At 40.2% G+C, this 131,041-nt stretch overlaps 5 protein-coding genes across 7 annotated transcripts; 2 read left to right on the top strand and 3 right to left on the bottom strand.

Moving 5' to 3' along the window:
* Positions 1–12,232: 12,232 nt before the first annotated feature.
* LOC137297073 (uncharacterized) lies at positions 12,233–38,743 on the bottom strand. 2 transcript variants are annotated; one of them, XM_067829048.1, is made up of 4 exons: positions 38,431–38,743; positions 36,338–36,486; positions 16,786–17,911; positions 12,233–16,632 (listed from the first exon to the last, which is right to left on the bottom strand). In XM_067829048.1, the coding sequence occupies exons 1-4, from the start codon at positions 38,483–38,485 to the stop codon at positions 16,493–16,495; spliced, it is 1,470 nt and encodes a 489-aa protein (XP_067685149.1). In that variant the 5' UTR covers positions 38,486–38,743; the 3' UTR covers positions 12,233–16,492. The 2 variants fall into 2 exon arrangements, with proteins under 2 accessions (XP_067685149.1, XP_067685158.1); XM_067829057.1 differs by having other exon boundaries at positions 16,543–16,632; positions 16,904–17,911.
* A 1,152-nt stretch (positions 38,744–39,895) lies between these two features.
* On the bottom strand, positions 39,896–53,990 carry LOC137282447 (sulfotransferase 1B1-like). Its single transcript, XM_067814199.1, has 6 exons — positions 53,857–53,990; positions 48,250–48,424; positions 45,643–45,963; positions 44,265–44,368; positions 42,066–42,204; positions 39,896–41,741 (listed from the first exon to the last, which is right to left on the bottom strand). The coding sequence occupies exons 2-6, from the start codon at positions 48,407–48,409 to the stop codon at positions 41,629–41,631; spliced, it is 837 nt and encodes a 278-aa protein (XP_067670300.1). The 5' UTR covers positions 48,410–48,424; positions 53,857–53,990; the 3' UTR covers positions 39,896–41,628.
* Positions 53,991–58,753: 4,763 nt separating this feature from the next.
* On the bottom strand, positions 58,754–63,034 carry LOC137282454 (sulfotransferase 1A3-like). The gene is made up of 5 exons (XM_067814212.1): positions 62,875–63,034; positions 61,402–61,725; positions 60,442–60,545; positions 60,163–60,325; positions 58,754–58,872 (listed from the first exon to the last, which is right to left on the bottom strand). The coding sequence occupies exons 1-5, from the start codon at positions 63,032–63,034 to the stop codon at positions 58,754–58,756; spliced, it is 870 nt and encodes a 289-aa protein (XP_067670313.1).
* Positions 63,035–78,053: 15,019 nt separating this feature from the next.
* On the top strand, positions 78,054–97,624 carry LOC137282464 (sulfotransferase 1A1-like). The gene is made up of 6 exons (XM_067814223.1): positions 78,054–78,275; positions 91,525–91,688; positions 92,582–92,902; positions 93,369–93,472; positions 95,166–95,325; positions 95,869–97,624. The coding sequence occupies exons 2-6, from the start codon at positions 91,526–91,528 to the stop codon at positions 96,018–96,020; spliced, it is 900 nt and encodes a 299-aa protein (XP_067670324.1). The 5' UTR covers positions 78,054–78,275; position 91,525; the 3' UTR covers positions 96,021–97,624.
* A 3,337-nt stretch (positions 97,625–100,961) lies between these two features.
* On the top strand, positions 100,962–118,229 carry LOC137282474 (sulfotransferase 1C2-like). 2 transcript variants are annotated; one of them, XR_010956819.1, is made up of 7 exons: positions 100,977–101,034; positions 102,152–102,315; positions 114,275–114,595; positions 114,723–114,826; positions 114,959–115,092; positions 115,633–115,792; positions 116,082–118,229. XR_010956819.1 is itself a non-coding variant. In XM_067814233.1 (6 exons), exons 2-6 carry the CDS (start codon positions 102,153–102,155, stop codon positions 116,231–116,233), a joined length of 900 nt encoding a protein of 299 aa, XP_067670334.1. In that variant the 5' UTR covers positions 100,962–101,034; position 102,152; the 3' UTR covers positions 116,234–118,229. The 2 variants fall into 2 exon arrangements, 1 of the variants encoding a protein (XP_067670334.1); XM_067814233.1 differs by lacking the exon at positions 114,959–115,092 and having other exon boundaries at positions 100,962–101,034.
* The last annotated feature ends 12,812 nt before the right edge of the window (positions 118,230–131,041 follow it).

The following is a 131,041-nucleotide window of genomic DNA, read 5'->3' on the forward strand; positions in this document are numbered from 1 at the left end:
TGCTCGACGTGACGAGCGAACACTTTAACTATTACTCTAGCCCATCGCTCCCCTTCATCATCTCGTAACCTTTGTTTGAGTGGCATTCGTAACAGCCGAGACAAGGTCGCCGTGTAATATGCTCTGCTCCCCTATTCAATGAAGTGAACTCGACCTGTCGCTTGTGCCAATTGACCTTCCGGGTCATGCATATGTAGAGTAAATGAGGTCAAGCTTAACAAGTTGTAGCTTTATCCTGTGGATATCCGGTCTAGAATTGTTCTTCAGCAATCCATTCTTATCATAAGAGGCTAATAACGAAATCGGGTGGTCAGACTCGCCACTTGGCTGCCACACATCACCATATACTAGTTGCGTAGATTGATGCTCATTCTGTTGAACACTGGATTGTCTGGTCTAGTTTCGAGGTACTGACTTCTGCCATATAGCTTGGATACTGTTGATTGTGGCGTTAAAACAGCAAACCAAGCAACCAGTCCAAGGGGTGTGGGGGAAGGTTAGTGGTTTTCTTGTGGTTTAAGTCTGCTCAACTGTGATGCCCCACCTAGATGTTTTGGCGTATCTTGCTCTTCAATTGATAGATTAGCTTTGCATTACCCTCTCTGCAAACTCGGGTTTCAGGAACGTAATGCTGACCACATGATGGCGGAAGTGAGCACGTCATTGTAAAATATTAGCCGAAAGAAACACATTTTAGGGGCGCATCGTTTCCCGCGACCAAAGGGAGACAACGTTTAAAGATGTTACGTTTACATTCGACATGCTTCTTGATCAAAATATCATACTGACTGAGTGAGTTTAGTTTTACGCCGCTTTTAGCGATGCAATATTCCAGCAAAACCATGACGGAGAAAAACAGAAACAGGATTTACACATCCCCCATGTGGGGAATCGAATCCAAGTCTTCGGCGTGACGAGTGAATGCATTAATCCCTGGGCTGTCCCACTGCACCTTCTTAATTTAAGGACACTTTTGACAAAATGGGAATGAATAATTTGGGATATCCTGATAACAACTGAAGGAATATAGCTCATCTAAAGTTCAGTTCAGTCAGTTTCGCCGTGATACTGAAGGAATATGGCTAAACTAAAGTTCAGTTCAATTAGTTTAGCAGGTTTATTGCAGGAACATTGCTAAATGCGGAGTAAAACTGCATTCTTTCACTCAAATAGTTAGCTTAAAGCATAGAAGGGAGACGAATTTGAAACAAACTGACATGTAAACTGCATTATTACGAGACGTTGCGATGCTTAAGTGGTACACACGTTGTAACCCACATGGTTAGGGCTGTGTATTTGGCAAATAGATTGCATTGCAATGAACTGTGATTCAGGTACCCGTATTGCGATAGGTATTGCGATATGTTGGGAACTGTTTTACAATGAATGACATTTATTGTGCATATCAATCCTGTTTTCCACATAAGACCCTAAAAATATGTCATGGTTCTGAAAACAGCAATCTTACAATTAGGCTGCAGTCATAAATTTCATTTTCATCTCGTATAAGATATAGTATTACAGCATGCCATATGTCACTGAAATAAACATTTGTTGTTAATGAAACTATGTGTAGATTTTAATTTAAACCAGAAAGATCACAAAACTCCATGCATGTTCTTTACCCAATATACCGGTTCTGAGAAAATACATTGCAATATGTATCGTTTGAAAACCGTGTTGCGATATACCCGAAATACCCGAAATACCACGCAGTGCTAATCATCATGGTTGTACCTTATCACACCGAGGCCACAACGCCTTTATATCCGACCGTCAAAATTTTAAGCCTCCTCATATTATCATCATAGAAATGAATCTCAGTAACTTCACCCGTGTAGCAGGAGAGATACCAGAGTCCGCCATACCGACCCAAAGATCCCAAAGACCTCACAGAAGATCCACATCCAGAAAGTCGCTCAGTCTTTTTGTCCTTTAAAGCAGTTGCTGAAAACGTTCCCGATCTATCGGTCCAGTAAATATGCTGTTTGAATGGAAAAATATAGATTTCAGTTTTCTTTGGTTTTAGCTTCAGATACTGTTTAGTTTCTTTGTGTATTAAATCTACAATGTAAATTTTTGTGTAGGATTTGTGGTGGTTGCTGCAAAAAATCAGTCGGTCTTTGTCCACTCGGAAGCAAGAAATTGTGAACCTACTCGATAATTTATAGATTCCTTTCGCTTTCTGAAAACTGGGGCTCAGATACGTTTCAAATTCAATACACTGCTTAAACAGAATCCATCCCTTCTTTGTCTTTTGAATAAAGTACAAAGTGTTGTGTTTTGTATCCATGTCAATTAACGAGGAGTATATGTCTCTAACCCTCATTGTTGTCGAGCCTCGAAGTGATGTAGACTTAAGGATAGAGCTTCTAGATCTTTTGAGGTATTGCAACCAGTATATCTTCTCGTTTTTGAAGTCCACAACAGCTTGCAAAATTTTCCCAGAAATGGTAACAGTTCGTTTTATAAATGTCCATGTTTCCGGGTTTAAAACATAATAGGCGTGCTTCTTTCCCTTTCTTCTATTTCTGGCAGTGAACTGTTGTAACACCGCCAGTCTTGGTGATTTCCTGACATGAGTTCTGGGTGACGACTGAACCGCATTCTGTGCTTTTGTGTGTGTGATTCGTACTGGCGTGGAATGATTTGCCATGGATGTTTTTTCATCCTTCACCGAGGCTGCCCCGGAATGCAGAGTTGGTCTAACTGAGATTGATGTGTGTGGTATTGTCACATGTTCTCCTCCAAGAGAAGGTTGGGCTGTTACTGGTGTTTCAGAGCGGTCGTGGTCTTTGCTGGAAGTTTCTCTCGAGGACAGTGTTCGCTTACCTGTGGCAGGTGTGATAATCGATTGTTTTCCGTCCTTGTTTGAGGTTCTGCTGGGAGACAATGTCGGTCCACTTGGGATCCCGGTATTCGTCTCTGGTGGATCTTTTAGTCCTGATTGCATGCCATTTGGTAGATGTGTCTCATGTTGGATACGACTAGATGATGATGATGATGATGATGATGATGGTGATGTCGTCTCCATGTGTCCAAGGCCCCTTTTGTTGATGACTGCCGTTTGTGAAAGTGTACTAGTGAACGACTCATCTTTCGTGCTAACATCTTGGAAAAGTGATCCATCTCTGTGTCTTTGCTCTGCCCTCGTTGAGGACGGTATTTCATCTGTAGTTGATCCAACAACATCCCACGCCCGTGCTACATACGTCACGAACGGACTCGGCATTGCATCCTGAACCCGTGGAAATCTGTCATCAAGAAGCGAACATGGCCTCTTTGTGCCTCTGACACCAGATTTTATAACGATGGCGTTGCAGTCATTCCCATCCATACAGGTTGCTACACATTGTGGCAAACTTGTCCAGTACTGGAACTTTCCAGTTGATGCCAGATAGTACTTTGATGACCTGGTCCAGTAGGAAGAATTCCTGCAAACTTTACTATGTCCAAAAGAGATTAACATCAATAGAGCAACTAACTCCATAGTTTCAGTCCACTGTCTCTCAAAGGTCTTGCAGTAGCAGCAACCTGAATGCACAAGACCATGGCTCGGTCTGTGGTATTTCACATTGTGCCATTTCAACTAACGATTACGCTTTCGTTCCAAACTAAATAATAGCCAGTTTAGAGATAACATTATTGTCAGTGGTCTTTTCACTTATGCCTTCTTGAAATGGTGAACAGGACTATTTCTGTCATTCAGTGTGAAAAGGCAGCTTCTCACCGATATGTTATCAGTCGCAATATGACATGTGGGAGAACTGGTAGTTAAATATGAAACGTGCGCTTCAAGATTACCCATATTAAAGATTATGCATATGCAAGATTACTCATATTCTCTTACAATGGTATCAGAATTCGGCTGCCCAGTAAATTACTTATTTCAGTTCATTCTTGGTAAATAGGTGTGTTTGGACACAGTTTTGCCTAAATAATGAATCATTTACAATTGACTTTTCAGATATCATGCTTAGAATAACGACAGGTCAATATTCTAGGAGAATGTTTATGAGCAATACATGGATATATACATTCAAATGAATATCAGTTCACGTCAAGTCCATATCTGCTGAATGATGTACGGTCGTTTTGATCCATAAATCACAGATCCGAGTCCATGATATCTACAAACTACAAGCAGAAGCTAAAGTTTAACATTACAAACTGTAAACATCATTGTATAAATAGACAGTAATACACGAGCGATTTTATCATACTGTTTTTACGAAACGAGTGTCGGAAAAATCCATATTTCCCGAGCGAGCGAGAGCTCGGAAAATATGGATTTTTCCGACACTCGTTTCGTAAAAACAATATGACATACTCGCGAGTGTGTTAATTTCTTTATTGTCCATTTGTATCTAACTTTTTTATTTCTAAACAACTCCATGTAAAACGAAATCAGCTGTTGTCGCTTGACGAAAAGGTCAAGGTCTCGTAGGAATACAGTGATACGGCACTATGGACGTAAATTCCCTGTGTGATGCTACTATGTAAAGAGCGCTGTATATTGACTAGCTACTCTTGCACAAAGACAAATATGCAAACGCATTTTGAATTGAAATTTAATCTTTATCATCTTAAGTAACTGTAAGAATTGTATAACTGGAAACATTGTTAATGGGAAACGTATTCGTCGTCAGAAGCATCACTGAGACGAGAGCGAGCAACACGGCGACGTTTTGTAACGGGCTCGGTCTCACTGCCATAGAAGACTTGCCAGTATTGATGTGGTATGTTCCCATGTATATTGGACCTCCGAAGATAGTGTGAACAGCATCAGTAGACAAGGCTTTGCTTGTGTTTGTGTAAGACATGCACTGGGATGTAGATTTAGTTTGGGCAACTTCAGATGACGGAACGATTGAAGACGCGCGAAGCTGAGCAAGGAAACATACCAGGCTGATTTCGGGTCGAAGACAGATTTCCCACTTCCCTGTGTTGTGCATCAGAAATACGTGAATGATTGTTAACACTCTTTTTATGTCCAGGCACTTGCACGATTTTGTGTTGGAGCTACGTGATTGTCCTCCAACTTCTGAATCAAATGTTTGCAGGCACAGTGATTCGTCACCAGTTTCTCGCAAGTGATGTGTGCTCCACTTGTCATTATCGAGCCGAGTTTATTTTCACCTTTTCTTGAAATCTCATATCAATAAACACGGTGTGTGAAATATTGTTTGTTTGTAACGTTTTGTATTTGATAGGTATTTCATTAGTTTGTTCTCGTAGTTGCGAGACTGAACATTCACGATAGTAAATTTGTAGTGAAAAGTTATGAATGAAAAAAAGTAGTTCCACATTCCAATGGGGTCATGAAGGTCATGGTCGGATAACTGACCAATGAAATTCGTTCTAAGGTTTATTACACGTGTGCAACATATGATTTTATGTACTCGGTTATGTTTCACTGTATAGATAATAAACAACCTTACTTCTGTGCGGACATGAAGGCATTATTCCTAAAAGTTTCAAACATTATCAACATCATGCTGGTGAACATTGTAGTGAGTGAGTGAGTTGGGCTTTTCTTTGCTTTTAGCAATATATCATGGAAAGTGAAACCAGAAAATGGGTTTCACACATTGTACCCACGTGGAATCGAACCGGGTATCTGACGTTTATCTGCTGACGTGTACCTTAACATAAGAACGTCAGGGCACCCCAAGTCTAAACGAGAAAAGTCTGTTTAGAGAAAATGAAATTTACAGCGCAAAACGGCGAAAAAAGGTTTGGACCGACAGAATTAAAACATGGGGAACGAAAAAAAATGTATGAAACTGAATTTATTAAACTCTTTCGAAATGATGAAAAGTACTAAGTACTTTTGCAGGCAACTCAAATAAAAAGGGGTGATGGTGAACCATCATGAACGGTCCCCCATTGATGCCAGTGAAAGGTTCTGGAAAAGTTTGGGAGGCGATTGTTACCTTGAAGCACCACGTGCCATCACACAATGCATGAGAAAGTAACTAGGTCGTTTGTTACATTTCACCTGATTGCCTGAAAACTGTTATCAACAGATTACAATCAAGCTCCAGGGCATGATGGCATTCGAAGCCAGTATTGGAATTACTTCACTGTTTCAACTCTTGGACACAGGTGATGTTCCTCCATGGTTCTGCGAAGGTCACCTCGTACTCCTTCCAAACGTTGCAGACATGACTGATTCAATTGGATCGGATTTGACTTGGTTACGTTCAGGTGAAAGTATATTTTAAAATATATATTTGTGGTAGCCAAGTTTCTTTTGGGCGTTAGTTTAGTTCAAACAGTTGGTCTGTTTTATTACAGAGTTGTGCTGTTCAAATCTGTTTTGAATGACCTAGCTTAAAAATACCTTACTCCACTGCTTCTAGTGGACACACAGACACACATGGCGCACAAACCAAATTGGCCGCTGACCATACGTATAATATCATTTAAGTGGTTAGGTGCGATTGACCAAATACATTAATTCTTGTTTGCTAACTGGAAAGCTTGATATACCCACAACTGATAGATAGCAGAACTTTTCATTTCCATGTTCCCCTTGAACCCCAGTAAGTAGTAAATTTACCATGCAGTTGTTGCTGTAACTGGAACATTTACAGCAAACTTTTAAGGGAGACAGCCAAGCATACTATAACCCGTTTACTTTTAAAATATCTTTTACATTACGATACTAATCAGAACTTTCCTCTAAAACAGAATAGTTTCCCTTATGAAGCATTTTTCTAGTTTACAATTTTGTACCAAAATGTAACCATTTGTAAATCTCCCTGTATAACCCTCAGATTACTACTACAGAATACCCTGGTTTTGATGCCACCGTTTGCCCAGGACTGTCCAGGACTGCTATAGGCGTTATGCAGTTAACAAGCGGATTGAACTGATGTCGCCTATAATGAACCTTGATTGACTGGATAATTACAGTGCTCACGTCTAGTTGTTGTAGGTGGAAGGAACTGTATTTGTCACATGTGTTATCACAACATGGTTTACAAGACTTCTTAATGAATTTGGTCAGTTAATTTGGTCAGCCATGTAAACTAAGCAACTAAGGCATGTATACTATATGTAATCAGTGTAATTGCCAGTATAACCAGAGGAAAATGACTCTGAAAATGACTTTTGTTCCCAAAACCTTTGGCACAATATCCAGTTTGGCATTATAACCAGGTATAACGTAGGCAGGAAATTCGTTCTGTGAAAAATGGCATTGCATCCAGGAAGGCACTACAACAAGGGTGGGCTGTATTCTTAACACCTAAAATATTTTTACAAAATCTAAGATGGAATCATTGAGGCACTCACACTGTTTCCAACCATACTTCACAACCATAATGCAGGTACCACACAGGCGTAAAAAATCTACTGCTGCTTTTTAATTCACTTTTAGTTGTATTTTTTAACTTCCTTTAGTGAAGCATTTCAGCCTCTTCACAAATTTGATTTAAATGTTGAACCCAAATAACTAAACAGTCAGAATTTCAGGTGGTGCAGTACCATAATAGAATACCTGCTTTGGTACTTCTGGGAAGTCTTGCCAAAGAAGCCCTAGACATTATATACTGTAATAAACTATTCAGCTGGGATTGTATTCCGGTGGAAGATTTACTCCATCATTAGAGACGATAAGGAAAAATAGAATAAGATGGTATTCATCCCCACCAGAGATAATATTTTCCTGTAATTGTAATTCGAGGTCTTCAATGAAAAACGAAGTCAATAATGCGGAGAGAATGTCGCCCTGGCGTAGCCCAGAATTATAAGTGAAAACATCACTAATCTGATGATTATATCTGATACACGATTTACATCTTTATGCTTGGCCCTACATATGTCAAGAAACATGCCCGAACTTCGCCACGGCCCATTAGTACTAAATCCCTTTTGATAATCTATATAAAATCACAAAATAATTTCTCTTTTCCCTTAAGGCCATGGTTTATCAATATGTTGAATATAAATATGTTTAGGTGCCACAAACTGCCTTACACTCAAACTGGGCCTCAGAAATCACTTGAAACGTATGTGGTAAGCGGTGTATTGAAAGTTTTACTGGTTTGCCAAAACCTACTGAAGAGTGTGTTACCTATAGAACTACTAATGTCATTATGTAAGTGAGTGAATTTAGTTTTACGTCGCGCTAAGCAATATTCCAATATTCTGTAAATAATCGAGCCTTGAGCAGACGATCCAGTGATCAAAAGCATGAGCATCGATCTGCGCAACCGATGCCATGTATCAACCAAGTCAGCGAGTCTGACCACCTAATCCCGTTAGTTGCCTCTTATGACAAGCAAAGTCACCTTTAATGGCAAGCATGAATTGCTGATGACCTGTTCCATTTTGGACCTTCACGGGTGTGTCCTTATGTAAAGGTACTTTAAGTCCGATTGACCAGATGGTAAGAAAACATTTAGTATGTTGTTGAAACACTTCACTGCATCTTCAATATTATATAACTACAGCTTTCTTCCATAACAACTACACCCTTATTCAGTCACACTGCCTATAACTGGACAAGGCATTGGCACACAGGTGATGCCACATATTTGCGTTAACTTTACCTAAATTCTAACGTTTATGTCAAATATGTTAATGTATTATGAACATTAGTTTTGTTATATCAAAAATGCAAATACGGCACGTCTACATGTATGTATGTGTGTGAACATGACTGATAGTTTTGAATGTGATGCTGGATAGGAAATTAGCTTTTGTAATGTAATTGGCACTGTAATTGTCACTGTCACTCATAAGATATTGAATTTAATATAATACGAATCCTGTAATCCCGAATTTATTGAACAGGTATCTAAACACTCATGGAATCTACACTTACGTAGATCGTTGCTCGTGATGTCGATCACGGAATTGTCTGGTCCAGGCTTGATTTTGTTTTCAAACCGCAGCCGAAAACTGCTTAATGCGGTGGAGAAACACCATATCAGTCACCTAGACACAGACAGGTGTCTCATGTCGCCTCTATCCTTCTATTGCGACCGGCGTTTGCGCACGGCCAGGAAGCAAATGCAGTAAGATTAATTGCATGTACTTCACTCTCTTGGTCAGTCACGCTGAAGACCGCGGATCCGATTCCCACCGATTTGTGAAGCCCATTTCTAGTTCCCCGCCAATATGATCTGAATGATCTTGAACATAATCTACAAAATGACAACTGTAAAGGAAGCGGATTACATCCGGATGATTTCAACAACCGATTAGAAATTATGATAAAAAGAATGTTTGTTTTATTACATGCCGACGGCTCTAGCATCAGACCAAAATGATTAACAGCACGTGTTATATTGTTTTGATAACAAAGTTTAAGACATGGAGACTTAATATATATGTATCCAAAGCAAATATGTTAAAACTTTATATTTTGTGGTTCAAATAACCCTATAGAGGATGTTTCAAAACTGGAAATCTCAGTGTAGAGAACGCGCCTTCTTATAACTACCGAGGAATTACTTATCAATGCATAATAGATTTACTTTAGTAAAATGAATCTAGCTGAGAAGTATGGAATACTGTAACGGACATTCTCACGATCTCGCATTCTCGCGATCTCGACCTTTTGAAACAAGTCAAAAATGCCAAATGTGAGAGAAATGCGACATCGCGAGAATGCACCTTACAGACGTCCATAGAGAAGGCCACCGAATCCATGTATTTTGTTTTAAGCAAAGGTAGAGTACAGAATGGATGCTGTTCTTGTCAGTTACGCATATTCGATTGCTTGGTTGCCAATGTTCTTCAAGGATGAGAATTATGTGTTTCGGTCATAATTTTTTGTAGAAAATATTCATTTATAATTTCTGTAGGAACTCCCCTCATTTGGAAAACGAAAACACCCCTTCATTTATGCTTTGTGGGGAACTGGATCGCTATCAAATGGAAATTAAAATTATATCTTACACCTATGGGAAAACTCATTTCTATAATGACACAAACTGTAAGGCATGTGGCTATAAATGGATTGTCTGAAATAACGGCACATCTGACAAAATGGTCATGTGTTATTTAGGCAATGCTGATATAATCTGTCTTAAATCACGTACTGAAATTAATCTTGGAAACTCTTCAAGAGGAGCTGTTTAGGATATTGTTTTAAACTTCTGACTTGAAACATATCTGAATATATTGCTTAACAACAATGGCCGGGCTTTACAAATAGAACCTCAAACCACTCCCTTTCGTTTGAAACTAAACGACGGATTAAAACAGCTCTAAATGAAAGATTAAGTTCTCTTAGATTTCTCTTGGATACTGGAAACGCACTTTTTGTATGTTTGCCTTACCTGGGCAATTGAAAGGTGTGAGTGAGTAAAAGAAGTTTCATGCCGCTCTAAGCAATATTCCAGCAATATGACGTCAGTCTGTAAATAGTTGGGTATGGACCAGACAACCCAATGATCAACAGTATGAGCATCAGTCTACGCAACTGGGATACAATGGCATGTGTCAACTATGACCGCAATAACCCGATACGCACACACTGAACCAGATTTCCACCCTAAAACCAAGAACGACTAGGTAATTATCAATAATTCCATTCTGAGTCTAAAAAGATGAAACATTTCGCATGTGTGTTACATTATTTTCATTTAACTGGTTAAATACGTGTACAGACATAGTTCATACTTGTGACCAGGCGATGTGTATACATGACCATTTTGTGCAGCAGTGAGTGAGTGAGTGAGAGTGAGTGAGTGAGTTTAGTTGCACGCCACACTTAGCAATATTCCAGTTATATGTCGGTGGTCTGTAAATACTCGAGGCTGGACCAGACAATCCTGTGATGAACAACATGAGCATTGATATACGCTACTGAGAACCGATGACATGTGTTAACCAGGCCAGCGAGCCTGTCCATCCGATCCCGTTAATCGCTTTTTACTACAAGCATGGGCTACTTAAGGCCAATATTCTAACCCGGACCTTCACGGGTGTGGTGTATCATGCATGCATTTACCATAAACTGACGGCTTAAAAACGTAACCACTTTGAAATGAAAATTCCCCCAAATTCCAAAATCAGCTGCCAACAACATTCCATGAAAACACATCGCCGAAACGCAACAATGAGTTTTCTTTATGGAAATAAGGGCATGCAATGCATACGTTTTCGCCATTTTGTCCAAATATGGTATGCACGTTTTTCACATAACGTAAGAAAATTAAATGGAAAACGGGTATAAGACCAATGGAAACAATCATTCTCCTGAAGAAAAGGACGGTGGGGTAGCCTAGTAGTTTGAGTACAATTTGTAAAGCCCATTTCTGGTTTCCCAGTCGTGAATATATAGAATATATGGAACGCCTGTAGATAGATGAATACAAATAACCAAACAGCCTATCTAAACTGTGTCCGTATTTCGTAAGGCAGAGAGTCTTGTCTCTGATGGAGGAGATGGGTGCGATGGGGTAGTCTAGTGGTTAAAGTGTTCCCTCGTCACGCTGAGTTCGAATTCTCACATAGCTCAATTCTGGTGTCCGACATGATAACTTAATATGACATAAAAACGTTATGAAACGTTTTGCTAAATTCTAAAGTGCTACATGCGACTCACCATTAGGGCTGTGTATTTCCTTTCTTTGGATTCAGATTTATGGGGAAACTAAGGGCTTAACAGTGAGCGCCTCTAGTCCCTAAATATATATGTCATGGTTCTGACGACAGAAATTTCAAACTTAGCTTGCAGAGGCATGGATTATATTTTCATTTTTATACACGATGCCATGTGTCTTTGGATGTGGAAGGAAAACACCTGATTTTAATTAAAGCCATAAAATGATCACAAACACTTCACATATTTTCTTTGCCCAATATACCGGATCTCAGCAAATATATTGCAACGCGTATCGCTTGAAAGGGGTTTTGCGATCTACCGGTATACCCGTTATGCAGATGTAGCCCTATTCATCCCGCTGAGGCCACAACGCCTTCGCATGGGACCGTAAATCTTTTAACCCTTTTCATATTATCATCGTAGAAATGAATCTCAGTAACTTCACCCGTGTAGCAGGAGAGATACCAGAGTCCGCCATACCGACCCAAAGATCCCAAAGACCTCACAGAAGATCCACATCCAGAAAGTCGCTCAGTCTTTTTGTCCTTTAAAGCAGTTGCTGAAAACGTTCCCGATCTATCGGTCCAGTAAATATGTTGTTTGAATGGAAAAATATAGATTTCAGTTTTCTTCGGTCTTAACTTCAGATACTGTTCAGTTTCTTTGTGTTTTAAATTTACAAGGTAAATTTTTGTGTAGGATTTGTGGTGGTTGCTGCAAAAAATCAGTCGGTCTTTGTCCACTCGGAAGCAAGACATTATGAACCTACTCGATAATGTATAGATTCCTTTCGCTTTCTGAAGGCTGGCACTCAAATGCCTTTCAAATTCAATACACTGCTTAAACAGAATCCATCTCTTCTTTGTCTTTTGAGCAAAGTACAAAGTGTTGTGTTTTGTATCGATGTCGGTTATCGGAGTATATATGGATCTAATCCTCGTTGTTTTCGAACCTTGAAGTGATGTAGACTTAAGGATAGAGCATCTAGATCTTTTGAGGTATTCAAACCAGTATATCGTCTCTTTGTCGAAATCTACAACAGCTTTTAAAATTTGTCCATCAATGGTAACAGTTTGTTTAATAAATGTCGATGTTTCCGGGTTTAAAACATAACAGACGTGCTTCATTCCCTTCCTTCTTTTTCTGGTAATGAACTGTTGTAACACCGCCAGTCTTGGTGATTTCCTGACATGAGTTCTGGGTGACGACTTAACCGCATCCTGAGTCATTTTCTGTCTGATTCGAACTGACGTGGATGGTGTTACAATCGACTGCTCTAGGCCCTCCATCGAGACTATCCCGGGATGCAGAGTTGATCTAACTGAGACTGACGTGTGTGGTATTGCCACAGGTTGTCCTCCATCAGTTTTCATAAGAAACGAAGCCTGTTTGACTGTGACTGGTGTTACATATTGCGCATGGAAATTGCTGGAGGCTTTCCTGGGAGACAGGGTTCGCTTACCTGTGGCAGGTGCGAGTCGTATGGTCATTGCTTGTTCCTTGTTCGAGGTTCTGCGAGGAGACGATGTCGGGGTGGGAGTTGACTGTATATTCGGTCTATCGTGACCCCTAACCTTGTTCGGGGTTGAAGTAGGAAACAACATTGAATGTATGTCTTGTGCCGATGGCACAGATCGTTCACCATTTTCTCGGAAGTTGCTCGTGGATTCCGACAATTGAGTTTTATCAAACTGGTATTTCTTCTTGTTTTCCGATGACAATTTTTCAACCTCATCTCTTATCTCCTGTGATTCCTTCAGCCCTGATTTTAAGTTAGGCCGTAGTTGTGTCTCTTGTCCAACACGATGAGATGAAGATGATAATGGTTTCTCCGTTTGCTCTAAATCTCTTTTTCCGATGACTGACGTTTGAGAAATTGTGCTGGTGAATGCCTCATCTGTTTTGACCCAATCTGTTGATCCACCAGCATCCCAGATCCGTGCCGCATTCACTGGGAACTGACTGGGTATTGCATCCTGAGTCTGTGCAAGTAGTGAACATGGCGTCCCTCTTCCTCTGGACTTGATATGCGTGACATTGCAGTCATTTCTTTCCAGACAAGCTTTTACGCATTGTGGCAGACGTGTCCAGTACTGTAACTTTCCAGTTGTTGCCAGATAGTGCTTACATGTGGATGATCTTGTCCCGTTGGATGAATTCAAACACACTGGCCCATGTCCAAGGTAGATTAGTATCAACAGGCGAATCAACTCCATAGTCAGTGCTCTGGCTCTGGCGCCGTCTCTGGCAGTCACTTCAATGTGTTTGTGAAGGCTCGGCTCTGTGGTATTTCACCTTGTGCCATTACAATTAATGATTACGCTTTCTTTCGTCATGTAAGTGAATAATAGTCACTTGAGATATAACACTATTGTCATTGGCCTTGTGTAAATTATTTATTTATGCCTTTTTGAAATGGTGAACAGGACTATTTCTGTCAGCTTGTTACAGATATATTACATATGAAACAGATTCTGTTACCCACAATGGTATCTGACCTCCACTGCTCATAAAATGCTCTATAAGTGATCTTTGGATACAGTTGTGCCTCCATAATGAACAATGTGCAAGTGAATTTTAACGTATCAGGCTCACAATAAAAACAGGTCAGTATTCAAAGAGAACGTTTATGGGCAATGAATGGAAATATACATTTAAGTGAATATCAGTTCATGTCACGTCCATATCTAGTGAGAGGTTTACGGTAGTTTTGATCCACAAATCACAGGTCCGCATCCATAATATCTACGGACTGCAGTGGAACAGTTGAAGCTAAATGGAAACTGTAAACGTTATTGTCGAGACAACCTCATGCTGGAGTGAGTTAGTGAGGTTTTACGCCGCGTTTACTATTCCAGCAACATCATGGTCGGGGACACCGGAATATGGGTATCACTTATTGTACCCATGTGGGGAATCGAAACGGGTGTTCGGCGTGACGAACGAACACTTAAACCACTGGGTTGCATGACTACATGACATAGTATGGATTAGATAACTGTTACCAGACATTTCACCATATATGTTATATACTTGTAACAATGTTCTAGAGTGAGTGGGGTAACTGTCTTTTTTGAATTTTTGATAAAAAAGTGACGCGGGAGGAACACATTTATATCTGAGGTGGGTCGGATCTAACATCACAAGTGTTTTCACCTGTACGATTTTTATCTGTTGCTCAATGTACTCGAGGTATTCGCAGTTTTCTGCATCCTGTTTCACCGTAATCTCCTAAAAAACTGTCAATATTCGAAAGCATCCCCCGCAAGGATTTTTGCTCATATTCATCCCGATTGGTCTTCCTAACCTTGGTGAAAATTGTACAAAGAACAGTGTTCAGCTCTCCTAGAGTGATATTGTAAACCTGTCTGGAGTCCAGTCCATACTCGATTATCTACAGATCGCCGTCATGCAACTCAAATACCGCTCTCACTATCGTACATAGACTCGTAAGAAAAATTGTAACGATGATAAAATGGATTTGCTGTAATTATCTATTTTATCTAAATGTGAAATTGTGTTTCCTTAATATATAGTAAATCCAAAAATAAAACCATAAACAAAACAAAATTGAACTATTAAACTCTGCATTGAATATACAAGAAGTATACAAGAAATTGAATACACAAGAAGCATACAAAAAACTGAGCCTGATTTGTATATATGATATGTTTTTGTACATGGTAAGTGAATGCTACCTGAATTGGGAAACACGTGAAGCAACGCAAATAAAAATGATCATACTGCAGGCATGTAGATAAAACACAGATAACTTAACCACCAAAACTCGCGAAGTTCTATTCCTAGACTTATGTCATAACACAGAACAGTACACTATCAAATTCAAATTACAACACTCATGGTATTGGATGTAATTAAGGAGTTGAAGGTACTTCAGTACAGTTTAATTTTTACCTGACGCCATTTACTGTTTTTGCATTACATTTTTGCAAACATCTGAACAAACGAGTTAATTAATAGCAGTAGTTAATCCAATTACAGGGAAGTGAGTACAGCTAACAGAACAGCCAGTTTGTAATAACAGGGGTCTAGCGACATAGGGCTAGAGGGATGGCGTCAACCCAGCAGGGGTCCATTCCAAAAAGGATTAGTTTTGGGACAGTGTGCGATGTTTTGAGGAACAGAGCCTTTCAAAATATTTGTTTTCGTTGCCGAAAATCAGGATGAAGTTAAAACTCAAGAAAAAAGTCGGCACAGGTCGGTTACATTTATTTATATTCCCTAGGACTTCATTAGGCGGGTTGTTGACCATAACCTTCACAGCACTACCGCCATAATCGCCTACTGGTCTCGCAACACGCAACCTACACAATAGCAGCGATCTAAAAACCAAAACCACACTGTCCTGACACATTTTCAATGCAATGCAGTTCCTCCAGAAATACCTTTCTTCTTGAATGATCATGCTTGACATGTACATTTATATGCAAAGATGAGTAATAACCGAATTCCCATGAAAACTACTGTTATGATCACAGATAATATCTGTATTGGCGATCGATTTTTAACAAAGCATGAATACTATAAGTTATCACATCGTGTGGAGGGAAATACGGGGTTTTATCAGTCCCTCGTAAGGTTGTATTCTCCGTGCCGGGACTGATAAAACCCCGTATTTCCCTCCACACGATATGATAACGCATTTATCTAGCTGACCGTTTTCACTAGATCAAAACAAAACAACACGCAACACAACACGTTTCATTGCTGCCATGTTGACACCAGCTGATCATTTAGCAGGGTGATATGACTTTCGTAGCGGGAGAACACGACTATTATACTCCCTCTCGTGGATCGTGATGGGTGTACATGGTATTTTATCACGTGGACCAATCAAAACTCGACATTCTTACATGAGGCTACAGAAAGGTGTTTGTTGTTACATAAACGGCGTACATTTACTTATTGTTTTTTGTTGTTTCTGCATTTATAGATACCCACAGCTACAGCTACACACATTAATAAAACAGCTGTCACTACTGGCCCTATGATGATGGCTAAATTACCGAAGTCTTGGTCATCCGGTTTTGCAGGTCCAGATTCTGAAAGACGAAAGAAAGTAAACAACATGAGAACCCAAAATTCAAACAAAGAAGATGGAAGAAGGCATAAGACATTCTTTAGATTCATAAGCAGCAATGTTAAGGCAACCTGGCAACCGTAATAAACAACTAAATAACATGAACTGAACTCACCTGTACATGACATGTCATGTTCTTGAACAATCATCCAGGGATTAGGTTTATGTGAACTCAGAAAGAGCACCAAAATAAGCCTTCGATCTATTTTATAATGAATACTTGTTTTCCTCACATGTACATTCAAGAACTTGCCAGTTACTACTTCCTTCAAGTCATAGTGAGTGTTGACCTCTGCAGAGGATGGGAGCAAGAGAAATCTGGCGGCATCTGACGAGTTGAGAGGTAAACAAATTAGAAATTCTTCTCTGTCGATTCTGTCAGATTGTGTCCAAAACAAAGGGAGAGTCTTCTCAAAGTTCAAAAATGCACGATCAAACCCTAAGTAACACCCGTTCTTCTGTCTTAGATAATATCCACTTCTACCGTGAATGGCAGCATTCTGGAGGGACCAGATTTCACTGTCGTTTCCTCCTGGGCACTTCAGTCCAGCGTCCTGTGGCGCATCAACCTTGTCCCAGTCCATCGCACCGTCCACAATAATTGATGAACGCTGGGTACTGAAGAGAACTTGTTTAGATTCAGGATGGCTGATGTAAATGTTGTTGAGATTTGGGTTTCGGCCGAGATGTGCAAGTTGAAGAGGAATGCATTCTTCGAATCGTTTATTTTGAGCTATTAGACGATTATCTAGTTGTTTCAGCTGTACACTGCATATACTTTCCCTGTCAAAACAAGTGCCATTGTAGAGCTGGAAAGCATATACCTGCATTCTCATGAGACTTTCTCTGTAGTTGTTTATTTGATTCAGAGTGTTTCTAAGGTTATAGATTGTTGATGACATTGTTTTTAATTTTGTGAGAGTAAACTGGATAAAGCTACATCCCAAACCAACAGAACGTTTCCCAGAAACTATGCTGTTCCCTACAATCAGCGAATGAAGTTCAACAAGCATTTCGGGAACCTTCTTCAGGTTATTCTTCATGTTAGCTATTTCAGTCTGAAGGTGGACATGTTGACCACTAGAGTTGGAAGCCACGCTTCCTAGATTATTTATTGCCGTAGTCACTATAAGAGCTTGGTGAAACAAAACCAGGAACTGTCGTTCAAGTTCTTCAGCCTCTTGAAGTGTGGATATATCCTTTAACTCCTCAATCGATGTTTTGACATCTTGAATATTTTTCTGAAACAAACATAAATGAATGTTTTAAGGAATGTTAACATTAATTATGATAATTAACTCCAGCAAAGCAGTTATCTCTTATCATCAAGGACAATGAACTAATAAGTGAACTAACACAATTTAGGTTAATAGTTTGGGTGATAAAGCAATGAAAAAACGATATTAAACATATATTCATCCACATGCAATAAGGAGGTTTTATTTCATAACTTTTAAACATACAGTCTTGATAGCCACGTGTAGGCCAGCCCTCCCAAATCCATTTGTGCGTGCAAAGATCAAGAATAGGATATTCTTTCACGAAGCAACCTGTACTAGGGTTAACCTTAATTTCCACTCTTGAACACTGTACTGAGGTTACCACAGTGATTTAGTGCTTTGTGAAAGGAGGCCCCGGTCGGAGGTAAACTAAACTAGAAGAAAGTGAACACCCTTATTAATGATCGCTAAAATCAAAGCAAAACATACATTGCAACAGAATATTCTGGGCATTCAAGAAGTTCTGAACAAAGCGCACTGTTTGGGGCCTGGCGTTGGCATGGAATTGGTATTGCCACGGGTTGAAGAATGTCATCTCTGTATCTCTGAGCATTCACGTTTTCGCGTATTACGACCAGTCGTGTGTGTTGATTCCTACAAATTCCTTCCCAAGCCTTCACACTGCCTTCTCCAAAAGGATGCACTTCTCCCCAGCAATCTTATATACTCACACCTGGCCATGATTATGGAACATGGTGTATCGACTTGTGTCAGTAAAATGCACTCGTTGCTAACTTTGTACCAGCCAGCGACATACACTCCTTGCCCACCGACGATGTCCATGAAGAGGATGTCGAGCTCTGACATGTACGCAGATGTACATAGACGTAACTCCAAGAGCCGTTGCCGCCGTATCCGTTGCCGCGATGACCCGGTTGCGCAGATGACGAGTACGCACATGGTGGTCTTCCTGTGGGCTCGTCACACGTGGCCTGATTGTGTCCTGTCTTAGGTGCTACCAGTCTGCTTGTAACGTTGGAACAGCCTGTTGGTGCCACGTGTACAGTTCAGGGCCCTTGCAATATGGCTGTTGTTGGTGCCCATCTGCCTCATACCGATGACCCTCTCTCTCTCATGTGCTGTTAGCCGTGGCAAAACATCGGTGGTTTCCTGTCAGCTGAATGACATTCTATGGCCACTGATTCGCTGCCTTTTTATACTAGTTCTCGACAAGCACTTTGCAAAATCTCCGAAACGCATGTTTTGCCATTTTTCGTAAATTCACGTGCTTCTGCGCACCCAACATGCTGCATTGCGCATGAACAGTTAGTGTGTGGCCTGAAAGGATTTTACTAACTTGAACAGCAGTGGTCCAAAGATTGTGTTCTTTTGATATGAAGCGCATTTGTTGAGATTATTTCTCACGGGTGTTTGATAAAGGTGGTAGAAGTCCTTGACTTTGGTATTCTGTCATAAAAGACGTCTTTATAAAATGAATTTTATTGTCAACGAAACATGACGTGGTAGAAGTAGATGTACAATTAAGGTTTAAGTGTTTCTTCTTGCTCGTTACTGGCTATCACAACAAATATGGTAATACAAGTTCAATGTAAATATTGTATTATTTTCAGTGCTTATGACTGCGACCTATCTGTTTAAGCCTTAGTCCAATGTTATGGTGTGGTTCCTATATTTGTAAGGGTAAGAAAATAGCACATACCATTTATGTCAAGAGTTTTTCAACATCATAAAATTTATCTTGTTAATGATCGTTTGTGTGCTGCCCCTTGGTGACCTCTGATGGCACAGTTTCTTTGCTTTCCACTGAAGCCTGCGAAAAACGCAGTCAAACTGTAAACTTTTAATGGAACGTAAAGACATTGTTTCCAAGCGTTTGCAATACTTGCGTGCAAAAAAGAAATACAGAGAAGAAAATCGAACACTCATCTTTATCGATGAAACATGGTTGCATGTACCCACATTGTCCCAAAGTGTTGGCAACTTGAGGGTGAAGGCGTAATAAATGGGGTTCAACCTCCGTCTGGCATCGGACCTCGGCTTATCAAATGCGTTGGTTGTTTTTGATTCCAAACTCAAATCAGCAGACTATCATGACGAGATGAACTTTGAAATATTTTTTCGAATGGCTCCAGGAAAAGTTGATCCCAAACCTGCCACTGCACTCTGTCATCGTTATGGATAATGCACCATATCATAGTAAGCAAGTGGACAAATGTCCGACAACCGCCAACAGAAAAGATGACATAAAAGCGTGGTTACAAAGGCACTATATCTCATTTGATGAGAAAATGCTTAAAGCCGAACTATTGTTTCTTGCAAAATCCAACAAATCGGGCACTGTCTACAGAGTAGACACGATGTTGAAGCAACATGGTCATGATGTACTACGTCTCCCTCCATACCACGCAGAACTAAACCCGATTGAGTTAATTTGGGCAAATGTGAAATCTTATGTCGCTTCACAAAACTTGCAGTTCACAAACAGTTCCTTAAGAATTGCCATAAATGAAAGGATGTCTGCAATCGGTGCAAAAGAATGGTGGAATGTTGTAAAAATGTTAAAACAATTTAAGATGGTTACTGGTAACGCGAAATCGCAGTGGAAAGGGAAATTGACAGACTAGTGATTGACTTAGGACTTGCAAGTGATTCAGACACCGAGACCTGATTCAGATCTAGAGAGTGATAATTGAAGCATAAATCAGTAAGTCCGCCTAATTTTCCAGCATTGTTGTGTCTTGTGTAATTATTGACACATACTATATCAGGTTTTTACTGTTCCCATACTTTGTCATAAAAAAGAGTAATCTTTGGTGAGTTGTCTGTAACACGTCACAATTTAATTCTGGACTCACAAAAGTCCAGAAACTCAAAGCACTGTGGCCACTCTCTCACAAGGGATTTGGCAAAATTAAACATGCAGCTGTTGTGTATATGTGCTAAGGATGAAAAAATGAAAAAAAGTTTTTTCGAAAACTCAAAATTTAAACTCGCTCGCCCATGGGCATTCCCATGGGCCAACAGTGGCCAATGGGCAGGCCCATGGGCGAGAGGGTTTAATTTCGTCCAGAATAAATGTTTTGGAGGTTGTAAATGAATGAAAAAAATGTTAATAAGTATCATGACACAAATTACAGCTTGTTGTGACTTGACTCAGCTTACTGACAGCGATTTTAAAAAATCTCGCCCATGGGTGAAAAACATATTGGCCCATGGACGAGGATAATTACATTCATTGAAAATACATGTTTTTTCCATGCTTTGCAGTTGTTAAATAAATGAACGTGTATTTATTAGTGTCGTGACACGAAATAAGCTTATTTTGACTTAATTCGGCTAATTTAGAGTGATTTTGTAAAAGGTCTCGCCCATGGGCGAAAAACATTTGGCCCATGGGTGAGAATATTTACTCTTACTCAAAATACATCTTTTTCCACGTTTTGGAGGTTGTGAATGGATGAAAGCATGTTCATAAGTACCATGGCACAAATTTCAGCTCATTTTGAATTAATGCCGTTAATGTAAAGCGATTTATCAAAATTTTACCCATGGGCGAGAATATTTCCTTTTATCCTAAATACATCTTTTCCAATGTTTTGGAGGATGTAAATGAATGAAAGTACATCTATGAGAATCATGACAGAAATTTCAACTCATTTTGACTTAATTCCTCTAAATGAGAGCCATTTTAAAAACTCTCGCCCATGGGAGAAAGACATTTTGGCCCATGGGCGAGAATATTTGCCTTCACTCAAAATACATCTTTTCCTGTGTTTTGGAGGTTGTAAATGAATGAGGATATATTTATGAGTATCTTGGCACAAAATCCAACCCATTTTGACTGTATTCTGCTAATTGAGACCGACGTTCAAAAACATCTCGCCCATGGGCGAAAAACATTTGGCCCATGAGCGAAAATATTTCCTTTTCACTCCAAATACATCTTTTCTAATGTTTTGGAGGATGTAAATGAATGAAAGTGCCATTATGAGTATCATGACACAAAATTCAACTGATTTTGACATAATTTTGCGAATTCAGGGCGATTTTTAAAAAATATGCCAGAATAATTACTTTTACTCAAAAATACATCTTTTCCTGTGTTTTGGAGGTTGTAAATGAATGAGGATACATTTATAAGTATCATGGCACAAAATTCAACTCATTTTGACTTAATACCGCTAATTTGTAACAAGTACAAGAATCTGGACCACACATACACACACATGCACGTCGTCAAATGAGCTACATAATCTTAGGTACGACGGTAATCCATGTTTAACCTAACCTCTCATACTTGACAAACCGTATCGATCGTATTTAGAAAAGTAACTACTGTCAAATTAGCATGTATTTCATGGTAAAAAGCTGTCTTTGAAACACAGAATGTATTCCGAGCTGATCTGCTTTTCAGTCACATCCTGTCCCACGCCCAGGGATGACATTGACATTGTGTGATGGAACAAAGGAAAAAAAATCTTTTTCACTCTTCGAAATGTACCGTTTCTACAACATAATACATGCTAACTGTAACATAATAGCGGAATAGAGAACCATTGACTATTTGAATTCAGTTTGTCAACTGCTGACTGTTATTGCTGTCGAACACTCACTGTTTACATGTTGTAACGATAACCAATTCAAAAACTGTCGTCCTATGTCGTCCGTGTCTGAGCATGTTGATCTTTTCTTTGTGGTTATATATGCACATGACGGGATCTCATGAATGCCTTTTATCTTATTGCGCATGGATTATTTTATATGTTGAGTCACTCGCCCACAGTGCCGGGAGTGCAAAACTTCCCTGTCACCTTGATGGTGCAGTGCATAACGAAGATATGTAGAAACAGGTGATAGTGAGAAGTCAATTCTTAACGCCATTCGTAACGGATATTACTTCACATCTCACTCATGCACACTTACACATATAGCAAACCCTTGATGGCATTAATTCCACATGACACTAAATTATCAGTTCAGCCTTAATACGTTCTGTGAATATAAAGAAATACAGAAGATGTTTACAGAAACTATTTACGACAGCTTTTGTTCGTTACCCTTGTGTTGTGTCTTTCTGGTCAAGAAAATTAGTGAGTGAGTGAGTTTAGTTTTACGCCCCACTCAGCAATATTCCAGCTATATGGCGGCGGTCTGTAAATAATCGAGTCTGGACCAGACAATCCAGTGATCAATAGCATGAGCATCGATCTGCGCAACTGGTAACTGATGACATATGGCAACCAAGTCAGCGAGCCTGACCACCCGATCCCGTTAGTCGCCTCTTACGACAAGCATAGTCGCCCTTTATGGTAAGGATGGGTTCTTGAAGGCCTAGTCTACCCCGGACCTTCACGGGTCAGAAAATTAGTGGATAATCACTAGTGACTTTGAAGTTGTATTGCCACTGTAATACCTGTGAAGTGATTTGTAATATTTTTAAGGTAGTTAACTGTGATTCACATCACATTGTTTTGTTGCTTTTTGACATCACATCAGGTCCTTTTACGGCCTGATTCCCAGTCAGCTGCTGCATTAGTCTCAACACTGAGTAGGCTTTAGGTCGCATCGGCATTATTCCAGGCGTGTAATGGCAGTTTATACAGAAAGTGTCATAGTATCAGATTCAAAAGCAGGCAATTCGTTATTTACTTTACATAGTCACAATATATGATACAGGTCAACTTTCCTCAGGTAGCTAACAATGAGGAAACAGGTCTTTCATATTTGTCGCTTTATAATGCGAGACTTGCGGTTAAATACTCTTCATCGCAACGGACACATTTAGGAAGTCTATCCCCATTCAGCAGACAGTCATGAGTAAACCAACTGTGACCAATACGACATCGTCGAAAAATGAATGAATGAATGAATGAATGAATGAATGAATGAATGAATCCCTTTTCGCCTCAACCCACTTTATAATTAATCCCATGACATGACTTTGTTGGGATCACGCCAAGTGTCTTAATGGACTGATTCCCGGTCAGCTGCTACATTAGTTCCAACACTGAGATTCCAACCTCTAAATGCTGTCGTATGTTCAGCAGTTAGCTAACAAGCTGGCTATAAGTCATGCGTACAACAAAAGGGCATATTTCACGAGAAAAGATCTTTCATTCACACCATTCAAACTTATTCTTGGCAACCTTTACTTTTTGTTAGCTCATTTTGAATTAATGCCGTTAATTTAGAGCGATTCAACAAAATTTTACCCATGGGCGAAAAACTATTTGGCCCATGGGCGAGAACATTTCCTTTTATCCTAAATACATCTTTTCCAATGTTTTGGAGGATGTAAATGAATGAAAGTACATCTATGAGAATCATGACAGAAATTTCAACTCATTTTGACTTAATTCCTCTAAATGAGAGCCATTTTAAAAACTCTCGCCCATGGGAGAAAGACATTTTGGCCCATGGGCGAGAATATTTGCCTTCACTCAAAATACATCTTTTCCTGTGTTTTGGAGGTTGTAAATGAATGAGGATATATTTATGAGTATCTTGGCACAAAATCCAACCCATTTTGACTGTATTCTGCTAATTGAGACCGACGTTCAAAAACATCTCGCCCATGGGCGAAAAACATTTGGCCCATGAGCGAGAATATTTCCTTTTCACTCCAAATACATCTTTTCTAATGTTTTGGAGGGTGTAAATGAATGAAAGTGCCATTATGAGTATCATGACACAAAATTCAACTGATTTTGACATAATTTTGCGAATTCAGGGCGATTTTTAAAAAATATGCCAGAATAATTACTTTTACTCAAAAATACATCTTTTCCTGTGTTTTGGAGGTTGCAAATGAATGAGGATACATTTATAAGTATCATGGCACAAAATTCAACTCATTTTGACTTAATACCGCTAATTTGTAACAAGTACAAGAATCTGGACCACACATACACACACATGCACGTCGTCAAATGAGCTACATAATCTTAGGTACGACGGTAATCCATGTTTAACCTAACCTCTCATACTTGACAAACCGTATCGATCGTATTTAGAAAAGTAACTACTGTCAAATTAGCATGTATTTCATGGTAAAAAGCTGTCTTTGAAACACAGAATGTATTCCGAGCTGATCTGCTTTTCAGTCACATCCTGTCCCACGCCCAGGGATGACATTGACATTGTGTGATGGAACAAAGGAAAAAAAATCTTTTTCACTCTTCGAAATGTACCGTTTCTACAAAATACTACATGCTAACTGTAACATAATAGCGGAATAGAGAACCATTGACTATTTGAATTCAGTTTGTCAACTGCTGACTGTTATTGCTGTCGAACACTCACTGTTTACATGTTGTAACGATAACCAATTCAAAAACTGTCGTCCTATGTCGTCCGTGTCTGAGCATGTTGATCTTTTCTTTGTGGTTATATATGCACATGACGGGATCTCATGAATGCCTTTTATCTTATTGCGCATGGATTATTTTATATGTTGAGTCACTCGCCCACAGTGCCGGGAGTGCAAAACTTCCCTGTCACCTTGATGGTGCAGTGCATAACGAAGATATGTAGAAACAGGTGATAGTGAGAAGTCAATTCTTAACGCCATTCGTAACGGATATTACTTCATATCTCACTCATGCACACTTACACATATAGCAAACCCTTGATGGCATTAATTCCACATGACACTAAATTATCAGTTCAGCCTTAATACGTTCTGTGAATATAAAGAAATACAGAAGATGTTTACAGAAACTATTTACGACAGCTTTTGTTCGTTACCCTTGTGTTGTGTCTTTCTGGTCAAGAAAATTAGTGAGTGAGTGAGTTTAGTTTTACGCCCCACTCAGCAATATTCCAGCTATATGGCGGCGGTCTGTAAATAATCGAGTCTGGACCAGACAATCCAGTGATCAATAGCATGAGCATCGATCTGCGCAACTGGTAACTGATGACATATGGCAACCAAGTCAGCGAGCCTGACCACCCGATCCCGTTAGTCGCCTCTTACGACAAGCATAGTCGCCCTTTATGGTAAGGATGGGTTCTTGAAGGCCTAGTCTACCCCGGACCTTCACGGGTCAGAAAATTAGTGGATAATCACTAGTGACTTTGAAGTTGTATTGCCACTGTAATACCTGTGAAGTGATTTGTAATATTTTAAGGTAGTTAACTGTGATTCACATCACATTGTTTTGTTGCTTTTTGACATCACATCAGGTCCTTTTACGGCCTGATTCCCAGTCAGCTGCTGCATTAGTCTCAACACTGAGTAGGCTTTAGGTCGCATCGGCATTATTCCAGGCGTGTAATGGCAGTTTATACAGAAAGTGTCATAGTATCAGATTCAAAAGCAGGCAATTCGTTATTTACTTTACATAGTCACAATATATGATACAGGTCAACTTTCCTCAGGTAGCTAACAATGAGGAAACAGGTCTTTCATATTTGTCGCTTTATAATGCGAGACTTGCGGTTAAATACTCTTCATCGCAACGGACACATTTAGGAAGTCTATCCCCATTCAGCAGACAGTCATGAGTAAACCAACTGTGACCAATACGACATCGTCGAAAAATCACTTCTTTACGTCTTAACAATAAAAGTATGTATAATCAATTTGTTGGCTTCAATGCATGAAGTGTATTTCTTTCTACTTGGGTGTCATTGTACCGCATCAGCAGTGGATGTAATTACTTGATAATCGCTGCCTTACATGCAGCATTGGCAACGGCCAGTAAAAAGATCGTTGTAAAGTTCTAAAATGACCAGGATGATAGGATTCAATGAATGAATGAATGAATCCCTTTTCACCTCAACCCACTTTATAATTAATCCCATGACATGACTTTGTTGGGATCACGCCAAGTGTCTTAATGGACTGATTCCCGGTCAGCTGCTACATTAGTTCCAACACTGAGATTCCAACCTCTAAATGCTGTCGTATGTTCAGCAGTTAGCTAACAAGCTGGCTATAAGTCATGCGTACAACAAAAGGGCATATTTCACGAGAAAAGATCTTTCATTCACACCATTCAAACTTATTCTTGGCAACCTTCAAACATATCTTACCGACTGCATTTGAACCACGTTACCTCGTCCCAACACACCCGAGAAAAGCTTCTTTATTATGAATGTAACAGATAATGTCAACACGATTAATAAAATTCACAACATTGAACAGAACAGCTGTATAGCTATGACCTACCGTCAGCCATATTCACAGCCAGATATAACTTTTGTATGGTCAAAATGACTCTCAGGTCTGCTACAGAAAGAGCCTCAATATACCAGGTACCATCAAAAAACAGCTATTGAAATCGTACTTATAATTAGGAATTTATGTTTGACTCCCTGTCTACAACTTCATATACCTGTCGATTGAGACCTCGTTTCCTGACGGAACACGTTTTACTTTTTGTTAGAAAACCAGTGTCTAATCCCTTGAAACAACACCTTTGTCACTACACCAAATGATTTTGACCTTGACCCAAAGCAAAGGTCTAACTTACAGAGCACTTACAGGACTACCCGGTAGACATCACTTGCTTAAAGGTCACATTCAACGTAAAACACAACTTTGCAGATTCTGATACCTTTCGGTATGCACTCAGCGAAACAAATCATCAAAAGTGTCAATTCAACCTATAAAGTTGGAAAAAAACGCGATGAAAAAAGCCCGAGTTCAAACGATTCACTTAAATTTCCCCCGTGCTTGGGGGAAAATAGTGGTTTCAACAGCACTGCGCTGCGCCCATAACGCATGCACAGTGAATGGGCTAGCGGAGCTTGAAACAGTATCCATGCTCGGAGTACGAGGTCGTGAGCAGTAGTCTAATATTGGTTGTGCACACAAACCCGTAAACAACCTACTCGTTACATATATATATACATGACAGGGATGTGAGTTTATGCAGAGTGTGTTGACATGAAGCTTGGTTGGGAAAAGAGATGACGAAGCCAGTTGGCTAGGGTGGGTTTATTCTTGATTGGGTTTGATTAGTTGCTCGTAAGCCGGAGGGATATAATAACCTTGATTTCGGTTGTCGGGCTGAGTCGTTTGATGTTGATTGCCTGTAAGAGTTTCCTTGTCTTGTAATCTGACCGGTTGGTTTCTAGGATGCTGATGATGTTCCAAAGTATGGCATGGTCTGGGTGGGCTTGATTTGGAGACTTTTTTTTTCTTGACAGAACTCTGATGTTCCTTGATTCGCAGGTTGAGGGGACCGGACGTTTCTCCTATGTGCGAGTCACCACATTCGCATTGAATTTGGTGGACAAAGCTTGAAGGTTCTTCTTTCTTAGTTGCGGCTGGTTTACCGTTGGATATGCTGAATTGATCTGCCTCTCTGGAACACAACATCTATGTTGGCTTCCTTCTTAAGTAGTCTGCGGATATGCTGGCTGATGGTATTGACATATGGTATATTGATGATGAACGGGGCTGATTGTTGACTTGGTAGTTTTAGTTCTTTTAGTTCAGGGTGCTCTTGATCTTTGTGTTGACAAGGTTAGCAGAGTACTGATTAATATTTATGAACTGATGACGAAGGTGTTTCTAACTCGACTTTAAGGGCTTGGGTTGTGGAGCTAATGCTCTTTGCTCTTCTGGCTAGTGTGGCGATTATACCTCTTCACTTGTAGTGGGTGATTAGATAAGAGCTGTACATATTGATCCGTGTGGGTTGGTTTTCTATAGACACTTGCATGGAATGGTAGCTTGTCAAAATCTAGTTCCATTGTGAATTTCATACGTTGATGCTGGGCATTGAGGCGATTGAGAAGGCAGCTAGGATCATCGGTGGGGTGGATTTTGTCAAAGGTGTCGTCAACTTTCTGGAACCAGCATATTTGTGTGACTGGTGAGGCGAGGAGAGCCTTTTCTTCGAGTTCTGTTATGTTGATCTCGGTGATGTGTTAGAGAGGTGAGCCGTGGTTAGACCATGGGTTTGTTGGTCGATTTTATCAGACCAGGTGAAGTATGTTGAGCTTACACAGGAGTGGATGAGACGGGTGGTGCTTTCCACTGTGAGATGGGTGTCTAGGTCAGTGTGGATGTCTTTTACCTTTCTTCTAAAGATGACCAGGGCTTCGTCTGTTGGCACATTTGTAAAGATCAACCACATCATAACAGATAAGTTTGCCTGGCTGGGTGATAGTGCTGATCTTTTTGCAAAATTCTGTGGAGTCTGAGGTAAAATGTTACGGTTAAAAATTTACTGTGACAAGCAATGTAAGAAATCCCCTCTGAACCAGCAAAACAGAACAAAGACAAGTTTAAAATATTCAAATCTTGTATTAAGACAATGAAAACAAGTTATACAAAGTCATTTTCACAATACAGATTTCAAATACAATACAAATGCGGCAATGTAAGGCAACGGGTCACAGAATATGTAGTATAGCAAACTCACCAAAGACTTAGTGCGAGAGAGAAACAGTTATGTAGAATGAAAACACGGCGAGCGGCCTGACAGCAGTTTCAGGCGTTGACGGATAAAGTGTTGGCAGCGATTGATGATGATATACAGTGAATGAATGTGAATCTGTCTCCGTCCCAACACGGCAACTAGCCTTTATGTATACTTTCAGTCATTTTGAGCAAATACGACCATCCCCAACACCGTAGAATGGCCTGGAAACAATCAACAGTTGTTTATTGAAAGGGAGGTAACTCTCAAGTACTGCCTTAGAGGCGAACCGCTTAAATACTTTTCCGTAGGAAATGTGACACATAATAACGAACACTATAACCTTTAATATTGTAACCCAAAATTAGAATTACAGCAATGATAATAATTATTACTTAATTAGTAACAAAATATACAGAAAATACACACTCGTAACAAAAGGATTTCGCTGATATGCCTAGTGGAGCGATAAGACTGTTGAGATGCTTGGTGATATTGTAGTGGATTGTGTTTCTGGAACAGCTTACGAGGCGGGCTTGAGATACGTATATATGGGGCAAATTAACCACAGAAACAGAAAGTACCTCTTATTCAGCGAGAGACGCATATGCGTATTTCACTTTTTATAATCACCTTGTACCTATTATTTCAACCAATTTAGTTGTACACCATTATTGTAGGCCTATACAGCGTTTGACAAATGTCCGCGAAAAAGGGGATTATGATGGTCTTACAGAGGTAAGCGTCTGGTACTGTTCACTGGGAATAGATACTAAATACTTTTATGCACATTGATTAATTAGATGTAATCGTTCTGAGGTTACTGCAGATTATATTTTCTTCACCTTCCTAATAAATAGGAAACGATATACGAAGTTTCAAGGACACACAAAGAATACATACAAGTACATACAATAGAATAGTCTGAATTTACTTTTTAGGCATTATTACAATGTCACGTTTCATATAATGAAACATAATGTATAACTACAAGTAGTTATACATCCAATTAACTTACTAATTTAAAGCTTACTGTAACTATTTATTTTCCATAATCTAAAGTTGATAATGTTACCTAATCCCATATAACGTGATAAGTCGCGCCTTTGCACCGAGTACATAAATATACATGTCACTGTTATTACAGCAATGAAATCTTGTAAGTGTATTTTATAATGTTTTAGTCACTGATAAATCTACTGAGTCTGGTACTGAGTAGTAACCGACAAATTTGTGTACAAAGATATTTCTCACTGACGTATCAATGTCAAAAGGTATTTTCAGTTTTCTGTACACAATTTTGGTGACCATGATAAAATTATGACAGAAATTTGGAAATATTGTTGGAATACTAACCATTTCTCTGGAACTGGTTATATACATTTCCAAGACATGTATTCCCGGTCGATCACCAGCGGAATTATGGACGAAAATCAGAACATACAGAAATAGGAACAAAATTATGGGATAAAAATATTTCCCCCTTGCTACTCTGATTTAGCCACCAACATTCAGTAACAGATAACTTTTAACATATTAAAAAGTTAAATGAAACACACTTAACTATATGTAGTTATTATCTATTTAATATTTAGCAGACGAAAAGTCAACTTTACCCATTAAAACAACACCGCATATTCCTTCGAATGATAAGACTGCAATTTCAGGCATAAGATACTGACAGTCCACGCTAACCTTTAGTTAAGACGAAGACAAACAGATGATTGGGGCATTGACAAGCATTTTAGATATTCAACAATTTTGTTAAAGAAAACCCAGGAAAATGTCATTAGCTTCGTGAAATGGATCGGTGGTCCTAAACATATTTTCTGAGTATATTGTGTTGATTCAATTCGTTGGGATTGTACCTGTTCCCAAATCGAGTGTGCTCAATTTTTAACAATTCATGCGTGAAACGCACCCAAGGGGCGTTCCCAAGTATGCAAATTGGGGTCATTTGTCAGGTCGTGGATCATCTTATATGTGTTTACCAGTAACTTTTTCCTTCACCAATAGCGCTTCCATGACACATCTAAATGTTTAGAGGAAAGAAAATCACTTTTGCTGCAACACCGAGTTTGCAATAATCGGCTGCAAAAAGATAACTATTGTCAGATTTCTTGACCATGTCTACTGTCGAAAATCAGAGTGACTTGGTTCCTTAACTTCATTGGCACATCCTTCCTAATCAAGTATGATAGGTTGTAGAAGTGTTGTCTAATTTATCTGTGTCCATTTTATGGTTATGCAGATATAGTTCGCCTAGCTCTTTGGCAAAAACTGATCACTTTGCTGCTTTCAGATCTCAGTGATATGACAGAGTGGACTGAAGTGTTGACTGATGAATGACCCATGATTTGTACAGATTCCAGTGTATCGACTTATGGTGAGTCAAGAAAGGAGTATGTGGCTACATGAAGTAAAACAAATTTATCAGTTACATTGAGAAACCTCACTGGGAAAACCACTTTGTATGGGAATTCTGGCTCCTTGAATTTGAGGTGCCTCTTGAGGAGGAAACGGTTCTAGTAGCAATACTCTGTTGTATTTTAACAGGAATAGCAGTCTGGGAACATGGAGAAATGTGAACTGATTTGCAAGGTCTCAAAAACCTACAGGTAATCCATCTTGCAGGTGAACTGAGCGTCTTGAGAGATTACTTTTGACATAATTTGACATGAGAAAAGTCAAACCAAGAATGACGGCATTCAAGTAAAGATGTCACGATGATGGACTTTTAGATATAACTTTGTTGCAAGTTTACCCTGCGTCCACTTCCACGCACTTATTCCATCTTCGTTGTACACCCAGTAAAGGACAGAAGGGGTTCAGTCCATTCACAAAAATAGCAACTAAGATGTCCTTTGGCACAGCCGTCCTAGATGAAGTCGGCTCTAATGCTGATTTGTGGTCAGTACTGATAGATAAAATTGTCCTAATGGTTGAAATCTAGAAAAAGAAACGTGTTTGAGTCTATACCGGTCAGACTTGATGTTGATTGCACCCTGTTTACCTAGTATTTGGGAAGCTGAGTATGTGACAAAACCATCCTTGCAAATGGGGTAGAACATGACACAGTTTAACCTTCCTGCTGTTGATGGTGTTGGCAACACTGACGTTGGTGTTTATATTGATGTTGTTACTGTTGTTATTACTGACAGTGATGATGTAGATGGTGGAAGTGTTGTGGCTGAGTCTGCTTGAAGTGTTTCGAAGGACTCATTATTTAAAGACTGCAGCCTCGATCTGTAATTTTCAAGTGTTATGCCTTTCATCAGCCCTAGGAATTTTCATCTCCAGTTTGCAGATGGTGGTTGTCTTGGGAACAGAGTTTCAGGGTGTCTTATTGGGTGTGGTCTCCTTACTACGTCCCAATGATGACTAGATAAAGTGGGGAAGTTAACTTGGCAGTCCTTTTGAAACACTGTAAAATATATGTTAGCTAATATTTTCACGGAAATCTAAACGTGTCAAACATCTGATGTATAACCTGCAATTATTCCTGAGTCAAGGAGAGCACCGACCAATTAAAATGATATAAATTACTATGTATGTGATAATATCTATTCGTAACGGTGATGCATCCGGGATTACAGCGTATATTACAGCCTGGGAAATAAACATGCAGTGACAGCTTGACTGCACTGCATAATACAGAGTTACTGATGTGTGAATAGCAAGTCTATAAGTTTTTATCTTCAGAAAAATATGAATGTTTCACTGATTGTTACCTAAAGTATTGGTGGTAATTATTATTATTATTATTATTATTATTATTATTATGTTTTACAGATTAAAAATTGAAATGCAGCAGAGAGGGTTCGGGTGATCCTGGCACAGTCAGGCTGGTCAAGCTCATCATCAGCTCAGGGCCCTAGCCCCCTCTACACGCAGCCCATACAGCGAATGGGACTTCTCCCAGGAAACACTGCCTAGTCGAACCCACCAAGAACTTTTCGGAGAATATGAAGGCTCCCCAACACTGCAGCCTTCTGCATTACCCAGATTGTCAGAAGGGCTGTGCTCCCAGTGGATAACCCGGGCACTCTCCTCATCTGCGCTAAGAGATCAGGAGGTACCAAACCAAGGGCACCGAGAACAATGGGGAGCCTGACGACAGTGTACTTGGGATGCAAGCGAGACATTTCAAAGGCGAGGTCCGCATATTTATCATGCTTTTCCTGAATCTTGCCAATCACATTGCTGTCAAAAGGGACAGAAACTTCTATGATATAAATACTTTCATTGGCTTTATCAAAAAGGACAAGATCAGGTTTGTTGGCTGGAATTCGTCTCAGGCTGTATATTGGCCTATTCCAGAGAAGTTTGTAGCTGTCATTTTCCAGGACGCCCTGGACATGCTCAGGGTCGTACCATGGATGGACCTCGGAGTCAAAGCCACAGGCATGGCGGAGACGATAATAAAAGCAGCGAGCTATGCCATCATGTCTTTTAAGATATGCTGTTTGTGCCAAGGAAGGGCATCCACTAACAAGGTGTTGGACAGTCTCTGTAAATTCATTGCAAAGACGACATTTCATATTGATATTTTCTTTAAGAATAACATTCTGACGATTGCGAGTGGGAAGTGACTGGTCCTGAGCAGCAAAAAGGAAGCCCTCAGTTTCACATTTAAGACCAGCCGACTTCATCCAGGCGAAGGTGTCGCTTGGATTGCTGTTCTGTTTCACACACTGCATATACACACGATGCAATGGCTTCTCAGACAGCTTCTTCACAAAGGACCGACTCTGGGCAGACTTGGTGAAGGACTTCACCTGGTTTACTCCCATCACTGTACTGTCCAGCAGTACATCACCATCAACAAAATCAACTTCAAATTTCAGATTGTGTCCAACAACCTTGGCACGCTTAAAATAGCTGTGAAATTCCTTGCTTTCATCATGAGTCTTGACGTGCATCACCAGAGGATCATCCGATAAATAAATATGTGCAAAAGTGCACAATAGAACTCTATCATGAAGAGCTTCCACATTAATCAAACCCCGTCCTCCCGAATTGATTGGCATGTATAAACGATTAAGAGAGGAATGAGGGTGATGTGCTCTGTTATCAGACATGATCCTACTGGTCAGGCGGTCAAGACTCTGGATGTCTTGTTTTGTCCAATCAACTACTCCAAAGGAATAGGAGAGGACTCGCACAGCAAAAGTATTGGTGGCTTTGACATTGTTTCGAGCATTTAGCTCTGAACTCCAGATTTTCTTTAAACGAGATTTATACTCGGCCCGAAGTTTATTTTGAATCTGGGCATTCTGGAGCTTGTCTCGAACTTGCATTCCAAGATAGGTGTATGCCTGATCTTCCACAAGATGCTCAATAACTCCTCCCCCTTGTAACCTGACCGATCCATCATTAGTTACCTTGCCACGTTTCAAATGAAGAGTATTACATTTGTCGAGTCCAAATGTCATGCCTATATCATTAGAGAAGGACTCGACAAGGAGAACCTGTTCTTTCAAATTGGTCTCTCCCTTGGCAAGGAGCTCGATGTCATCCATGTAGAGGAGATGAGTAAGAGGTGTTGGGGATCTGTGCTGAGGAGGTCCGGGATGATAACCCTCCTCCCTATTGAGCAGAAACCTCAAAGGATTCAGAGACAGACAAAAAAGCAAAGGACTAAAGGAGTCCACCTGGAAAATTCCCCTGTAGGACAATGAAAAATGCAATAAAGATGTTCCAAACCAATATATATTGAGATCCGTCAAGGACAACTTTTATGTGGAAGTGAGATGACTGTACAGTAGGACAGCTGACCCACTGAGATTGACACACAATTGATGTAGCAAAAAAGTGTCAATTCCAGCTCTTGAATACACGATTGTCGGTCGTTTTTACGCAAATATGCAGTAAGAGACGGACGTTAGCTCATCTATGGGTATGTTTCTACTTAATGCAGGCTGTTGTGGTGTAAACAGCCAACGCAACTGTCATAGTGGCATCATCTGAACTTGTAGCGGTCAGACCGGATACGTGTCGTTGGGAAACCACCAGACATTGGGTTATCCTCATTTGGTTGTCTTTCTTGGTAACTGTAGGGTTGGCTTGTTTTACAATCTATCTCATTTTGTGCGAACCGTACCAGATCCTCGAGTGTCTGGGCAAAAGTGAAATTCAAAGCTTGGTTTGAGCAGATGCACGAGTTGTCATCCTTAAAGAGTCCAACATATCTTGGGGTGCTGTTAACAGGAGTAATGTTCATGGTGTGAGTGAGTCGATTCAGTTTCTGTAATACCACAGCTGTATGGCAGCCGTCTGTAAATAAACGAGTCCGGACCAGACAATCCAGTGATCAAAAGCACGAGCACCGATCTGCGCAGATTGGAACCGATGACATGTATCAACCACGGGTTGCATGGGTTGCTGAAGACATATTCTACCCCGTATCTTCGAGTGTCAATTTCCTTGGAAACTATGGTAAATAAGTGTAGTTCCAACGATGGGAGTGCCAGAGCTCGTTGTGAGCGAGTGAGTGAGTTAAGTTTTAGAAACAAAATCAAGGCGAGGGAAAACAGAAATGGGCCTCACACACTGTGTCCATGTGGGGAGTCAAACCCGTGTCTTCGGCGTAATGAGCGAGAGCCTTAACCACTAGACTACCCTATCGTCCCTAGGGACCCTAGGGATAGACTACCCTATCGTCCCTAGGGACTGAAGACATTGTAGTAAATGTTGAAACAGGGAAGGTATACATAGTTTACGCTTCAGTTGACATGAGCGTTGTTGGAGGCCTGATAAATAAACCTGGGATCATTCCGTGGAAAAGTGTGTATACTGTTGATACTAAATGTAAGAGATCACAAGTATCACTAGTAGCCAACTGTAAAAATCGTGTTCTTTGAAGATGAACAAAGGGAATGACTTAAGTGGACCGACATGGCTTGTCCAAGGTCATCTGGATGAGGTATTGAACTTTCAATTTAGAACCTTCGAAAAATGTCTGTGATTGAAACTAACAGTCTGTGGTAAGGACAATGTAGACCAGTCAAAGAAAAACAGTTACTAATACAGCATACAATGCCATTCTTACCTCAATTCTTGATAGTGAGCTGACAATTCTTCCTAGATCATCATTGGCAGAGGAATCACCTGGTGTTAACTCGTTTAGAAGCTGGTCAAAGGCAAAGGACAGCAGTTCCTCAGCCAGAAACTTGAGAACGAGGGTAAGCGATGAATTACCTAGAATACAAACATCAACTTTAACAATCATATAACTGATCATAACACTAATATATTTTTGGAAACAGTAGTGGGTTGCCGAAGACCACTTCTGACTCTTGATGGGGATGTATAACCTAAAGAGTATTTCCTTCAAGTAGATGTATGTGTTTTCTCACTGAGTATGTCACGTTTGTCGTATATTTGTATAGTATTTGCGGATAAGACCATTTGCCACTCGACTTGGCTCTAAGTAGCATGCGCATATGACGTATAACGGATCGTAGATTTTATCTGTTGAAAAACAGATGCATGTGGACGTTGAATATTTGTTTCGCAAGTGAACATGCTTAGTCGTTGGGGGATTATAAAGCCAAAGTTTTACTTAATCATACAATTAACAATAAGGTAGTCACGATCAAATTTAAAACTTTGAAAATAGCCCTTGGCACCTCCTCCCTGCCGCACGCACCTACACACACACAAACATATGCTTCAACAATCCAAGTCACACACCCCGAAACAATAACAACCAGTTTTGTCTGTGCAAATCATACACATATATCACAGAACATCGATACTGACAGTCCAGCATAAAAGCTTAGTACTGATAATGTACTAGTCAAGAATGTTTAGAATCTCTCAAACAGTTAGATGTAAAGCACCAGGTTTTCTCTTTTCTGCGCAGCTTGTCTTCTACGACGTCCGCCCGTTAAATTTACTGTATCCTGACTACAGAACAACATGTTCACCTCCCCTCTCACTCTCAACACAGCCGATATACTGTCACCGCGTGTATCATTTCCAACCAAACCTTTAATGCTATTTAAGTTTTCTTTTTCACTTCTTCTTTGCTTATTGTATTTATCAGCTTAACTGGTACATTCCATAAAAACCCACGTCGATAATTATATTTATATATCCCGATCAAATTCGTTCATGTGCGGAGGCGATTTTGCAAGTAAACATTTAATTACATGTTCATTTTCATGTATTGGTATTATCACGTTGTTAAGGTCTGTCCCTGTACGAAATGTTAAATCTGTTGTTACTGGCTCTGTATCGTAATCATGAGACTAGAAATATTTTCAAAAATCGGTTGTATTTTGTCTTGAATTGTCTTGAATAGACGAAAACTAGACGAATAATTTCTTATTAGTTTTACGTATGTAGTTCTGACAACACTTCCTGAGATTAATCGTTAATCTGTTTTCATATGCAAGAATGTTCCTCGTCTTGTTACCTTTTCTAACCTTCTTGTTTAATGCATCTCTTCCCCTGAGTTCTGACCCGTGAAGGTCCGGGATAGAATAGGCCTTTCGAAACCCATTCTTGCATAAAAAGGCGACTATGCTTGTCAGTTTAAACTGTTTATTTCTAGCATGCTTTTAAGTCACGGCCTTAATAGACTCATTTGCGTTTGTCTTTCAACATTTTTCTGTTTGAAATTGCTTTGCTCCTTTGATTGTAATTGACGCAGTTGAAGACCTGTTTGCTCAAAACTCCGTTTTCCTTACAGACCCGATGGCATCTTGTCTCATCATGTAAGTCTTTGAGGATCAATCACTAACGCCTTTGTGTCCTCGTGCTTGGACTCTGGTAGTCGACACATTCGAGTTTCTTCTCCCGAACAGCTAACTCCCCTGTGAATGGTGAGAAATTTGGTTCCCGGCTATGTATTCAGCTGTACTGGCTCCAAATGTAAACACCTACTACCATCTGTATAGTATACGGTACTAGTTGCCTAGGTCTTTTCTTTGCGAGATCGATTTGGGAGATCGATCTTACATGTATTCAGCGTGGGTCGCCATCTTTATTACATAATTTTATCCATGTTGCTGGACTATCCGCTGTTCAGCAACTGGGGACACATATTGACATTATATCTTTTCGTTTGATAGTGTGTACACATTGCAATGTATCAATAATCGTTAAATATAAACATGGTGAAAGGTACAACATTACCTGACATAGGCAATCCTGTCAAAAGCATCAGAGAAATCCACTTCCCAAGCTTCATGTCGATGCAGGTTCAGTTTACAATGGCTGCGAAGTTACGAGCAACCAGTTGCCTTGATAGATGTGAAAAGAAAGCTGTTCTCAAAGATCTCTGTACTCTGCATTACATACTTGGACGAACATATCTTGATGTAAGCCATGCCGCTCTACTAGTGCAGCTGCTTGCGCAATTTGTCACGAAATCATCAGCCGTAACGCGAACGTTGAATGACGGCGGTCGGTGTCATACCGTAAACATCGTGTGAACCTGTCAGGATTTCATTTCTGCGACTAACTGGCCAACCATGCATTCATAAACACATAGACGATCCTTGTAAATAATATGCAGTATACCAATTATATTGCATACTTGCGACATATTTTTTTTGCGTGTATGTGCTTTTTATCAATGTGGGTTCTTTGTTAGCAATATTCCAGCTATATCACGCCACAGTAATTGTCACCCCACAGTGTCACGTGTAAACAACTTTTGGCTATGTATAAGAGAACATCATATGTTTTCAACCTTAATCATTACACAGTCCGTTTTATATTGAACTGTTGTTTATCGTGATATATTTTTATGATAGCATACTGGTTTTAGATCACGAGCTGTAATAATCTAGTATGTTTACTGTCTTTCAACGGCAGGTTTTTAAGTTCTAAATTTATTGATTTGAATATTGGTCACGATATGGCTGCAATATTGCAGATGTGACACTATATATTAAAGTCACTCATTCACTTGCTGTTTCTTTGATTCCACGTGCATACACTCAGACAACAATAGTACCACCTGTCACGTGATCGTCATACGTCTTTTCCAGGAAAGCAGAATTCCAAGAGAGAAGTCGATTCTCAGTTGCCTGACGAGTATGTATATGAGGATAAATATTTTTAGCTCCACGCATAATAATCATGCCCTGATGCACACAGACACACAGTCAGTAACAGAGAGAGAGTGCGAGAGGGGACAGAAAGACACAGTGTGAGAAAGAGCAAGAGTGCGAGAGCGACAAGGGGAGAGAGAGCGGTGTGTGTGGTGGTGGGGTGGTGGTGTGGTGGTGTAGGAGGGAGATATTTAATGTGTTGAACTAGATAAAGAACGATGTACATGTATGGCACAAATGAGCACCGAGGAGGCACTGATGGGGAGACCTATATAGCCAACGCTTTACCTGTTCGCAAACACCAGGTATCGTCATGGACACCGGGTATCGTCATGGATTTTCAGCAATTCGCTCTTATAATGATTAATGTAATTTGCGTCCAAGGAAATCTTGTTAGTTGGACGTTTTGTATAGCAGAAACACGCTTCCGTGGTTTTACATTGTCTGCCAAAACCGAGAAGTGTTGTCTCTAACGTATATACTGTCAATGATGGGTAATTACAATGAAGATGATCATTTAATGAAGTTACATAACAACAACTAAAGAGCTCGTAAAATCAATTTAATGCCAGTAACTACATATGTAAGTAGATCATTTCACCCCGCCAGTTTCGTTGGCCCGGTGGTCGTCCGGTAGAGCGTCTGCCTACTAATCTGAAAATTCAATCTCGCTTGCATAAACATTTGTACTTTGAACTTAGTCATGAACGATACTTTTTACTTGATTTCAAACACTCATGTATCATTTGAATCTTGATGTTCATATCAAATTAGAAAAAGTAAAACCTGGGAAGAGATCCTTCTAGCGAAAAGTGAACCTTTTCTCTCAAAAACAAAATCGTCCGATGGTTATTCTTGGAAAACAAGAGATGACGTAATACACAGTGAAGGTTTATATAGACTGATAACATATATCTTTCACATAAGATTCAAATCATTCGGGCACCTTAGCCTTGAATATAACAGTTCATTTCGCAGTTGTTTGTATGGTGTGGATGTCAATACACGGATAGTGGTTAAACGCACACAGCTGTGCACATAGAGTAGTGGGTGAGTGAGTTTAGGTTTACGCCGCACTCAGCGATATTACAGCTATATGGTGGAGGTCTGTAAATAAGTGAGCCTGGACCAGACAATCCAGTTATGAAAAGGTGAACATCTATCTATGCCATGGGGATAACATGTGTCTACCAAGTCAGCGAGCCTGACCACCCGATCCCTTTAGTCGCCTCTTGGTTTACTTAAGATCAGGTCTAACCCGGATCTTCACGGGTGGCACATTCAAGGCGGCATCGGTATAGAGCACCACGTGACCGCTACTTGAGACGTAGGTCATTTTTCACTCTGGCAACTTTTTAGGGTCTCAAACAGCAGCAGATAATGCGACGTTATGGTTATAGTAAAACCTCCAGTGGCCAAAATAGCATTGCCATCAACAATCGGTCCTAGTCTATCTCTCAAGGTATGATTAATAATCAAGCGTGCACGAATTGTACTTCAGAAACCCTTCAGCGGTCAGAAGAGACGACTGACGGGATCGGGTGGTCAGGATACGCTGTCATCGTATCCCAGTTGCGTAGATCTACGCTCATGACGTCAATCACTAGATTGTCTGGTCCAGACTCGATGCATGCTGCGTGTTCCTATTGCCTAGATCGATGCTCATGATGTCATTCACTAGTTTTGTCCACACGCGATTATTCACAAACGTATTGCCAGTATTATACCGAGTTCAGCGTTAAAGCACACAGTAAATGTGAAGGGAAAAATGTGAGTTTATTAAGACGTGTAGTCGTTATTGTACAGGAGTTCGGTTTCTTCCGGACGAAAAGGGTTGTACGAAGTTATCACATATACTGCATTCCGGTATATAGTGATTATTTTCAACTTCTTCTAAACAACTGCAGCAGAGTAATATTAAGATATGTAAAACATAATATCCACTAACGTTACGTAACTGTAATTTTGTAACTGTACAAAAGGTATGTTTGTTCTGTATGTTTTATAGCATTATTTGCATTTAACAGAAGTCAAGGACTTCTGTTTGTATTTCTCCATTTGAAAAAAAGTCACCAACAAGTTAACACATGATATTCAGAAGATGAAAGTGGCAACATTGTTCACCAAACCATACTCGTCACAGACTGATTCGACTGGTGCATGACGTCGTATTTCACGTGCGTAGACTGATGTTCATGATGTTGATCCCTGGATGCTTATGATCTTTGTAAGGTACACATGACCGTCGTACTACAAAGGCTGTCTCTCAATGAAGCTACAGTGTATATCTGAACTGGAGCTGAGAGTTGATCATCTTCTCCTGGTAGAGCTGATCAAACCACTCGTTCTGGGACACCGTGAAGCAGTTCTTCCAGTCACCCACCTCTCCTGGAACAATAATTTTTAAAGGACTGGTGGATATATGGTACTATTTCTTCTTGTTTTGTTGTTAATTCCACTTGATGTGTATATTGGTTGAAATGTCCATAACGAACTACCGTGTTAACGAACTGTTGTTAGTGGTCCCTTACAGTTGTCATATCTCTCTCTCTCTCTCTCTCGCCTTCTCTCAGCCATTTGGCTGGAATATTGCTGAGTACGGCGTAAAACTAAACTCACAAAACTAAAACTCAACTCTCTCTCTCTCTTTCTCTCTCTCTTTCTCTCTCTCTCTCGTAAACTGGTTGACAGTTTCATTAAAGACTAGAGAACCTTTTCTGAACACCGCACTGTGAGACTTGACATCTTTCATCTTGTTAAAGCTGCAGATGTTGACGACCTCACTCAGGAACTCATCACTCCTCTTGACATCAAGGAACCTGCACAACCTCCTCAGCTGTTCCATGGGATCCTTAACAAAGTCAATGGTAAGAACATGTGTCCAACAATGAAACTTTGCACGCCTTAAGCACGAGCTTGGTATTATCAGCACGCTATAACGCTCTCCCCAACCGATCGTCACTTAAGTGTATGCTCGTTATACACACATATCGTTCATTTTGACTAACCGATCTTCATTTTAGCATATATATTCTCAACATATTCGCACACAGTTGTTACGAGTGTTGTTCGGGAGTGTTCACAAAAACGCATCTCGTTCAGTTAGTGTTTATGGAATAAACTAACATTCGTAGGAACACATCGATTTCGTTCATTCCATAGAATGACTGCACGAGATTTACAGGCTAGTGAACTGCACAGGATCCAAGATTCAATGTTAAACATTTTTTAGTTGTTTTTTTTTTTCAACATCGCAGATGACAGACGTTTTGAGTTAGGTTACGTTTATATTTTAGACAATCAGTTGGGTTTTCTTAGTAAAGAAAGTTAGAAGTTAGACATTTCGAGGTTAGATTAGTGTGGTATTAGTCGGGTTTTGCACATTAGCAGAGTTAAAATTTAGATACTAGGATTTAGTAAATTTAGCTAAATTCCTAGAAATTCATCAACAATAAGTTTGAACATTGAATCAGTACTCAGTACTTCACACATTCCTTTTTACGCATAGATGTTATCATATTTAGTTCTTCAGCTGCTCATTAGAAATAATTGTTATCACTTTTAGTTCCTCACAGACAATAAGTGTTATCACGTTTAGTTGATTAGATATATTCACACAAGAACCTTCAGAACAAGTGTGTTTTCTGTAATTTGTATTATCATTGATTAAGTGATACTAGTAGTTATCACTGAGTCACAGTGTTTGGGGTTTTGAGTGTGGAATGTGAGTCGCTCTTCAAACCATGTAAACTACTCAAAGCAAGAAACGCATAGGTAGTATTTTCCATGTAACTTTTCGAATTTGAATAGCTGGTGCCTATGCAATCAGTATATCTACGGTGAACGCTGTCTGCAAACATATCCGACTTTGAATCCATTGTCAATTCGCCAAATCGTACCAAAATCTGTTTTCCTCAATAAATGTAATAAATTGTGAACGGGAAGAAATTCATGCGTTTCCCTTAGCACGCACATTCCATGCATAATTTCCAATAAAAATCGGAGGGGTGGGTGGGGGGGTTTCAATGCTCTTGGGAGGCGTGGGGGTGTCAGTCTGCGATTCGGAACTGAATGTGTCACCGAGTAAGACTTTGGCATCGCTACCAGCAATACACGATCGCCCCAAGTCAGGTCGATCCCGTGTGACCACGTCCGCTCAGGACAGGTTTATTCGGCTTCGACATTTGCGGAACAGGTTCACCACAGCATCCTCCACAACATCGGTGACCAACCGATCCTCCTAAACCTTTTGGTATATGCTGGGGTGTTTGTGTAGCCTAATCGTTAAAGTGCGATGTGACATTGTGGCTTTAAGATCCCATTATAAGATCACTATACACATTTTTTCCATTACTGGATGTAAACAAAAAAAACATGGTTACACTCTCAGGACGTGCTATGCAAATCTAATCTCATCACATGTATGTCATGTCAGAAGATAATCACTGTAAAGCAAAAAAATAAATTATATTTACAGAACACAAATACGCATTTCTAAGGCGCCAAAGTTTGCCGAAGACGGGTTTTGAGTAAACTGTTATATTCCACGAAGCCCACCCTTCCCACAGACTAAGTCCAGAACGATTCCATGGAAACCAGGAAAAATCAAAATGCAAAAAATCTGTAAATAGCAAAAGGCACAACCTTAGGTTTAGTTTGTTATGTTTACCAATTTTGGCCTAAAATATTGAACGGTTTTTGACTTATGCTCCGGAAACGAAATTATTACGGACGGACAGACGGACGAGGCGACGAATAAATATAATGCGGGGGGATTAAAAGCAAGCTCGTAAGGTATCATCAAATCCTTAATCAGGATAACGTTAGTGTTGCAGTGGAAAGACATTCATCTGAATCTGGGAATGCGTAAGTCTTTCTCATCCACCGCTAGATAAAAGTAGAAGCACATACCTCTTTTATATCTTCATAAAACACTGTCAACATAGGCCACTCTGGATAGGTTTTCTTCACCTTCTCCCATGATAACACATGGTCAAACCAGGAACCATGGTAATCTGCAACATACATTGAAATAATATATATATATATATATATATATATATATATATATATATATATATATATATATATATATATATATATATATATATATATATATACTAAAATGTTCCCCGAGCACTTTTCCAGGTTTCTCCTCACAGAATGTATTGCTGAAACTCTGGACATAAAGAAAGGAACACCTGCACTTTCATATGTTCCCTTATTTGTTTCCATGAGTATCATATTGATGCACATGCGTAGTTAGCAAACGGATGGGAAGATGTTAATCTTTTGCGTCACAAGTGTGTCTGCCTTTATTGGATTGGATAACCATAGCCTCGAGTCCACCGGAAGTAGTTTCTTTATCAATAACCAATCATGAGGCGTCATTCATTTTGCTGCTGGGAGAATGTCATGGACCTTAAAGAATCTCATGAAAGCAAGAGACGTTTACAAACACTTTGACCAAACAAGATATTTCCGCACATCGGGGTTTCTGAATTAGGGTTGTGTATAACGCGTTCACCCATCTAACCAAACACCTGCGTTCGATTCCCCCAAAATGTTTAATTTGCAGGGCCTATTTCCACCGCTGGAATATACCTAACAGCTGGGTAAGGTTACTCCTTCAGTATTTATACGTCAAACGTCCTTTGCAGTCTTTGGTAGAAATATGTAGACTGACCAAAGACTTTATTTGACAAGAATGGACCTGTACAGATATATGGCGGTTTCAATGAGCATGCGTCCGACCACATTCCCTGTTTTCAAATAAATACCTTTCAGAAAGTTACACATACGAACAAGTTTCGATGCAGGGTTCCGATCCACAGATCATAGTATTGTGTTCATAGTGTAGCCACATTCATAAAGCATATGGTAAACTGGAGAGATGGGACAGGTCGTAACATTACGGATGAATTTTATCAAGTTCCATTACAGGGCCCAGGGCCCGTTTCACTAGGCTATCGTAGAGCTACGACTGTCGTTAGTCTATACTATAACATAGACATACAGCAGTCGTAGCACTACGATAGCTTCTCGAAACGGGGTCCCGGTCCACGTTCGTAACGCTGTGACATTCGTAAAGGATATGGTAGACTACGGTTACCACAGGTCGTAACGTTACGAAAGCTTTGTGGGTCCAGGACCCTGATTTTCGCAACGTTCGTAGCCCTAGGAATTCATACGTTTGATCGTAGTCAATGTGTTAAGAATGGGTTTAAGACGTTCGTAGCGCTACGAACGTTTTGTGAATAAATAGCCAGGATAATAAGGTTACACGTACATTTTCCTAGCGCACAAGGCCTTAGGAAGTTCTCCCACTTCCCTGTGTAGCAGCTTAAAGGTAGCTTCGTTATGAAAGGGAAATACGAGGCCATCACATCTTTCGGGTTCCGGTATATGATGATCATTTTCGGCTTCTTTTCAATAATCTCAGGAGACAGTTTGGACAAAGGAGCATTGGAAGCAAGGATCCTCGGGGACGGTACGTCCGCATATGTCTCTTGCGGCACACATTCCATCATCATTTCATTCATCACGGCAGCATCTTCAACCACACGTCCGCGTAACACCTGGCGGGTCAGCTCCCACAACCAATGATTCCCTGAAGGAAATACTTGTAATTAATATACCAAAACATGCGCATACAGAACAGGAACGTGACGAGCATCGAATCATAATCTTACGAACGCAGCATTGAATTAGTTCTGGAACTAGGACTGGTAATTCGTGTTTTCAGCAAAGTGCCTATTTTCAGTGTTCATCCTAAGTAGTGAACTCCCCATACCTGATCTATAATCAATGGGTTTTAACCAAACTTACTAAATTGAAATACTGTTAATAGCTTCATTACATGAAAGTCGTTCACAATTACACGATGACAATGGCTCACTGACTTCGCTGAGACATCATCGTATCCCAATGCGTAGATTGAAATATGATGTATGTTGACCAGCAGTTGAAGACCTAAAATAACTCAACAATTTTCAAAGTTCATGTAGTTTTACTTACAGAAATATACTCATGGAAAAATAAAAGGGAACGAATGAAATAGATGTGACTTTTAATCGTAATTCTACGCCATTCTTCCAGGGGAGCCATGAAAAATTCATCCAAAATGTTGGGTTGAACAGGTCTGTCCCGAACATTGCGGCCAAGAACATCCCAAAGATGTTCGATGGGGCTAAGGTCAAGACTTTTAGCCGGCCATTGCAACACCCGGACACCTGCAGCCCTCAGTCTGTCCTGACAAACATGAGCGATGTGAGGGCGGGCATTGTCATGCTGGAACTCGAACATTCGACTTGCTGTACTCGCAAAGGGGATCACAATCGGGTTCAAGATCTCGTCATGATATCGTACACCTGTTAGCCTGCCATCAACACACACAAGATCTGTTTTGTGGTCAAAAGTAAACCCGTCCCACACCATAACAGAGCCCCCTCCATGCTGTCTGATGGTGCAGGCACTGTGACGTTCCCCAACGCGTCTCCAAACTCAAATTCGACCGTCATTATGGTCTAGTGTGTACCTGCTCTCATCACTAAACATGGTGTTTCTCCATTGATGTACTGTTCTTCCCCCATGGTTCCGTGCTCACTGCAGTCTCAAGCGCTTGTGTTGCTCAGTCATGTTGATTCCAACCAATGGACGACGGCTTTTTAGACTAGCCGATTTAAGACGATTACGCACTGAACATGAACAAATTTTGACGTTTGTTCTACGCCTGAATTCCGTATTGATTTTGGAGGAGGATTTGAACCTGTCTCGCAGAGCAATAAGGCGCAGGGTCCGGTCATCCCGTGGGGTTGTTTTCTTTTTCCGTCTCTGACCACGCCTCATTTTGACGTCACCAGTCACTCTTTAGAGATTCCAAAGTCTGGATATCACGCTAGCAGACTTGTGAAAGGTTGTTGCAACCTGTCCTAATGTGCTTCCACCAATAACCATGCCAACTGCCTCCCATTTCTGTGACATTTAAGTACTGTCTCGCCATGTTAACAATGTTTTTAACCGTTATGTTTGACAATGCACATACGCGTGTGTGTGTGTGTAAATCTAAGTGCATGTAACTTTAGGAGCATGTAGTGCACGTGCATGGAAACCATTATGGTGAGTTTGAGTGAACTGCTCTTCACGAAAACGATAATACACGGCGCTGAAGTTAGTAAACAGAAATTTTGAATTGTCCTAAGAAACATGCGTTCCCTTTAATTTTTCCATGAGTATATAAACCAAAGAAATATTTCAATGTCACTATATACCTCAATCTGTCCTAATCTGACCCGTAGTGTGCTGTTATATGCGTAGTGATTGAGTTTTTTTAAGCCGCTTTTAGCATTTTTCTATTGCAGTAGGGGACATCAGAAATGAGCTTCACTCATGTGGGGAATCGAACCCGTGTCTTCGGCTTGACGAACAAACGCTGAAACCACTATTCTACTTCATCGCTCCATATATGCCCTGTACATATTTTAGCACTGCAGTATTTATTATAGGTGATTAATATTGGCTATAAGAACATGAGCTGCAATTGGAAAATGCACCTCAACGATAATACAATATTTCCTCTAATAATTATAAGCACCCGAAGTCTGGAAGTCCATTGAGGAAAGTGCATGTGTGCTCATTAGGGTAAATACGGTACCGACGGGTTTTTTTTATAACCTCGCTCTGCCTGTGTAGAACACATTTTAAGGACCCGTACCTTCGTTGTATCAAGTCCCCACCAAACCATCGAGGCACATGAACCCATATCTCCCTCGTGAACAGTGAACAAATTATAATGTGTTTTAAAGGTATGTGTTGTGCTCGCCTTAACCCACCTTTTACTCATAACTGTACTCATTAAATCGCCTGATAAAACAGATTACTTCAAATGTGTACTTGCCTGATTTCGGGTACCCAAGAATGAGCACGTCATCTATTCGTATTTTCACTGATGTCAGTCCGGTGATTGCCCTTATGTTGAACATAGGGAAGGTATGGTCATTGTGTTGTATGCATCTCATAGTGTCCCCGCCATCATCAACAACCGTGGTTTCAGTCATACTTTACAGCTGCACCTGGAAACAAACAGCATCAGTTGAGGGATTTTAGCATTATCACGAGGAAGGATATTGGAAATAGACCTCACGTATTATCCAAGTGGGGAATCGAACCTTGGTCTCCGACGTGACGTGATGGCATTAACTAGTAGGGTTTCTGCTTGAGTTTCTTCATTTATCTCTCTGCTGCAATATACAGATGAAACTAGTCATGTATATACAGCCCATCAATAGTTTAGACTCACTAGTGCAAATGTAGCCACTTATCTCAGGACCCGTGAAGGTCCCGGGGTAGAACAGGCCTTCAGCAACCCATGCTTGCCAAAAAAGGCGACTATGCTTGTCGTAAGAGGCGACTAACGGGATCGAGTGGTCAGACTCGCTGACTTGGTTGACACATGTCATCGGTTCCCAATTGCGCAGATCGATGCTCATTTTATTCATCACTGGATTGTCTGGTCCAGACTCGATTATTTACAGACCGCCGCCAAATAGCTGGAATATTGCTGAGTGCGGCGTAAAAATAACCTCACTCACTCACTTATCTCAGTCAACTGTTCAAAATTAGATTTTGTAAGATATCCCACTACGTTTAAAAGGTTGCAATGTGAAAGAAATCGGTAACGTGAAACAGATTATTGTCATGAGTTAAATACATGATGAAACAATGAAAGTCTCAAGATGGGTAGTATACATACCTTCTTTGAGTGGCATTTAGAAGCCATTATGATGACGAGGAACACTTTTTATTACAACAGAGGCGACGCTGACACCATTATCAAGCATGTATTGAAAATAAGCAAGATCGTTCCTCTTTATATTTGTACAGCTTAACACATGGCGAGGGTGTTTCGTGAACCACATGAGGAGAGCAAGGAGCTTCCAGAATTTTTTTGGCTGTAGTAGTTTGCTAAAATGACCAAAATTTATTCCATTGCCCCATAGTGGATGAGTGGATGTTATGCCGCTTTCAGCGGAAATGGGCTTCACACATTATGTACCCATGTGTGGAATGGAACTCCTGTGTTCGGCGTGACGAGCGAACGCTTTGGCCGCCAGGCCCAGTTAGAAATATATAAGGCGGCGGTGTGTATTAATAGACCGGAGCATCCAGGGATCAACATCATGAGCATTCCTCTACCAAAAATAATTAGACCAGAAGAATGACTACAAAGCCGACTGGGTGATATCCGATCCACATCCAGCTGCCTGAGCTGGAGTTCGTTGTAATATGTTGAACTGGGCTACAGCCATACTGGCTAATATGTCACAATATCAGCTTCCATTGATGCTTTCTAAGTGACGCTAGAGATTCAAACGGCATTCAACAAGTTAAATTCTGAGATACTTCGGTGAAAGATCAAAGGCGCCGACAAAATTGTATCAGACGCTAATGTACACTTTTTGCATTACGTCACAATGTGTTGACGTCACTGCGCCATTCCAGTCTGAACCCTCGTAATCGAACTTATTTGCATTACGTCACAATGTGCCTGACGTCACGGTGCATGTTAGCTTGGGTCTGCTGGTAGTCAGAAATAGACTCTTCGGACTCACAGTCAGTACACTGAAGTGCTCATCAGCACCATCAGCTTGCAACAAAGCATCAAGGTATTGTTCTCAGAGAGATTGTAAGTGAGTTACAGGTGTTGGTCACAGTAGTAGTATTTCAGCCATATCGTGACTAAAATAACTACAAATTCATGCTAAATGCGCACATTTAAAGACACATGTCTACGAAGGGCAGTAAAACCAACTAGAACATCACAATATCAAGAATTATAAAACTAGAATATATATCTATACAGTATAAACTGACGGGCAAAAGAAACTTTCCGTGTACTGTTTATACAATTACGGAAAAAATAACATAAAACATGTGAGGAAAAATAGCTATACTGCTTCAATAATCAATTAGGCACATTTCACACAATAAAATACGGTTTTTAAGCATTCCATTTCATCAGAGGAGACACAGTTTGCCACATGGGGTGAAAAGTGAACTGTGTTATTCGTACCCCTCTCTCCATTACATGACACGTGCTCTTCATGTGTGATGACTTTTTTTATAGACACTGTTGGAGCATTGTCCCAAGCAGTGACTTTATTATAGCTTAAAAATATTGCATATTGTACTTTTATTTTATCGATCATTAATAAGGGTGTTCTCTTTCTTATGCCCATTTGTTTAGATCCCCATACTTGGGGCCATGGAGACTTACTGTACATTTGCTCCTTGAATGGACCCTAGACGGATATACTCCGTCCGTTCAGCCGCCGGCTGCTGAACATACTATGACTAGAATTGTGGTCGGTTACAACCGAACATACTTACGTATGAGTCAGTGGAGCAATAGATTTGGATATCATTACATCACTACCGCATACGACAACAGTACTCACGTGGTGTGTTTCCGACAGGAGAGACGACATAAGAGCTGAGTACTATAAATACAGATATATAAATAGAATGCCACCTGTTGTTTTTATCAGCACCATCAGCTGACACTGCGTGGAAAATATTATCTCGATCTGTAAATTCTGACAGTTAAGTTATATGGATTTTGATGTGCTTGCGCGTATCATTTATTGACAATTATCACATTATTTTACTCCTGTTAGTTTACTAACTTATTTAACGATATTTTGCGGTAATAGGTTTCGGTGTACCTGCTCCTTAATGGCTGAGGGTGTCCGTCCTGTTGTCGCGAAATAGAATGCAATTGACATGTAATTTCCCATGTGTACTCAGGCACAGTGTCAAGCAGAAGTACTTACAGCCAAATAAACCTTTCAGCGTGAGTGTTGCAGTGAAGTGAAGTCAAATACGGATGGTGTCTAATGACACATGTCTTTACTGGAGATGAAAACTTCACTCTCAATTAACCATGACACTGGAAAGTCACAACATCAGGTATCACACACAGTATCACATGTGACCTCCGTGGGCATCGGGACAAGCCTGTACTCGTCCACCTACTCATGGAAATCGTAAGTCGTTTGTTGACGTCTTGTGGAATTATTGCCCATTCGTCTTGGAGAGCCTGTTCGAGCTGTCGCATGTTGACTGGCTGCTGCTGTCGGAGTTGTCTTCCGAGATGGTCCCACAATAAATAAACGTTCTGTCCGGCTAAGGTCGAGTGAACGAAACGGTCACAGCAAAACGTCAAAATTATGGCGTTGGAGAAAGTCTGTGGTGAGTCCTGCAGTGTGGGGTCTGGCGTTAGCATGATGGGGAAGAATTTCTGGGTACGTCAAGTCGGAACACCTCATCACAATATCTTTGGGCATTCATTTCGGGCATGTAAGTTGAATTGTTACTACACGTGTCTTCTGACCAGCGTAAATTGCTCCCCAAACCATAACACCTTCACAACCAAGGGTGTGAACATCTTGTAAGGAGTTTGGTGCCAACCTGAAGTCGATGCACCCTCAGGCTACCGTCAGCATTAAACAGATAGAATCTCCTCTCGTCACTGAAGAGGACATGTGACCAGTAGTTCGTCTCCTTCCTATGACGCTGTTGATGCAGTGACTCAGTGCTGTCGCTAATGATGACGTCAGAGTCAACATCCGATTGCGAAAATGGATAACCCAGGGACAACGGTCTTTTCCGGTGTAGTGGACGTCCACTGCGTTGGTAAGCTGTCTGGCCTCATTGCTGAAAGTCTAGTTTAAACAGTCGAATTATGGTTTGGCTGGGGCAAATAACGTAAAGCCAAATCTGGAGTCAATATAAACTAAATGCATTAATATGGATCGGGAAGACCATGATTCACCATACCAGACCAAGATCGCTACATCCGGGTATCCCACCTGCTTGACTACCATCGATTTGGAGCCCGGAAAGTATCCGATCAGACATTCAGGATCAGACTCCGAGAGGCGGGTCTGCGTGCCTGACATTCAGAATCAGCCCCTCTCTGACGATGATTACATCAACGTCCTCGAGTCAGACGGTGTAGCTCGGTGCAGCCATGGAACCTTGGGAACTGGAGGCACATTTGGTTCAGTGATAAATCGCGTGTCTACAGACCACGTAATGACCGTTTTACATCCATATGCATCCAGCAAATTATCAGATTTGGTGAAGATGGTGTCAACGTGTGAGGAGCCATCGCATACGTAGGCAGATCGGAATTGGTGCTCATCAATTCAATCTAAGGGCCGCGCGATCTATCGACCAGATTCCACCCCGTCATGTACCTCGCCTTGTTGACCACCAGAGGAGGCTGTTTCAACAGGGCAACACCAGATCTTACAGAGCACGTGCTGCAGCGGACTACCTGGCCAATAGCAACGCTAATGTCCTCCTGGTCTAGATCCCCGGATCTGAACCCAACTGAATATCCGCGGGATCGGATCGATACACGTGTACGCTGACGTCGTAATCCGCCATTGAAGCCTTTAACAGTTGTTCAACATGCTACAGGGAGAATGGAGAAGGATTCCACAACGAAATATCAAATATCAATAACTGATTCGCGGGGTTCTAGTGAAATTGTAAACAGGGACCACTATCTTTGCTATGTCATGTTTACCTAAATCACAATAGGTAAGCCTTGACCCTGACCCTGATAGTGACATTTGATCAGAAAGCTCGTGCTCCAAGGGTATTCCGGCTCATTCACATTCTCTGCAACCTTGAAGGGATTTTCTTATACAAATGACGGCAGGTAATTCAATTCAAGGCCCCGCCTCTCCACAGAAATGATGACATTTTCAAAGACGGGTTTTATAGGCACTTATATAACAGCTGTTGACATTTACCTTTATTTTGCATGTCAACAAAATAGTACTCGATTTTGCAATGCCAACAGGACTTTATGGCGTGATTTTGAAACGCACAAACAAATGCAAAACTGTATGAGAAAATTAAGAACATCTAAGACTTTCCATCTGGTTGTAGTTGAAGTGAATAATTGTGCTATTTCGATTTTTATTTACTGCAATCAGATCGCTTTCAGACTGGATTATATTATGCATGGGCGGATCCAGGAAATTTGAAAAGGGCGCAGAGACCTCGAACCCACTGAACCGTCCATTTACTCCGCCAAAGCAAAACAAAATCCTTCAACCGTCTCACTTCACCATTATGGCCAACTTTCTCTATGACTGGGGGCTGGGGTCATGATGATTTTTACACAGGGGCATGTGCAATGTGAATTACACCTCCCCTTAACTGCCTCTCCCCCCCCCCCCCCCCCACCCCCTCCAATGCACGTGTACAAAACTGATAACCCCGCGACCTCCTGAAGACAAAATGGCTAACCAGGTGCCCCTTGAATTCATCATCATCAACCAAATTATTAACGCTGCCTAGTGACAAAATGCGTTTAGCAAATATAACTCTGTAGTAACAAATACAAAAGTCTTAATTTGAGATTTGTCATTATCTGGTAATAACTATGTGTATGAATGATATGTGGACATTTTATGCAAAGTCTCACCTTCTAACAGACGCTGGGTGCCTACTTTAAATGAAGCCCAGGATCGCACTACTTGAAATGCCTCAAATGTATGGGTTTTGTTAGTGGAGCACGTTAAATCTTATCAGTAGGTAATGGATACTGTCACTGAAAATGGGATAATTCGTATTCACGTCACTTTAGGGGTATCGTTTGACCTCTGACATACGTCTGGCAAATCAGCAAAGCGTGGTCGGCCTTCTAATTGGTTCAAATTGCCTCGGTTTGGGGTCGCATTTGAGTCATATATTTGTAATGGTATAGAATTGTGTTATGAGGCCGCATGACGATTCAGACGTGTGCAACTATATACAAGGACAGGATAACGTGTGGTTTGAAAATAAACTGCTTTCTCATCGAGGCGGTGGGGGGTCAAGGATAGTTTATAGCTGTTTATATGAGGATCTTTCATGCAATCATTCTCCCACCAACCAACAGTGTTGCATATATATGTAGGGGTGGTGGGATAGCATAGTGGGTTGGGCGTTCGCTCTTCACGCTGAAGACCCGCGTTTGATTCCTCACATGAGCACATTGTGTGAAGCCCATTACTGGTGTCACCCGCCATTCTTGCGTGACCCGCCGCTGGAATACATATATCTAAAAGTGGTGTAAAACCATACTCACTCACTCACGTGTATATGAACATGGAAAATGTATTAAAAACTGCTGGCAGCTTTCGCCACTCAAACATTTTTATTTCAAGGTTTAATGCAAGCGGGTCAGAAGCACAACGTTATAGTCGAGATATCCATTAACAACAGGTGTCTCACATGTTGACAGTTGACTAAATTTCAGCTGTATATCGTTTCATGACGTAAATAGGGCTTAGGTTGTGAAACTTGATCGGGTGTAGTCGCTAGCAAGCGTGTCTTTCTCTGAATCTTCTTTGTTTCTTTTTTAAGACAGCAGCAATAATATCGCTATAACCCTGTCAAAATGGGGCTAAAGACATTCCATTTCATGAACGCCTATAATTGACATTTTCCTTTCCTCTGTAAACAGGAGCCGTGAAGATCTCGGGGTAGAATAGGCCTTCAGCAACCAATGCTTGCCACAACAGATGACTGTGCTCACTCGCTCACTCACTCACTCACTCACTCACTCACTCACTCACTCACTCACTCACTCACTCACTCACTCACTCACTCACTCACTCACTCACTCACTCTGTAAACAGCTTTAAGGCGCCATGAGTATGCTTGAGTGGTTTGACACTAGCGCTTCAAAAATATCCACTAATTTTATATGGCGGCGGTTTGCAAACAGGCGAGCCTGGACGAGGCAATCAACATCATGAACATCTTTCTGTATAGCTGGGGTTGAGTGAGTGAGTGAGTTTAGTTTTACCCCGCACACAGCAATATTCCAGCTATATGGAGTCGGTCTGTAAATAATCGAGTTTGGACCGGACTATCCACTGATCAACAGCATGAGCATCGATTTACACAACTGGGATACGATGGCATGTGTCAACCAATTCAGCGAGCCTGAACACCCGATCCCGTTAGTCGCATCTTACAAGTATGGGTTTTTGAACACCGATTGCGCATGACAAATGAAGAGGCACTAACATGCACATTAGGTCAGGTGATTCAGGTATTGACGATAGGACACCACTCATGTAGAGCCATAACGTCAGTGAGAAACTGAGGTGAAACAAAAAAATATATCTGCATCACAAATTAATATAAACATTGGTAATGCACTTGTGTGTGGTAATTCACTTGTCTGTGTATGAGGTCCGTCCAGGTCACCAAACTAGGTAACGTGCAATTTGAAAATGTCTTTGCCAGCGGTGCTGTGTGAGATTGCTTTATGTGAAATATTCTCTGTTGATATTTCCCATATCAAAAACGCTGAAGAATTCACTATATCATCATATGATCAGTGATAATCTCTGAATAGTGATAAATACCCAGCAAAACGGTTGCTGACGAGATCCATTAATAGATCCAGTATAGCGAACGCAAGTTATTTGTCATTCGTATGTGTTGTGTAACGCCGTACTTAACCATGTCTCAGCCACAATCCGGACCAAACAATCCAGTGATTGATAGCACCATCATTCGTCAACGTTATTCGTAATAGTCCATTAATATTGCGCTTTTATCCACGCGCATTGCATGCTCAAAGTGCTGGCATATTATCCCTGGTCAGAACAGTACAGGACACTCTCTGTGAGGAATACAATCGGTCGCTGTCAAGCGCTCAAGATTTAAATTCGGACTACCATCGTAACAAACCAGGTACCCAGTGGTACTGCTCGGTGGAGACAATTTTGTACTAAGTCACTTGTGTAAGGTGAGACCACATGTATCACACGTGCTTGGTTGTGAGGCAGGACTGAAGTCCCAAAAACTGTCAAAAGTCAATTGCAAACTGCCAAACACGGTCACCCTTCCGAGGACTTTCCGGGCTGAAATTTTCTGAACTTCAACTGAGTGTGGTCAGAGCTCTGCGCACAGGACCACACACCGTAGGTTGGGGACCGTGTTGGCACGTTTGGTCGTGGTCAAGCACGCTAGGTCACTATTATAAGACAGTAGGATGATTTATTTTGGTATCACATTAAAACAGAGATGAGGCTGTTGAGTCCCTTTAAGCATTAATCGTGACAGAGTAAAGGATCTATGTCTGGATTTTCTTTGAGTAGTATATATACAATGTCCCAGTTGTAAGTTCTTGTGCCAGATGTGTGGTGTATCATTTGCATGTATATGTCTACATGTTACGGAATGCACAGTGGAACTTACTACATTTAAATTAAATATTGCACATTTAATTTTGTGCCTGATAAACACTGTTTCGAAGTATGTATTTAAAGCGCACTACCTTGTATATTTTTTTATTCACATCTGCAACTGTCCGTATGATCTTTTATACACATGCTCGGCCCTTTCACTAGAATCATCAACCATTGTTTGTGAAAATCTGTCAAAACCACATTACAAAACGTTTACGTTTCAAATAATCTGCTTTGTCGTACGTTTGACATGACTCCATAGTGGTTAAAGCGTTCGTCCGTCAAGCCGAAGAACCGGGTTTAGATACCTCACCATGGTGCAATATGCCAAGCTCATTTCTGGTGTCCCACGCCGTGTTATTGCTAGAACGTTGCTAAAAGCGACGTAAAACTTACCTCGCTCACTCCGTGACTCTTCTTTGATACTGTTTCTTAAGATCCACAGTCATCATTATAGTGTAATGATTTTGTTTATATGTTTTGACTTCCAACTGTTTTCAATCGATCTGTAAGTTGAGGGTAGATCGACATACACCTGAACTATACGCCAGCACAATGTGATACTGGCTTGTCATTCTCGCAAGCCCTGTTCTAATAGGAAGTGTCCCGAGGACCACGCAAGCTGTACATACAGTAATAGAGGCTAGCACAGATTCCAGTGATTGACTTCATGAGTATCGATCTATAGATTTGAGATGTTGTATCACAAAATCTGACGATACGAAACTTGATGATACGAAACTAATCAGCATATCTCCAGTCTGTAGCTAGAGTTACTCCCTCCGAAACTGACAGAGGACATGTACTGCCACAACGAATCAGAGCCATTGCCACCCACAAGCAGTACCATCCATTACCCATTAGTACAGTGGTATGGCGTCTGTCTAGGTTCCGGTCCCAAGGTTTGGTACATTTGTATAGTATGGTTGGACAAGATACTCAGATCCACAGCTGTAAGATGGGTACCCGTGAGGATGTGCTGGTAATGTGAGTGTTTTGTTCATTGCGCCTAACAAGCAGCTTGGCTGAATGATTCCCAGGGATTTGACAAAAAGGTATCGAAAAGTACAATAGTGGCCTATGACCCGTGATAGTGCACGTGGCTCCGTGATCAGGCAATGTGCCTAGATAAGAGCGCTATATAACTGGACTATATAAAGTTGGTAATGGGACCGTAAATTGATCCCTCACTGATAGCCTTCTGATCTTTAATTACATAATGTCATTCTTTCATTTTGTCGCCAACAAACGACTCCTCATGTCTCACAAACGGTGCTTGGACGTTACAGGGTTTTCCGTTTGTAGTGTGTGAGCATGGTCTTAATATAGTTCCATGTTAAAAATTAAATGTCCAAATATCATCAATACTGAGTTGATAATTTATTCTCTCTAGATTACAGTGAGAAAGTGAATTCAGTTTTACGTCGCTTCAGCAATATTCCAGCAATATCCCAACGGGGTACACCAAACAGAAAGGGATATCACTCATTGTACCCATTGAGGGGAAACCGAACTCGGATCTCCGGCTTGACGAGCTAACCAGATTTTTAAGCTGGACTTTGACAACAGTCAGCACACATCCAAGTGGAATGTCTTGTAAATAGTGGCATGACAAAGGGCATTGCTTGCATATCTCATTTCTACTTGACTTGCCTGACTATCCATGGATCCGACAGGTAGAGTAATTTCTCATACCTTTAATATCCTATGCGTCAATACTATCTACACTAAACTAGTGCTCAAAAGAAACTATACACAGTAGAATAATACGTAATAATTCACAACAATAAAACTACACTTAGCCATATCGCACACTTACAGGCGCATCCCTTCCGGTTAAAAGTTAACGAATTGCCTAATCGTCGCACAAAAATACAAAACAACCTTTTGTGTTTTGGCGTGTTTTGAAGTCAGCGGTCGTCACACTCACTATCGATTCAACATTTGATGACATTTGGCCAAAAAACGCTTTGTTTCTTTATGTTAAACTTCAGATTAGTTCACTAGTAATATACCAGTATACCACACCAGTACCATGAGCGATCTAAGGTTACGCCGATCTCATCAAATTTATGTGTGGTTCCTTTACGCCAGTTCCCGTTGCTTTAGCAAGGCGTTGTAGCTCTGAGGGGTTTAGTCCTCCAGGGTATATCTGAACTTTAGTTTTGATCCCTCCATCTTGTCGACGTACACTCGATCAAACCATTCACTCATGGACACGGTGAACCAATTCTTCCAGTCACCGACCTGACCTGGAATGACACAAATTTGACCTAGGAATAGGCTTGACCTTGAACACTGTGAAACAACAGCATGAACTTGACCTGTGTGCATTCAAAAGGCGTAAATCTGACCTTGCAATAGCGCATTAAATGACACAAATATTTACTTTGAAATAACCTTGACCTTCAGGATAGTGAAAGTCAGGAGTAATTTGAAATGAAAGTATTCACTCATTGTAAATCCTATAATAACCTTGACCTTGATATTCACACAGTTCGAATGGTACATACATTCAGATGCGTAAGCCTATCCATACTATCCGTTTATTACTATCACTCACATCGACTATCAGCAACCTTTGTCTAGATGTCAATCTAATATTCCATTTCCACTAAACCTAGATTTCATATAACATTTTTATGAATAAACACCTTATTATGATGTGTCGTGTTTTGTTCAGTAAATCCCGTGGTAAACATTCGTGAATGTTAAGCATTTGTTTCACCAAAGGCTGGTAGTCATTTCATGAGGAACAAGACTGCGCATACACTTCTAACTAACTACAACTATAACAAAGGTCAAATTCATGAAATAGGCCATCTGCGCATTCATTTCCATCATCATAAAAATATGTCGATAGACTACAGTCACTGTATAAATAGCTTAATGGCAGTATTTCAGCCATACTGTGGATATGCTGCAGCCATTGTCTCGGTTCATAGTACATCAGTATATTGGTATAGGAAGTTTGAGGTTCTCACAGCTGTAGCCCGGTAATGACTGGAGTGTGATGCTGGTAAAGGTCATACCATTCACTGACTCAACTTGGCAATGCATGCAGAGACCACTGGTGGCATAAGGAGTGCGTGTAGCGAACCCTGGTGGCATAAGCAGTGCATGCAGCGACCGCCTTTGGTATAAACAGTGCATGCAGCGACCACTGGTGGCATATATGCAGTACATCCTGCTTGAAAATTCATGCAGGAACCATGGTGGCACTAACAGTGCATGGATCCTGACAATGGATTGGCGACCACAGATAGCTTAATCTGCACACGCAAAGAGCACTGGTGGCATAACAGAGCAATCAGTCACCATTGGTAGTATAGGCAGTGTACGCAAAGTGGCAAAGAAGATACTACAACCCTGGTGAAATTTAACAGACAACAACTCATTCTTGAAGATGATCTGAGAATAGAACACAGGATGAGTGACGGAGGCAGGTAGCACCACGGAACTCCATTTTTCTCTTTCAGCGATTATGCAGTGAGTTGTACTTTGGGATACAGAAAATGTCTCTAGATTTGCCTAGAACGAACCTTTCCTGTACATTACTGGCAGGCCGTCGGGAGAGGTGTCGTACTGGCCTTTGTGTTCCCTCATCCTGCTGAAACTGCAGCTGTCACAGACCCTGTGCAGGAAGTCAGACGGATAGTTCTTCCCAAGGAAGTCGGAAATCTTGCGCACTTCTTTGTACGGATCCTGCAACACATAAAGCATAATGATATAGCTGGAATATTACTGAAAGAGGCGTAAAACTAAGCTCACTCACTCATAATCCACTAGTATTGCTTTATTGAATTTGTTGGTGACCCTACCTCTTTAATGTCTTCATACATAACTGACAGAACTGGGACATCCGGGTTGTTCTGTATTGCCTTCTCCCATTCACGCATGTAGTCAAACCACGACCCGTAGTCCACTATGGGTATAGAACAGATACATACATTGGTTACGCACGTCTGTCACTTCAGGAAGAACACGTATTGAAAGACATTAGATGAACTGAGGTTCACGTCACGTTTAAGATAACTGCACTCATGTGGCGTCCGTGTGTGCGTGCGTGAGTGCGTGCCTTTTTATTCCCAGACTCATCTTATCAATATGAAGCTTCCCGCAAATAGTCGCGTCAGGGATTGATATCATGAGCTCGTACTGTCTCTCCCCGCCGGGTCACTAGGTCACTGTGTCCACCCAATCCACAATGTAGCCTTGACAAGCATTGGTGTCTAGGAACCAACTCTAACCCAACATTTCAATGTGTCTGCCAGAAAACAAAATTGAGGGCGCGATGTCCATTACAATGTTCCTGGTGCATAAAGTGATTAACACGTTCGCTCCTCACGACGAAGATCCAGGTTTGAGTGAGTGAGTGAGTATAGTTTTACTCCACACTCAGCAATATTCCAGCTATATGGCGGCGGTCTGTAAATATTCGAGTCTGGACCAGACAATCCAGTGATCAACAACATGGGCATCGATCTGCGCAATTGGGAACCGATGACATGCGTCAACCAAGTCAGCGAGTCTGACCACCCGATCCCGTTACGACAAGCATAAATGCCTTTTATGGCAAGCATGGGTTGCTGAAGGCCCCTTCTGCCATGGTACCTTCACGGGTCTCCATGTTTAATTCCCCACATGTGTACAATGTGTAAAGCCCATTCCTGGTGTCCCCCGTCGTGATACTGCCGGAATATTGCTAAGCGGCGTAAAACCATACTCACTCACTCGTACATAAACTATTGAATGGGCGTGTCATTAGACAGAATAATTACCTCTTCCGTCTAAAACTAAGGGGAGATAATTCTTCCATTTCCCACTATAGTTGTACAGGTCTGCTAATCCCGTATGGTGATGGTAGTAAGAAACGAACAAATCCTTAGGATTTCTTGACAGAAATATTAACTTGCTCTTCTTCTGAGTGACTTCCGGGGGTAGCTGCGTGAACAACAGATGCGAATTTAGAGCCCTAGGAGATGGAAGTTGGTCGAAGTGGTCCTGATCAAATAGTTCCATCATCCCGTCATCCTTCTCAACGGGTTCCACTTCCGTCGTACCTGCCTGGAGCATGCGCACAATCTCCCAAACCCAGTGAGTACCTGAAACAACGTTTCAACATGTATCATAATTCAGTATTTATGTATCTCTCACCGCTACCGTGTAGGCAATACCGGGTAAACTGTCGATATATGTGTACACAGCTTTGTCTGTGTATCATTATTTTGAGGACAAAAACTCAACTCGATATTCAAACTAAAGATTATAAACCTAAAGCAGACCCTTAACACCCGTATGTGAAGATTCCTCCTTGATATACGTTCCGATAAATCTCCACTAGTAGGCCTACGCATCTACGGCTCGACCCGATAATTGTATTACATACCTTCGCTGGCTCTGCCTTCTCATAGTCGCCAATAAGCCGTTACAGTCGAAGGAACTCAACCAACAAAGAACTAGAATTTGTTCTTTACTAAGACAGTGCAATCCCAAATATGACATGTTACATTTGACCACTTTCTAAATGACATTGTGTAACCATAGCTTTCGGCCGTGAGAGCCGTGCCAATGTACATCAAAGGAGTAAACAAAGTACGCAGTCTAGACTACCAGTGGTCCGACTTCCATTTTTTTGGACTCAACCAAAAAGTGCCATAATTTGCCAGTGTGAACAAAGATCGCAGCAACAACCTGGAAGGCTATATTTAGGATAAAATTCGCACAGACAAACTGACAGGTGTGAAACCTTCAAACAATACATGCAAGAACTCCTTTTACAGCCTTCATGGTGCCTCTGCAACAATTGTGTTTCCAAAACTAATCCTAAAGATAGAGGCCTTATGAGTGGTAGGCTCAACTTCAAGACGTAGATGCATCCAGGGTATCTTGATAATCTTGAGTTTGAATATCGATACCATGTACCGATTTATTATATTTGATATTGTTTATGGAGGATGGTGAAAATCGGGCTTTGACGTTCTGTTAAGCAACTCATAATTTTCGCAAGAAATCACTTGCTTGGAGGGGTGGGGGGAGGGGAGGTGGGAATGGCTTTATTCTTTGTACATAACGTCTAACGTGGGTTATTGAAAATGCTCATCCATAACAAACATCAACATCCCACGCCAAATTTGAAACATTTTTTTCACTGTGTCCAGACGGATACAGGTTAGGCTCGCCTTCTGATTTAACTGTGAGAGTCAGTCACTTGTTTGTCACGGATAACAAAAGTCACTCCAGCTAAGACATACCTGATTTGGGGTAAGCACACACTATGACGTCATCATGGCGCATCTGGAACGTGCTCATGTTCAAGAATGCTTCAGGGGGAAAGGATGGGTAAAGACGACCTTGGATTTGTAGAAAGGTCAAAGTGTCTCCACCGGCGTCTGGTATTTTGACAGAGGTCATGGCTGTTTGGGGCGATGGATTTTAATCACGCTGTGACTACATCAAAACAGAAATACATCAGGTTTATATCACATCACATCACATATTATATCATATAATATCATGTCATATCTCACTCACCCGTAGAAGTGTAATATTTTAAAGGCAACATTACACTGGTGTAATATGGCGTCATGACAGTTACAGTTATGACGTCACACTGCTAATATCTCTGGTATCACATTGTTGGCAGTTTCTATCAATTTATAATATACATAAACAGACTACTAATCAGAATATTAAACTCGCTTCAGTGAAAACTTTAGCATCAAACTCGCTTTTGCTCATAGACGCGTTTGATAAAAATAGTATTATGCCAAAGGTCGTTTAGTATCCTGTGTAGATCATATCATCAATAATGATTACATTACAATACAATGCATTACAACGTTCACTCAGCAGTAAATTTAGCAGTTGCGATAGAAATTCTTCTCGATCGATAAATGTGTAAATCTGACCCTTTTTTAATGTTATTCCCATCCTAACATTTTGCTTCTAGTTCATATTGTCTTACAAAATTGGAAATCAATGACAACTCCGAAGTGTGAATAAATATATTTTCCGCTGTTTTTAGTAATGTTACCAAATGTGGATTCCTTAGTGTGTTCCCTTGTTGCGATGCTGCGTTACGAGAGAGCGCTTTACGACTAATCTACCACATCGCTCCGATGCATATTTTCGATATTTAAGCGAAATGTGTTTATCCTGCTTTGAACAGAACTTCAGTCGCCGGGGGGTCGATGGAGATCAATAACTGTTATAAAGTTGGTTATACACATGATCAGGAATCAGTGGTGCCAAAAAATCGGAAAAACGTCACCAGGTCTTACCTGGGAATTGAACCCACGATTTTCCATTAAAGGCCTACCTTACACTAACTAAACCTTTGCCAGTACACAAATTTATGAATGTACTCCACACGAAGTGAGCGTAAGTGTTCAGCGGCAATAAACTTCCAGAACCAAGGACTTTCTGATACTCGAATTCACTCTTTACGCCGAAGACCCGGGTTCGATTCCACCCACATATGTATGTTATAGTGTCTAAATCAGGAGAGTCATCGTCCAAGAATTTCTAAAAAAAACTAAAACTATGTAGCCAGGACATATGAGACTTATTTGTTATTATTTAATCTGCGTTCCTGCGTTGTTTTTCTATCAGTCCATTGATGAGTCCCTGTCCATTGTTGACAAAACTGCGTGTGTGCGTGTGCGTGTGCGTGTGCGTGTGCGTGTGCGTGTGCGTGTACACTGATAAAGTTTAGTCCGGCATTCCGTCTGTCTGAGTAGGGACAACCGCGAGCTGGATTATGCCTCTCGTAAGAAACACCCTGAGGTTCAACTCACTTCATTCATGTATGCTTGTTTCCCATACCCTGTGTAAGCAACTAAAGAAAGAACTCAACTATTCATTTGTTTTCGTCAACGCACCATACCAACCGTTGACAGGTACAGTGTCTGACGCCCATTTCTGGTGTTCCCAAACTGTTGACATTGGTGGAATATTGCTAAACGCGGCGAAATCTATACTCAGCCACTCATTCACATGGATGTTACGAGGCTGCTTTCTCTTAACTTCCGTTTCTTTCTACCCTCTTAAAATGCGTATCCGAATGGTCTTCGACGACAATGATTTGTTTAGTGTCACTGTTAGATTGTGAACATCAGCATAGACTTCCGATCACACATTGTACCCATATGGGGAACATGGGGTCTGTTGCGAGACAAGGGGGCGCTTAGTGTGTAGGCTAGCCAACCGTTCTTCTTCTAATAAAACCACAGGACCAATAAAACTGAAACTTCACTTTTATGTCTTCACCAGTAATGACACCCCACTCTGTTTAAGAGGTTCGAATCTATTATACATGCTTCGGTATTTATACTAGAAGCTACTTAACCGTGTCCACGCTACTGCTCTGAGATTCTCCCCAAAGTGGTTTTGGGCACAGTAAAAGTCTACATACCAGACGGAGGAAGCCGATGACTTGGGTGTGTTTCCCCTTCATAATCACATTGTTGTGCTGTTTGCGTGATGAGAAAGGTTTTCTTAGACAATTAGAAAACATACACGGCACTTTGAGAAAAGTCATAAAACCTCTTTTTAAGCCGAGTGTACTTTGTCCTACAATAGATCATATTTGGATGATTGCAGATTTTAGATTTGTTGAATACTGGAATATTGATGCCATATTGGAATACTGATGCCATATTGGAGTATTGATGCCACATTGGAGTATTGATGCGACATTGGAGTATTGATGCCACATTGGAGTATTGATGCCATATTGGAATACTGATGCCATATTGGAGTATTGATGCCACATTGGAGTATTGATGCCACATTGGAGTATTGATGCCATATTGGAATACTGATGCCACATTGGAGTATTGATGCCATATTGGAATATTGAAGCAATACTGGAGTATTGATGCAACTTTTACGATGACTCGCGGCTGTTTCCTTTCGCAATTTAAACTGTCAAATATTTATACCGATAAGAGTCAGTATCAGTGTTGTGGCGCTGTTTCAATACATAATCATGTTAGACGACAAAACCACGTGACCAGTAAAAGGAATGGTTTTACTTTATGCGCTGCTGAACTTAGAAGCCGGTTTTACAGCATATGTTATGACTCTCTCTCTTAAACTGGGTATCAGAGGCTCACACCATGTTGGATACCGTGACATCAATAAACAAATCTCATCGATACAAGAGAGAATGAGTGAGTGAGCCAATTCTCTGACGTCAATGGACACATGTCTCATGACACAAAAGTGAGTAAGAGAACTGAGTTATATATCAGTTGCATCAATGTGCATTTGACGTCAATAGACAAATGTCTCGTCGATACAAGGGTGAGCGAATGAATTGGTTTTGAAGTCAACTGAATTTATGTGCATTTGGCATAAATGAACAAATATCTCGTGACACAAAAATTAGACTAAAGCCACCTTGAACGGCATACCAGCTGTTTTGCTGTGTGCCACCAGGATGAGGAACGAAGGTCCGAGTCTCTGATGTTTACCTCTGTCGAATATCACTCTGAGGCATGCACAGTGTTTTGGCGTGCCAAGGGGAGGTAATAGGAATTAAATCATTAGCGTAAACATGAGCATTCAGCAATGTATATGATGTTTGCAAAGTTACAGAACGAAAACGATATAAACACGATAGGAGAATTATTTTACTGTGGAATGATGTACGAACAAAGCGACAATGGAAGTTCCTATTTCCCACTATTTTTTTTCTGTTTCCTGTGTATATTTTTAAAAACCCGATTCTACCAATTCTGCTATTTCTGAAATTGCTAACATGACCGTCAAAAACAGCAATTTCCAGGCAGTATATGCGTGAAATTGAAACCTGTCGAAAGATATTGATTAAAGAATACTAATTCAAGTATTGAATGAATTCAATGCAGCATTGACAGGGAAAACATTGGAAGTAAGGTGAAGTGGATACAGGAAACCGACGGAACTTAGAGGGAAAGAGAATAGAGTCAAAGGAAGGAGTCAGTGAGTATGGTTTTACGCCGCTTTTTACGCATTATCATAGCGGAGGAAACCAGAAATGGGCTGTCCGTAAATAATCGAGTCCTGACCAGACAATGCAGTGATCAACAGCATGAACATCGATCTGCGCAATATTGGGAACCGATGACATGTGTCAACCAAATCAACGAGTCTGACCACCCGATGTCGTTAGTCGCCTCTTACGACAAACATGGTCGGCTGATATGGCAAGCATGGGTTGCTGCAGGCATATTCTACACCGGCCCTTTACGGGTTCGGGGAAGAGAGGGAAAGGAAAATACGAAGAGAAAAGTGAAAGGGAGCAAGGTTGATTTGGAACGCAGAGGGATGGAACAAACTAAAGGGATATTTCCTGGACAAAGACAGGTAACAGTGGATTAAGGCAAATAACACCTACCTGTTTCCTTGCTGTTTCTGGTCCCTCTGCAATACATGCACAGCCCCCTGCCATGCTCCACCATGTGCTGTTTGACAATGCTGATCCGGCAAACACTTAAGTATGGACGAAAACTCAGAAAGGAGATTTAAGAAGTCACGTCAGAAGGGAACCCTACTTGTTTTAATGAAAAACCATTCCGGAAATAATTCGCCATTATTCCTCCCATACTTAACGTGAACGCAAAATGGAATGGCGTCTTTCACTAATCAATTTTCTAGTCATGTATTGAATTTCCGTCCGAACCATCTGTGTGGTTAAATGAAATGAACAGTTAGGAGAGATTGTGGTAATGCGTGATTATACACTGCTAAGAGACGATCACCACCTTGGAACCGTTGTCCTGCAAATCCTTAATGGTTTTAGCGCCACTATGCGAAGAAAGGAGGAGCAGCATGGAGGCCAATATATATGATGCCGTTTCCAATCAAACTTTCCCCTTCTCAGGGGATCGTGTATGTATGTACGTTGTTCGCAAACTGAAAGGGAGAATGGTGAAGTCCTCAGTGGATAACATGTATGGAAGTGCAAAGGAAGATGTGCGCCTTCGAAGAGGGAGACATGGGTAAGATTTGTGTCAATCTATTGCAGTCAACAGGGATTAACCGCAAATCCATTAATCCGGGGGCAGTACGTTCCGAGGCATTTATTTCAGAGACAGTGATGTTTGAACTGTGATCGTGTCCATTGTCCTCCAAATATACACTGTCTTGAAGACGGGTTATCAGGGACCTATATATAGGAGGTATTATAGTACTGTGAAGTGTTTTTGAGTAGAAAACGTGTCTGTAAGATGTGCATATACTGGAAGTGCCTTTTACATGATTTAAGTGTGTTCACGCAGAAACCGATGCAGAAATATGGTGTTTTGTACATGCCAAAGGTGAAGTTCGAAATAGCATCTTTGGTGCTGGGAACGGGCACGTTATCAACAGGACTTCCAACGGACTGATCGTTGCGTAGTGGATAACTCTAAGCAAAATGTTAGCATTATAACAGCATTACCGTGATGGAAACATGACAATGTGAATGTCATTACACATTGCACCCGCGTTGAGGATCAAACCATTAGTTAAAAGGATCTCATGAATGCCAGGTTCAGAACTGATCTTCAATGAGCCATGATTGTCTTACAAAAACACTAACGGGATCGGGTGGTCGGGCGCGCTGGCGTGGTTGACACGTCATAGTATTCCATTTGCGTCGATCGGTTCTCATGCTGTTGGTCACTGAGTCACCAACACGCTTATTGACTACGGACATATAGGTGGAATACTGAGTGCGGTGTTGAACAAGAAATCATTAAACAACGCACAGAGCACATGGCTAACCAACCGATCACAAAGTCTATTCCTAAACGTACAATGCGTGTAGGTCATCCCAAACTTGAAAATGTAAGTTTCTGTTGACATATAAGTTGTCCTTGACATGTAAGTGATCCCGTGACTTGCACATTCACAAGGACATGTACTTGTTCTGTGACATGTATGGTCTCCGCGACATGTAACTGGGACGTGAAATGCACGGTCTCTTTGACATATAGGTTCTCTGTAAACACTACAAGCACACAACACTACCAGTCTCAATTTTACAAATATCTGAGGTAACACGAATGTTTCATATAAAACATGATCATGAAAAATAATATTGATTCTGATAATTGAACTGATGACTCTTTGGTTGTTTTGCTGGGAGGGTATGAAAGTCCCAAAGCAATCGAAGTAAGTTAATCTTACCAAATGTTTTAAAGGTAGTGTATATGTAATTGTAGATAATGGCCAAGTTCGACCACAATCACCACATAACTCCATCTATGGGTCCATGCAGGTTGCAAAAGCACAGTATGTCCAATTTTCCTAGTATGGTGATCTTCCTTCAGCTGCTGGTGATCTCTATTGTGTCTGTATTGTGTTGTCCACAGTAAAGAATTTTAAAGTAACATGCAAGATTTAATTCTCTATCTCTGGTCATCTGGTCATTCTAAAGTCCTTTGTAGACAAAGTTTATTATAGAACTTTATCTTTTATCAATAAATGAATTGTTTTAGTCATGATATGGCTGAAATATTACCGATTTGACTATAATGCTAACTCACTCGCTTTTGGCTGTTCCGTTACAATCAATGGTAGAGACGGGGTGGTTACAGATCACACTGAATAGAATGTCTGATTATGACAGTCTGATAGCAACAACCATGAAATTTCGAAACGACGGGGTCATAGTCTGTCGTGCAGACCTTGAAGCAAATATACCCAAGAAAGCCCACGCAAGTCTAGCAAATGTTGCAAGTCTCGATTTCCTTAGCTTCAGAAAGAAAGTCTCAGGGTTTCTTTTCATTATGATATTTATCTTTTTTACTATGAACTTTTTTCAGTAAATATGTTCATTTCAGAGACTAGTTGTCAGTGTAGTCAGGGCTACTACAAGCAGCCACACATACACACATATAATGTCACTTTCTACTTCAGTAAAATGACAGGGTGTCTGAACATTGCTCGATTGCTGGACAAATACCATCTCGCCCTGCCATACGCTCCATAATACGATAAACCCATTATGTGGACCAGTGCTGAGTCAAAAGTGACATTTACGATTGACTCACAATCACGCGGTTGCTGGTCTGTATCCGGTAAATATAATTTCTACGAGTATTTCCTTATCCTAGCTGCATTAACCTCAGTAAGGGACCGGTGTATGAAATAAGGCCCGCCCGAACGCCCGAGACGGCCTTGATTTCTGACAGACGGTCTAAATGTAGAGCTAGTCCGCCGGTGTGGTAGAAATTTTAGATGTCCCATACATATGAGTAAATTCACCATATCTTGGTGTCTGGTCTGTTCAAATCCATGTGATGTCTGGCTGGGTTACTGGCTTAATGTATTACGTACACAGTTTAATTTAAAGGGTAAAGGTACAATGAAACGGGGACTTATATTACTAGTGAGTGCGTGATTGGGTGAGTGAGTTATTGTTTAGCGTCACATAGGCAATATATGTATTCCAGCCATATCGTGATGAGAACAGTCTAATTTATACCAACATGAAAAAAAAATAAAGTTAGAACACAAAATCCTGTGATCGAAGGACAGTGTAAATACTGGAGTGTTACAGTTGTGTAAATTTACAACTTGTACACTATCGTAAAACTAAAGCAGTATAGGCAGTACAAGATAAATACGGGTTATAGATCACCAACAATTAAAGATAGATCCCCATACTAGAGAGCATGGGGATTTACGGTACCTTGGCTACCAGTATGGACCCTAACTGGATTTACTCCATCTCTACAGCCACCGGTGATTGGGGACAAATCTAGCCATAAAGTAAAAAGAACAGTTAGCAATTCAGTTGGGAACAAACCAGTAGCGTAAAGCATGACATTATGAGACAATAGAACGGTGTACCTTACGTCAGGTCAGCGGTACCGTGGAATGGTCAAGCGTGTTGCTACTCATGATTCCGTATCTAATTATATATGATTTTTCGAATTACCAATTATTTATTCATCCGTAAATTATCTTCGTAATCGATTTTAAGCAGAGGTTGATGGTCATTGTAAATAAAAATTAGAAAAACAAACAACCAAAAGCAGCATTCTTTGGACTCTTTTGTGCACTCTCTGACATTTGTTCTTAATCAACAAGAAGCTGAATCGTCTGTCTGTCTGTCTGTCTGCACGTATGTATGTATGTATGTATGTATGTATGTATGTATGTATGTATGTATGTATGTGTGTGTACATGTGTGTACATGTGTGCGTGCGTGCGTGCGTGCGTGTGTGTGTCTGTATGTATTTGCCTGACGGGCAGACAGGCACTTAAGGTGCACGGACGGACGGACGGACGGTTGTACTTTAACACCTCACGCAGCTATATTCCAGCGCTTTGGAGCGGTCTTGAATAACCCGATTCCGGATGTATTGTATTGATGCGTGACTGTACACAACACACGTGCAATATCTCTAAGAAACTACGGCCAGTTTTAATGGTATCTCTGAGGCCTACATTTACATAAGGATCGAATTACTTAAATGTACGTTTCCTTCGATTTATTCGGTATTATTACAATGTTGTATCTTTTTTTCATGCATAAATCAGTTTAATACACAGGTCGCATGTCGTGTGAAGAGGCAATAAAATCCAGTCCAGTCACCATATGCCGTTGAATTCCTGAAGTACTGTCGGGAATTGAAAAGAGCTGTTTTAGGCTGTTACTCTGTGTCCCTAAAATCTGCACAACTCATTAGCATATATCGAAATAACATACATTGGTCTAACTAGGCGTTCAGTGGGATGCGTTTTGTAGAATATCCAGAAAAGTATGTTTACGCGTAAAAACGGACAAAAAGTACGAATAGCTGCTGAAACAACAGAGTAGACTATAGATGTTAATTAGGTCACTTAGCCAGGTAAGACGACGGACCGTCGACTCAACTTCATGAAGTGCATGTGCTTTTTTACAGGCACAAGGGTTCATCTCAAAGATATTTTATGTATTTTGATGTGCGTTGAATACGTCTCATCAGTCTGGTGTTTAATATGTTGAGTCCTTTTCTTTCATACGTGTCATATGATATATGTGAAAATGCATGATGCCCATATATAAACCTATAGGGTGCTTCTCGCTCTATATTAGACATGGCTTCTTTTCCCGGAATAACCGTATTTTAGGTTTTTGTTTGCTCCCAGGTTTTACTTTTCGTAAATAAAGATCTATTTCCCGGTTTTACTTTTATACGTGAGACATATTTTCCGGTTTTAATTTGTACATAGTTTAACACTATATCAACATCAACATTCAAATTCAAATTATCTGTGAGTGTTTGAAATCAATTGAAAAATATATTTTAAGATCAAGGTCTACATACAGATGTTTTCCTTAGCAGGAATGGAATCGCATCTGACAGGTTTCAAAATGGACACTCTATCTTACGGTCACAGAGCCGTCACAGGTGATGGCGTTAAATTATTTACTTATACCGGTAGTTAGGCCTGATGTCGTTACATTGATTTTACTAGCGCTTCAGTTACTGTTATACATGTTGCTTCATTGCATGGTCATCTAATTATCCATCATTGACGAATACCTGTTTTTCGTTGTAGTGATAGTGAATGTTGGTAGTGACATGGTTTCGGTATTAAACATATCATTGTTAACGTCAGCTATCGTGTATGATGAAGCTCTACTTTGCTGTTCTAAATAAGTCGCTTTGGACATGTTGCTCATTTCTGCACTAATCCCTCCTCAATGAAGTCGTTTGTTTCACCTTCCCATCTCCCACACTGTAGCCGAACTTAGTTAAACAGATATTTCGCCCTATCACATAGTTCACTTATGAACTGCATAAATTGTACATGAAAATGAGAAGTTGCGTTTCTTTTTCTTTATTTCCGACAGTACTTTAGTCTGCCTCACAGTCCCTGAATCACATCTTTTTCCCTGCAGCCTAGTCTTTCTGTAATGCTAAAGACCTAAACGAAGTAAGTCTAGATTTTCTCAGGTTCATCTCCCATCTTACTGTGGCTCCTTTTCATTTTAAATGGGTATATTTGTTACTATTAAAATTATTGATATTCATAAACTACGCATTGGTCTCTTGTATTATAGACAAATATTCTCTAAGCTTGCCTTTACAGCAACAACGTAATGATCTGGATACAATAAAAATGATTTTCAGCAATTGTTATATGTATCCCTGGTACCTTAAGGGCTAATCACAGGCTTACAAGTGTTGTAGTGCAACGAACGTTTTGTGGATCGCATACCGAATCTCATACACCAATGCAAAGAATGACCTACTTTTAAGCCTATCCGAATTTTCTCGTGTGAAAGTGAAATTAGACACCACAAACAACTCTGATTACACTGAATTCGAATTTCTTGTTTCATAAGAAAACGGTATTTACAAATGAATTTTAATTTTTAACTTCAATAACGCCACATTTCTGTATTTCATGTGGGGTTTAGACAGAATACCTCAACTAAGCCTTCACAGACTGCCCCTGTTTGATGAGGTCTTACAATGATTCAGTCTGTTATGTGTTTGTGCGCTAATTCAGAGTAGTTCTGTAACGCCCAATGAGATCGATAATATTATAATATCAATTCCGTGCCAGACCGCTGACGGTTTCTAGCGACAAAGCCTGTTTTGAGATTTCCACGATTTCCAAGTTTTCGTTTTCAGAGTTTGTTGTGCGACAGATCATGCTAGAACGACCATAGTGTTGTATTATAAGAGTGTTTAGAGTACTTAAATCATACTGATTAATACTTATGCATCCAGGTAAATGATTTAGGCTTAAAAAGTCGGACTGATTATCGCACTAAGTTGCGCAATAGGAGGGAATCAAGTCAACATGAAACGAGACTTTTCTGTAATCGATGTTTGACTTGAAGGCATATTACTAAAACGTTAATTTTGTTGAATACAGGAAAAGAACGAAATACTGACCTCATTTCACAAATAAAGGAATGGCAAGTCGATTGCACCACTGCTGAAAATGTCCCAGCTATTCAAGCTGGGTAAGTCTCTGCAAAAATAAGATCTACAAACCTATATAATTGTGTATTCATGAGATAAACGAGGCCGAAACAATTTTGCAAAGAAGAGATAGGGAAGTATTGTTTTACGTGTGTAAATAAGAAAGAAAATTGCGTGCAAAATACAACTTTTGGCGTCATGCAATAGTGTTGTATAGCTGGAAAATCCTCTAACCCGAGAAGATCCGGGTGAGAATTGGTCTTCGGTAAGCCATGCTCGACTAACGGGATGGGGAGTGAGTGAGTGAGTGAGTTTAGTTCTACGCTGCACTCAGCAATATTCCAGCTATATGGCGGCGTTCTGTAAATAATCGAGTCTGGGCCAGACAGTCCAGTAATCAACAGCATGAGCATCGATCTGTGGGAATTGGGAACCGATGACATGTGTCAACCAAGTCAGCGAGCCTGACCACCCGATCCCGTTAGTCGCCTCTTACGATAAGCAGAGTCGCCTTTTACGGCAAGCATGGGTTGCTGATGGCCTATTCTACCCCGGACCTTCACGGTCACGGGATCGGGAGGTCAGACTCACTGACTTGACATCGTATTCCGACTGCATAGTTCGACGCCCAATGGATTGTCTGGTCAAGACCCGATTATTTGCAGACCGCCGTCATATCTGGACTATTGCTGAGTGCGGCGTGAAACGTAACTCACTCACTCGTTTGAGTGTCCTCTTGTATGGTATTTAATAATATTGTTCTACACGGTCCAATGATTTTCTGTTCAATTACTTCAAATATGTACACATTTAGAGAATAACCCACGACCAATCAACACCGAGAATCACTTAATTGCAAACTGTGCAAATATCAAAAATATATTAAACGGGATCTCCTCACCCGTATAGGTACATGTAATAAATAATCGCTTCAAACATTACCGCTACTGGGATATGCCTTAAAATAATATGTGTATGAACTGACACATACGGAAACTATACAGTAGGTAAAGAAAATATACACACGCTAGTTCTGGTTGTCACTCACAATGTACAGGTGGACAATCAGATCTCAGAATTCGATCAATAATCGTGTGTGATCGTACACCCACCACAAATCACACACAACAGTATGTTGTTGAAAATGCAGTTTTACGATTCTGGAAATTGTATCAAGTGTTTCACGCCAAAAGACGAGTCTCATTAACGAATTCAGAATGACCTGCTTTTCAGCCGATCCGAATTTTATCGTATGAAAGTGAAAAGAGACACTGCAAAACTGAACTGGAATTTACTGGTGACTTTTAATTTTAAACTTTAAAAAAAATGTATTTCTACATTTTATGACCTCCTTTATTCTCGAAACGTTCGTAGACCTAAGATTCTTCACTTTGATCGTAACCAGTGTGTTAAAAATGGAGTTAAGACGTTTGTAGGGCTACGAAGGTTTCGAGAATAGCTAGCAGGTTTAGGCAGCACGTCCTTTACAATACATACATATATACACACACACATACATATATATAGTAAAAAGATATAATAATAAGGACGAACAAGACCGCCAAATGTCTCTTGCGCCAGAGTCTCGTTTTCAGATTTCCCCGATTTCCAGGTTTCCGTTTGTAACAGCTCGATGTACGACAGACCACGCTGCACGACGTGTTTGCAAGGATTTGATGGAACGTAGTCTTGCAATATGCAAGTGATCAGATGTATCAAACAATGCTGATCAATAATTATTTACCCAGCTGGGTAAGTTGGTCTCAACATTCGGGACTGGTTATTGTACTGTTTTGCGCAGTTCGACGGAACCCAAACTGCAGAAAACGCACACGCTGTGTATTCAGTGTCTCGACCTGATGCATTGATTTGAGAAACCTACTTAGCAGCGTTGAATTGACGGTTCATTTTTATTGATATAATCTCTCAAGCTCATCAGTCATGGCTAAGCGAAGTCGACTGATTGATCCATTGATATGATCCATCGCCCCTGGGGCTAATACGCATATGCATAATTGTTCATCAGATCGACGTTATCCTGGACGGTCGAGTGAGTGAGTGAGTTGATGTTATAAGTTAGACGTTCTCGTGAAGATCCGGGTAAGGATTAGTCTTCCGTATACCATGCTTGATGTAACAGGCGACTAACCGGATCGGTTTTGTCTGGGTACCTGACTTAGCTGACACATAACATCGTACGCCAATTGTGTAGATCGATGTTTGTGATGTTGATCACTGGATTGTCTGGTCCAGACTCCACTATATACATACCGACAGTATATACCTAGGACAGTGCTGAGTGTGGCGTTAAACAACAAACCAACCCACTAAACAGTGGGGTCCCCCACCGCACCCCCCCCCCCCCCCCCACACACACACACACACACACACACACACACACACAGCCGTGATATTCATGGAACAGTGCTAAGGAACCCCTCAAACTTTACGGCTAAGGGCTTGATGATGAGTTTTTTTATGAAGTAGGATGTAATAGGGCAGACTTTATGTTTTATAATGCGAGATGAATGAGGTACCGTGCACCAGTTAAAACTTACATGCAGCGCAAAACACAACTTGCAGATTCTCATACCTTTGGGTATGGACTTATAGTAACAAATGATTACAAATGCAAATTCAAGTTCTGAAAAGCCCCGTGAAATTGGAGTTCAAATGATTCACTAATTCATCGCAGCTGGGTGAAAAGTGTTTTCACCAGCTGTGCTGCGCTGTGCCCGTAACGAATACAGGTTAGCGCAGCTTGAAGCAGGATACCCGAATTATAAGATTATAAGATGTAAGATATCAGGTCATGAAAAGGACTAGTCTAATATTGTTTGTGTACTAAACAACAAACAGTAAATAATCCATTCGTTAGATTAAAACTTACAAATGTCAGTGTCTGTTTTATTGACACGTATAATTGCTAATGACAACATGCAGTACACAACTTCAATCATCAGGCAATACGCCATAAACAAAGATCCCCGAGAGTATCGGCAAATGAACCAGTCAATGAAAGTGCACGCCCACCCGCTCTGCCTGGCTTTAGTATCCCGGATGCTTCGTTTCGAGGGTAGAAACGTACAAAATATTGCACTGTTGATTTGCGATTGTACGCTTACAACTTTATTTATAATCAGCAAGGTATGTTATATGTCTTGAATAAATGGTAATTATGTTTTAATTATGTTTATTGTTTTGGCTGCATCTAAACTTAAAAGCTTGACTACCTCATTCAGACACAATATACTGACTCGAGCCGACCCGTCCTTGTGTACCCATTAAAGCCAAGCGAAAGACAGGGACCAACAAGTACCATATGTTAACGTCTCTTGATATGATGCGGGATCGAACCCGAGACCTCCCTCTCTCAGGGCAGATGCTCTAACCACTACACCACGGAAGTGGTCCCATTGCGGTCACCGACGTGATACTGGCGAAATGTTGCGGATAAATGAATTGAACGAGAAATGTTGCTGAAAATGCTGATTGTGTCGACATGTATTTACCTTCAGTTTCCCCAAACAGTCTTTGTGGCAAAAAACGTGCAAAGTGTTAGGAAATGCGCGCGCACACACACACACTCACGCACGCACGCACACACACACCTGATCGAGTTACCTATGTTCCTGTATGTTTTTTCTGGCACCTGAATTTACCTCGGTTTCTCCAACATGTGCTTTAGGTATCAAACACATAAGCCATGAAACTATATGTAAGTTCATGGTTGATTTCCGCAAACGATCAGTCCCTGCGGTTTAGTCTCCAATCGCCTACATCTCTCTATTCGCCAGCAATAACAAAGGTGACTAATTAGGATACAAAAATGCACCCCCACTCTTAAAATGAAAAAAACTTTACCAAGGCGATAGTGATCTTGACTGACTGTTGTTATAAGAATGTTTAGTGGAGTAGGAAGATAAGTATTGTCAATATGAAGTCACACCTGGGATCAAATAAAATGAAACGGATTAAATTGTCATGGTTTACTCACAAAACTGCTACTGATAGGTTTAGTTTCTTGTAAACAAACTTAATCCTATAAAATCTTGTCAAGCATTGGCAGTCGCAGATCCAGGATCTAGCAAAACCTTGACAGCCGTCCAGACAAACTACGTGAACAACTTGCCACTGGAAAATTCACCCCTTCAGTTCCTCGACGCAGCTGGCAACCTCATTAGGTTGAATTAAGAATGGACATAAACTTTGAAGTAAGTAACTGTGATACAAACATAACAGTGTATATATTTATGATATGTTGATGAAATGTGATTAAACATGTATAACGATATATATATATACACGCGTGTGTGCGTGTGTGTAATCTGATATTATTGACATATATTGATATTGCTATTAATACACGTTTCCGTATAATAGAAAGAATGCATTAAATACATTGTTGTTAATGAATAAAGTCATTTTATACCTCTGTACACCTACTTTTCCTTCTTTCAAAATAGAAGAGTCCACTTTCAGATCATAGGGATGACGCTCGCTTATCATTACGTAATCTGTGGTCAACCGACCATGGAGTGTTGTTTTAAGACTATAGGCGAATAGAAATGGAGGCGATTAGAGATCATGCCGTTCCCGCGACCTATAAATATGCAATGCATTCTATGGTAATTTGCGCTGGTCAGCTTCCCAAACCCGCGCGAGAGCTTGTGTGATCTTCATTCTCTCTACCATCTGTGGCGAGTCACGAGGCGCCCGAGCTCTGTCGCCAGCTGCCAATCAACCGCAAGGTAAGTGCACGTACTGCACGCACTTTTCCTGATTCATCTGAAAAACGGACACGTGCATTCGCATGTCTCCCCGTTTCAGACATTTCTTAAGATTGTTACCTTAAATCGTCGCGACTCGCTCTCAGATGTTTATTATTGATTTTCTTAACGGAAAGGGCCATCTATCTGGCCTCCGGTTTGGTGTCTTCGTGCTCGCCCACATTCCCAGGATATCGCGGTGTATTGTTTACGTTAAAGTGTGTCATCGTTGCAAAAGATTGTTTGCTTATCGTGTCATGTGATAACGCTCGGTGTGTTTCATCCCGCATGTTGCTCTTTTTAACATGTCGTGCCATTTGCATGTGCACCAGTAACTGAGTTTTATTAAACTATTCAGAGTACGAGGTGCGTGCGTGTGTACGTGCACATGTTATGAGGCCTTAATAAACCTACTTCATATTTATGTATTTAGCGATCGGGCAAATATTTAGGACGTGCAAGTTAAAAACAAATGTAACGCACGTGTGTGAGCACACATCGCATATCGGTCGGTCACGAGGGTCAGTGTCGGTGAGGAGGGGAGCGATCCTTTTAGTCACATGGCCCAGTAGTCAGAAGGCCGAAAGTTCGAAAAAATTGAGCATGTGAGCGAGACGAATGGAGGGATTGAGAAAAACAGAATGGAAGTGAACGAATTTGTATGAGGAATATAATGGACAAAGAAATGGAATATGTAAGCATATAAGACACAAATGGCTTTGGCTACACCCCTTTCAAACTGGCGTAATTTTGAGTTCCGGATTCGACAACTAAAGGCGGCCAGAGGTCTGTCACTCCATATACAAGTTGACGTTGAAGTTGAAGTGCTCATTTTGTGTACCAGACTGCATATCTTACAAGTTTAAGGTTTGCTCAACTGAAGTTTGTGACATTCCGTTTTGATTAGACATTTTAAACAAACGTTTTTAAACAATGACCAATGTTTTATTTATACAAAGATACCTGACGAGATTCGAAATCAGAGGACAATAATATCAGTTGATATACAAACTGCTGAAGTTTATGTTCATGAAATTCACATAATGTCATTCAATGCGCTTTTTCGAAGTAAATTGTTGTAAAGTAAAGAGTGTCGATTGCTGTTAGTTGTAGATTTCAATGATAAATACGTTATTATGTCAATACGGCTAATCGGGCCTTCTGGCAAATGATCTTTCTGATTACCTAACCTGACTAACGGACTTTCTGACTAATGGGCTTTCTTACTAACGAGTTTTCCTACTAACAGACCCTCTGACATTCTGACTTTGTGAGTAAACGGTGGATCCCAAATATGTTATCAATTCGTGGGGCAACTCGATTTCGGATCCGCATGGGTTCGAATCCCGTGACAGTAGATCTTAGTGACAGTTCTTTAACCCTTGTGCCAATTTACAGACGAAATCTACAACAGTATTGCAGGTAACCACAACAGACATGTGGCTGCAACTGCTTGAATCATATGTGAACAGACCCAATTTTGATCTGTTGATTAATAAATTTATATTCAGGTGGACATTCCAGGTACTACTGAGAATGTCCATTAAATGCATTTTTTCTAGTGAAAATAAGAGAAAATGTGTGAAAATAGATCAGTAAAATATGCTTGGTTCCTTGTGTGTCACTGAGCACGTTTGAATCTCAGATTCATTCCCCCAATGTATCCGTCATTAACCATCCTTGTTGGTTTGTAAAATAAATTCATTCTAATGGGTTATAATTTAGTGTAAGCATTTATTTCGTCTGTCGTTTATTGGTATTATCACAGCTGTCGGATACAAATGGCAGATAGACAGATACTTTATTCAGTAAAAGGCCAAGAGGCCTATTATAGAATATAAATTAGCCGTAATGAGCGCACATGAAAGTGACAGGTTTATGTTTTCACAGTTGCACCTCTAGTTTTATGTGTACATTCGGGTATTAAAGTAGGTCCCGTGAAGATCCGGGTTAAAATTGGTCTCCAAGAGCCCATACTTGTCGTAAGAGGCAACTAACAGGATTGGGAGGTCAGGCTAGCGGACTTGGTTGACTCATGTCATTGTATTTTAATTCTACAGATGGATGCTCAGGGTGTTGGTCACTTGATTGCCTGGTTCGGATCCGATTATTTACAGACTAACGTCATGTAGCCGCAACAGCGTTAAACAAATAAACAAACAAAAAACAAAAACAAGTGTACCCAGCACCCTAATCACGTGGTAAAGGCGACGAGTTCGTTTACTTGATGGATTGTGTCATCGCTGAACATTTACCTGAACAGATGCGCATGATGTCAGTGGTTGATTTGTCTGGTCTAGACTCGAATATATACAGGTCTCAGTCTTAGAACTGGCATACGCTTTGAAATAGTACGGAGCTAAACATCCAATTATACTCAAGTATCGCTCCAATAACACGTGTCTCTATGTTATTACGCATTCTCACTCAAACGGGGCGTCTCATGCTTAATGATGAACTAGTTGTTGAAAATATATTATGCGAGCCCCTTATAATGACGACGTTCCGAGGTGAAAGTTTAACCGAATTACCTGTTTCATCAAGAGATGGTCATGTGTCACTTTCTGTCGTCTGCTTGGTATTTTCAGCCGATATCTCCCCGAACTGGGAAAAGAGTCAAATGATTTGTCGATATACGTTACGACAGCTTTCGTTGTATCCAGAGGGTAAAAAATTCGGAAAATGCCAGGAACCTTGGTCACCAAAAAACTCTATTTGAATTAACGTCTTCTTGACGTTGGTATGACGTCGGGCATGTTTTGTACACCGCCGTACATTTATAATGGTAATGGGGAATCGAACCAGGGCCTTTGGCGTGACCCCTGTACTAAGGAGGTGGTTGTTTCAGTGCTTATGAAATCGTTCGCTCGTTCGATTCTCCGCATGGGTTCAATGTGTTAAGCTCATTTCTGGTGTTCCCGCCGTGGTATTGTTGCGATATTACTAAACTCGACGTAAAACTCACTCTTATTGCTGGATGAGTCAGGACCGTATTTCCGTACGTAGTTTCAACTGAGGAAATTCTGTTAACAGGCGTGGGAAAGCAATTAATTGTTGACAATAATACACCATAACAATCTCATTGCCATTTAGTCCTGTACCTATTACCATGATTCGAAAAGATATTATGTTACCTTTCCATGGAAAATGGGTAACAACTGTCGGACCGTAGATTACTGTTTCAGACCATGGTTTGAGAGCAACACACACACACACGCGCGCGCGCGCGCACACGCGCGCACACACACACACATACTGGTATATATATATATTTACATTACAAATTGTCCGTCGGTGATCTTGATGTGCATAATTATCAGATTTTTACCTATAGTGTACACCAAAATCTGCCCAAGTGCTTTACAACCTGTATCTGATTTGAAACTGTCAATTTAGCAGTTATAAAAGAAATTTTATATTCGACTGCCCTCGTTTAGTGCAATCGTCGTCTGTCTTCTGAAATAGATAAAACTGTACAGATGGAAAGAATTATGCGGGCCTTTTGTCGGTATACGCATACGATATGTGTAGAAGAGTATGGACCTATCAGGAGTCGATGGAGTTACTTAGCGGTTAACGCATTCGCTTTCAGCCCGGGTTCGAACCCGAACATTGATTTAATGTGTAACGAAAACAGGGTGTCGCACGGCCTGACGTTGCTGGAGGAAATTATGCTCACAATCTGACGTTCTGTACTTAATTAAGGGTGGTGTAAACAACAACTGCCCTTCAACGATATACAGTATTGGTTAAGCGTTCGATCGCCACACCAAACACCTGGGTTCGATTCTCCACATGGGTACCCTTATGTGAAGCTCATTTCTGGTGTCGCCGACGTGATATTGCGCGGGCGTGGTGGGCATGCTGTTATCCAGCGAGGTTGATATGCTGGCATCGAGCCCACCTGTGTCCGGGTGTAAAATCCTTGGAGTCAACATTGTGTGCAGACATTCAGTGTTTTCACAATCCCTGAAGTACAGTACACAACCCTTGACACTGAAAGGAACTCACCAATCCGTCGGTACAAAAGCAAATGGTGGCAAACACATAGTTGCGGGTGCAGCAACGTGCAGTGAGCTTGGACAAAGTACTGTTACAATGTTTTCCAGTCCACCCAGCTGTGAGTGGGCACCTCGTTAGGATAAGAAAGCCACACTAAGCTCGGTGCGCCCTGAGACAGTAAGAGGTGTTTACTCACAAGGGAGTTGAGATTAACATCCAGTGATCGAGGGGAAAAATACCAGTGCCTTGAGCAAGCACTAGTTGCGAAGATGTGTGCGCTATATAAATATCCTATAATAAAAATAAATATTGCTAAAGGCGGTGTAAAACCAAACTCACTCATAGTGCCCACGTGAGGAATCTACCCCGGCATTTAGGAGTAACGAGCGACCGTTCTAACCACTAGGTTACCTAACCGGCCCCGTTTTCCTAACTAAAAGTCACCCGTGAAGATCCCGTTAGAATTAATCTTTGTTAACCGATGCTGGTTGTAAGAGGCGGCTAACGGGATCGGGTGGTCGGCCTTGCTGTCGTTGACAAATGTATTTTTCCCCAGTTGCAATTTAGAGATGCTTATAAAGCATATCTTGTATGAAATGGAGTCAAATGGTGCCATATCCAACACGTATGTGGCCGATATCAAGCTGTGTTTGTTGAACCCCGCAGCTGGTCGATCTATAACTATTAACAGTGAAATGAAAAAGAAAAAGTCCATTGCACGATTTCCACAAAATTCTTTTCCAATTTCTTTGCATCATGGAATAGTGACGATACCAGACGTTTACAAACGGGCTAGCATATTCTACACCATCTGTGGCACTACAGTTAAGCAGGTAAACTCAAAGTCAAACCTTCACTTGCACGGCGACAGGGAAATGCATGGACATCATTTTCATCGCTGATGCCTCAAATGTTGACAAACATTGCAATTTTATCATGGAAGCTCTACCGGACCGGACCATGTTGTTTTTAAAAGGGAGTATTTTTCTCTATGGATCCCGACCCATGAAAATACGGTTAGAACTAATTTTCAGCAACCCATGTTTGTCATAAGGGACCACTAACGGGATCGGGTGGTCGGGGTTGCTGACTGGATTGACTCATGTCAACGTATCCCAGTTTAGTAGATCTATGCGCATGCTTTTGCTCACGCGATTATGTGGTCCAGACGCGAAATTTCGATTCTGACGTGGATGCAAAAAACATTCCTGGTATCCACCGCCGGTGGATATTGTTGAAGGTACAATCGTACTCACTTACTAAGTATATCGAAGTGGGATGTACACTAAGTGGTGCATTTTGAGTGTCATCTCCAGTTCAACAAAAAGTGATAATAAGTCATCAGAATGCCCTTCAAACTTACGTTTTTTAATTCACGATATTAGGGTTTCAATCAACCGAACACACAAAAATGAATGTTAGCAATCTTTCAACGAGGTAAAATGGGTTTGCTCACTGATGTCTAGATTTATTTGATTTAAGTATATATATATTTTTGATATAACTCATTCAATTTGAAATGGGTTGTATACATTACATTTGTCCTATTATCAGAATCTGTAATATTGAGGACGGTAGGTAAACTAGCAGGTAAGGCGTTTGCTCGTCATGCCGAGCACCTGGGTTTGATTCCCCAACATGGGCACCACGTGTGCATGTGATGGCCATTCCTGGTGACCCCTCCTTGATCTTCCTGGACCGTTGCTAGAAGCGGCGTAAAACTATACTCACTCATTGTTATCTTGGGAGAATAAGATATCAACTCGCTATTGATGGTATCGCGACGTTTATTGAACACGAATTCAATTTTTAAGATATCACAGTGACAAGCGGCTATGAGAGAGGATGTGTTTATTGATGTCTATGAAATATAATATGACACACTGTGATCAATATTCAAATGTATTCTAATTGTATACAATGACATTCCTTAGATATTTGTACGCACATTAAAGCCGCGTCTTACTCTGTGCAATCAAATCGTCTGTGAATAAACTAAAGAGGTTTATACGTTTTGTGCGATGCTTTGTAGGGAGAAATGCAAGGGAAAAGTTGTAGCCGTCATGACTAAATTAAAGTGTAACGATTTTTAACGGAAACGAAAGCGTTGTAGCCAGAAGCAAATTACATGAACGCGAGCAAACACCAGTTTCAGTCTCTCTTCGGTGTCTGCAAGTTGACATGCTGCAATCAATAGATCAATGACAATTCTTGAAAGGATCATGATCAATTCACATTCTCTCAGACTCCGAGCACCTAATCCTTCTCCAAAATTATTCATTCTATCACAAGATCCAATCAATAAGAGAAGACAGGGAAAAATCCGATTCCATGCATGAGAATTAGGCAACGAGAACACTTGCAACATCGGGACGATTCACATCACTGTCCTAAGATCGTTATTTTGTCAGTAGTCGTAAACCAGTTTTCGCTGGTTTCAGATATCAACTAAGCTGAATTTGAATTTTCCAGGACTGGTAAACAACACCCAAGTTTTCACGAAATGTCTGTCCGCGTCATGCCATAGCATAGATTCATACCCACGTCAAAGCATAGATTCATACCCACGTCAAAGCATAGAATCATATCCACTTCAGAGCATAGATTCATACCCTCGAAGCTGTTACTGTACAACTAGTCTATTAATTATAATTACTACTACTACTACGCTACCGTGGTGTAGTTGTTAGAACGTCTGCCCGAAGAGCGGAACGTCGCGGGTTCGATCACAGGGCGCCTCATACCAAAAGACGTTAAAATATGGTAGTTGTTGGTCCCAGCCTGACGCTCGACATTAATGGGTACAGCAAGGAGTCAGTATAATGTATGGGTTAGTGATGCGGCATTGAGAATCTCAGTGAGCTAGCGCTATAACGAGCTTAAGTCTGGGTTAGTACAAGCAGTTACACCTTTACATTTTTTTTCTGATCAAGATTTGATTATTTTCAGACAAATGCCATAACTATGGCTGGAAAACTGCTATCGATATATCGACTGTCAAAAGACACTCGTGTGTGTGTGTGTGTGCGCGTGTGTGCGTGCGCGTGCGGATTTAATTACTGTATATAGTAACAATGAGGGTATTACTGATTGGTATGGTATGCTTTTCGCAGCTCTCTTAGAGCAAGGATTGAGGTACGTGTCTTGCATTAACATTAACTTAGGACTAGCTAAATGCTAAGAGAGCTTCGAAAATCCAGGCCACATAACATAGACTTACGACAGTCGTCTAGGCCCAGGATAGGAGGCACGACAGTCGCAACGGCCCTGACTGCCCGACGATCGTGTCGTTACATGCGCATCACAGTTTGATGTACTTAATCGGCCTCTCATATCACGTAGATAAATGTCACTAACTCATACGAGTTCAGCGTTTGTGGATATCCCATGACCTTTACTTCGTGATGAAAATTCAGCTGGACCAATCTTGTAAGAGCCTAGCCCTGTGACTGTGTATCTCTTTCACTCGATAGTGGCACATCAGGAGCCCAGTCGCCCAGAGGACTGCGTCCCTAGATTGTACAAATTTAATGAACGTGAGTTCGATTCCATGTTACCGTTGCCTGAACAAATCTGTAGTATTTCCTGAAAATAACTGCCAAAAAAGTGGCAATTAAAAAGCGTTTTGTACAAAATATGTGAAATATTTTAAAGCATTTTTTTGTACAAGATATACTTTGTAACTTGTGTTCACCCGCTTAATCACATTCGCCTGTACTGAATATTCGTTTTGATCTGGTAAATATATTTCCATTTCAAAAGATTGAGGTTTCGAGTCAGATTAAATGTCTTCTGTCACTAATTCACCTAAATAACATCCTGCAAGGTGTGAACTCACAGTCTGTCCGTGTGTCGTGGAACTTTAGTGCTGAATTAGCCTTGTGGTTGAAGCGTTCGCTCGTAGCACCGAAAGTCCGGGTTCGATTCCTCACATCGGCACATTTCCCACGTTATATTGTTGGAACATTGATTGCATAAAAGTTCACTGTTTCACAGACCGAAGGCTCATATAAACATTTATACCTGTATTGGGTTACAGGGTCATTCTTCCATTATCCTCGTCACGTGTCACTCATGTCAATCATGTCACGTGTTAGGTCTAATCACCAACTTTGCCTTGTGTATCATGAAAATATCACTTTGTCCTTACACTTTGGGATTGCCCAAAATTACCTCTATTGGATTGGTTGGAAATACATGCTCACTAATACTAAACACACAGGTTGCCCGTAAAATATATACTCAGTGAAAATAGAAACGCAAATTAATCCAATCACAGAATGGTGCCAAAGCGCAGCAACGGAAAAGACCGTGTCAGTTTCGTGGGAGAGGAAATTGTGAAGAACAACTGACGAACACGGGTATGAAACCTCGAATCATAATCGTGGCGAACAAAGATTCGAACCCACAACTTCAGGTTTCTGTCATGTCAAATTATCTGATATGAGAGTATCTGACCAAAACTGAAATCCAGATAATGCCGGAAACGAATTCATTGTCCAAGAGGACCACACTCGTATGTGATGCAAGTGATATAGGGGCGATCGCGTAGTCTGAAGGTTGAAGCCTGAAGACCCGGGTTGATTTCCTACGTGGATTCAGTGTGTTTAGTCTATTTTCTGGCGTCTCTCCGCTGTGCTGTTGCTGGAATACAGCTAAAAGCGGCGTAAAACTAAACTCACTCGCTCTATTTGATGGGATTACAGTTTGGCACTATCATCTTGTGTCCCCAGTGTCTGAATGTTTGCCAAGGGACTTGTTCTGATGTTCCTGTAGCGGTGGCAAAACATAAGGCATGGTGAAGGAGTCATATGCAGTGAAAAGAGAAAACGAATCCTTCGTTCAAGAGGACAAGTCTCGAATATGATGCACATTCACGGTCTGGCTTCCAGTGTCAGAATGGTTGCCAAGGGATTATTGTTCTGAAGTTCCTACAGAGTTGGCAAAAAGATACGGCTAAGTGAAGGAGTCATCTGCAGCGCGCTCTATCTAATTCAATGTCCAAGACGACACTTCTTATGTGTGATCCACGTGTTCACGGTATGGCTCCCAGCGTCTGAATGGTTGCCAAGGGATTATTGTTCCAAAGTCCATGTATAGTTGACGAAAGGTCAAGGCACGGTGACAGTGCACATTCTGGACAGAGGGAGGGTCCCTCCACTTGGTAGGCATCAAAGCAACGGGTACGTTGATGTTACTATCGCTTCCGGTCGTCAAATGACATGTTGGTGAGGCTGGGTTTCACATATACAGTCAGCTGTCAGTAGAAATTGTCCAAGTGACTAATTCGGGAAAGCCGTCGTCCAAATATAAATAAGACCAAAACCTATGTTGTGAAGTCATGTGAAACAATAGTGTAATTATTTATGAAAAGAAAGTAGTAAACATTGTCATGCATGATATCTCAATCTTTACTGAACATGTAAGTGAATTAGATGTGTTGTCACTCATGAATGGACTCATAAGATGCACTCTGCAAAATTAATATGCTGATAGTGATTTAATATGCATAAATGGTTCAGTGGCAAATATCATTTTTTTAATAATTTATATGACGACTGCTGGAGTCTAATCGAATTATGTGATAAATCTGATTAGCAGCAATGATTCATGATTTTGTTTGATGGTAGCTTAAATGAGAAATTATTATAATTGTTACGCATATAAGCTCTACCATTTAATTCTCTGAAATCTTTTGTATTTATGTATCATGTACAACACACTTTGCCTCACAATAAATACTGAAACACCTTGACTAATCATTGGCCTTAGGAATCTTATTTTGAGGTCTATAAGTTGTTATCCGGTGACAAAGCGGGAAAACTGTGTTGTCCAGTGACGATATACAGCTACTCTGACACATCCAAACAACCCCTGCTAACTAGTTCTCGCCGTATATGATGACATTGACGTCCCAAAGGTGTTGCTCTTTCATTGTGCAGGAAAACCAGGTTCTATGGATAGTTAAGTTTTTTTATCGCAATGGGTGCAACGTTTCGTAGTAGGTACATGTACTGACACCGTTATCAAGCAAGAATGTAAGATTTCGATGTAGGTACTAGCACGGTTATCAAGCAAGAGGTTGACATTTCGGTGTAGGTATTAACGCCGTTATCAAGCAAGAGTTTGACATTTCGATGTAGGTACTAGCACGGTTATCAAGCAAGAGTTTGGCATGTAGGTGTAGGTACTAGCACGGTTATCAAGCAAGAGTTTGGCATGTAGGTGTAGGTACTAATACCGATATCAAGCTATCACTTGCTTGATAATGGTGTTAATACATACAAACGAAACGTCACTCTCGTTGCGATGATGAAGTTGACTATCTATAGAACTTGTTTTCCCTTCATCTATACAACCTCTAAAGGAGGGAAGCATTCATATAAGCCCAATGAGCTTGTTTGCCAATCCCTTTTCATTCCATTGGAAAAATATGCTTAAAACAACTTCTAAAATGCCCGTGAAAGACGTCATAGTATTCTCGAACATTTTATCATCAACTTATATTATCCTAAGCAAAATTTGAGCAGCATATAAAGTTAAAAGAGGGAGTCATATTATCTCTGTCAGTTCTGTCGTTTTATTATTTTGGTATGACATTATTCATAGTAGAGAAGCAGTAATGACATCGTTCTCTATGCACAGAACGAACGAGACGGATTTGATCCTGCTGCCAAATGTGTAAATCATTCATGAGGGTAAATCCTTTCCGATGGTTTTCACCGAGAACAATCAGAGTTCGCTCAGTGTGGACATTCAACAGTTTACGATACACGTAGCAAGTCAACAGAAGCAGAACGTTTGCATGGCGCATCTTTCATCTGTTGTCTGTTCGAAACAATAGGCATGAATATATATACGTATGTATGTATGTATGTATGTATGTGTGTGTGTGTGTGTGTATGTACACGTATATCATCCTGCCTAGCAACCACTGTTCCCATAATTCGTTCATATATATATGAGCATATATATATGAGCACATGTATATACTGCTCATAGATATATGAGCACATGTACACGTATATCATCCTGCCTAGCAACCACTGTTCCTATAATTCGTCGTCTGTGGCGACAGTAAAAAATTGAAGGTGACGTCAATAAACAGAATCGTCACAATTGTGTATGGATAGTAAAGTAATTATTGCGCTCGTGCAAAATACAAAATTTACACTCGTTTCGTTTAAGTCGTATGACTTACTTGTTGGTGTAAGTATTTGTAGATATTGCTCCTTAAAAATCAGAAATTGTTAAAGCTTTTTATAAATGTATAGGTCAACAGCAACAGGGATTTGGCGATTTAATAACAGACAAACTGTACACAAATACAGAACACATCTTTGCAAAATGCTGAGTGAATGAGTTAGGATTTGACGTCACATCGGTAATATAACGGCCATATCATGACAAAAACAATTTATGCAATACAAACACGAAAACATTGTGATGAGTTATATTGTCGACGATAGACTGTAAAATATCAAGATATGAACATGAAACTAGCATGCAAAACTAAAACACTGTAATTAAGGGAGATAATACAATATAAAACATGGGCCATAGATCACCAACTACTGAAGTGAGGTCATCATACTAAGAACCATGGGGACGTGTGTTATTTTTGCTACCTCACTGGAGCCTAGCTGGATCTTTATTTGAGTAGTAGGCCATTGATTCATCATGCGTTTGGTCATCTTGTTACTGTCAGGAGAAACCTGTCTTCCCGCTGTATGGTGGAGCGTTTCACTCCACCTGCATGTCACTGGACTGCCTATCCAATCATCCAATGACCATATGCCCTGCTGAATGTAGCTGGTTTGCTGAAATCGTCCAGGGTTCTAATTTGATGATATGAAACCTAAAACGTACGTCTTCATGAACTAACGACAAAAATTAACTAAAGTGTCGAATTTGCTGAGAGATGTGAATCTTTTAAAAAAATAAGAATAATCCGTCTTACCTGTGAATAATTTGAGTGTGCAAGTAAGTATGAGGATTTGATAAGAAATTATCAGATCGGGGCAAACGCTGCCACACTGGAAACAGTTTTCTTGTTAATAATGAGTGGGACTACAACACTTAGGCGCCTGATATGCAACTGGGGTCATTGTCAGCAGACCCCCAGGAGCTTGTACTGCTGAAAATAAAACGTCCTGGGTGCAACAAACCTACACTGATATCCATATACATATTAAGAAGGAAAGGGATATAACGCGCACAAAGTTGTCAAACACTCCACTCTCGATTATGGGCGAATTCTAGTTGGGAAATTGTGGCATATACAGCCGCGATTCTTACTGAAAAAGAGCCAGACAAATTCCCTTTCGAATAAATCCAAAATATCAAAATCGCTGCACTATTCAACGTGTAACGTTGCTTGTAACTTGGGAAAGACAACTTTTTCGTTGGTACTCCAAAAACCTGCCTACGGAAATCATCGCCTATCTGAGAAGAAATTCTATGTATTTCGCTTAAAAGCACCCGATCGGCGAAAAAACATGGCCTTTTCGAAGTCGGTAGCTATGCCTATTTCGTTCTACAATGTCTCAAAAGAAATAGGTTATTCTTTTACCTGTAATACACGGCTTTATTGGGAAATTAGCGGTATCCAGTGATTGAGTCCATCATGTTTGTCCTTCACCCTCTGTGGGCTTGCTCCAATAAGATATATCGCGCCACGAAATAAAAATAATACTGGTATTTTATTTTTGACCAATCAGAGAGCAGTTCGTCGTTGGTGCAAACCTATTGAGGGTGAATGACAAACATGCGTGGAAGTTCCGAATTTCCATATGACCTCTAATTTGCATCAATATCACCATATGACCTCTCATGTGCGTCACATCGGCAATATGTTAGTCATATCGTGACGAGAACAATTTCACTTACAACCACAAAACCACATTACTATGTTACTACAAATTTGGCTCTGATGTAAGATTAGATTTCTGTTTGGAATAATATAGTACGAAAATATGCTTTGGTACAGCAGTAACTGCAGGCTGTCTCCATACTTGGGACCATGGAAACTTATAGTACTTTTGCTACTTGCATGCACCCTAGACAGATTTATATCAACGCTTCAGTACCTGGTCATTGTATTTAAATTCAGCCAAAATTAAAATGACAAAATATTATATTAAAAATCGGGTAAAATAATTTTTCGGGACTCACTCAAAATATCAATCCGTGGTAACAGTTGGTCACATGTCATTTTATCTCTGTTCAGGATGTCTTTGACGAAAGTGACTGATGAAGCAGGGGATTCATTGATGTTGCTGGATGTGGATGGTTTTCTATTTGCCCCCGACTTGTCGGCGGATGTCATCAAAAGTCTCAGCCACTTTCCCTTCCGGGATGACGATGTTATGGTGTGTTCCTATCCCAAGTCAGGTGAGTGAGTGGATAAGACTGTTGTATTCTTGGTTTCATAAGACATCCGCAATATTTTGAGACCACAAGAATGGTGCTCAAATCCAGACTCTGTATAGAACAAGTCTTTCAGTCAATTTGGGTTGTTTAAAGTAACAACCAATTCTAGGTGAACGTTTTGCAGATTTCTTACTCGTTTGTGAACATAACAAAAATACAATTTCAAAGAATAGACCACCGATGGGACTAATCGATTTTGGACTGAAGTGTCTCACTGTTTTCAGACATAATTTATCGCACAGTGTAGACAAAGACATGTTTTATCTATGAATCGTTGCGTTCAAATGCCACAGTACTAAGCCAGAGAATATAAAAACAAATTGAATGTATCTTTTTTCACACCATCAATCACGAAATTTTTGTTTTCAATTATAAAGTGTACGCACGTGCTTTATGTGCCACGCTGTAGCCAAGCCGATACTATAACAATGTTTGGGCTCAACAATAACTGTTGTACAGATTACCTCTTTGAGGGAACGATTCTTTCAAAAGCCTATCCAGATGCGTTAAACATGTATGTAATTAAGATGTCTGAAGCTCAGCTAGTATAGTTGTATAACTGTGGTTTCCTGCAGTCATCCTTAACCACTTCAACTGAAAGAGAATCAATATTGCTTACTGCCTAGTCACTTATGTTAATTATGTTGTTATTTTGTTACACTCAGTATACGTTACTTCGTGTCACATTCCTCCTTGACAATCTATGTCGAATCATTGCACTCACGTAATAAGTAAGTTGTTCTCCATGTTCTCGTCACAACTTCTAAAACGTCATTCTTAAGAAGAACGAAAATCAGTTTATAAGTGTCAACATATCACTGACCTTGCTATAAGGGGAGATAATACTGTTTCAGGTTGTCACTGGGTGTGGGAGATACTTCGCATGCTTCAGGAAGGAACGCTTGACGTGGCCGTACAAGAAAAAGAAGATTTAATGATGGAGTGGAAGACGCCAGAGTTCATGGACAAATTCCCTTCACCACGTGTTCTAAATACCCACGTGCTGTTAAGACATCTGAATCCAGAACTCTTTGAGAAGAAGATCAAGATAATCATGGTCGTTCGTAATCCTAAGGACGTTGCTGTATCGTTTTATCATCACCACACAAAGCTCGTAGAGTATGAATACAATGGACAATTTACAAATTACGTTCCAAACTACCTAGATGGAATGGGTGAGTTTGTCTTGGTTCAGTGCACATCCATTTTTCACCGAGTGAAGGGGTCAATCATGTTATTAATGTTTACGTGTCTTTGATTGGGCGGACATGTGGTGGTAGTTGCTGCTGGGCACACGGTGACAACTTATCAGTCAGATCCCACATCGTCAAAACCCTATTGTTGCATTCGTCGATAACGTTTTAGAAGTTTAAATCTGTTGGGCACTGGTACAATTTTAGTTGTTTTTCACATCCAACGACGTTAGATTTGAAATGTGTCAGCCAGGGCAATCACTGACAGGAACAAGAACGCATTCGCCTTCACCTCAGTTTACTCAAAGACCTCCATTTGGCCAGTTCTGCATTGCAAGTAATTTCACTTGGAGCGATAGTATGTAACTGAAATTATAATATTGAGAACCGGCTTGGGTTTGTGTCGTTCTGATTAGTGAGGAAACTCCTGCATGCTTCTGTGTTTTAGTTGACTCCGGTTCTGTGTTCGATTACACAAGGGACTGGGAGAAGGAGATCGACAAGCACCCTGAACATCCAATACTTCTTCTCTGTTACGAGGACATGAAAGAGGTGAGTAGCTAGATGCTCCATTGTCTGAAGGAGAGGTACAGTGCAATTATTTTACAGGTCTTCAGCCATACTGTCCATACGTACGTGTGTGCGTGCTTTTTTAAAACAGCGGTTAGCGTTACCCACCACGGGGAGGTGGCCCATCTTTGTCCGTGATTCTCTCATTACACGGGACAAAACGGAGGATCCTCACCATTCAATTTTGTCATTTTCTAAAAACAAAGAATTTCTTTATCCATTTTTATCTATTGACGTATTTCATATCCGCTCGTGTTTGTGCAGCATAAACCGTAATGGGTAACACGCCCATGATTGCAAAATAACACAAACATCACGACTAAATTCACAGCATTTGAAGAATACGCCGTGAATACAGCAAAATTGAGAGTAACACAGACCCTGAGCACATACCTTAAACGACCTGCCCTTTTGAGACAGGTTTCTACAATAACCCTTTTACCTCCCAGCAAAAGTTTATTTTTATGACGTGCAATGCACACTGGTCAGTCAGTGTATCTGTTTTTAAGCTTTATTGTCTGTGTAACGTAACTGCAGAACCGCTCATTGACAGATAACAGCTAAAAGAAACATTTAAAAATTCATGTTTAACCCCGATTGTCAGTCCTTGTGTGTAGACAGTGCACAAAGTTTATTTCATGTTTATTTACCAACACGTATGTAACATATCTGCTCTTTGAGGGAACACGGCTAAAAGAAACATGATAAGTCCTGATTGTCAGTGTGTCTGGTACAACGTTTATTTATCTATGTAACATAGCTACATGCATGTAAAATAGTCACTTCTTAGGGGATAAGAGCTAAGGCTACAGTTCACGCCCCCAACTAAACTTTAAAGACTCGAAGCGGTCTCATTTTCCAGGTTCCAGCCAAAACTATGTCTCTTCCGACACTCATACTTGGACGAAAGTCTACTGCTATGTGTTTTCGTCCCCACGGACAGAGTTTAAATTGATACATCTGTAGCTCTATGTGCGTACAGTTACAGTAAGTACTAATTTATAGAACTCGTACCTACTTGATCAAAAAGGCTACGAAGACAAAAACACGTTAAAAGTAATTCCACTTGAACAAATCTATTCGGGGATATTATTTATATTATTGTTTTCACGAACCAGGGGCAATTGCTTTAACATACCGCAAACATTAATTATATAAAATGTACGTTCCTGCAGTTCCTATCTTCTCATGTATAATGTCTCACGTGAAGTCTCATGTATAATGTCTCACGTGAAGTCTCATGCATTATGTCTCACATAATTTCTACAATACGATATGAACTCATGAGAAAAGTATAATCTGAAAGAAGTACTTGTTTCTTGTGCATTATAGTAGCGTAGTTCTCGGTAATAACAATGTTTAGTAGTTATTGTTCAGACTATTATCACATGCAGCATTCAAGCATGGCTGATATATATTACCTCTACTACCCGGTCTGGAAAATCGTTTCCCAGTTCGCATGTCATCTGAGGATGCAGGCAACACTACGATCCGGTTGTGTTGACTTCCTCAATCAGAATATTGTGGGTAATGGCACGCAACTGCTTCACACTTGTACTTTCAAAGTGCATCTAAATGTAACCACCGCCATACCATACTAGCAACTGAAACGATGCAAAGTTCCAGTGTATTTAAGACCAACCGCCCATTCTACATCTCCTATGTTTTCTTTTAGAATCTCTTTCGTGAGGTGAAGAAGATCGGGAACTTTCTAGGGAAATCCTGTGAAGACGTGTTCTACCAGATGATTGCTGACAAGTGCACTTTTTCAAAGATGAGGGACAGAAAAGGTGCAGTTCATACAGAATGGGGCGACAACATATTTTACAGAAAAGGTGAGTTTCCTATGAATTTGAAAGGGAAGGATCTTCCATTTTCTATCACTTGTGGTCAAAGAATGACGGTCAAACATGCCCCGTGTTGAATTTTCTTTCAGAAAGGATAAATATTACAGTGCAAAATTGGTTGAAGGTCCGGAGTGAAATAGGCCTTCAGCAACCTATGCTTGCCATAAAAGGACCATGCTTGTCTTACGGGACTATGCGACTTACGGGATCGGCTGGTCAGACTCGCTGACTTGGTTGACACATTGATTGATTCCCAATTGCGCAGAGCGATGCTCATGATATTGATCACCGGATTGTCGGGTCCAGACTCGATTATTTACAGACCGCCGCCAAATAGCTGGACTATTGCTGAATGCGGCGTTAAACTAAACTCACTCACACTTGTTTCGTTCACACCATCCCAGCTCTCACTTTTTTAATAGGTCAGCACAAATGTGGCTTGCTTTTCCTACCGACACGAAAGCGAAATACAGTCTAAAAATCTCAATTCGCCAAAACACTTTCACATATACTTTTTTTTGTTCATTTCAGGTGAGGTCGGTGACTGGAAGAACTGGTTTACAGTTGCCCACAGTGAAATGTGTGACCGCATATGTGAAGAGAAAATGGCAGGCTCTAGAATAACATTCCGGTATACTTTGGACAACAATAGAGAAACCAATAATAACGACGGTGGGTCGTGAATACAGTAACCTTCGCCCCTGTGCCCGTAACTAGAAGCAAATAACGAATAACCCTTATTGTTGTTTTTCATAAATGGCGTTTGATGTGAAACTGAATTGTATATTTTTTTATTGAAACATTACCACAGCTAGAAATGTAATGAATATAGGTTGTGTGAAGAGCCACCCACAGGTCATCTTATATCAGGGACAAGATGCACAGGGTGGAAGCGTGGCCATTTCTTCGATGGACAGTGAAAGAAGAACACGTGACAAGTATATCTGGCTTTGCAAGTCTATCAGGCTTTGCCATTTGTGACCAACTCCACATAAAATGTACAGTTTGGAAATGGAGTTACTTTTGGGACAACTCCTCATTTCGTGTGGCCAGAGCTTCCACACTGCGGGATAGTATGCATGCATTTCTGATATAGTGGCTGGGCATATCAAAAAGAAAATAAGCTAGAAATGGTTCTTCCAGGGTGAGGTATTTGATACGCTAGTCATGGATGATTTGTATCATAGGTTTCTGTAAGTCAACTAATGTTTTGGTGGCGTTTGGAGGTTTGGGCCAAATGCAGTTTCCTAAGAATTGTTATTTTGAAACTGTTGATACATATGTGTTACATTGTACATCTTGGAACCTGTTATGATACCAATGCTGTATTGTACAGTATTGGCATACCAAAGCTACATTGTATAGCTGGAAAACTATATTGTTATATCAGTGTTACAGTTGTTATCTTAGAAACTATTGCTATGCCAGTACTACATTGTACAACTTGGAAACTATGGTTCTGTCAATGTTACATTGTATATGTTAATACCAGTGCTACATTTTATATGCTGGAAACTATTGTTATACCATTTCTACAATGTACATCTTGTTAACAATTGCTCTTCTAAGTTGGATAACTTGTGCCCATTCCTTTTCTTAATGAATAAAATATGTTTCAATCAAAACAATTGCTAAACCAGTGCTACAATGTACAGTTTGGTAACAATTATTAAACCAGTGCTACATTGTACATGTTGGTAACAATTGTTCTACCAGTGTTACACTGTACAATCTTGGAAACGTTGCAATGTATTGACATACCAAGGCTACATTGTATAACTGGAAAACCATTGTTATATCAGTGCTACATTTTATATCTTAGAAACTATTGTACATCTTGGAAACTATTGTTCTGCAATTGCTACATTGTATGTTGGATGCTATTGTTGTGCCAGTGATACACTTACATCATTGAAACTATTGTCTTAACAATGCGACATTGTTTATGATTTTAACTATCTGCTATGCCAAAGATACATTGTACATCTTGGAAACTATAGTTACGTCAATACTGAACTGAACGGCTTGGGAAATACTGTTTTGACAGTAGTAGGGTATATATCTTGATATCTGTTGTTATAACTTGAAGACTGGTTATACATGGACGCTACGTTGAAAAGGTTGGTTATTGTTGCATCAAAATCAATAATACATTGGCGCATCAACTGTACATATCGGAAACTATTGTCACATCGATACTAGGTATACATTGTATGATAATGTTTAGTCATTTGTACTGTACAACTCAATAAATTGTCATGTATTTCTGGACCTCTTTTCATTCGCTTATGGTATATGTGTTGTTTTTACGCGTATTCAGCAGTTTTTCAGTCACTCATGTTTGGCCACAGAACACCTGACGCAGACACGGAAGTGGGACCAGGATGACATTAAACAAGCCATAAGTACAAACGGGTAAGAGTTGGCAACTCTCCGTCATCTAATTATATCAACATGAAAGCACAAAAAACACTTTGCCCTGACAGTGACCACCCATTAATTAAACCAGAGCAATATGAGCTGATTAGCTGAGTATATTTAACAACAGTAAACACGAATATGGCTAAAACAACTCTTTGACAAGAAGAATGATTTGCAGTTTAGTCGACTGCTACCGTTAAACACTCGGAGACTTTCCCTGAAATAAACTTCAAATGCAATAACATAGGCCAATACATCCTCGATATCTCCAGGGTATACGTTCCGATAAGTCTCCACTATACCCTGGACGCATCTACGGCTCTGCCCGATAAATTTATTACCTCCTTTGACTGTCTTTTGATCCAATCAGGTGTCTACGCTGGGAAGTTGAGCTAACCAATCACAACTCACTTTCGGTTTTTGTATCATCTAAAATCTGGGACGCAGTGCGAGCAAACCTTCGCAGTTGCGACCGCTATCTTTGTTGACACTGGCATGCTCGGTTATAACGGCGGCCTAGAGGTGATTGGCTACTGTGAGAAGGCGGAGCCAGGAAAGGGAGGTAATAAATTTATCGGGCAGAGCCGTAGATGCGTCCAGGGTATGGTGGAGACTTATCGGAACGTATACCCTGGAGATATCGAGGATGAGGCCAATAATGCCCAAAGACGTCTCACAGACTAAAGACTCAGCCGGGAAAGAAAATTCTAAATTGCACAGCAATAACAAGTCTTTGCTCTACGGAGTATTTATACCCACAACCATTAAGTGGCCAAAAGACTGACTTGACATTACTAGAAAAAACAGCTTATGTTACAAGCTACTACGTTTAACCCAAAGCTAGCCACACCAAAGGGGAAACTGTTCACAAACGAAACTTTTCGAATCGCCACACATTGGCCTGAGCGACCAACTGCACGTATCCTTAACGAATCTTGCAAGTAAAGACACATCGTTTGGGCAAGAGCATTTGTGTTTACCTGCCGAGATGGCGGTATCATATCCAAAATGATTGGAGCATTTCGGAAATTAAAGTTCATCCTAAATAGAACATCTTCTTCCGGATTTACTAACACCTGTAGTAGGCAACATGGCCAGCAATGAGTTAAGGAACTCCGATCATTTTGGCCAACCCATGCACAAGTCTGAGGCAGTCGACAAGTGGAAATGGATGTGAGAATTTCCACTGTATACTATTCAAAGACATTAACTATTACAATCTTTTGAAAATATTGTTAAAATTAGAACACTGATTGGTATTATCTTAAATGGCAATGCAAGACTCTTAATTACTGACAATCAGAATCTTTTCAACATGTACTTATCTTTAGCTCTGAAACAGAACGTTTGTGCATAGTGATGTGCTCTTTCCAGTGACAAAACTGTTTGCATATAATAATAGACAGTACAAACAATTTTTGAGGAGAGAAGACGGGTTGTCTTTTAATCACAACAAAGATCTATTCACAGTAATGAATCTGTTTCAGGCTTAAACCATCCTCTACTCACTAAACAACGGACTGTTCTATTATACCCTAATATGTTACCTTCATTAACCTGATAGTTCAGTGGCTATCAATTGACTGTCTGTCAAATGGGTGCACGTGTCTGTCAAGGGGAGGGTACCCAGGTAACTGTGCCGAGGGTAAGAAACGCAATCAGTGAAACATATGGGAGTGTGATGGCTGAACACACCAACATGAAATAAAAGGCCATGAAAACGATTGGGTTCTATTGGGTGTTATCACAATTCTGCATTAAGAGAATAGGGAAAGCATGCAACGACTGACAGAAGCCATCCGCTGACAAAAGGCTGGGGACGCGGCCTCAGCCATAGTCAGATATTTCCAGTATCGCCTGCATGATTTCAAGATTATGGAACCGCTGTTGGACCCAGTATTCAACACATGGCCTATCCAGGTTGGCACCACGTAATAGCTGCAGCGCAGGACAGCTTCATTCTTGTTCATCACTTACTACCCCTATAGCTACATCACGGTTTCCAGTTCCAGATGTCATTCTGATTGATCAACATCGTTGACTGCGACGTTAGTGGTGTCACGGACACAGAGTAAAGCCAAAACAGCGATGAAGACGTTTTTTGCGTAGAGACCAGCTAATCCGTTACGGCAGAAGACGTCGTAAGTACAGACGTAGTGAGGAACAGGGTTTTTATCGGTAGTGTAATGATGTGGTTGGCGATCTCCCAATCCGGTAGAAAAGATATGGCACATATTCTTCGAGCACACATGTGTGACATGATGCAACAAGCAAATATTGTTTTTCAATAAAAATACGACGAAGAAGTGTGAACTATATAAGTAATGAAAAGGTCATAAAATCCTGTCGCCTTTGTACAAAAACAGTACATCTTTTGAAGTTTTATAAATAATTTAGTGAGGGAGCATATAGACTAGTAAACCGTTAAGTGATAGCACACTATAGCCATAGATCAGCACCAACTGAAGGTAAGTCAACATACGAGGGACCATGGGTATTTATGATACAATTTGCTACCTGCATGGGCACTAGCTGAATTTACACCACCAACCCTTCAGCGACTGGCGATTATAGGAAAATTAGTCAAATATAACAATAACAAAAATACTACGTAAAATGTTTGCAAGTATAAATGTACTGGGGCTTACGGAAATGTTTCGGGACTTACAGTGTCAAATTAGAACAATATATCTGATTCATTATCTGTAGGTTATTTATATGATACATAAAGTAAACGTCAGAAAACTCTTGTCTTTTTTCTGAGGAGGGTATATCAAATGAATACGGGACATCGTTTTTTTAACAATGAATGTAAATACTCTGGAAGATGACGACGGGAAGCGGGCAATTGAGAGAGAGAGCTAGGGCAGACAATAAACACTATTTCAATACAATGCATCTGAACCCCCCTGCTTTAGTTTAACAATTATATCGATGCTTAAAAGTTTATCTTGAAATTGAAAACCTTTCCCCGAGTCCTACACAGAATCAAATACATGGATCTTTCGTATTTGCTCTACACCTTCAGATCTCATCACGATCAGGATTTCCTTGAGATCAAAACAAACTTCAGATTGTGTCAGTTACTGAATAGACGCTTAGTGGAAATAGGTTATCACATGTAAAACCTTCCCAGCGCCTGCCTGCCCCCTGCTATAAATATACACGTTGCTTGTTTAACATGCCGCTGTATTCAAGTCTAGTAACGTGGTCACATGAATCACCGGGTGAGTGTTTGTCAACACGATCGGCCGCCCCGTGAACTCCTCACTACACGTATGTACCGTATAGAATACTTCATGCATTCACGTTTGGTATATACCCTCTGTGACAGTGGAAGTACATATGTGCTTGTTTGTATGTTGTAGAACTAGTGTGTGCGTTGTATTGTATCGTATAGTGATGAAGTGGAACGTGTCATCGATAAACTGTTCGTGGAGTGTTATATTTTCTTGTCACTTGCCTCGTTGGTATTCTAGTTTCTTCTACGTATGCATGTGCATGTGTTCATGTGAAAACCCTTTTCTAGCCTCGTAGCTGATTTAGTTTCTTCTGGGTGTGCATGTACGTATGTGTTCATGTGAAAAACCTTAAACAAGCCTCGTAGCTCATCTTGTTTCTTCAGCGTATGCACGTAGGTGTGGTCATGTGAACAGCTGTATGCAATACCTATCCTGATGTACGCTGTTCGATATCATACAGTGTTAAAATGTGTCACTGATAACCTTGAATGTTTTTGTGTCTAGCTAAACACCGAGTGTTATATTTTCTTGTCAGTTGCCTCGTAGTTCATTTTTGTTTCTTATGAAAGTGGTGGGTGTGCATGTGACAAGCTGTTATATACCAGACTTATCTGCCATTAACCTGCCATTGTCACACAGCTTACTGTTATCACTTTTCTTCTGTGCGAGTAAACACACTGGTTTCGCTCTCATCTAAACTATTATTACTAATGTTGCCTCACGATATAAGATTATCTAAAAGTTTGATTCAGTTGAAAATGAACGGATGCTTTATACGTTGTCGCCTGTTTTGAACTGTGACCTATTGTTGTTCTGGACGAAAGGGAAAGGATTAAATTCGCTGACACACTGTCGACCGGGACCTACTTTCCCTGGTGAACTTAACGATTAGACAGCTGCAGATATGACACGTGCATTAACCATTGTAACAAAACAATCAGCATAACAATCGTAATAGTCTAATAGAGATGATAGGCAATCACATGTCATTGCGTCCAGCATTGCCACAAAACAATCCACATAGCAACCGAACATTTCAGTAGAGATGACAGGCATCCTGAGGACATTGCGTCCAGCACTGTAACCAAACAATCCGCGTAACAATTCAGTTGAGATGGGAGGCAATATCATGTGATGCTGTCTCTTTTCAGGATGTCTTTGAAGAAAGTGACTGATGAAGCAGGTGACACATTGACGTTGCTTGATGTGGATGGTTTCCTCTTTGCTCCCGACCTGCCGGAGGATGTCATCAGAGGTCTTAGACACTTTCCCTTCCGGGATGACGATGTTATGGTGTGTTCCTATCCTAAGTCAGGTGAGTGAGTGGATAGAGCTGTTGTATTCTCGTTGTGTCATAACGTTGGAAGATATACAAAGGGCACAAGAATCTCACAAACCAAGACTCATGATAATTGAACGACAGGTGACTGCATCAACAATGATGCTACGATTAAATGGACCTCAAAACGGAGACTATTCGGTTTGAAGGTTGTAGAAAATTCAGCGTTGGTCGTGGCGGAGTGAGAAGACTGCCGATCTCAAGCGCTTCAACACACCGCAAAAACCCAAACCCATGTTTGTCATGAACAAATCTCCATGACTCCTGTTTATGTTTGACACAGTCGTTTTAATATACATATATAGATGATTTAAGCACCACCTAATTCATAGGCCCATGTTCTTGTTAAATGGCACATTTTTGGTCTTTTGTGGGGTTTAGGGCTGTAACGATGCATGAAACTACCGATTGCAATTGTTGAGTTTCCGATAACAATCGACTGGAGAAACGAATGATTATCGATGCATCGATAGTATGTGTGAATATCGATAGCTTAGTTATTTACTTCCCTAGATAAATGAGCAGCGCAAAATACAGGAAGTACCAGATTCGTTTGATTTACTATTACCTCTAAACAATCAGTCTCCGGTAAAGTAGGCAGGATGCGATTCATGAAACCAAAGGCACCTTTTGATATTAGATATACCGAGAATTAAAAGTTAAGCGCCAGTGAAGCTGTGGAAGCTGTGGAAATGTTGAAGTATTTGAGAAGACCAATCCAGATTTAGTTTCATCTGGTAACTGTTTTGGCGACATCATATTCATTTGTATTTGCAATTTAATTAATTTAAATTTAATTTATTGTTACAGATATGATGACACTGCTTTTTAAATCAAAGCAACTATTCGTGTTGTGCTATGTGTGAGTCTTAAATTTAGGTTTCACTTGTTAGAAGTAACAATCGTGACCATATAACAGTCATTTCTAATTTTCACTTTTCAAAAGAAAGTAACCTTTTTGAGGAAAACAAATTGCATGTTTGCCAAGAGCGCATCCACCCTGTTGAAAGTAAAAGATAATTTCCATTATGGCTTTGTTTTTAAACTACAAGTACTAAATCAAATTACGATAGCTAGTTTTTTTCTGAAAGATTTCCTATGGGCCAACCCATATTTCTGCAAAATATACTGGGTGGCTCTTAACTTTTTTTTTTATTCACGGTATGCCCTGATCATAACAAGTATAGTATAGAAAACATGAAAAGTGAGAAAGCTAACCAGCCACTTTAAGAAGAATGCTTAGCAAGGATTGACGTACATGAGTAAGGGGTACGGTTCTTCTGGTGTCACTGTGAGTCGGACCTGTTAATAAAATCTGCTCCCTCACACGACCACTACTACCACGAGTCGAATGCAGATAGGTTTTGAAAGCTCTCAGGAACTGTTATACATCAAAAATAATGTGAAAACATACACAGTTGCAGTGTAAGCAATAAATAATTGTCGACAGCAGGCATGCAATTTAGAATATGTTAGATTGTATTACCAATAACTAAAAACTAGAAAATATTACAATATGTGTCATTTAGAGCAAGAAATCATAGGTCAGATAGCAAGCAGGCTATTTCTACGAAAGGTACAGGTTAGGTGAACACAAACTAGTCATGTTCATTTTCAAATACCGACTTTTTAAGAAAGTAATCATGCATGACGGTGATGATACTGTGACGTTGCTGTGAAGCGTCATGGGACCATTGGTTACATTGAAACATTTCATGTTATCGTTTAATACAACATCCACTCCGAAACACAACCGCAGAAAACGGATGATCACTTTAGACAAACAAAATGTAATGTACGTTTTGTATTTTACGTTTTATTGGCCGTTTGAATGGTATATGGCGTTACCCCAAAGGAACAAAAAATGACGAGTTAGTCGACGTTTGAATGTCGGCATACGAGCAGAGCAATGCTCAGTCTATGGATTCCATTGTCGAACATGCCGCTTTTCCACCCTTACGTACATAATTAAAGGTGTTACGTAAATATTTCTTACGGAATAATTAATTAAGATGATAAAACGATTTAATATTTTGATGAAATTGAAACGTACCTTTTATCAGCTTTGGAGATTGAACTTACTCTAAATAAGTATGAATCCAAAAGTAAATGTTTAAATTTCGTGATTGTTGCATGCAGATATCTCAGTGTTGCGCAACAGTTCAGAACTGTTTCCAGAATACGTTTCACTTCTCTTTTGATTACACCTGTAATGCAAATGGTTTTACCGTTTTGTCATCTTTGATGTCTAACAAATAATGGGTCTTGGATTACACTTGAACGTAAGTTTCAACGTAATATACGTCACACTATAGAATTGTAAGCTTGTAAAGGTGTTTCATAGTTAAAACCAAAATGTTCGTTCTGTTTTCGTGAACGGGAACGTTTAGGTTTCCGATTTTGCTCTTCACTATATATAATTGTGGTATGCGTGGTTCCGTCAATTCTGGATTTTGACTACGTATTGTGTGGCGTCAGCAGTGTGATTCATGCTTTACTGAGTACACAATCTTTTGATTTTCAAACGAATTGTTTCCTTGTTCAATTTTGTAATCAAAACTGGAAAAAGAGTTCATTTTCTCCCGGTTTATACTGATACTACTACTGAACTTAAACTGCCTGGGGTTTAGGGCGTACCTTATTTCAAACCAGTACTGCAAGTGTAATACTGTTCACTTTGTGCTGAAAAGGTAATAATGTTCATTTGCATGTTGTAGTTTTGAAAAACATGTTTTTCTTGGGCTGATGTGATCTTGTTTGTGCAGTGGCCTCTCTGAATTATACAGTGTCGTTGATTATGACTGGTTAACAAACTTGCATTTGGCAGCAAACATGGCATGGGAGTTTCAAATTGTGAATAAAAAATGAGTTCATATTTTAACTGTTTACTTGAACTGTTTCAGATTTTTGTCAATTATTTGACGAGACTGAAACTGCTTAATTATATTATTTCTGAGATCTTATTACATATAAACTATACATTCATTTCGGAATACTGACTTAAATTCAGACAATTCAGGGAGAAAAAAACTATAGTTGGTTTTAAAAGATTATCACTATCGCAATAATTGTTTCTCTGTCAGTAGTCACCGCTGGTGGAGATATTCAATGTGCTTGCAAGAGAGCGTTATGCACGTGAAATGTAATGCCCCCCACATTGTTGAAATCACGTCTTTACTGATAATATGTAACACAACCTTTCAATTTGGATTAAATATTCAGTACAATAATTGTCGGAGGTTACCAGTTGGCAAAGTCCTCAGACAACTTGAACACCAGACGAGATAGCTATAGGAAACCTGCTATGACATGATACCGCATAAGAAAAACAAGTGGTACATCACGTAACATCGTGTTATGCATAGTGAAGAAGTTGACATCCAGAAACCTTCTTTTCTTATGCACTCCATTTCTGAGTGCCCTTCAAAGATTTGATTATGCGGCAAGTTTACGACATTTGCATCTGCCTTAAAACAAGTGGGTACATCTGATGGAAGACAGTGATTTTGAGGAAGCTAGACAAGCCCTTGGAGCGGTCGTGAGGGAACGTTCTGCATCTGGCATAGCTGCTTCAGTGCAAGTGCAAAGTACACTGAATCTTTGGATGAGGAAGACGGTCCTTGGAAGGAAGTGATCTGGGCGACCAAAACTTTGCTGTTGGATACGGTTCTGTACCCAACAGGTAAGTTTATTGTGCTGTCAGTCGGAACAAATTCCGAATGTAGTAAATCGCACTGCAAAGTGACGCCATCGCTAGTAGTGACCGGGTGGACTCCAACAGCAACAGTTCCAACTAGGGAGGTGTCCGAGGCGGTTACGACATCAGTTTGTGACAGGATAGTTTGGAACTTTCACAGAAATCGTGTAAAAGTGGGAATAAAACTGTCAAGTCTTTGTTTTATTATGAGAAGTATCATTAATTTTGTCTCTTAGAATAGAGGATATTTTCCTTAGAATCTGGAAACAGGTTTTACTTTCAAGTAAAAATCCCTCGACAGATTTTACTAAAAGTAATATCTTTCCAGAAGTTTTACTTGAAAACCAGTGGAACCTCTCAAACGAAACTAAAATTACATCTGAATTAACTGTTTGAAACTGAGCGGCATTCAAAGAATCCTAGTGCACGGAGATGTCGCAGGAATCAGAAAATTAAATATTGCTGCGAGCAGCGATGAGGGATTAATGCCTTTATTACAATCTATCAATTTGTATCTCTAAATTTACCTGTGAAGGTCCCGGGGTGGAATAGGTCTTCAGCAACACATGCTTGCCATAAAAGGCAAAGAAATGAGACGCGAACATTGTTATATCCCTAACTGAATAAGGTGTAAGGCTTACTGTGACTCATATACGTTTGACACTGTCAAAACAGTTACAAACACACATGATCAATCTTTCTGTTAATAGGGATCAGAACTATTACATTCAGTCAACTTACAACCACCTACTCCACAAATATTTATCCACAAAACCCACTCTAGCTTTTCATCAACCTGTCAGATTTCTCATTACTGGTTTCCCACTAAATAATCATCCACTACCTTCGCTTCTGCTTAATTATCCTACATTCACTATTATCGCGAAGTACTTTCACTTCGACCACGATCGCTTATGTTATGTTACAGGTTGTGTCATGCAAACTCCTTTTGGTTATGATTCAAATACATATATAACAACTAATAGAAAGTAGGTTTGATTTTCTAACTTGATGAATATAAACCATAATCACATTAATTCAAATGGACTTTAGTCCGTGACCTTATGATTTTCAAAAGTGGCGGCGCCCTGTCAGAGGATGAATGCTGTTTAAGTTCAATATTAAGTTTCCTACAAACTTTCCTTCAAGCAGACAAAACGTCTTTCCAATAAGGATTATCGTGATCAGATAAACAGTCAACAATTTTGGAGCCAAGTGAGGATAAATGCATAATAGCAAAAACTTATATCGATTCCTTATTTCGTTTATATACTATCTCAATGAGGATAATTTCAAGGCATCAATGAAACTTTCTTTATCAATCATTCACAGACCTCCATCTTGATAATTTCCGTTAGTTGATCTCTTTATTTTGTCATTTTTGTTTTTCTATAAAAATCCATAAATTATTTTATCAAGTTCTTTGATGAATGTTTCACGTGGGTTGGGCAGTGTTGAGAAAATGTGTACAAGAGTTGAGATTTCCAAAGATTTTTAATGGCAGTGACGTTTCTAATAGGAGTAAAATTTCCTCTGCGCCAACTGGCAAGTAGTCTGTTGATATGTTCTAGCCGTTTCCTTGTATATTTATCAGCTACAGATCATTTAATAAAGCATTCAAAATAATTCCTAAAATTTCAAAGTTTCCTTTGTGCCATTCACGGTTTAGGTCATTGGCTAAAGTTACATTGCTTTCGGACAGTGGACCTATCCAAATAGCCTTGGTTTTATCTATGTTCAACTTAGGTCCTGAGATTTGGTGAAATTTGTCCAGAGTTTCAATTGCCGCATTAAGGCTTTTTTTCAAATCCATGTAGAAATTGCCGAGTATCGTCAGCATATTTTCCTAATTTATGTTCAATATCATTAAACATTATGCCCTTTATGTCCGGATTTGTCCTTATCATAATACCTAAGATTTCCACTGCAAGAATGATTGTTTACAGGAGCTCATATTTTGATGCGGAGCTAGGATTGGTGTCTTTAATAAAACTTCACTTGAAACACAAGATAGCAAACAAAATGTTTATTTTTATTGCAGCTATACCGCCAGAGTTTGCGTGTGGATGTAAAGTAATGGCCAATGACAATGTACTTATTTATGGTTACAAATTTGATCGTTTTTGTAGAATTTTGGATGGGAAAACGCCCCAGTTTGTTTTTCGTAAGCAGAAAATCTTAGCTCCTCGTAGCATCGCGTACGGTTACTCGCTGTAAGGAGACAAACCGCCGTGCAAGCTTGCCGATCCAGTTCATTAGATGTTGGTACGTCTTTGACTACTGTGGTGATCGGAACTTTGAGCCGGACGTCCCGAGGTCATGACCTCAAGTCGGAAGGAGCCGGAGACTGCCGATCGCCACAGAGAGTGCGTGGATGCCATTATCGTGAGCATACCAGCCATCTGCTAGGTCTAGCTAATTCCCTCTGATAGGAAGGTTTATTCGCCCGGTGGTACCCACGACGGACTAAATTAGGTGTCTAAACTCATAGTGAACGTGGAAATCACTACAGTGGTGCTGTGACAACCGAAGCTGGGCGAGAAATAACGTTTTTCGCCCCTCGGACCATCGCCGCTCAAGTCTCGGTTTTCCCGCGCTTGGGAAACCACATGGCCTAACGCCCCGCGGGCGATACAAAGGCAATTTAAGCTTTTCTGCTGCAGCCGCAGGCGGTTTTTTAGTATCTCTTGACTATTGGCGGAAAGGGATAGGGTAGGTTTTGTGAACAACTTCCTCTAATTGGAGTTTGTAAGGGGTCTTCTCGTTTACCCACCACCTTTTGTTCTAGGTGTGCAAATCACTGATGCGGAATAATCCTCTTGACAATAGATGACTTTTGTTATTTTGAACCCTATGAAATAGAGTAATGACAACTACACAAGTCTTTATTTTTTAATTAAGGATAACAATTTTCAACAAATTTCAATTCAACAAATTTCATTACTGGACATTCCATACTGGCATCACAGTATGCATACACATTTATTTCAATACTGGACAATCCATATCACATTTAATTACATTTCTCCACATTTTATACACAATTCAGTACCCAGTTAAATGGGAAACAGCATCACAAAATGCATACACATTCATGTTGCCAGCGATGTACTGCTGCTTAAGGTTACAAAGACGATCGTTCAAACGGACATATTTGGCCTTCTTACGCGGAGGCTTGGCACCGGCCCTAAGCTGCATACATGATGCCTCAAACAAACGACTGCTCTTTCTTGAGGACGTCGATGATTTTGAAGAGGTTGGGGTGATTCGCGATGATGTTTGACAACTTCCTGTGCCATCCTGCAACGTGGCTGGTGGTGAGGAGGCCCCTCAGTGGTGAAAGGGTTCCACGTCGTCCTGCCATGGTCACCTTCCACCCAGTATGAAGTCACGTAGTCGTGAACTTCTCAACTGGACCACCGGGAGGAGCATCCTCTACGGCCTGCCATCACACGTCACTCACTCTGTCCACTGGCACCAGAGGCAGTGCAGTTGCTCGTCTCACGAGACGGGCGACGTCTGGGTTGTCCTTCTACTCAGTGACCAAACCCAGTTTCTGCACTTAGCTCCAAACACTCTGACTGATATGGAAGTAGCAACCTTTTAAGTTTACATTTGGGAATGTCTTAACGATGGCATTTGGGGCAGCTGACTCAAAATCCGTAAATACACATATCGGATTCAATACAATATTCTTAGTTCCTGCAACATTCTTTACATGAAAAAAGAAGCGTTCATACGTTGCTTGCGTCTTGTATGGAAGCAGCCCATAAACTAAAGGACACATCTTATTTTGTACAAAGGCATAGATAGTATATAACTGGGTAAAAATACCAGGATATTGCGTCAGTCGAGGAGCTGTTCCGGTTCTTCAACCGAAGGGTCCGGCTTACCAAGAACTGCACCATTCACGAGGGCTCAATTTTGGGGATGAGACACCTGTGAAATTCTCGCTGCACCCACTACACTCACCAGTTGCTTGAGGCAGTGGAGGGTGCTGTTGCACCTCTTGACCCTAAGACCCTAAAACCTCAAAGTAATCCTGATAAATATGATTCATTTCCATCGGGGTTACGGGTGGAACTCTAACCATTGATAAGTAGTTTTCTATTCCCATATAAATAAATATTTATATATATAAATATTTCTTATTGTAATTGTTTCGGCAGTAACATTTAAACATATGTGTGCTAAGTGTACATGTCGTTTATCTGTAGAATCATGTAGATCTAGACTAAAACAGATGTATAGTAAAAATTATTACTCGAATGAGCTATAAATCATGAAAAGAAGAGATCTTTTAAATAAGAACATTTCATAGCCAAGAAGATTTTGAAATAAAAAAAAGAACAATTATTGAAGTAACATAGACAACACTTATCTTGAAAATACCTACGAAAAGGCAAGTATTATGAAAGACAACTTTTTCCTCATTGCATGTTTCAGCATTTATAGGATATTCCTTGGTTCTTTGTCAGGTGAATTGCAATCATAGGTTTGCATTTAAAGACTGTATACCATTGTCTTAGTGAGTATGTCTGTTACATCTTTTACCTGAAAACCACAGATTTGCTCCCAGATTACTAAAGATTGATGAAAAAATGACACTTCGTCCTTTTTGGGATTTACGGGGACATCCTCAGAACAAAATATACTATCTTACCACACTTAGAATATGTATTTGTATTGAGGTAAGGATGTTGGCAAAGGGCTCGTTCTCTATCTTCATGTTCATCGAGCTGGGAGGAAACTGACAATCTCCTGAATAATAGTAGTTGTTGTAAATAGTCATTTGAGCATCATAAAATGTGTAGCCTGAACACATCCAGGAAACGTATATCTGTGTCAATGATAAAAAACAACAGAGAGACAAACACACAATCAACCATTTCATTAATGTGTTATCCAAACCAATGTCAGCAATATTTCAGTTACGTTAAGCAAACATATTTTAAAAATGACAGTAACCTACCCTGCCGGCTCTGCAAATCTTGGTAAATCATCCCACAGTCAGCAATATGTCAGCCACGTCAAACAAGCATATTATAACATGACAATAAGTTATCCAAACCGCCCCTGAAAATCCTGGTTAATCATCCCACCGTCAGCAATATTTCAGCTACATTAAGCAAACATATGAAATAACTCTACAGTACCCCTGTCCCTGAAAATTTTGTTTAGCCCATCCCAAAGTCAGCAATATTTCAGTACATTAATCAAAATCACCCTACAAAAAATCGCACTAAACTACCCCAGGGTGCCTGAAAATCAATAGCATTACACTGGTTCCATTCTCATCACCTCTCGGCTTTGATAGGACACTTTGGCTTCATCCAAGGACGGCTTAGTCTCCTCTAAGAAGTCTGTATCCACTTCATTACATTCGATTGCATCAACGAATGTTTTGAAACATAGTCCTTCTCCCGGAAATTGCAATGTCTTGCCTGTCGTTCGACACTTCAATGTGAACTTAGTTTTGTATTGTTCAATTATGCTGTTGCTTCTTTGGCACGTGTGGCAGCTGTCACATTTGTGACGGTTTAACCTCCTTTGAGTGGTGGCAATTTGCACACAAGAGAAACTTTAGTACTTGAACACTTTCAGTAGTACCAGTTATTTCTGGAGGTAGGGCCTCCACCTGGCAAAGGACATCGTCGACTTCCTTGATCTTTGTAGCTGGGGTTGTTGTTAGATAGTGTTCACCAGCATACTGTTTCACAGCCACATTCGTGAAGGAGAAGGAATTTCCTTCTGAAACCTGCTTGATGTGCTCATTTCAGAATACTACTGGAATACAACCAGCTGCATCACATATGATGACTTTTTTTCATTGGTGTTAATTTCCCATACATGATGACTTCTTTGTCTCTTAGTGTACAGCCTACCTTGGCTGTAATGTTGGCCTGGAAATATATGAAAGAGACGTTTTTATACATTTGATTAATTTTTTGCAAAACCATCATATTACTATAACAGTTGCAATAAATGTGTAATATTCTCTGAAATCTATTTCTAATAATTTGTTTTAAGGATTATAAAACCAGATTTGCTGGTAATAAGTAATGTTATTACTTATCAGCAGCTGTTATCAAACTTTTCGAACATGAATCATTCACATACACATAATGTTTTGATTTCTTTTTTTCTCTTTCTTCCAGTGTCAGTCAACACAGGTTATATTAATCCCATTGAATAGTGTTAGGAGTCGCTGAATTTGAGTCATTGTACATACCTTAAGCTTTGTATTAAAATAGCCATAGACATGACTTGTTGGCTGTTACTATCGTCACATGTGGTGTCCTCAGCAATAGCATCCTTTACACAATGAAACTTGAACGGCAGGCTGTCTAAGTAATGCAACTTGGCATTTGATCCAAATCGCAAGTCCATTTTGGACATATTTGTCCTCTTAGGTAGAACTTCGCAGTTTGTCAGCTTGACTGGGCTTCTGCAATAAGATAAACACAAATGTATTTGTGATATTTTCACTGTCAGGTCTCATTTTATACATTAGAAGTTCAACTCAGTCGATAATAGTGACGCTAATTCATATTCCATTGCCTAGGTACTCTTACAACTATCACAACAAATGTATAGTAACTTTTGTGTAAGCGTGAAATCACATAATTGTTGCTCTGAAACCACGAATGACATTGAATTAGCATGGTAACGTAATGCGAAGAAATAGCAAGAAGGTGGAGCAAGTACATATGGATGACAACTTCTTTGATTCAAGAGCACAATGTTTCAGTACAGGTTCATGTATCGTTTTCAAAAGTTGTCATTACCAGCAGTTATGACATGCATCTTGTACTGACATCAGATCGACTGCCTTTGACAGTGCACTAAAGTACCCTTTATCCTCCATATAGAAGTCACTAACATTTAACAAAATTGATAAGTAACTAAACAAAAGAAACTTCAGATATCTTAACTAAATAACTATAAAACTTTGGCTCAGTTTTATGCAATATGTGAATTTTATGTTGCTATTACACCTGAACATTAACAATCAGCAACTGTAGGTGGTATCAGGTTTAAAATTTAGCAGTTTTGAAAAATTGGATCAAGTGGTCCTTAGTCTCTTGAATAAAGAATGCTCCCTCCATTATTTAAAAAAGAAATTTGCACAGTTGTGTACAAAGTGTTAAAGCTGGATAATGCAAATTTCAGGAACAGGTCAAAGATGGGCACAGCTCCACAAGCAAAACATTCCTACATTAGAGGTAGTAATATTTGTCAACACCTCTTTCTCATCTCCTCTACATGGATGACATCGAGCTCCTTGCCAAAGGAGATACCAATTTGAAAGAACATGTTCTCCTTGTCGAGTCCTTCTCTAATGATATTGGAATGACTTGGGCTCGACAAATGTAATACTCTTCATTTGAAACGTGGCAAGGTAACCAATGATGGATCGGTTACAAGGGGGAGGAGTTATTGAGCAACTTATGGAAGATCAGGCCTACACCTATCTTGGATGCAACTTCGAGACAAGCTCCAGAATGCCCAAATTCAAGATAAACTTCGGGTCGAGTATAAATCTCGTTTGAAGAAAATCTGGAGCTCAGAGCTGAATGCTCGAAACAAAATCGAAGCCACCAATACTTTTGCTGTGCCAGTCCTCTCCTATTCCTTTGCAGTAGTTGATTGGACCAATCAAGACATCAAGAGTCTTGACCGCCTGACCAGAAGAATCATGTCTGATAACAGAGCACACCACCCTCGTTCCTCGCTTAATCGTTTTGACCCCGAGGTCCATCCATGGTACGACCCTGAACATGTCCAGGGCGTCCTGGAAAGTGATGCTTTTAAACTTCTCTGGAATGGGCCAATATACAGCCTGAGACGAATTCCAGCCAACAAATCTGATCTTGTCCTTCTTGATAAAACCAATGAAGTTATGTATCTCATAGAATTTTCTGTCCCTTTTGACAGCAATGGGATTGGCAAGATTCAGGAAAAGCATGATAAATATGCGGACTTGATACATGCGCAGATTATGTCTTGGTGGACTTGGCTATGTTTCTCCCAAGCTTTTCTTTTCACTGCAATATTCATTTGGTATGGACATCTTTAGAACATTTTATGCACCAGTTCATTGAAGTTGCTCAGTCGGAGAAACTGCAGGGGTTGGTTAATTCACTTCCACATGCATGCTGTTGTACATGCAGTTGCTTATGTGCAATCCCGTGCCATGTGTAATATTTAATGTAAGCTGAGATAATCCTGTTTCAGGTTGTCACTGGGTGTGGGAGATACTTCGCATGCTTCAAGAAGAGACTATTGACGTGGCCGTGCACGAGAAAGAAGGCCTAATGATGGAATGGAGGACACCAGAGTTCATGGACAAATTCCCATCGCCTCGAGTTCTAAATAACCATGTTTTGCTGAGACATCTCAACCCAGAGCTCTTTAGCAAGAAGATCAAAATCGTCATGGTCGTTCGCAACCCAAAGGACGTAGCTGTATCTTTTTATCATCACCACAAAAAGCTCGTAGAGTATGAGTACAATGGACAATTTACAAATTACGTACGAAATTATCTAGATGGAAAAGGTTAGTTCTTCTTGGTTCAGTGTAATGTTATATAAAGTTTCAGCTTTGTTGGTAATGTTAGAACTCTTTGGCTGGGCAGGAAAATGTAAGTTCAACCCCCATACGTCTGCATGCCTCTTTGTTTTAGTTGACTCCTGCTGTGTGTTCGACTATACACGGGACTGGGAAAAGGAGATTGAGGAACACCCTGCACATCCAATACTTCTTCTCTGTTACGAGGACATGAAAGAGGTGAGTGCATATGGTGGCCGGTTGCATAGCTGAATTCAAGACTTGTGGTGCAAATTCTGATTTTTTTTCTATTTTGATTTGTTTTTAGGAATTCACAAATGTGAATTAATGAGTGTTTGTTTGTTCCTCCAGGGCCAAAAAAAACCCCAAGAGTCATCTCGTTTGCAGTCAATGCACTTGACATTCAAAATTGCATATGCACTGGTTTCCAGCTGGTATTTTACCCGGAGCTCAGCCCCGTTCATCAAAGCGACCGCAGCGCTAAGGTGATCGTAACTCCCATGTTTTAACACAGACTTAAAACTGTTGAAACGCTACGTCGCTTTGAGGAGCGGGACCCCGTATTTGTGTTGAGGTGAATAGTATTTGGAATTAACAAAAGGACGGATCTCAACCCACTTTCATGTGTTTTCATCGTAATATTTCCCTGCGTGCAAGCTTTGAAAAGCCAAACTTGTTGAATGAACAAAGAAGAGACAGTCATCAATATCCCCCGCATTACCTCCAATTTCAGTCGAAATCAAACTTGTTGCCATGGAAACGCCAAAAATATTTTATTTAGAATTCCAAAACAATCAAGAGACACAAGTACCCCACTAGACCAATCTATGTGTCAAGTTTGGTGAAGAAATATTTTAATACCTCCCCTGTAAAATGTGGGGGATATTAAACGGACCAGTAATATGATACGGACCAGTGCCTGATCCACTTCGATAATATCGATTCCGATTGACTGGAGTGATACCAAGTCCCAGAGTAGTGACGACCAGCCACTCATTCTAATATGTTCCGATGTTTTCTTTTAGAATCTCTTTCATGAGGTGAAAAAGATAGGGAACTTTCTCGGGAAATCCTTTGAAGACGCCTTCTACCAGAAAATTGCTGACAAGTGCACATTTTCAAAGATGAGGGACAGAAAGGGTGCTGTTCATAAAGAATTGGAGAACAACATATTCTACAGGAAAGGTGGGTTCCATACCAGCAAATGTCACTGGCAATGGCGAGAGTTCTCCCTCAAACACAACTTACACTTTCTTGATGCTAGGCCGTGAAATAACATGGAACTTCAGAACATTTGGTTAAGGTTAGTTCGAAACCTACATCGCTTCGTTCTGATTTCTGCGATTGTCGAGATTACCTCACTTTCATTCCTTGTAGTTTGATGGTCTCAACATGGCATTGTCTGGAGGTATTCAAAATCCAAACTCACAACTCGCTTAGTCACTTTCACACAAACTTTTTTCGCACCTTGCAGGTGAGGTCGGTGACTGGAAGAACTGGTTTACAGTTGCCCAAAGTGAATGGTGTGACCGCATATGTGAAGAGAAAATGGCAGGTTCCAAAATAAGATTCCGGTATACTTTGGACAACAACAGAGAAACAAACAACAACGACACCGGGTCATAAATACAGTAACTTTAATCCCAGTGCCATTATTAACCAAGAAATGAAGAGTGAAGAGCGTTGTTAAATGTAACATATCGTAGTCTGGGGCAATGCCAAAAGCAGATATGGATAGCTCATGCTCAAAATATATAACATGCACACAAATACCGATTCACCCTTGGGGTATTAAAATTTTAGGTGATATTGTGATATGATGACAAAATCATATATGTTTGTATTGAAAGTTTCTGTTCACAGAGCCTAGTTTGGAATGTGATGAATATAGCTATCTGGTGACAGTTATGACAGTTAACCCATTTTGGGGGAGAAGATTGTATATACCGTGCCCTAATATTTTACAAACAAGAAATGGTTTCGACGGTTTGAAACATTCTAATGCGTCGTTAACGGCTGCAACTTGGATTAAATCCAACTTTCATATTAAGTGGTGTCTCTTAGATGTACTGACCATTCTTTATCATGTCAGTTTTAGGGTCATCTCTTTATTCCGACTGAAGTACAATTTGAAAGAATTGAAATCAATGTTACCTGTAGGTCAGATGCCTCATCTAGACTTACACAATGAACTGAATCTTTGGTGATATTATGTTCGAAAGGTTAATTAATATGTTGCGTTAATATCACCCACTAATGATGTTCTGTAAGGGGTCAGAAATGGACATCAATCATTTCTACAGACCTTATGAATACATGCACGCATGAGGTCACGCGCGCAAAAATACTTATATTAGTACTGCGCTATTATCTTACCCGTGAAGCTCCCGGGGTAGATTAGGCCTTCAGCAACCATGTTTGCCATAAAAGGCGATATGCTTGCCGGAAGAGGCGACTAACGGGATCGGGTGGTCAGGCTCGCTGACTTGTTTGACACATGTCGTCGGTTCCCAATTGCGCAGATCGATGCTCATGTTGCTGGTCACTGGATTGTCTGGTCCAGACTCGATTATTTACAGACCGCCGCCATATAGCTGGAATATTGCTGAGTGCGGCGTAAAACTAAACTCACTCACTCACTCACTGCGCTATTATCCAGCTCAGTTGCTCAAAGCTGTTGTTTTTCTCTGGATCACTGGATCACTGGATGTCAACCGTATATTTTCATTCGCAACGGAGAAATACAACACTTCGCAGCTGTTTAAGCGCACCAAGTTAATGTGGCTTTCCCACCCTTACGAGGTACCCATTCCTGGGGACCATGTGCAGGGAAGGATATTCATAATTAGACAATGATTATCGTTGTACATGTTGGAAACTATTGGTATTTAGATGCGATATTGTATATGTTAGAAACTATTGTTATATAAATGCTACATTGTACAAGTTAGAACTTATTCAGTATTGATGGTCAATAGTACATGTTGGAAACTATTGATTGTTGATGCTACATTTACATGTTGGAAACTATTGGTTCTTGATGCTACATTGTACATGTTGGAAACTATTGATTATTGATGCTACATTGTACATGTTGGAAACTTTTCATTGTTGATGCTACATTGTACATGTTGGAAACTATTGATTATTGATGCTACATTGTACATGTTGGAAACTTTTCATTGTTGATGCTACATTGTACATGTTGGAAACTATTGATTATTGATGCTACATTTACATGTTGGAAACTATTGATTATTGATGCTACATTGTACATGTTGGAAACTTTTCATTGTTGATGCTACATTGTACATGTTGGAAACTATTGATTATTGATGCTACAGTGTACATGTTGGAAACTTTTCATTGTTGATGCTACATTGCACATGTTGAAAACTATTAATATGCAGAAGCTACATTGTATATGTCGGACACTATTGATATAGTTCGATTCTATATATTACATGATGAAAACGATTGACTATTATTGCTACATTGTACGTGTTGGAAACTATTGTTACATACTGCATTGTATTACAGTGTTTAGTCATTGAATAACTGCAGAATTGAATAACTCTTCACGTTTGTTTCTGGAATACTGATTAAAATCTGTATGGATTTCTTTTAGATCATTCAAATATTACAGCCAAATGGTTGTTTTGTAAAATATAAAAATGGAAAATATGATGATTGATATCATGAGCATCCATTAGTGTGACCAAGATAGGAACAGAAGCAAATAAGCACTCGGACCCATTACACAGAAACGAGGATGTGCCCCTGATACTCATGTGGCAATTCCAATTCAATTCATTTATTCTCGTTCAACCACCATTGGTGGGACAAGAGAGTACCTCTTACAAGGTGAAGGTTAATTTGGGTTATGGACATTTAAATTTGGTGAGTGTCGATTGGTGATGGATATAAATCTGGACAGCTTTTGTAGGATTAACAATTTATTTTTAGACGTGAAAGACTGAAAAGTATATAAAATGAGAAACCTATTGAATATTTTTGGAGCATATAGGGTCTCTCGTGAGTGCCTTACAGCTAAATATGTAGTGAAATCAGTCAGCTATCGCTGAGCTTTTCACAAAGTTGGCAAGTTGGTACATCTGTATGTGTATCAGTCCATTTCCCAGTTTCAACATGAAGATCTGAATCGCAAGATCTGAATCGCAAGACTGGGAGAGAAACAGAGCTACATAATGAAAGGTATTTTTCAAAAGATTGGTAAGAAAAAGCGTTTGGTTTGTTACGAACTCTAACTTGCCACCTTGAGAAAAATGGTCTTCCAATATTCTCTCGCCCTGCATAATACGGTACTTAGTGCTAGCACACAAAGAATTGTAAAATACATAGCTTAAACCACAATTATTGAGAATCACCGGTACATAGCTGGAGTTTACATCATCAGTTTTACAGAGTATGTAACCAACTTTGGACATTTTTACAGGAAGTGTTGTTAGTTCTAGCCAATAACTTGTGCCAATAACTAAGCATTCTTTGACCCGTGAAGGTCCCGAGGTAGAACATGTCTGCCACAAAAGGCGACTATGCTTGTCGTAAGATGCGACTAACGGGATCGAGTGGTCAGGCTCGCTGGCTTGGTTGACACATGTCATCGGTTCCCAATTACGCAGGTCGATGCTCATGCCGGATTGTCTGGTCCAGACTCGATTATTTACAGACCGCAGCCATATAGCTGGAATATTGCTGAGTGCGGCGTAAAACTAAACTCACTCACACTCACTCAATCACTCATCATTCTTTTGCAAATTACGACATCCAGAGGCATCCGACCAAGTTCTCCATGTGTGAAAAATATTTAGAGTGGAATTTCATAAGTCCTCTTTCCAATTTCAGAAACTGAGATGAACTTTTTCGGCAGCAGCTAAATTTTCGTATCCCCACACTTCACACCGATAAATTAGTATTGGTTTAATCATAACAGCAAAAGCTTTTAAAAGACAGTCGAGGAGAAAATATATGTTACGAGCTCGATTCATTAATAAAAGCGTAACATTATTTGCTCTATTCAGTTGTTGTTTCGTACCCTTATTCGTTTTTCCGTTACTATGAAAGTTGATAGCAAGATAGCTTTGCCCTGAATCTGTTTGCTCTGTTTTAAGATTACTAAGAGAAAGAGTATTTAGACTTACATTCGAGATCTCGCCAAATATGACTATTTTAGTTTTTAAGACGTTAGTTAACAGCAGGCGTCGACGGTATCTAAAGAATTTTGCAAAGGACCTGTGCTGTTATTCACTAGTACAGAAAATAGTCCGAGTAGGATTTACTAATGTTAACACATGATTAAATATTATTACACATATTTCTGTACGAGTTGCAGAAACTTTCCATTTTTAGTACACCTCGCTAAATCTGGTTGAGACATCTTCGTTCAAGCACCGCGAAAGCACCATCAACAACAACACAACCCCATGGACTGCGCCGAGTCTCCGACTTGTCAGAAGCTGACTTTTTGTCAGAAGACCAGTTCAAGGTAACGTCTTGTCGTAAGGGTTGAACGTATACAATGGTGACGACAACGAGTGAGATGACTCTGGGCAGGATGGGGAACAACTTTGTTCTCGGTGAGTCCTGGTTTCTTCTCAGATGTGCTGATAGACGTTCACGTGTATACTGACGTTGGAGTAAACGTCAAGCCGATAACTGTGTATAGACGGTTGATAGATTTGATGGTGGAAGAGGCGTGTTTTGAGTCTCTTGTTGAAGAGTGGCAGAGTTGGTACTAGTTTTAGATCAACAGGCGGAGAATTCCAAAGGGTAGCAGCTGCATACTGAAAGACTTGGCACCAAACGAGGCATGGACAGAAGAAACTGATCATGGGAGTGGAGAGATCTGGAGGGAGTGTACCTTATCGTGATCTCTTGAAGAAAGACAGGTCCCATTTTATGAATTGCCTGATAGGGGAAAACCAGCAATGTTCTGAATCATTGGAAACTCCAAACAATAAACAGTAACAGTAATCTAGACTAGACAGGACTAAAGTTCTCATAAGACATCTTGTGTCAACAGATCGCGATCCTGAGAAATAATGGAATAATAAAAAAAATTATTTGAAGACATACATTCTACATGACCGTAGGAAAACAAAGACAAATAGGGACTGTAAGTACACACCTGAAATAAATAATACCATCCAATGGTGCAGTTTGTTTGGAACCCTTTGGAGGGATTTGAGACATTATATGGAACTTGACTTCCGGCAAAGGTTACCAGTCGGCTTCCGGTACGTCACGTCATTTATTTCTGTACAGAAAGATCTGTTAATGTTTCCGCTATATCCTAATAAGGTGAAAGCGTTGGATCTTACCTGGTAACATTGCGGTTTCCAACAAGAACGAGGATGTGTACTGAAAAAGTCATTTGTTTCCACACGGAAAGATCTTACGACCTTTCCGTTTTTCGTAATACGTAGAAAGCGTTCTATATCACCTGGAGACGACACTAAGAACTATTCATCGTCGCTGTGAAGACTACCCGTGATGGTATTGGTTAAAACACTGGCCTTCAGTAACCGATGCTAGCGGTAACAGGGGACTAACGGGATTGGGTGTCAGGCTCGCTGACTTAGTTTCCATATGTCGTCGTATGCCAACTGTGTAGATCGATGCTCATGCAGTTGATCACTGGATTGTCTGGTCCAGATTCAATTATTTACAGACCGATGCCATATACCTGGTTTATTACTGAGTAAAACTAAACTCCCTCACTGTGAAAACAATCCACATGCTCCTAGCTCAATGCTGTATCTATAAACGCATGTATATTTCATGCTAGGATCCCGTCAATTTGTGCACTTTGAAGTCTTCCATTTTTCCGCATAATGTTTGTGTATAAGTAAACGCTAACCCACCGCTACACTTTTGTGTTCATTTTGCGCTTGCGTCAAACCTAGATGTAGATTTGTGTACATGACAGTGGCAAGCCATCAGACGCTCTGACTATCTTTCCCTGGGATAACATTGACTTTCTCTTTTATGTCAGTTATAAGCAGACAATATTGCCGGGCGCTGTTCAGGAGAGTTTATCAGTCTTGCTTGCATAAAACATAAACAAGTTATGTTTTCATGAATGACCATTTTCACAGTTTGCTATATGTATAATCTGTGAAAGGTTTTGAATAACATAATAATTTCTTTAGACTACAGTGCATGCGTCCTGTTATAATCGAACTATAATGACGTTTCAGGAAATGTTATTACGTGAATCCAGCTCTCACTGTGTTATATCACAAATATAAAATAAATAGACATTTAACGCATATCCCTCTTCAACGTTTATTTAATTAACATCGTCACATACAGTCAAAGACACTAAATGATTTAAGTGAATCTGTCAAGGCAACATTCTTTTTTCCATAACCTTACGGAGACTTTGATAGCTTTGGTTGTCGACACAATTACTAGACTAGACATTTCATGCAATCTTGAGATTTGAGAAGATAACTTCTTGTCGTAAATTTTAAAACACTGACGCGGTCGCATAATAAACGAGTGTGACATCAAAGCCATATAACGCATATTATTTACTCAGTTTTGCTCAGATCTGTTACGGTATGTATTTTCAAAAATGTCTTGCTTACAAGTTCTTTAACCTTACAGTTGTGATACAGATTCTAATATCGCTTCGCCTTATGTTCATCCTGAACTAGCAAGAGATCGGATGGGGGGTAGGAGGGAAAAAGAGAACGAACACTGTTTGCAATAACCGGGCAGATTCTGAAAGAAATGTATATATTAAGATCATATGGTTATAGCCTTTAACCTCTAAATAGCTCTGTGATGAAGAACGATACGTTTTATTTTGGAAACATTTTCGTATTAAAAGAAAATGAAGGAAGATTTACGAAGACGAGGAAGTGTATTCAAGTGTCGCATGGGCAAAATTATCTTTTTAATCAAGTAATAAGTTTCCACCCGTGAAAATCCGGCATAGAACTGGTCTTCTGCCACCCATGGATCCGTGAAGGTCTGGGGTAGAATAGGAATATGAATAGTCAGGTGCTGTGAAATTTTCATTTACGCTAAATTAATGCCAGACAGATGCGCGTGTTGCTCACAATAAGATACGTAGTAATTGTTGATATATTCAGAACACTATTTCAGTGATAAAACCACACATTTTATATTTTGGCTAAAAAGTGTTGAATTCTGACACAGAAGCCGAGATCTTTTACACATTGAGTGGAAATTAGGTTAGATATATACTAATCAGCAACCAGAGTAGTCTTTTTCCGACGTCACAAAATGCACAAAACATGCCGTGACGTCAACTAAAATGTCGCATTATTTTCAGTAATTTCATTACATTTGAAAATGTGGCTGTTACTCCGTTAATAATGATGCAAAATTAATCAAAATACATCTACACAAACAGGAGAATATGGGAATCTAAGAACTAAATTATGTATAGGATAGGGACATCCAAATCGCTATTACCTGCTTTTTGATGTAGTACACTGGCATCTTTTCTTACAAATTGTGAAACTACCTAAAGGTATCCTCTCAGATTGGGGAACTTTGTATTGGAATAGTTTGGTTCACTGTGAACAAAATATAACGAAAATATTCTGTCTGTATCCACAGCAAATTCTCTCCATGTGATCTGAGTTACATTGACGTAATGTAAACCATAGCGGAGTTATGCCCCCTTATCTTTATACTTGCATGACCTCTCTGTCGAAGTTTGACGTCATAGAAGAAAATCGATTTTTGACATTTATTGTAGGTCATTTTTGATTTTGTGAGTGTGACGTTATGCATTAGCACATACGCCCATTTCATATACACTTATGTCGTTCAGATATCAAGCTGTATTTTCTTCGCTCACACTTTCCGTAAAGATGCCAAATTAAAAAAGTCGTAGCAGAGTGCAATTATTGGTGCACGATAAGAAACGGAGAAATTTACTGTTTTTCAACACACACAAAAGTTTTGGACAGCTTTTAGCAGTGTCTATTTCTCAAACCCCTGAGGTAGTCGCAATTATATTTATACCAACGGATAGGAAATTAAATATTCTACATTTCTGTGCAATTTTATGGCCGTACGCAGACACAGGACCACGCTAGCGCAATTCTCGCACAACGTTCACTTTTCAAACCTTACGAAAATGTGCGCCTGAAAAAAAACTCGGCATCCAGGGGGTTAACCCTAACAGACTGGAGGATTGCCACGAGTAGCATTAAACAACCCCCAAACAGGAATAGACACCAAAATGCCTCATAAATGACAAAGAAACCGTTGATACAAAAGAACCTCAACATACCATAAGTTAAAAAGATCAGAAGTGTGAAAAGGACGGAGTCCATACTCTAAAGCTTGTAACTGAACTGTAACTGAACTGTAACTGACAACGACAGTATCTCAATGTTGCTAATGTCAAATCAGATTGATTTCGCAAAAATAATGCGCATATAGAAAACATGCAATATCCTCCCATAGATACTTTCCATTCTTCCAACTATATACCATACAGTTTCTGCCCAGCTCTGGCACTGGCGATCCGGGATGCCATCTTGGGTCTGATTCGTTTATGTTTTTAACGTTATTCCATGCCCACGGTCCGTCACAAGATGGCTCGCAGATGGTTCGTATTCCACTGATGTAACATTTGGCCCGGTTCACTGGAAAAATAGAAGGAGGCACCGTTAATTCCGTCAATGCAATATCAGCGAAACATTTACAAAATCACTTTGTTCCGAATTTTGAATATCAAAAACTATAGAGTTTAGTGGGTAAGGGGTTTAGCGACTGCTTCAATGTAAGAACTAAATCTGACAGAGTCTCCAATGACAATTTAAAGTTTCAGAGGCCTAGGTAGAAGTGAGTTTGGTGCTATTTTACTACGGTTTTCAGAATATGTAGAAAAAAGAATACAGGAATAAACAAACACAGAATTTGTCAATTTCAAGTTTTGTTAAATGATATTTCTTCAGCACTACATCATATACATTTTGGCTTATTTTTGTTTACCAGTAAGATGGAATTATTGAGTCAGTCTGTTTAAAAAATTCAACCACGTTAATGTTTTACTGACATTTTGTCGTTCCAGTGTACATTTCCAGTGTATAATATCGACTTTTGTATTTAACCTTATCATTGATGAGAACTGTTTTTTTTTATTTCCCTATAAGCAAAATACCATTTGGCATCAATCATGATATTCCATTCTCATAATCAGCCATTTTATCAATATGCCTTCCAAGTCACACATATTGTTTGTAGCCATGAATGCTGAGGAAAAATAAGAAAAAATCAGACTGGGATTGTGCTCCATAAGCATTAATCAATCTTTGATATAAACTGAACATTACAGTAACTGTTTCAAATTATGTATACGTGCATGTGCATTTTAAATTTTCACGAATGGCATACGTGACCGTTTACCACATCTGCCTTTTTAGACGCGTTTGGTCGATATGCGTTTTCACCCGAAACCACACTGATAAAACAGAGCAGTCAATTTGGATTGAAAAACATGTTAACAAAAGGATAGAATGATTCTAAAAACATGACTTTGTATGAACACAATCTTGTATTTATTTTTGAAATGCGACGTTTCTTTTGTGTATCAGTATATACATGTATGTGCAACAGGTGAAGGTTTGCTGCAGTTACATGCCACTCACATCTACACTGTAACACAGTTTGACGTCACTAAGGTCACATTTCAAAAAATTATTTTCAGAAAATGTCTGTCAATGACAGCAGGTACTACCAGTATCAGGTCTACAATGGGAGACAACTGGACATTTTATAGACTATACATGTGAATGCCAGCTCTGGAGTTTCCACTGTGATATTGTTGTATTATTGCTAAAAGTGATGTAAAGCCGTATTCACTCATTCACTTTTAATTTTTTCATTTACCCGAGAAGATACGGGTTAGAATCAGTAATCCATGCTTCTAGAGAGAGGCGACTTATGGGATCGGGTGGTCAGGCTCGCTGACTTGGTAGTCACACATCATCGTATCGCAACTGAGTGGATCGATGGTGATACTGTCATGTCGAGACTCGATAAATTAGAAACCGTCGCCATATAGCTGTGGAATGGTGCTGAGTGCGGCGTAAAACTAAACTCATTCGCTGTTTTCATGTAAAACTTAGATTACAACTTACGTTCCTTGGCCACGACGCTAACGAAGAACAGATGTTTTTGTTCTGTGTTAATGGAGAACAAAGTACCGTCAATATCCACGCAGTCCAAAATGGCATCATAACGTTGATTCTTTCCTTGCATTCTTTTATAACAAATGTCGCCTTCGTGCCAGTATGTGTATCCTTTCTCTCGACAGGCGTTGGCTAAAATATAAACACAAACAGCTAATATACTTACACTCGTCTAATATAATTACAGCTGCCGTTATGAATGTTCTGTTTCCAGTATATTTAAATATACCAGGCGTCATTATCATAGGGTCAAGTGATATACAGTACATGTAAAGTTCCTCATCATTATGTTTGACATGATGACAAACTTGACACATTGTGGCATACAGACAAAATGTTCAAACAACACTAGCAATCCTCACTTTTGTCTAACCATGCCAAAAAATAAAAATGACAAACATGGAGCACTCAGTCATTCCATATTTCGTGTACCCTACTCGCGCGTCTAAGACACGGGTGCACTCAGCTCTGCGGAGTCCTTGAAGATCCACTTGGGTTGGTTGTCACGTGTACACTCGCTGACCCTGGACCTAGATTTTAGAAGCTCTCTTAGCGCTAAGATAGTCGTAAGTTATTGTTAATGAATGGCAATCTTTGCGCTAAGAGAGCTTCGAAAATCTAGGCCCTGTTGATCTCAGGCATGCTCAAAGGGGTTGAGGCCTGGCGAGCATGCTGTCCACTCCATCGGCTCTACATCCAGCAGCCTAAGGAGTTCCGTGAAACTCCTGGCCCTATGAGGCCTAACGTTGTCGTCTTGCAGAAAAGACGGTCGTTATGAAAGCCATGCAAGGGCTTCCTGTGCCTCTGTAATATTCCGAAATGTACTCTTTGTAAAGCCCCAGTGGCGTAGGTTGCAGGGATGTTACATTCTCTTCCGGGTAACGCTGTCCTATAGGCGTTGTCTCTGTCCAAACCATGAATGAACCCCGGTAATCACCTCAACAGTATCAGTTTCAGACACCTAACGGAAACGTTTCGTTGCCTGCTTTGTTCGAAATTTTCGGTTGGTATCCATGTTGTACGATCAGTCATGCCTTGTAATCCGAGCCTTCATTTTGAACGAAGTAATTAGTTTCGTGTTTTCCAAAGTGAATTACCGCAGTAACGACCCCAGAACCTCTGCCTTCAATTCTTACAGAATCAATTTTTTTTTATAATGGGGGCAGTTTTTCACAAACTCGTTCACGCCGTGTTAACTCATGACGACGCCACCGATGAAATGTTAACGTTTTAAGATGTGCATGGCGTGTATGGAGTTTTGTGTAACTAGTGGATTGATACTTGTAATTTGCATAGTTATCAGATATGGATACCAGGTTTATCAGATGACTTTATTGCACCGATAACACCCTCCATTAAAGGGTAAATATGTTACCTCGCACATTTTTCGTACTGCCATCTTCTCTTGAAAGTGTTTCCGTTGCATCAGTTCGTTCTAGACCTTTCTGTGCGCAGTTAGAACATTGTCCGTCTGGAAACAGAATTTGCCAGATAAATTGAGTGAGACCACAAGCAGTTATGTACCGATTATGCCTAATTTGGGGCAATATATACAACACCGAGAGTACATCAAGCCATGGACATTTATGTGTGTCGCTTTGTGATTGGCTGGGCGCTCTTGTAACATTTTCATTGTACCCAACCATGGTCCCTTTGCTTTGTGGCTGATGCCAGCCTCACGTTAGTTCTCAAACTACGGTAACACTTGCAGTTGGTTGGACCTATCCGTAAATATTGAATTGTAACAACTGCAAGAGGGGTGTCCCAAAAGCATCCGGCTTCAGAATGGATCGCACAAATTCAACAAAACTCGCCACGTTTCTAAAACAGTATCTTAGCATGTGCTTGACATGCCAAGCATGAAAAATAAGTGCTAAAATTTGCTATATATGGCTGTCAAACTGCATGTCCCTATCATTTCCTCTCAAAGTGGAGAGAATCAAGTGCGGGGACCTTATGAAGTATCTTCAAGTATACTGGACAACATAATTTAAGGATATTGGTATATTCAGATTGATATTTCATCAGAATATCAATGACTAAATAGATCATTATTCATAATTTCAAAATGTACATATATCCTTAACTATTTCTGTCCAGTATATATAGGTTTACGCCATAGTAAATTCCTGATCACATGACACAAAGATCAACTGACAACGCTCCCTCACACTGTACAATCAGGAAACGGTATGCCGAATTTAAAAAGGACAGGCACAGCAAGGAAGACGAACCAAGGTCCAGTTTCCCTCGTGACGTGACTCTGAAATTGATGCAACTCTCGACATAGTGATGCAGGACAAGCGAGCGCTGTTAGCTACTGCACAAGACATTAGTAAAACATCAGTGGAAAGAATAATCCATGCATATTTGCATAAGAACAATGTGTCTTCCCCTTGTGTGCCCAGAAAGTTATCTGAAGTGCACAGCCGTCGTAGAGTCACCGTTTGAGATCAGTTTCGCGAGGTCTGCCAATCTGATCCACATGCTTTCATACAACCGGGGTTCATCACTTTGACCCAGAAACAAAAAGTCAAAGTTTTCATCTATTAGAAATTGTCATGAATCACAGAAAAAAGTTGCTTAACAAACTATCATTAAGATTTGGACATACTTCCCTAGGTGTCACGAGGGAGGAGTGCAGTGAAAGGGACAGGTGTCAGAGAAGCACCTGCACAAGTGCCAACAAGATTCATTGACCAGTGCTGTGATTTCTCCATTATTTCTCGTACACCTGGCCGTCACTCTCTTGGCACTCCTCGCACGTTATGATAGTTAAGAAGGTGTTTGGGTATAGGTGATTTATGAACCTGTTGCCTCGAAATATTTATTAACTACCTTTTTAAACTGATATTTTAAACAATTCATGGGGCAGCCTCTCTTAATGGGTTAATAAGCATAAGGCAACTGGCGATTAGATGCCTCTTGAACAATACTGGAAGGTCGATGTATCGGAAGCACTTGGCCGAATTACTTTATTTTTTAGCCACTAGGCTACAGATCCACTAGGAAGGCGACTATGCTTGTCGGAAGAGGGGACTAACGGGATCGGGTGGTCAGGCTCGCTGACTTGGTTGACACATGTCATCGGTTCCCATCTGTGCAGATCGATGTTCATGTTGTTGATCACTGGATAATCTGGTCTAGACTGGATTATTTACAGACCGCCTCCATATAGGTGGAATATTGCTGAGTGCAGCGTAAAACTAAACTCACTCACTTGCTCACTGTTTACAAATGCTCCATGAACCAAGGAATGATGTTTTTCCTAAGTTTGTTATGCGGGATAGTGGTATACTATATTGAAAAGTCAATTGTTTTGACAGAGTCGTGACCTCCCTTTCTGGAACTCTGAAGGCGCAGTGATGGCGGGTTCTACAATAAGTGGTGACTATTACGCTGGTGAATTGCATAGATGACATGACCAAATCGGCGAGTCGGACTACCCGATCCCGATAGTCGCTTCTGACGATTACTGACGATCAATCTGACCCGATTCTTCACTGGTTCTCGATGAGGTGACACTTCAAGAACCGGGTGTCTATTTCGTACATGGGTACAATGTGTAAAGCCCGTCTCTGGTGCCCCCTGCCATGATACTGAGGGAATATTGATAAAAACTAAACTCACTCACTGATCCTACTATCAGGATAGAAGCCTACCTCGACTGACAAGGGGACAGTGGCAGAGGTATGTTATACATCGGTTTGCACCATGTTCCTGACTTTTGATATCGAAATTAAAATCCATTTTCCAAAGATTATTTATGAATGGTACTTAAACACAATTGTAGCTGCCTTTTCATAGAACTCAATTTTTCCCATGTTTACGAACGAAAAGCAAAGATGTCATGACATAAGAACAGATCGAATCAAAAACAATCACGGACAAGGCTGTTACCTTTGCTGTGGAGATAGTACTTAATGCCATTAAACTTCATGAGGCTGGTGTTGCCTTGGCTGAGGATTCCACGATAGGCGAAACACTGCCTGGTCTTCACCTCGTAGAAGAAGGAGCTGCAGGCCTTGTCGTCATGACAACGCAGACCACACATCGCCGTCGACATTGCGCAAGGGAGCGGTTGTAGGTCGTTGATGATGAGATTTTTTAATACCAAAACAAATCGAAATATGTCGATGGCATGCTGCATTTTCACACGTCGTCTTCGTTAACACAATGTAGACTCCGTTTCAGGAACGCTCTTCAAGACAAAGACTTTGACACCTTGCGTCAAAAGGCTGTAAGTTATATACAGACTTCCACTCTAAATCTAAAATATATATTAGTTATCTCGGATTTCGAAAGTTTGTTCTCGTGTGACACATTAAGAAATATGCCAGCAAAATTTACGGAGAAACTTCTAAACGACTTGATGATAAGTAGCATTAGGGACCGTTCATAATTTATGGTAAGGGGTGTCGAGTTGGGGATGATGATGATATAAAGGGTGGTGGTGGTGGTGGGTCAGCAATTCTGTACACATGTATTAGGACATCAGCCACCACTAGGAGAAGGGTGATGCGTCATGATTTTCTACACAATGTGCAAGGGGGAGTCACGTACTTTGAATGTATTTTTTTGGAGGGGTGTGGGGGTGAGGAGAGACGTTGGGCATTCATATTGTATCTGCTTCTACAGAAAAATCATCATCATCCACACCCCATCCCTATCCCCCTTGCAGTAACAAATAGTAGATTGGTTCTCGATTTCCTTCGTGTTTCTACCAGTAATAACACCTCTTGCTTGGTGACAACATTGACATCTATGTCGAGACGCTGCATACACAGAATAAAGCAGGTGTATATTCATAAAAATTGTCTTCATTCTTCAACAATAAGCTCATGGCAAACGAGCTGATACCTTGAGTATCCATAATTTTAATTGCTCATTTTAGAAATTTAAAAATCGATTATATCAAGTTAGCCGCCGCTGGAGGGGTTGGTAAATAGTAGTCGGGTGCTTGTGTGTAAAGAAATGAATGTTCAACATCCCCCAGTACTAGTGATGTTTAACATGTTACGTTATTGATATTCTCGACGTGATAACCATGATTCACATCTAAAGTTGTTTCTCATACAAATGTGTGTTTCCCTTTGTTGAAATATGAAATGGGGCGGAGGGGTACGTAGCCTTGTGATTAAAGCGTCCACTCGTAACGCCGAATACCCGGGTTCGCTTCCCCCACAACCTGTGACACCCATTTCTGGCGTACCCCGTCGTGATACTGCTG

The sequence above is a fragment of the Haliotis asinina genome, chromosome 1 (assembly GCF_037392515.1).
Source record: "Haliotis asinina isolate JCU_RB_2024 chromosome 1, JCU_Hal_asi_v2, whole genome shotgun sequence".
In the NCBI taxonomy this organism is placed as follows: Eukaryota; Metazoa; Mollusca; class Gastropoda; order Lepetellida; family Haliotidae; genus Haliotis; species Haliotis asinina.

Coding starts and splice junctions, on each gene's coding strand:
- LOC137297073 (XM_067829048.1), bottom strand. CDS start 38,485: ATGAAGCTTGGGAAGTGGATTTCTCTGATGCTTTTGACAGGATTGCCT. Junction 36,487..38,430: donor GACAGGATTGCCTATGTCAG/GTAATGTTGTAC, acceptor TTTGTATTCTAG/GTAATTCATCGCTTACCCTC. Junction 17,912..36,337: donor GCTCACTATCAAGAATTGAG/GTAAGAATGGCA, acceptor TGTTTGTTTCAG/AAAAATATTCAAGATGTCAA.
- LOC137282447 (XM_067814199.1), bottom strand. CDS start 48,409: ATGACTGAAACCACGGTTGTTGATGATGGCGGGGACACTATGAGATGC. Junction 42,205..44,264: donor TTTATGAAGATATAAAAGAG/GTATGTGCTTCT, acceptor GACTTTGTTAAG/GATCCCATGGAACAGCTGAG. Junction 41,742..42,065: donor CAGTGCGGTGTTCAGAAAAG/GTTCTCTAGTCT, acceptor TTATTGTTCCAG/GAGAGGTGGGTGACTGGAAG.
- LOC137282454 (XM_067814212.1), bottom strand. CDS start 63,034: ATGACCTCTGTCAAAATACCAGACGCCGGTGGAGACACTTTGACCTTT. Junction 61,726..62,874: donor GTGTGCTTACCCCAAATCAG/GTATGTCTTAGC, acceptor ACGTTGTTTCAG/GTACTCACTGGGTTTGGGAG. Junction 60,546..61,401: donor CTTAGTTTTAGACGGAAGAG/GTAATTATTCTG, acceptor CTATACCCATAG/TGGACTACGGGTCGTGGTTT.
- LOC137282464 (XM_067814223.1), top strand. CDS start 91,526: ATGTCTTTGACGAAAGTGACTGATGAAGCAGGGGATTCATTGATGTTG. Junction 93,473..95,165: donor GTTACGAGGACATGAAAGAG/GTGAGTAGCTAG, acceptor GTTTTCTTTTAG/AATCTCTTTCGTGAGGTGAA. Junction 95,326..95,868: donor CAACATATTTTACAGAAAAG/GTGAGTTTCCTA, acceptor TGTTCATTTCAG/GTGAGGTCGGTGACTGGAAG.
- LOC137282474 (XM_067814233.1), top strand. CDS start 102,153: ATGTCTTTGAAGAAAGTGACTGATGAAGCAGGTGACACATTGACGTTG. Junction 114,596..114,722: donor AAATTATCTAGATGGAAAAG/GTTAGTTCTTCT, acceptor TCTTTGTTTTAG/TTGACTCCTGCTGTGTGTTC. Junction 114,827..115,632: donor GTTACGAGGACATGAAAGAG/GTGAGTGCATAT, acceptor GTTTTCTTTTAG/AATCTCTTTCATGAGGTGAA.